General features: G+C 25.5%; 3 protein-coding genes across 23 annotated transcripts; 1 reads left to right on the top strand and 2 right to left on the bottom strand.

Annotated features, from left to right (window-relative positions):
• Nucleotides 1–3,010: 3,010 nt before the first annotated feature.
• On the top strand, nucleotides 3,011–23,878 carry LOC129605692 (guanine nucleotide-releasing factor 2). 8 transcript variants are annotated; one of them, XM_055515598.1, is made up of 22 exons: nucleotides 5,816–5,974; nucleotides 6,864–7,032; nucleotides 7,517–7,716; nucleotides 7,772–7,953; nucleotides 8,089–8,222; nucleotides 8,316–8,549; nucleotides 9,766–9,950; nucleotides 10,006–10,095; nucleotides 11,165–11,921; nucleotides 11,974–12,104; nucleotides 12,993–13,016; nucleotides 13,615–13,759; nucleotides 13,849–14,263; nucleotides 14,417–14,588; nucleotides 15,897–15,911; nucleotides 17,422–17,584; nucleotides 17,648–17,932; nucleotides 18,030–18,260; nucleotides 18,329–18,454; nucleotides 20,348–20,479; nucleotides 20,541–20,683; nucleotides 22,237–23,878. In XM_055515598.1, the coding sequence occupies exons 1-21, from the start codon at nucleotides 5,953–5,955 to the stop codon at nucleotides 20,671–20,673; spliced, it is 3,945 nt and encodes a 1,314-aa protein (XP_055371573.1). In that variant the 5' UTR covers nucleotides 5,816–5,952; the 3' UTR covers nucleotides 20,674–20,683; nucleotides 22,237–23,878. The 8 variants fall into 8 exon arrangements, with proteins under 8 accessions (XP_055371577.1, XP_055371573.1, XP_055371572.1 ...); XM_055515602.1 differs by lacking the exons at nucleotides 5,816–5,974; nucleotides 22,237–23,878 and adding an exon at nucleotides 3,011–3,095 and having other exon boundaries at nucleotides 20,541–22,230; XM_055515597.1 differs by lacking the exon at nucleotides 22,237–23,878 and having other exon boundaries at nucleotides 20,541–22,230.
• Nucleotides 23,879–30,868: 6,990 nt separating this feature from the next.
• Nucleotides 30,869–98,305, bottom strand: LOC129605417 (disks large 1 tumor suppressor protein). Of its 14 annotated transcripts, XM_055515179.1 has the most exons (18): nucleotides 98,221–98,305; nucleotides 97,846–98,114; nucleotides 94,340–94,471; nucleotides 87,012–87,136; nucleotides 69,590–69,727; nucleotides 59,811–60,320; nucleotides 59,479–59,704; nucleotides 59,317–59,404; nucleotides 59,045–59,258; nucleotides 58,542–58,946; nucleotides 56,835–56,937; nucleotides 56,375–56,440; nucleotides 51,257–51,301; nucleotides 39,416–39,496; nucleotides 33,119–33,268; nucleotides 31,827–32,109; nucleotides 31,670–31,761; nucleotides 30,869–31,326 (listed from the first exon to the last, which is right to left on the bottom strand). In XM_055515179.1, the coding sequence occupies exons 2-18, from the start codon at nucleotides 97,862–97,864 to the stop codon at nucleotides 31,220–31,222; spliced, it is 2,784 nt and encodes a 927-aa protein (XP_055371154.1). In that variant the 5' UTR covers nucleotides 97,865–98,114; nucleotides 98,221–98,305; the 3' UTR covers nucleotides 30,869–31,219. The 14 variants fall into 14 exon arrangements, with proteins under 14 accessions (XP_055371154.1, XP_055371147.1, XP_055371150.1 ...); XM_055515172.1 differs by lacking the exons at nucleotides 97,846–98,114; nucleotides 98,221–98,305 and adding an exon at nucleotides 95,422–95,733; XM_055515175.1 differs by lacking the exons at nucleotides 39,416–39,496; nucleotides 97,846–98,114; nucleotides 98,221–98,305 and adding an exon at nucleotides 95,422–95,733.
• LOC129605418 (PCI domain-containing protein 2 homolog) lies at nucleotides 91,045–92,635 on the bottom strand. The gene is made up of 3 exons (XM_055515188.1): nucleotides 92,208–92,635; nucleotides 91,907–92,147; nucleotides 91,045–91,843 (listed from the first exon to the last, which is right to left on the bottom strand). Exons 1-3 carry the CDS (start codon nucleotides 92,428–92,430, stop codon nucleotides 91,114–91,116), a joined length of 1,194 nt encoding a protein of 397 aa, XP_055371163.1. The 5' UTR covers nucleotides 92,431–92,635; the 3' UTR covers nucleotides 91,045–91,113.
• Nucleotides 98,306–101,245: the final 2,940 nt, after the last annotated feature.

Genomic DNA, 101,245 nt, shown 5'->3' on the forward strand with positions numbered 1-101,245 from the left:
ATTTAATCTAATCTAATTTCTTTCAGTTATCTAATTTAAAAATTTTAATTAATACAAATATTCAATCGTTATCCTTAGATAAGCATATAATTAGCATAACGTAATTTCCATGCCCAGTTTCATTATTACAAAATCTAATAATTGTTATTCGCTACATTTTATTATAAATCTTTTTTTCATAAAATAAAAGGGAGCAACAATCAAGAAAATATAATATTCGGTAAAATTATAAGTAAAATTAAATAAAAATCGCGTTAAAAAGTATTTTTTTAAAAACTTTTATGTAGAATTATTTTAAAAATATTTTTTTTATACAATATTTCAATTTTACATAATTTACTTAGGTAAAACAATTTATCTTTTAACATGTAAAAATTAATTTTCTTAATATTGTGTATTTTTAATGCATTAAAATTATTACAATTATTTTTATTTTTATTGTTAGTTAATAGGACTTTTTTTTAGAAAATATTTTAAGTATACATAAAACAATAGAATAAAATACATATATTATGTAAGGTATAAACAAAAAAGTGTTTTAATTTAAAAAAAATGCAATAATTGTTTTTTGTGTACGTAATATTATTTGGTTAAATGTTTAAATGTATCATTTAACACAAATAAAAAACTCCTCGTCATCGGAAATGTGTTTCCAACGTCGGGAAATAACAATTTGGCATTCGCATAATCAAAAATGTAAAAGGAAAAACTATAATATTAAACTTTATTCTAGTTTTGAATGAAACGACAAATGACGCTAAGATTTACGTTTGATATACAAGTGGCGATTAAGAACGTTTTCGTCATATTCTAGTTGTCGTTCTGTCGATATTTTTTGTCAAAACGTATATATTAGCAAGTGATAAGTAAAATGGACTTAAATATAAACTTAAATATTGAATCAATTTATGCATATTTAACGTAAAAAACTTTTTCCGATATTTTGATGGTTTCAAAAAATTTATAATAATATATGTGAAAATACTCATTTACACGAATTTTTCTTGACCAAGAAAATTAAGTTGATCGTGATTCACTCTTAATTAAATTATATAGTACAGATGTAAATTCATACATACGTAAGCATTTTCTGTAAAAAAATTATTGAGTAAATTGAGAGAGATGATCACGTAAGATACATGTTTCTCTTAATTTTACGTTTTCAAATTTCTATCTTGAATATTAATTTTAATAAGTAATTCTAAAAAAATTGAACAGAAAAGGGTCAAATAACTAATAATTTTCTTTTTGAATTTTTTCCCTTTGTTTAGAATGAGTTGAGAAAGTGTGGGGGTTTTCGTTTATTCAGTCCTAGAATAGTTCTAGCTTCAATTAATATTCGAAAATTAACGCTACATACACTAAAAATATAGATCGTTCGGAAAGTACTAGCTGGAATAAAGTGCGCGGAAATGTAGAAATGTAAGAAAGTTAGAAATGTAGTGCAGATCTCTAGCATAAATTTTGTCGCTGCCTCATGAAATTTTTTTTTCTTTTTTAATTTAAAATTAAAAAAAAAATTTAAATTTCAAATGTTCAACCTGATATTAAGCACAGCAAAATGTTAAAATTCTCATTTAGAATAAGCTTAGAAGTGGAGAACTATTGATAGTTTTCAACTGAGAAACTATTGATGGTTTAAAAGTCGATTTAATACTATCGTCAAATAAACATCAATTTATGTCGAGTAATAAATTTTCAATTTTAAGTTCCATAACATTATTTTCATATGTATACACATTACATAAGCCAATTTTTGGCATAACTGTTTTAATGTGCATAATAATTTTACTAATATTCTAAAATATGTACTTGCCTAGTTTATTGGCAACCGAAAAAAAATTTAAAAAAAAAAACAAAATTCAAAAAGTTCAAAACGACAAACGATTTTTTGGAAGAAGGAAAAGTTCACAAATTAAAAATATTTATTAAATGATAAAAATATTTAAAGCTAATATTATGCACATTACAATGCCCGTGTGAACCGCTGATAAGTCTAATTACAGTTGATATATTTCAAATTTTATTATTTATATACTGCTTTATTCATTCTATATTAGGTTATAATAATACTACCATGCATATAACACTATAACATGTTTCTTTACAAATTAAATGCAGGCCACCGGTATATTATATTATTGTTGCATTACACAACTATAGATATATCACGATAATTTTACGACGATATATCGGTTATATCGATGGTGCAATATATCGATAGTTCTCCAATTCTAAATAAGCTTATATGAAATGATTTTGTGATATACATACATATATTTATATTTTATATGAATATATGTATGTATAACAAATCATTTAATATGATAATGCCTATGTTTCTTAATGACATATTATGTTTTATAAATGTATTAAAAGGGTGTCGTGGTTTTTTTAAGAACTCGCTTTTCGAGCCTGTTCTCAAAGAATTCTATTTTTTAAATTATTTTCAGTTCAAAAAAAAGAATGCAATATTTTGTACATATTCATATACAAAGTTATAGAACCGTATAACTCTTAATAATAAATTATTTTCACAATACATCTCATTTTTTTTTGCGTCTGGCCAAACTATTAGCGGGTATTATGACTTACCTTATATGGTATGTTTTCAAATACATATTTCATTTCTGGTTAGGAATATTAATTGTGATGATGAACTTTAGTGCTAAGTTAATAAGAATAATGTTAAGAAAATAATGGATGACTGTTAGCATTAGTCATGCAAATAAACTTTTGTTAGCTTTGTCAGCAGGCATTGTGTACACAAGTCACACATCAGTACATACACACATACATATGTAAGTATATAATGTGTACACTATTGCAGAGGTTTTAGTTTTTTTTTAAACTTTAATTTTCACTATAGTTTGAATTTTTTTACTCCAAATGTTCAGTTTAGTATAGTACGGTATTACAAATAATTGCAAGAAGTTTAATAATATACATATTATGTAGTTGATTTTTGTAGCAATAAAATTAATTGTTTCACTTTATTTTGCATTAGTTTTTGAAGCAAGTAAAAAAATCTATTTAGGAGAAATTCAAATAGGTTTCTGCACAAGGAAGGAACATAAAAAAATACTGTTTATCAGGTAAATAAGAAAAAAATTTACGTTTGTAGGTACATATTATGTAAATTCTTTTCCTATATACTATATTTCAATCAAAATTTTTTAATAAAATGTAATACTTTAGTATGTGTGTGAATTTACATATGTATGCATGTATATTTGCTCTAATAAGACCATACAAGGCTTGCTATATAAAGAATCGGAAACTGATGAGATCATTTTATATAATAATATTGTATTACACTTGGTGTGAAGAATTTCTTTTCTCTTTTTCATCCCCAGGAAGGGTATGGGACTGTTCCATGATATCATAGAGTCATATCTCAATTTCGCAAGTCATTGGTAACCAATATGCCGTAGTTTTTTCTTTATATCAAATATTTAAGGTTATTGATATTTTATTGTTGGTCTGTCGGTCTGTGTGTGCACGCGTGTATCTCAAGTTCTGCTGAACCGATTTTGATGAAATTTTATATGTGATACGATTGATCAACTTTTGGGATACATATATCAGGCCTCGGGAACTGCACTTTTTAGGGGGCCTGTTTTACATTTTTGAGCATTTTGAAGAAAATATTTAACCGATTTACTTGAAATTTCATATATAAGCTTCGCTCGACCGTCCGCAAAAATTCCTAACTTTTGGAAGAAATCAGGCATCAGCAACTGGACGTTTACTACGGGCCAAATATACATTTTTGTGTATATAAAGAGAAACAATCTACCGATTTCATTGAAATTTAATATTTAAATTCCACGTATTAAAACAATGAACATATAAATTTTTTGGAAAGATCAGGGCTCGAAAACTGATCTGCGGGCCGATTTTACATTTTTCACTATATCTACGGAACGAATTGACGGAATTTCTTGAAATTTGATATTTGAGTTCTGGCTGTTACCGAAACTAACTGGCGAGCATTTCAGGGAATTCGGGTAGCACATAGCGAAATTCTACTAAGAGCCAAATTTACATTTTTCTAGGTATGTTAACTATAAGCTTACTAATGTCCTAAAAATTGGAAATAAGTAGTTAACAGACATTTTTATAATATTCCATAACTTTTTCACTTAACTGGATAATACACATTGCGGTCGGTTATGTGCTGATCACATCAGATTTTTTTTGTATGCATTCAATATTTCATTATGAAAAGTGTTTTAATTACTTTCACATTAGTAATATTAAAACTTTAAAAACTTTATTATTGGGGTTATTATAAGTATGTCTTAAATTTAAAACATTTAAAACTTATTATTTGTATGGCACCTTCCCAAATCCGTTTTTCGAATTAGACCAACTACAATAGCTGCGCCTTTGGCAGTTTGTGAAAGCTTTGTTGTGTTCGTTCTTTTCGTTTTTGAGTTCCCGTGCGGGCGAACAGACGACCTCTAATAGGGTTAAAAAGCGAATGAGTTTGAAAAGCAAGTAGTTCGGAAACAGTTAATACGGTTATTATGATTCCAGAAGCGAATATCTGATCAGAATAATCGCCAAAATGTTATTATTGTTCGCTAACAATTAAATTTAAAAAATTACATTTGAATTTAATAAATAGATAAAAAAAGTTTATAATGTGGGTTGTAATAGTAAATACCTTTTTCAAAAACTTAAAGTTTAACCTGTATTTTTACATTTTTAATTTATGAAATAAATGAAGAAACATATGTTTTCATTGAGTGGCAATTTTTTTGAATGAATTCAATAGTATTAGTAGTGAAAAGGAGGAAAATGCAAATATTGGAATTTCATAATAGCTTTCATAAAGCCTTAAATTAATATAAACTACCTAATTCTTGTTCGTCAGTCTGCACCTAGTTTCAACTACAGTTTTTCATTTGCAATATGTACATATTTCTTTGAAATAAGAACGAGCAACATTTTTTAGCCCCATGGGTATCTTCGGAATTGCTTCTACTACGCTTCAGACACATTGTGTCATTTTCTAATATGTCAACAAAATAATTTGATGATGTGTTATTTTCAAAATTTATTTGATGTTGGGTCTACGACGTTGTTAACACTGAAATGTCATATCTAAAATTTTTTCGATACATATGTTTTTTATGTACTTTTTTCAGTTTTACATAGAAATTTTAAAATTAAAATAAATTGAAACAAAAAATTTTCTTATTAAAATAAGCAATTGAAAGAAATAATACAATGCATAAAAATTTTTAAATTTTCAAATGTAAATTAATACAATGTGTTTAAAAAAACGATACATTGTATTAAAATTTAAATTAAATTTTTTTTTTTTCGATTTTGACAAAATCGTAAGAACTTTTATTTGATGATTTCGAATAAACCCATGGTTATAGTGATGAGAAAACGATTAGAAAATAAATATCAAAATATTTTTAAAATCCTTCTTTTAATACGTAAAACCTATTTTCCGAGCTGGGAATTTTACTTATTAAATTTACTCATTGAACATATTAAGTACTGATAGGTATTAACAAATAAAGTATTATTATTTACGTATAGATGCGAATTAATAACATGTATAATATATATTTTAGTTAGATTCAGTGAAGCATAATATCACTTTTAGAATCGAAACATTTGTATATTATTAACTTTATCTATTATAATATGAGTGATACAACTTGCTTTGCTGCATAAACTGAAACCGTCAATGTGAACTTATAAATTCTGGACAAATTAATTGACGTTTGGAAATTGAATGACATCTTAATTCAACAAAAAAAAAAACAAAAAAATTGACGTTTAACTTTACAATTAAATTCAACGAAAAGTATCTTAAATAAAATAAAGTAAAATGATATTTATTAGAAAGTTATATATACATATTTTTTTTTAAACTTATCCAAAAATGATTGAGACATGTTAATTTAATGAAATATCTACAGAAAGATGACTTCAACGCACAAATCAGGTATGAACTTTTTAAAGAATAAATTTTCTAATGTAAGGGTGTTGCTTCTGTCAGGTAATGTAGGCGAATATGAAAATGAGTTAAATCCGCATATATGTATATGCAATATTTTTGATTGCTGTTGTTTTATTCGCAAATTTATGGAAAACTATTTTTATACGGGGTTTTCTTTAATTAATAATCATAAAATTCCAACATTATTATTTTCTAGTTTAAGATGAATAATAACTATGCAGAGAATACCAATAAATCATACCAACTTTTGTACATATGCATTATAGTGATACTCGTTGTTAAGAAAAAGGAAGTGAAGAAAAATGAAAAAGAACTTAAACAAATTATAACGAACGGTGTAATTTATTTTACAAATTTAAAATGTTTTTTATATATTTGTTACTGATATACATATTACACTCTTTTACCCAATGCCATCTGAATCTCTAATCAAAATTCATTACGACTGTTTTGAAATACATATTTATTTATAAATACAAAAATATTTGTTTATTTTTGTACATTCTGCATAAGATGTAGTTTTATATTTAGAAAAATCAGTCATATTTGCGATTTTTATTTCAATTTAAAAATTTTTATCTTATCGACCTGTTTTACTATCAGTAGATAAGATTTGTTGAAATGAGTTTGTATTTGAAAAAAAAATTATTTAACTCCGCTAATTAATTAGCTACATATGTATTTATGAAAGTTATTCAATGCCGAACTTTATTGAAAATTTCTTGTGTGATTATAAGAAGCTTGAAGACGGTTTTCTTACAACTGATCGTCGTAATTACTTTAAAAGTCGTATTAAATCAAAATGTTAATCAAAATCAATTTCAAAATATAATAATTATAAAATATACAAATATAAATTTCCTTTTCCTTTTAGATAATGTCAGTTCTCCTTCAACACCAGGGTCCTCAGGAATTACTTCAGCTCACAAAAATAGCTTAAAAAGCTCTAAATTAGCTAGACGAGCAAGATCCTTTAAAGAGATGAAGGATGGCCTTTTTGAAAAAATTTCGCAAATTCGGACTCCTACCAATACTCTTGGAAGGTACATATATATATGTACATATATAATTATAAATTTGTTTTAGCATTTTAATATTAAAAACACATACAAACTTACATATTGAAAAACTTTTTCAGCAAATTAATAAAATTGATATATTTCATTATACATATTTTTATCAAGGAAATAATAAAATCATGCTTCGTTAAATTGCTTGATTCTCTTAAAAATTTATTGCTATTTATACAAATAAGGAAAATTAACAAATGCTTAATTAAAATAATTCTAATATGACATTAACACTAAACAAAAAGAAAAACTGCTTTTTGAAAAAATTTAGGTTTTATCAGGTTTTTTTTTATCATATACCTACTCAAATATTTAATTCATAAATTTCTAATAAATTTATTTTTAATTAATCAAAAATCAAAGCTATAGAAACTAGTTTGCTATTTATAGTTTCAATTAGCTATATTTCATTGATATTAAAAATAATTTTTTGTGATTTATGACATTTCTGTTCTAGATCACATTCACCTTCTCATAAGCGTAATAGAGAAAATAAGACTACTGAGGAATCAAAACCGACTGATGCTCTTGATAGGCATGTTCGTGATATTAAAAATGCTTTGAAGCATTTTAAAGATGTTATCTTAAAAAAGAAATACGAGGTTTTGCCAGGCAATGGTACAATAATAATAGAGCTAGCTAATAATATGTGCTTAGGTAAATTAATTATTTTTATTTTACAAATATTGTATTTCAAAAACACGTATTTTAGCTTTGCAGTCACAAATTGAAAGTCAAACATTGCAATCAGCATTAAACCAAGTATATTTATCTTTAGCCAAATTATTAAAATTATGTGATGAGATTTTAGTATGTGAAGATGAAAATGATTGTGCTTCATTAAATGATGAAAACGTAAAAGAAATTGTTACATTATTTGAGAATGCGGTGCAGGTAGTGTGTTTTTTTGCTCTTTAGATTTTATTAAATGTTTCAGCAATTAGTTTTATTATTTCAGATATATATATACATATGTAATTTTAAAAAGTTTTACTATTTAGTTTAAAAAGTCCAATTTTATTATTTTAGAATCTTTTCAATGTTGCAATAGAAAAAATTCAAGACAAAGAAAACACTAACTCTACATCAAATACATTATGTAGACCGAGCATTGATATTGCTGGTCAAAGGACATCATTGCCCGATATTCCTCTTACTCCAAAGTAATTACATTTTAAGTTTGGAAGTTTTAATTCAAAAGACGTTGTGTGTGCATTTAAATTTGTATATTAATAATATCTTATTATTTTATTCAGTGAACGAGACATTTTACAAAAGTCTTGTTCGAATCCTATGAGAACATCACATAGCACCGAAAGCATTTTAAGGGATTCTAGTCCTCCACCAAAACCTCCTTTACCTGTAAGTCGGAAAACAAACCCTCCTCCGTTACCACCAAAAAGGCGAATTAATCAACGGATGCAAAATATTCCAGTTGAGAATGATAACAATACTGATTCTGCAATCCATTTAGGAATTGGTATAGATCAGTAAGTATAATACTAAATTAGATTTTATTTCTATATTATTACATAGCAATCTCTGAAGAGTTCCTTTAAGAGTGCATTGTTAAAACAGAATTTCATATTACTTAAAATCTAAATATTAATTGAAATCGCTCATCCTTTTCCTTATTTTAAAAATTATATGTGTGAAACTTTGCAAACCGTATTATATAAAAGTATTAGGCGTATATTTTACGGAAATAATAAAAAAATTAAAAAAAAACTTCTTGATTTGATCTCAATTTTTTTTAAGATGTGTGCATACATATGTTTTTTTTTAATAATTTTTATTCCGAGCATTCTTCAAAAAATTTTGAGATCAAAATTTTCTAAAGAAAATTTGAAATTTATGAACAACATAACATATCAAAAATTCAAATATCAATTCGAATTTTCAATTATTATTTCGATTAGATATATTTTTTAGTATAGTTAGATATATTTCAGTATATGTATATAGATATACTTTACAGCTTATTCAGTACTTATAGATTTTTGAATAGATTTTGAATTTTATTAAAATTTTAAAGAATAATTTGAAAAAGATAACGCCGGATATAATGTCAAATATATCATTAGCGATAATAATGATGTGATCACTTTTTATCACAAAATTTATGATTGATCAGAATAAATAATTGTTTTTCTTGATATTTTATGATAAAAAATACAAATTGATATCTTGGAAACAAAAAAGTGGGAGGAATTGATAAACTGATAATTTCAATGACCTGATATGTGATAGTAGATTGTCAAAAATTTGCATCTTCATGTATTTGAAGAGCTATAAATTGGCGGGAAGACGAGAAACGAATTAATATTAATCTAGGGAAATTTTAATATAGAAATAAAATCTTTCGCCTTTAATGATCTAGAAGTAATAAACAAGATGTTCTAATTCTAGAAGAATAAATAGAGATCAGACGGGCGAACAGAGAAACTAATATTTTTTTTAATTTTTTGGGAATGTGTCAAAAAAAATTAATGTACTCACTATTTCATTTTAATGCCTTTTGTAACAATTTTTTTTATACATGCATAAAATATAGTTATGTTTAAATATATAAGACCAAAAGAAACTCAGAAACATTTGACTTTCTTATTTCAAATTTATTTATCTTATTTATTTTTCTAAGTTTTTTTTTGGTCTTAAATATTTCCGCAAAACTGTATTATAGCTACAAAAATTTTGAAATTGTAGATTGTCATTAAGGTCTAAATCGCCAGATGATAATTCTAGTCTACTAAGTGCTAGTGCCGGTTCACTAGATTCTGCACTTAATCATTCACGTGAAGAAGATGAATTAAAAGCAATTGTGATGGAAACATCATTTGAAGATCAACATTCATTAGACAACGACTTCAACTTAGCAGCTTTTACAAGAAGTAAGGTTTTTTTTTTAATTGAGTTTAAATTAATATTAATTTCGTAATAATCCAGATTCTAACATAGTCAATAAGAACGTGGAAAAAAATATTTCATTTTTAGAAAATAATGAAATCAAAGATAACCGAAGATCCAACGAATCGGGTATAAATATCATATTTGTATTATATTTCTCTATGTTATAATATATGTATTTTGATGAATTTCCGATAATTACAGTAATCGGCAATCAAACGCAGTATTAACATTTTGAAGCAAATCAAATATATAAGAACAGTGTTGATAGTTTCTATGAGTATTTAATAGCTTTTAAAATATTTTAAAATTTGCAAGAAAAAGGGGTTAGAAGAGTCATGTATCCTGTTATAAGGCAAAAATGAAATACTTTGAGAAAATGTTCCAATTTAAGTTATATATTATCTTGACATTTATATAACAAAAAATTGAACCCAAAAAATTTTTAAAACGAAGAAATATTTGCAAAAAAAAAGTAAGATATGTATCTCTTCATATTACGGATTTTCATACGAAAAAATACGGAATATTTTAATAAAAATTGGCAAATATCAGAAATATAAACCTTTAATTGTAGCTCATTTTAGTAAAATTAGTATTTTCCTAATACGTTCAATTTTTTTTATATGTATGTATATGTATTTTCAAAGAATATATAAGTGAATATTTCAAAGAATTTCAAAGAACTTTAAGTCACCGATATTTATTATCATTAAATTTTAAAATTAGAAGGTCTTTTAACATAACTACATTTTCTAATTACATACACGTAAAAGCTTCGCAATTTTTAAATAGTTATATAATTTTTTATTTTTCTTGTTAATTTTTTTTTTTGTGCAAATTTCTATAATAACTGAAACTTAAACAAAAAGCCTTATACTTTGAAGGATTACATTAATATAAAAATTTGTTTTTTTTTGCACGTTTCAAAATGTTGGTAGCGCAAAAATGGAAGCGATTACTTATTTTTAAGTAATAATTTGGCTGAAAACTATAAAAAGCACAAACAATACGTTAAGAAAGATCAAATTATTACTTAGGAAATTATAAAAAATCTGGTTGTGTAGTTATCCTTACATTAATTATATCATTCATTTTAACAAGCAGATTTTTATAGAATAATTTTTAAAATAAATGAAAATCATTCGATAAAAATAAAAATTAATCAATAAAAAATTAATAAAATACAAATTTATAGGTTTTATGTCAGTACAATCTTTACGAACAAGTACACAAAGTGGTGGTTCTTCAACGAAACGTTCATCTGGTCAGAGTAATCAGTCGCAAAAATCAAACTCATTAACACCGAATAGCATAGATCCTTTAAGTATATCAGCAACAGCCAATAATAATGATACCATAAAATTTGAAACATATCATCAAAAGGAAGAACATCAAAAACATGCAGCAATATTTAATAGCAACAGTTGCGATCAAAATGTTTCACACAAACATTTATTACAACGACAAGAGTTAACTACCTGTAATAATACACTGACCTCAAGTACGAAGCAATCATTGACGTCAACAATGAAATCACAGCAAACTATTTCATCCTCGTCATCATCGACAACGTTTTCAACACTGAATTTTTCACAAGAAGAAATATTAAGCAATAATTTAAATGACATTGATACTTTAATTGACTTTCAAACACAGAAATGTAACCTACCAGGTAAAACTACTAACATTTGTTTAAATACATTAACACGAAATGGCAAACCACAAGGCAATGAAAACGTTGAGAAGAAAATTAACCCAACGAAAAATACATCGACAGTAATGTCAAATACTCAAACATGTTTGGGTAATGATATTAATAAATTAGGGGAAATGGATGAAGTCGATAATTTACGTTCAATATCACCTTTGTCACCGCCAGCATTACCAGCAAAAACCAGAAATAAACGGGATAATACATTTTTTCAGTTTGAAAAGAGGGATGACGATTTAGGGTAAATAAATTTATTATTTATCTGCTAAACTTAATCATATAATTGTATTTAGGCTTGCTCAAACGGATTTCATAGGTTTGCGTAGTACATCAACTTCAAATTTTATTGAGACAAGACATCAAAGTTTAATTGATCACAGATGGGGAGATATACCTCCACCTTTACCAGCAAAGAAAAAACACAGTATGTTGAAATTTTAAAGCATATATGTATATGTATATATATATTAAGTTTATTACAACAATTTTATTTCTTTTAAATATATGTATAAGCAAGGTGACTGTTTTTTAGAAGACTATAGGAAACGTAATATTTGTCTAAAAAAATTGATCTGGGCTTTGTACCCGCCACGTTAATATAGTATATCGGAATATTTTTTTCATTGTAATAGGATTTGTAAACTTTATAGTTTCCCTTAAATTAGCTATAAACTGTGTATGCACATTTCTATGCCAATCTACAGCTTTGAAATAAGTAAATCTATTTAGTTTTATTATTTGTTATCTTAATAAAATTTTTACAAATTTGTAGCGGATAGACTAAAAATAAAAGAAAATTATAAACTAAAAAAGTTTTGATAAAATAGAAAAGAAATTTGACATGTCAATGAAATTCGTAATACATATTGTAGAAGTAGTTCACAAATGACACTTTTTTTATTTGCCTTTATTTGAATTTAATGTATATTAATTTAATGTATTTTATTTGGTTTAAACCTGTATGACTTTAATTCTTGGAATAATTAATGCGTTTGTCTAATCAATTCTAGATTATAATTAATATAATATGTAGACAACTTAAGGTTGCTAAGTAGCAAAGTTTATAACATGATTTACAATAAATATTTCTATATGATATCGAATTCAGTGATATTTAAATTGGTATGACAAAATATAGTTTTATATAAATTTAGTAGGTTTATTTTTTTTTCTACTATATTTTGATGTTTTTATTTGATAGGAAAAAACCATCCTTGTTCTTTCAAATATAATATAAAATAACATAAAATGATAAATTTTAAACTAACTCTAAATAATTTTTAATTTGGTGGGGTTAAATTATGTCAAATAGTGTTTCAAAGTGTGGCTTACTCGGGTAAGTTTTATGAGAGAATTTAAATTTTAACACTCAATATTGCAAACCTGCACACATTTTCCACATTTCGATCAGAATAAGATCTGAAAAAAAGTGAACAGAATAAATTGAACAGGAACAAAAATATGTACAATCAATATTGAGACATTAATTTTACATTATGAATGTACTTACATAAAAATAATTTCAATAATTATTTAACACTTTCACTTAAAATACTTTAAAATCATAAACACAAATTACAAGAAACTTTATTTAAGTGTGATAATATTCTATTTAAAGAAGCTGAAATTTTACCATTTTTAGTTTATTAAAGATAATAAGTTATAAAATTATACAACTTTTAGCTCTAAATAAAAAATGTATTTAATATTTTTTGTAAATACGGAAAAGTGCAGTAAATTAAATGCAAACAATAACTATTATTATAAACATAAATCCATAATTCGTTGAGATTTATGAAAAACATAAGATTAAAAATGTGAATGAAATGTCAGCTTTTTATATTTCAGATTTAAAAATTATTTATTTGAACTCGCCTGAGTTATTTAGTTTCTATGACAATGAAGAAAAATAACTTTATTTTTGATAATTTCAGTTATTGCATATATGGAAATTTGTTCAGCATCATCACGTTCATCAACGGATGCATTACGTCATTCAGTTCATACTTATAATATAAGTTCAAATTCTTCAGATTCATTTTCACCAAATCGTAGTATAATTCACAGTCAAACAATGAAGTATGACTACTATTTATATTCCGATACTTTAAACAAAATATTTAATTTAATTAAATTCTATAATGTTGTACTTTTTATTTTTTCTTCAGTTTGCAGAATGTTAGACATCAGTTATCACAAAATTCAGTATCATCATTCGACAATGATGAGAAACCACCGGCATTACCACCAAAAAGGCAACCAAAATCTAATAATTGTAGAACACCAACTATTATAACAACACCACCTGAGAGTCCGAAACCAGGCTTTTTTAATGACAATATCGCAAGCGGTAACGTTATTAATAGTTGTACCATAGGCAATGATATTGCAAGAAATAAAAAAGCGACCAATCAAATAGTCGAAATGTCGACTGTTACCGAAGAAACTAGTGAAAATTTAATAGATGATCAAAAACAGAAAAATAATCAGAATCAAACAAATTTAGGCCTTACTGAATGTAATGATGACGATGATGACGAAGTTGTTTTACGGAACAACGAAAATTTAACCCCAGAAAAATTGGTAAATCATATCAAAATATTTTTTTAAATAATATTTTAATTATTTTGCTTTATCAAAAAACTCACTTTTGCTATTTACTTATTTACATATTAATTAAAAAATTTGGTTTGGAAAGAGCAGTAATGTTTATATACGTAAATATTTATTTTTAAGGTACCATCGCCTAAAATTAAAGTAGACCCAGGCGTGAATCTAATGGAAGAAATTGATGTCTCAGATTATTTAATTTTTAAAAAGGAAGGTGAAGATGGTCCAGATGTTAAAGGAGGCTATTTAGATGCCTTAATTGTATATGCAACTAAATTACATAAAAACAACGAAAACGGTGAGCTGGTTTTGTATTAGCAAAACATAAGTAGAAATTATATCACGCAATAAAATACTATTATTTATTAAGAAATTTGAAAAATAACTATAGGTGGATCATGATGTTAAGATTTTGATTTTAATTCTTATTCTAATCATGGCAGCTTATTTTAAATATGAAACTAATAATTTGAGATTCCGAAAAATGTAGTTCGTAGAACATTCACACAATGTTTTTTGCGGACTTACTTTTCATAACAACATTTCAATTCTGCAAACATGATCATGTTATTTAAGTACTGAAAAAATTTGCATATCAAACATTAAATAAAGTTTCTGTACATAATTTTATACGTTATTTCTTCATGTTAGGAGTTTTTTGAGCAACTCTTGAATTATAAAAAGAAATTAATTAAAATTAAATTCAAGCCAAATTTTTGTTTAAATTAAATTCAAGCCAAATGTTAGAACACGTTAAAAGAAATTTTTTAAACGTTACTCTTTCAATTTTTGGAAAAATTACCGCAGTTCATATCTCTACAGATTTTATCTTAAAATCACTTAGGAACAAAAATTTAAATATCGTCAAAATATATTATGTATATTCTAATCGAGTAGACGAATAATTATGTTGTAATTAAAAATGTGCAATTTTTCGATTATTTATGTTTTTGGGTCCAAATCAAAATCCCCAAAAAAAATTGGAAGGGAAAATGTATTACATACATAATGTGTTATTTCCAACATTACTCGTATAATTTTACTTTAATAGGATTATTTTCATGCACCATCTGTTCCTACTAAAAATATTTTATTTTTAAATAAAAACATTTTCAGTTTCTTTTAATTTTTCCTTAAGTCGTCATTTCAACGTTTTTCTACGAATAGCCTATATCATAAAAATAATTAACTGATTTTGGATATGGCCAATTGAATCTGAAGTATAATTAAAGTGTAAATTTTTGAAACTTTGTGAACACAACACCAAATATTAAATTGGTTTTAAGATGAAGTTCGTAAAGATCTGGATTAAAGTAATTTTCTTATTCCTATTAAAATAACATTATTTCTAATGTAAAAATATCCTAAAGCTGCAATTTAATTTACAACTAATAAATACATACTATTAACCAAAATAATTATATTTTAATAAAAATAATTCAGTTTTAAATATTGCTGAAGTATAGTCCTTAGGACATGTAATTATTGCACAAAAATTAAATAAGGATTTTGCAAAAAGAAAAAGAAATTTTTTACACTAAAAATTAAATAACGAATGTCATAACTTAATTCAATTTTATTTTACATACCTACCTCTTATTTTAAGATGAAGAATGTGATGGTAAGAATTAAAATTTCTATTATAATTTATTTTGAAGTTGTGCATGTGAATAGTTGAATTATTTTTTGTGTGTTATTTTTATATAATATTCGTACCTATACATCAATTATGCCTGGATAGCCTAATCATATGATATGTTGAAATTTTTACATCGCAGTGTTGTTGAAGTTTCCTTTTCATTCTATCATTTTTCCATACTTTTGAATTCCTGTCAGTCTAAAAATCCTTTCAGGTTATCCTTAAATTTTTCCAAAAAATTTCCTTTACAGTTACATTAAAAATTTTTTGTTCTAAATTTTTTTTAGGATACGTGATAGATTAGATTACATATAATAAATAGATTAAATTTATTCCATAGAATAAATAGATATAATAAATAGATTATATAGATTCTATATAAATATGTGATAAACATTTAATTATAAAAATACTTTTTAGTGCAGTTTTATGTGCGCTAATTTTTTTAAGGGTTACATACATACATTAATTCATATGTATATGTATATTTTAGACTCTTTTTACAATTTTGCATTAAAATTTAATTTTTTCTTTATATTTTTAGATAAATTTTTTCTAAAAACTGTGTACTTGTATTTATATAAAAAAATATTTATAATAAGACAATTAATTGATTGAGATTTTAGAATATTTTTTGGTGAACTATTGGATAAATTCTTAGAAGAATATGTTCTTTTTGCCAGTTCGTCTTCGTATTCATTTACAAAAGAAATAGTCTTTGCGTCATTAGTAAAAGATAAAAGCTTTTTTAAAGAATCTGACAAAGTATTAAAACAAATTTTCGGAATCACATTAGATTTCAAAGATCACATTAGATAAATTTTCAAAGCTACAGTTATTTATCACAGTAAAAAAAAAACAGATATTATATACCAAAGTTAAAAAAAACCGAAAACAGTACATACAAAAATACTAGCGTTAGAATATTTACAAATTAGGCAATGTTTTCATAAAGAAAAATCATGTAAGATTGATTTTAAATGTTACCTTTTTATACTTAAAATATTCCAAATGCCCCGAAAATACCAACACTTTTTTTTTTCAAAAAATTTTTTAAGAGAACTTATCGACGAAATTATACATTTCATTTTACTTAAGTAGTTCTGCTAAGTTAGTTTATTTAATAGAATATTAAACTAAAAATAGTTGAACATTTTATCAATGCGTGCCTGCATTGATTTCTCCAGTATATGTTTTTCAGTTTTCCAATTTTCCTGAAAGAGTAAATGTTTCTATATGGTTAAATTTGAGTAAAACACTAAAGTCTCGTTGCATGTGCAATTTTAGGTTGATATTTGCATCTCTATTATGTCTATACATATAAATTTATATACATCTGAATATCTGAATTTCAGGAATAAGTTTAATGGCAGTTTCATATAACTCTTTCTATACTTATATATTACATATTTTTTTTTTCTTTTAAGAAAAGTTTTTTCAGAAAATTAAAATAAAACAAACCATGAATGAAGTGTATGTTTCATAATTACAGAATTCGGCGAAGCATTTATAACAACATTTCGAACTTTTATTCGACCAGTCGAATTAATACGAAAGCTGATAAATCGTTATAATGTTTTCATATGTGAAGCACAAAAGAAAAAGGTAGCACGGGAAACATATTCTTTATTGTACCGTGTAGTTAATGATTTAACGTAATTACCTTATTAGTTTTTTTGCTGAACATTTACTAATTAAATAACTTTTTTTGTTTAAAGGGCGTCTGATATTGATCCGCATTTATATTCTATATTAATGGAGTTTGTATATTGCTTAGTTAGCACTGGAGAATTGCCCGATGCAAAAGTAATAAGAAACAAAATTGTTGACAAAATAAAATTGTATAAGGAGCTTAAGTATGGTAGCAGTTTATATGAGCCACAAAGAAATATTGTAACGAATCAACCAACTTTGTTAGATTTGAAATCAAATGAAATTGCGGAGCAAATGACACTGCTAGATGCTGAGCTGTTCCAAAAGATTGAAATACCCGAGGTATTATTGTAAGTATTATGTTTGACGGATTTAAAAAAATTCAATAACTGTAATTTAAAATATTCGACAATATTATAAACTTTTCCAAATCCACATTTATTATAGATTTGCCAAAGATCAATGCGATGAAAAGACGCCAAATTTAAATAAATTTACAGAACACTTTAATAAAATGTCATATTGGGCTAGGTCACAAATATTAAAGCAAGATGACGCAAAAGATCGCGAAAAATATGTTATAAAATTTATTAAAATTATGAAGCATTTACGTAAAATAAATAACTATAATTCATATTTAGCGTTATTATCAGCATTAGATTCTGGGCCTATTCGAAGGTGAATAGAAGTTTTTTTTGAAGATGAAGTGTGAAAATAACAAACGAAAAATATAATTAATATTTTAGACTGGAATGGCATAAGACAATTACTGAAGGACTGAAAGAATATTGTGCACTTATAGACTCTAGTTCGAGTTTTAGAATTTATAGACAGGCATTGGGAGATACAACACCACCTTGCATTCCTTACATGTAAGTTGAACATTATACTTTATACTATTATATTTTTACAATATTATAAAATATACTGAATAACTTTGCTTGCACAACCAGAATATATTATAACAGCAACAAAATAAAAAACCAAAAGATTATTACACAGTTTGGAAACAAATCGTGCTCAACACTCATGTATTTACAAATTAAGTATTCTTCTCGAGCTAAAGTACTCTTTGCGAGTTTAGACATCGATTATCCTAATGGTAGTCTGTGCCAAGGACGGTTTCTGGTGACTATATACTATTATACTAAATATTTTTGTACTTGTTTGAAATCTAGTATTTATTATGCTACAAAATCCATTATTTATTAATATGAATTTAAACTGAAAAGTTTATTTTATAGGTTCGTTTACATGGGATATGCATGTTAAAATTCGAAATCCAAAAATCTAAAACGAAAAAAATCCCATCGACTGATTGTTCACCAGTAAATCGAGAATCTACAGATTTTTTAATTTACAATCCGTTTAGGCCTTTCAGAAACAAGGACTCCTTTATGCTATAAATTTTGGGTATTACAACCATGTCCAGCGAAATGCGTTCTTGTATTCCCTAACTCATTATTTTTTAGCTAAATCATTTGTTTCCAACAGATATTTCCAATATTTTTTTAAGGTACAATCTCTTTAATATCTGTCTACTTTAATCTTCTCACAAATGCTGTTCAATTTCCAATTACTTTGTACATCATTATTTCAGTTTCCTATTTTGGCACGATATCCGCTCCGTACAACTGCCCTAAATTTAACCTATTTAAATTTTTGTTTTTCTGACTTATTGATGCTTTCCAATGAGTTACCACAGTAAGTCTTCCATTAAAATTTTTTGAAAGCTTCTAATTTTATTTATGCTTTGAAAAGAAAAATTCCAAGTAATTTGTCAGTTTTTTTTTAATGGAATACCTGATTTAAATTGGGCTTTAAAGTTCTTTAAAAATAAGGTTATACTCATATTCCAAAAAACATCGTTCCATTTAGAAACGACGAATGTAACGTCATGGGTAATTGGAAACTGCAATTAGTAGTTGTAGTGCACTTTTATAAATTAAGTCTTTTTTTTTTGTAAGTTATGCTTAATTGGTCGATTTCCATTTTTTCTGTGTACTTTGTCAATTGTGTTTTCATTTTAAATATTTGATTTAGTTCAATAATTTCATATTAAGATAAAAACGCAAAAGACGGTGTATCATCAATTAACCAAATAAATAACTGGCAATATAGTAACTTTATAAATGAGTCAGTATCTCAAATCAGGAACTCAATTCCTATTTTGGGTTTGTTACTTAGCCGATGTTTTTGCAAGTAGTTGTGCATGGACTGATATTTTAGTTATCGGGATTAATCACATAACCGATCTTAGGGTTTCAATCACATAACCGATTATAAATAAAGTACTTCATAAGGAAAATATTTAAATTTGAATTTAAAGATTGGAAAGAAATAAAAATTTTGAGTATTTAATGAATTTTGTGACTAATTTCTATATATGGATCAAAATTTTTATAGAAAAATCTTTCTATGATTTTAAAGAAACTTCTTGTATCTTTAATTAATTTTCAACTTTATGCTTAATAAATCCCCTTTTCCAATAAATCTCATTTATTTTGACTAAATTATGCTAAGATATAAGTTTTATAAACTGACTAAAAAAAAGTAACATTCTTTATCTTAATGGAAATTTCTTCATGCAACTGCAGAACAGATGGATGACGTAATCAAAGGAACGAGTTAAAGGCAGTTGTTCTGCAGTTGCATGAAGAAATTTCCATTAAGATAAATTAGTAGTGTAATAGGCACATTCTTATTGATTCCGCAACTATAATGTTGTATTAGTAAAATTCATAAAATAACATTCATTTTTTTAGTGGATTAGTATTACAAGATTTAACATTTGTTCACGTTGGTAACCCAGACTATTTAAAAAACGGAGTTATAAATTTTTCTAAAAGATGGCAACAATATTTCATTATTGTTAATATGAAAAGATTTAAATCATGGTAAATATGACTTTAGTTATTTAATTTAATTTGCGTATTAATATTTTTATTTATATTCTAGCTCATATTTATATAAAAGGAACGAAAAAATAATACAATTTTTTGAAAATTTTGAAAATTTCCTCGGTGAAGAACAAATGTGGCAGATATCAGAGAATATTAAACCTCGGGGCAGAAGACCAAATAATAATTAAAATAATATATGTATGTATGTACATATATGTTAAAACGACAATGCTTGTAACATAGCAACTTAAATATACAAAAAAATATAGCACTACTTATATAGAAACCAATCATTAATCAATCATAAAAGAACCGCATCGCTTAGTCTACTTGTTAGTTTTGTTTATAGTTTATTGAGTACATGCATTCATACATAATACATATGTCAATGAGACATTTTGAATACAATTTTAAAATTATTTTTTTTTTAGTTTAACCAGGTTTAAAGCTTAAATTGATTACCTTGTACAAATATAGGAAAGCTTTTAAAACTTAAAAAGTATATAAATCAGATATAAAACTTGTATATTTTAAATCTCTTAACTTTTTATTTGTGGACAATTCATTATATATAGTATATTTTGCAAGTCATCAATGCAATGCTACAAACTTATTTAAAATTGTTCGTTTAATATTTTTATTTATTTTGTATAATAGTTATATTATGACTTTTGTAGCGTGTATGCTACCTTTAGAGATTTGTATTTAGTGATACGGTTATGATAGCAATATGTCACTAAGTTTTTTTCTAGCATTTATCGGAGAGTATTCTGAAAATACAAAAAGTAACTTCAAAAATAAAATCTAATATTTAATTTAAAAAGTTAATATTGCCTCAACAATCAAACTGTCGAAATCAATTGAAGATTAGATATCGTATATATAAAGCAGTGACAGAAAAATGTTTTTGCTAGTAATTTTCATGAAAAGAAACTAATTTAGATTTGATAATATAAAAGTCTAGGACCAAAAATCAAAATCTATCGCATTGAATCTTACATTAAACCCTGATAAATATATTAGTCAATACATATACATACATATAGTTTTTTTATATTAAATTATTTGCTTGAAATTTATTTTTTAACTAAGTTATATAAACCCTTGCACGACTGTGAAATCATAATACCTTTTTTTGAAATTTTTGAAGTTTAATTTGTGAGTAAACGAGTTTTTTTTTTGGATTTGCGAAATATGCGAATTTAAAATACAAAGAAAATTTTACTTATATTATATTTATAATATTTCTGATATTTAAAATATCTATTTAGAATATTTGCAATTGAAACTCAAAGAACTTTGAACAATTCAAAGACATCATATATATCTCACCGTAAGTAATGAAATATACATTATTGAAAAAACAAACTTTTCTTTACGAAGTGTATTTATTTTCAAGATTATAATTTAATCTTAGAATGTTTTAGTCCTGTTTTAATAGATAAAATACCTAATCGCTACAAATACCAGAACAAAAATTTTTGTTTCTGGATATACTATAACCCCAAAAAGTATCGAATTACAAGGAGGCCTATATGGCACCATTATTAATTTTTTATTTGCCCAATTTTCTAATTTTTTGACATATTGTGTAAAATAACATATACATTATTATTGTATGTAGTATAGTTATGTAAGAATAAATGTTTGAAACAGACATGAATATTCAATTAGAAACTGTATCAATTTAAGCTAAATATTGTAAAAGATAATTATTAAATTTTATATTTTTATATTAAAAATTATTTCAGTTCCTTTTATTGTTTGATTACTTTGAAAAGTTTAATAAAATATATAACACAATGAACGAATCCCCATTGAATGGTGCAATGATATTATACAGATAATTTTGAATTTATAAAATTACAAAGAAAATTTTAAAAGGTGCTGCTGTATTAATTTATAAGTTTTAAATTTATTTTTAAACGTAATATTTTAAAAAAAAAATTGTATTCATTGTATATATTATTTTATGTTTTGGGGATTTTTATAATTTTATTTAAATTAAACTATTTAAATAATATAAACGTATAAAAAATAATTTATTGAGTAAAATTCCATAAATATATATAAATTAAGTGTAGTAATTAATTTAAAAATAAAAAAATGTAATGGTATAAAATGCCAAATGAATAAAGATTAACATCAAAAAGATAAACATCAAATATAGCTCAAAACTTAGCACAACATTTTTAATAACATAGATATCGTGAAAAATAAGATGATTGTGTTGTGCCAATTTGAATTCGGCTTAAAGAGTAATCAAAAATTTACAAAATTCTAAAATTTACGAAACATTGTTTGGAATCTTTTTCGCCATTGAATTTTTTGTTTGTTATCACAAAACTAAGAATAGAGTGTAATTTACTTTTTTCCGAAAAGTAAATTAATAGTGCACCCGAAATACTAAACGATGTACATATTGATCAGTGATTATGATGAAATATGAGGATATATGTATCGGGAATTGTTTTAAACAATTTCAGTTTTCTCACTGCGGACTTTTTCTTAAGTGAAGTTTGTTCGTTTGTTAATTTAACTAAGAACCTTTGTGTGAGCTATTTACGAAGTGAATATTGGCTTACATAATATACTGCCCGTTATCATAGGATTAATGCTAAAGTCTTGTTTTACTTTTTCAGTTATTTTTTCCATTTATCAGATTTAAAGTGAAAAGTAAATATTTCTTTTAAAGAATCTACTAAATTTGTAATTGAATTCTGTATTTTTTTTGTAAAAAGCCGCTTTTAACTTAAAACTAAATTGTTAAAAATTTGTGATGCTCTCTTATTTTTTGTTCACACGAGAATTAAAGAAAGCAGATACAGAATGAGATCTTTAATTTTTGTATTAAATGCGCAATGCTTATTTTAGTACATATTGTGTTTTTTTATTGGTTTATGACATGAAATTTGCTTTTATTAAAGAATTTATAAGTTGCACAATTAATCGAATCAAGATACACAAAAAGTTAATTTCCCGATCCGTAAAATACATTGTATGTAATTATGTATGTATATAATTTAATGTTTTACATATTTTGTTTGAAAAACATATTTATCAGGTATATCAAATATATGCAATATATTATAACTAATAATGATATCATATTATGTTGTGTAAAAAAAAAGTTTTTACAAATAAATTTTGCAGTAGCAACTAAAATGAGATGAAAGAATTTAATATAATTTTAAAAAAAGGAGATAACGTTGTGAAAAACGCAAAAATAAAGTGAAATTCAAATAAAACTTATGTATTTTATGAATAATGTATTGAAATAATACAAAGGAAAAGTTTACAATATTAATATATTCGCAAATAATATTAGCAATATAATGTATACATATTAATATCTTTATTTTAGTATATGTCGCTTTTAGCTTTTAGAATAGGTTGCAATAACTAAAAGAAAAAAATTATTTAAATATAAATAATACACATACACAAATATTAGAAAAATGATGAAATAAATGTTTATTAATTTAAATTTACCTTGTTTAATTATGGTGTACTTCTTACTTTTGTCACTTGAAGTCAAAATTTTAATCTAATTTGTAAACACGGGTTTGTATAGTATGATGTTATAATGAGTACAGGCTGAAATTTTATAGTTTACGTTCGATACAACTTTGTTGATTTTGGTTAAGGATTTATCAAAATTTTATTTTTTTCATAATATTAATGTATCAGGCTAATTCTATATCGCTTTTCCAGTTTTGGAAAAAGGAGAGATATGTACATACAAATTTAAAAACTTTATGAATATAGTTTTTCGGTTTATGATGTTTTCACTTATTTTTCTTAGTTCTTTATTTTTCATTTTTATCTTGATACAGAGTATCAAGATGATTTCATGTAAGGTGACAAATAATTTTCGGGATTATTATTTGATCAATTTTCAGAAAAAAATTGTAAGGGGAGGATGCAGATATACTTGTTTTCGAATTACGGCCTGTTGAAAAAAGCTACCTGATTTTTCTTGCATGTAAATAAATGCTTAAAGATGCCATCGGAGGCTGGTTTCACAAGCGATTGATTGCTCCTCATTTCCAGTCTTACAGTTAATTTGATTTGAGCCATAGTTTTCGAGGTAAAGCTCGTCAAAGTTAAAATTTTTGCTTTTTTTATTTTAATTTTTTTGAAAAACTCCAAATTTTTGATACATATGTATGTATAGATACATATGTATGTGTAGCTACAAAAATATTTTTTTAAAATAAAGTACTCTATTTGACCTTTTATCGCTCTAATTTCTTGCTAAGATATAAAACACAACCATTTCAAGTTTTGAAGTATTTAAATTATATTTTTTCTATCGATTCAATATATGTATTTTTTACGTACATATTATTATGTAAATTATATGTTGTTACAATTATAATTTTATTATACATATAATACTTAACATAATTAATTATTTTAAGGCAGTAATGACAACAAGTGACACATTTTTGGGTAAATTTTTTTCTACAAAATTGTCAAATTATCATGAAGTAAATAATATAAAAGGAAAAATTTATTAAGTATAAAAATGAAGTAAAAATTCTCCGATTGAAACAAAGACTTTGTTTAAAATTTTGAAATAATATGTAAATAATTATGTATTTGCATATCTATAATAGTTCAATCACTACACCATGAGAAAATAAAAATAGAAAATAAATCTAGACGTGCTCAGACATTACGTTTTATTTTGAGAAAAATAAAAAATTTTACAATTTTATTTCTCTAGTATAGTGATTCATATAATGTCATATAAATCTATCAGGCCATTAAGCTCAGAGAGCAAATAAAAAATAAATTCCAAATTTATATGGAGTTTAAATAAAAGCGGTGTCGGAATTTATTTGTGTGAAGGAAATTGATCAATATTTTCGGCTCTACTGATTCTACCTTTAAATTTCAAAAAAATCGGTTGGTAAATTTCACCTCAAAAATGCATTACAAAAAAAATGTTATTTTTAGCGCAAACAACTTTTATTGTCTTTCAAATGGAAGGGTACTGAATTACAGAGTAAAATTTTTGAATAAAAAATAGAATTTAAAAATAAATTGAAGAAAAAAGCAAAAAAATAATAATTATAATCTAGATGACTTTTCAAACTGTACTAAATAAAATAAGATTCATAAAGAATACTCAAAAATTTCAAGTCAAAAAAGAAATAAAAAAATATTTCAATCGGCATACTTCGAAAACATAAAACATTAAAAATTGTTTTTGTATTTTTCCCGATTCAAAATTTCGGAAAATATTTTCAGCTTGGAGGACTGATAGATATATATGGCATTAGCTTTATATATAAGGACTTTGCTCAACTATTGAAATGAGAAAGAGTGAGTCTAATTTTTACGTTAGTGAAAATCAAATATAAAGTTGAAATAAAATATATTTACCTCAACCAAAGATTTCTAGTTTTTTTAAATTTATGTATTTATTTAAGTATACTATTTATTCTATTATATTATTTACTTTATGATTGTATACATGTAAATTTACTTAATTTTTCAACGATATATGTAATTTTATGTAACATTATAAATAGTAAAGTTTAGCTGTTTTACTTTTTATTTAATATTATTCTTATATTGATTCGGCAATCAAGCCTCAATTAGAAATGAAAACTTTAAATAAATTATTATTTCATAAAAGTATTTGTTAGTATACATAAATATGTGTATACTTTACTACATGTTTCTTATTATTATAAAATTTTTCTATTTGATTTACGTTGCAATTATAATATTATGAACCGTGATTATTACTTATGTAAGTATATTAATACATATTTACTTATGAAATTTACATTTTCAAGTTGCGTTAACACAATAATGCACTTTTTGATGTACATAACAGTATTTCATGGAGTTCATCAAATTACCATATTTTTTATTACAAAATCACGACCATTTATCAAAAAAATTTTGAAAGTCTAAAAATTAATATAAAAAGAGTTATCTCTCAAACCTATGACATAAGCAGTTCGTTATCAAATTATATTCTTGACCGCGTTTGCGTTAAGCTCCAATTAATTATGAAAATGTAAGTATTTCCAAAAGTTTTATATATCGAAATCGATATTATATGAGCAGTAAAGTTCTTGAACTAATTATGCTTAAGGAGTATTAAAAATATTAAAGTGAAATAATTTAACTGAAATAATTTTATCAAAATAATGTAAGACTTAAATGTAAGACTTTTATTTTGATAAAAGGTAAAGAAGAAATATAGGCCTTTATTATGATCGGCGAAGTGAATGAAATTTTTGGCGAAAATGAATTTTTGGTATTATGATTAGCGAATTTGCCTAAATTTTTGGCGAACGGGTTGTCAAATCTGTCGAATGAAAATTCTGTGTGACAAACTTGGCTTGTCCAATCGATAAAAATATAGGGAGAGGGTTCGAAAGGGGCTCTTTCGGAGAAGTATAGGTTCCATTAAAAAAAATTGACGAGCTTTCCTATGATCTGTAACTCCTGCTTCCCCGATCGTTTTAGGAAAAAGTCTTTATTTTATTTTATTATTCAAATGAAATTTTTAAGTATGTGCATATGTACATATACTGGGGGTTTCGCATAATTTGGCAAATAATTTCAGGGATGATTTTTGATCAATTTCCAGCAAAAAATTGTAATTGATTTTTGATCAATTTCCAGCAAAAAATTGTAAAGGCGGGTGCAGATATACTCGTTTTCGACTTACAGCCTGCATATAAATAAATATTTATAACTTTGGAACCATGTAACATAGAGTAACCATCGGGGTTGCAGGCGATTTATTGTTGTTTATTTTCGGTCTTACAATCAATTTGATTTGAACCATGGTTTTCGAGATAAAGTTTATCAAAGTCAGAATTTTTGACTTTTTTTTGAAATTTTTTTTGAAAATTTGGAAATTTTTCGAAAATTTTGGTTGTTCTTTTTTCTCATAGTTCACCAAATTTTCTCATTTGGTGCTATCTCTCATAGTTGTGCCAGTAAAACATGCGAAAAATGCATATTTCATACATTTCATATAAATTCCTTATTGTACATACTAAATACAAAATTATTTTTATTTCGATCCCTTAGTGAGAAACACATGATCATCTATAAATATTTTCATGAACTTTTGTAATTATTAATTGTTTTATTTTATTTTGTTAATTACAAAATTATGTAAAACAATTTCTATTTGTTTAATAAACAATAAAAACTAGAAACAGTAATTAAAGAAATTTTTGTAATTCTCTATGTATATTGAAATTGTCTTTTGTCATTTAGCACTTAATTTCATTCATAAATTAAGGACATTTTTTCTTATTAGAGATTAACGAAAATTAAGTTTTTTTGATATAAATAATTTCGTTATAACTTAGTACTTATAAATAACAATTATAACTTAGTACTAAAATTGTTACCCGTTTGAAATTATTGAACGAACTGTTAAAGAACTTAATTTTTAAAAATGTAGAATTTCTGCTCCTATCTGTTCGGAAATTTACTGTTGCATAATCAGGTTAACATTTGGGTCAATTTTCCAGTTGAATGCAAATTGCCACAATTTTCTAACAAATATCAAATTTAAAATTTTGGCAAGGGTACATTTTTGTTAGCTTAATAGAGTTCTAATTTAGAAATTACGTTACCAAAATCGTCCAATTATGAAAAAACAAAAAGATCCCTTTCAAAATTATTAATAATAAAATGATTAAACTACTCATGATTTGACGAGACAGCTTTTCAGCTTAAAATAGTTGATAATAACGAATTAATATCAAATATGTAACCCAATCTTGTGTTATCAATTAAAATTTGAAAGTTTTGAGGATACAAAAGTTTAAGTCATATTTTTCGTGTGTTTGTAAAAATTGTAAATATGATAGTCACGTAAGTATTGTAATAGCACATTAAAAGATGCATTAAAACTACAGTTTTGATTTTTAATATGTAAATATTTTTACGTTAAATAAATAATAAAACAATATCACTCGTAATAACTTGGTCTCAAAAAAACATTTTTTTAATATATTTTCAACAGCAGAACTAATATAAATGCCTGTAGTTACTGGTGAACATTTGCTCGTGCGATAATGAATACTTGCATTGTATAAAACAAATTTTTTTTAATATTCATAAACATTCTTTCAATTTGTTTTTATATTTTTATATTTTTTAAGATCTTAAAACAACTAAATTTTAAAATTCGATTTCTATAAACTAAATAAATCTTATATTATCTACGTATCAATCCAACAGATTTACATACATAATGTATTTGATTTTTTTATTATTTTCTTTTTAATTTTTTTTCTTTAACAAAAATTTACAACTATATTTATATGTGTATATATATATATATGGGTTTCAAATATAAACAATGAATTTATTACCTAAGATTTACACATAAATAACAAAAAAATTAAGTATACTATAAATTATGACAACGAAAAATACAAAATCTGCAATAGAAAACTCTTAATAATCTAAAAGTACATTTATATGAGAAATAAACTGGGATACTACGCGTTTTTATATATAAAACGCAAAAATTAAATGTGTGACTACTTTTATTGCTATATAATATTGTTAACATAAATGCTCCTTGTCAATATCAATTCAATTAAACAGCGTTCAAATTTTCCATATATTCTAAATATGTAATTACTTTGAGTAAAAAGTTTAAAACTAAAAGAAGTTTAAACTTGGTATATAGAAATGAGATAATAGAACAATATTTTAATATTTTACAATAAGAAGTTCACTTTCAGCTTCGGACATTCAAGGTGACTTTCTCAGAAGGTCTCAGATGTCTATTTAATTTTATATAGAATTGTGTTACATAAAGTCCAACCCAAAAATTGGAGGTAAATAGAACAACCTTAATTTTCTTGATTATGCTTATAATAATGCAAGGAATGCTAATAATTTTAATAAAGTTTTCAATTTATAATTTTGATCTTTGAGCGGTATAAAGGTTTGTGTTTTGAGTGTTTTTTATTTTAAACGTAAAAGTATGCTGAAAATAATGATTTTTCATTTAAATCATTTTCTGATGATACTTTACTGTATTTATCTTAAGTAGTCGTGGTGTTATATGTATTGTATTACTTTTTTTATGTTGCCGATGTAAATAACGCAATTTTATTTGAAAAAATATGATAATGAACGACAAAAATTCACAATCTATCAATCAAAGTTCTTACTATTTAATTTTTTATTGCTGAGTAATAAAGCGAATAATTTGACTAAATAATTCAACTTGTATGATTAGGTTAGTAATACAATTACTAATTTAAATTAATAATTTAAAATTACTAATAAAAAGTACAATATGGAGTTACATAATTAAATATACGAAAGTTAATCTTAGAAAATCATTTAATTTTTTATGATTTGATTTGCTATTAATAATATGTATAATTTCAAGAAATTCCTGGTATTCTTAATACCAATTCGATGTTATCTTGACAAAATGATAGGTATTTTTAAATTTTACTTAAGAAACTTTTCTGTGTAAAATAGCGATGCATATTTGCAATGTGGTTCGCTTTTATGCCATAGAAATTAATTTTGATTTCTCCTAGTTTTGAGCGATGGACTTCTTTTATTTTGAATAGTTAAAATACTATTAATTATTCATGATGTTATTAAAAATACTTATGTATATGTATTGATATATAATATTTGATAACATTTGATAGAATAAAGAATTTATAACAATTAATGCGACTGAGAAATTTTTCAATGAATTTTATATTTATTTTTCAAAATTAAAAATTTACCGTAAATTATATACATATTTACTTTTCAAAAATAAAAATATTCCGTCGGAAAAATAACGGAAAATATTATTAGTAGTAAATATAAAAATATTGGGCTAATGTTACAACATTCACAAATTACAAAAATTTTCATTAAATTTTTATTGTGTTGGTACGAATGTACTTGATCTATGTTTTGAATATTTTTCTATGAACATATTAAAATATTACATATTACAAAACTCATTACATATAAGTTTTTTTTCAATGAGGTTCCAAAACTGTATGTTCAATTACCATATTATTTGAAAAGTAAAGCAATTAGTTTAAGTTAGAAATGATGATAAGCATTTTGAAACTAGTTGTTTCATTCATATGCAGTGCTATCATATTAAAGCTAGCTTTATTCTGAAACTTTAACTTTGCTATGTTTAGTTTCGAATTGTATCTTTTTTAAATTGCGTCACAATTTTAAAGAAACATTGCAGAAATGCAATTTGAAAATTGATTGTAAGTTCGGCCCAAAATTTTCTTTCAAAATAATGCTACTATATACTTTATAAATTTTAGTACCCCGTATTTATTTCTTTACGTATTTATGAAAAAAAACGGACACATACACACTTAAATAAAAAAAATTAAATTCTTTTACATTTTTTATTTTTGTTTTAAATGTTTTATAAATATTATATATTAAGTATATATAATAAGGCTACATGAAAAAGTCATAAATTAAAATGAGGCTAAATTTATAAAGAATATAATATGATAAAATACAATTTTATATAGTTTTTTAAAACTTTTTTACGATTTTAGTGAAACATTTAAAAATTAACAAAATATACTAATAATTAATATTAAGTTTCATTACTTTTTAATAATATTCATTTAATTTTTTTTTGAATTATAGTATTCAATGATTGTAGGCAGCCGATCGCGTAACTGGTCGTGCTCGTAATCTTGGCGGTAATGTCCATGTTGTTGTAGCTGTTGGTCATAGAGATTCCTTTGAAGGTACCCATATTGTCGGTCCAGATTGCGACCATATAAGTTGTTTTACTTTTGAATAAATATCTTCAATTGTGTCTCCTTGTACGACACCTTATGTTCAAATAAAATAAAAATGTAATAGAGGTGAGTTAATAACTTTTTAATGAGTACTAGTGTTTTCAAAGTACAACATTTTCAAATTTAATATTTTTAAATTCATGTGCATTATAGTAGCAAATAGCAACAAATATAATTATTTAATTAAAAAACTGTTTCAAAAATAAAGTAAAATTTAGCCTATATATCTTTAATACATTGTTTCGCAATATGCCCCCATATTCTTTAAAAGCATCAACTTTATATTATAGAATTTTATGTCTAACAGAATATTGGTGATTATAGAAATAAGCAAAAAAATAAACAAAAATATTACATAACAAAATTTATTTAGCACCTGTAAAATATTCGCCAAATTCTTGTTCCATTTTTAGAGCACGTTCATAAGTCTTTTTAGCTTGTTCTTCTGTTGTCCTTCGATTCATTTCACTTGAAAAATTTTCAAAATTAATAAAAATATTTAAATTTAGCATATAATGATATAATAAACATACATTATTGAATCAACAGATTTCGGTTTAATGAATATAGCGATTGGATATAATTGAGCCATTTGTAAACGTTTAATCGCATTACCAGAAACGTCTAGTATACAGTGCTTCCCTTTTTCAGCAACTTCCCTTACGCTTGCAACTGATGTGCCGTATAAATTATCATTATATTGGCCAGCTTCAATAAACAAATGATTCTGTATGTCGCGTTCCATTTGCTCTCTTGATGATACGAAATGATAATCGCGGCCATCCACTTCATAATCACGTTTAGGCCGAGTTGTATCTGGATTCAAAAAAATATATATAAAAGATAAGATACATGTATGTTCATACATATATTATACATAAGTTAAATAGCATTTTGATTTTCTGATAAAAATTTTGAAAATTCAAAGTGATATAAATGGTTATGGTAAATGGTATAAGTCAAAGTTAAGACTTAGAAGATATTTTAATTAGTTTCAATAGTTGTATTTTTTATATTTCAAATGCACAACTAATTCGATCAAACACATATTCAACTGAATCTGCTCAGTCTTCAAATTATGAAGAATTCATTTTATCTTTTTTCATAATATGAGACTGAATATTATAAAGACAATAGTATATGATTATTCATATTATGTAAGTATATGATTAACAAAATATAAGATTTGGATTAAGTTAGCTTTGATAGGTTTGGGTTTGAGTTAGCAATGTCTCTCCCACGCAAGAACAAGAATTTTTCAAAAATTCACACCCAATCTTGTCCTTTCCGTCCTCACACCTAATCTTGCCCTCATACCGAAAATTTTTGGCAGTCCCCACCCCCACTTATTATAAAGTGAATTATTATAAAAATTTTTAAAATTATTCCTGCAACTTTTACATGCTATTTATGTGAAATTATGTGGTAAGGTTATTTAAAGCAATAAAATTTTAATCTTTAGATTTAAATTATTAAAGAAAAATAAAACTTTTGTCAAAAGGCTGTTTGAAATTTTCAACCAAAATTATTTTAATTACGATATTAATAACGTAAATTTGAAAACAAATTTACAAATCAAAATAGTTGTGTAGTTTTTTTACCGTGAATTAGGTTTTACCATTCTGTTATAGCCCTTTAAGATATTTGTTTCCAAAGGCGGTGGCATTCTGTCCATAATGAATGAAATTCATTTTTCGGAAACAATCAATATAACTATTTTTTTAAAAAAGACTCAGGGTTCCGAACATAGGGCTCAAGATCATAAAAAACAAAATAATTAAGGAACAAATAAAATTATAAAAAATAGTGCATATGCTTTACTTACGTGGCACACAGGAACCAAATTTGTCCGGGAATTCTGATATTAAGTCGTCGTTTATTCGATCTTTTTGGGGCCCTAAAACGATAACTGGCCTTGTGTAATTAATTTGTAAACGCTGTACAGCTTCATAAGATAATACATTTTCTTCGGAAGCTATAAAAAAGAAGAAAAAATGTTTAAACATCCATCTCCTGATTAATTTATTATGCTGTTATTTTTCTAGCTTTGAATTATTTAAGTATACAACTTATTTTATTTTAATTAAACTGTTAAAAACTATTATAAGAATCTATAATTAAAATTTAAAAAAAAACATATATAATATATATATTCATAATTTTGTAAAAGAAAAGTTTTAAGAACTTATACGATATTTATAAACTAAGAAGAAATTCTATACTAGCATTTATTAAAATTAAAAAAAGTAAAACAAAAAGAAAACGAAATAACAAAACAACATAGTTTCAACAAGTTGCCTTTTTAAAGTTGTAGTTAGTTAGGTTTTTTGTATAATTTTCTTCATTTATTTTATTTAAAAGTGTTTGTCGAAATTGTTTTATTATCTATACTTTATTAAATTTATTAAATTTTTCGTATTAAATTTGAATGCCAACATTCACTACGTATACATGAAAAACCAATTTGAATTTTGTACAATATTATTATAAACATCAAAGCGACAGATAATTTTATAAGAAATTTAAGTCTTAATATGATATTGCGTTGTTAACATTAAGAGAAAATAACTTGTGCTAATAGTTCAGTGTTTTATTCAAGCAGTTATTAAGAAAACATAAATAATGTATATGTATTTTAAATGAAAAAAAATTTCTGAATCTCAGCACACTCTTTTACCCAAATTAATATTTGCGGCGGGTTTCAAATTAAACTTAATAGACTAATATCTAATTTTAATAAATTATGAAATTGCGCAATTGTATTTGGTATTTAATCAACTTAAAATATTTTGGCATGGAATTTTATTTTTTTTTATTAAAATAATGTTTAAATACAACATGATCGTTTTCAAAGTACCAGAATTTTGCTTTTTAATATTTAAGAATTTTTAATGTACTTTCAATACCGAAATAGACAAACTCTTTACATGCTCTTGTTATTTGTAAGCTCACTTGTTCTAGATTTCTTATAAGAAATAATATGATTGTTATCTTTTTTTTTTCTTTTATTTATGATGTTAAGTGAAAATATTGAGATTGTAAGTACCAAATATTTCAAATAGCCTTTTAATTTCATCGAAACATTAAGAAGTAATCAAGTTGATAATTTAATTTTTTTTTTTAAGTTAATAAGTTTGAAAAAATATATACCTCTTAATCTGTGCGCTTGCCTTTAAAATCGTATACCGTTTGTGCTAAGATTATTAAATTCTCAAAACTTTGTCTGAATTTCATACGATAAATGCTTGAAATAACTTTGTAATAGAAAAATATCTTAAATATATTTTTATAATCAAAATATAATTGAAACCTTACAAAAACAATGAAATCACACTGATTATAATAATTTATCATCTATGGTTAATAATTTGTTACTTTACCCATGCTTTTTAATGCATGTCCAAAAGATTAAAATTGTTTTCAATGTTGTTTAATTTTCTCATGTTTCTTTAATTTTTTTTCATTTACTATAAATTTCTATGGTCATTGTTGGGCATTCTGGATTTTAGGTACTTCGAAAAAATTTTAGTCTTATAATGAATTTCGTAATATTTAATAAATTCGTTTCGAATTTGCAAGAAACAAAAGTAGCAAGTAAATATTAACGAGATTTAGCGGTAAAGTGTATAGGGTAAGATAAATAAAACAAACGTTATATACGAAAATTAAGGCACAACGGATTTTTGGAACAGCACTTTGAATACTTTTTGTTACTTATTAAATGATGGTCATGTTTTAATTATTTTATGCTTATATAAAATTTTTAATGCTTTATATTTTGAATATTAATAAAAAATTAAAATTTTTGCATTTAGCTAAAAAGCGAATCAAATAAATATTACTTTAAACTTTTGCATATTAATATTTCCAAATTAAATCAAACAGATACATTTTGTAAATAATGTAAGTCGTAAGTCAAGTTTTGATTTCCTTCAAAATCTTTTTAATTTCAAAATATTGTTGAATGTGTTTAATTAAACTTTACACTTTTTAGTTCTTATAAAATTTTCTCAAAAGTTTGAGCAAAGTCTTTTACAATTTTGACTTATAAATTTTCTATTATATGCAAAACACTTTATCAGTTAAAGAATATAAAACAAACTATGCAAGAATTTCAACCATGTATTTCATGTCAAAAAATAAAATTGCTTTATCAAACCACAAATCCATTGAAAATCCTACAGAAAATAAATATATATAAATATTTATGTATATTTATTGTTAAATCTTTACAATTATAGAATAATATTACAAAATAAAATGGAAAATTTTTCTGATTTTCATTTGCTAAAACATATTAAGAACACATAAATAAAACAGAGGAAATGGTAGTAAACAGAACCCATGTTTAAATTTTTCAGAAGTCGTCTCTTGCAATTTTTTTATTTATTTACATTTAATTTATACGTTTAACTAACATGTATATTATATATGTAACTAACCAGATAATTTGAAAATCAATTTTCGAAGAATATTGTAGTTGTTGTAGTTGTAGCCTGAAAGAGACCGGATATTTTCGCCGTTGTACAATGAGTAAGTTTGAATTGATATATTTTTAATAGCACATGAAATGTATCAAAAGTACGAGTATGTGGAATGAAATTCGAATGAAACAAATAAAAATAACTTCATATTTTTTTGATACAAAAAAACTCCGAAAATTGTTTGTAAACACGTAAGTAATATACGTAAGTATTTTTATTATTTTAGCGAAAAATATACACACGATTATGAATATATCTTTTTTAAGCTTCAATTTGAAAAAAAAATAAAGAATAAAATGATTGGGTTACTCATTTGATCTACGAACTTTATTAAAATTTTATTTTCATGCCTATCGGTCTAGCCAATTTTGTAAAAATAATGTGTAGATCAACAAGAGGTAAATATCTCAGGAAAACTAGATTTTTTTTAGTTTATACAAATCATATTTAAAAATTCTTCTATGCCCCAAATGATATTTGAGGTATGCAAACTGAACAATCAATCGAACTAAAAAATCATTATACTTGATATCTGATAGATTATCGTTTTAAATAATGCATACAAATATTAAAACATAAAGGTTTTGGTATACAATAAACTATTTTCAAAAAATTTTCAGAAAATAATATATGTAGACTATGTAATATTTCGATGGCTTCTTATAAGAAAATGCGAAATATTTTCAATGGGATAAAAATGAAATGATTTTTATACAATCTAAAGGACTCTAAAATAAATAGTAACAATGATTAACTTTTTAAATTTTCGGAAGTATTTTTGATTAAAAAACTGTTTCGTTTGTTGAAGCATTCAGTTTTTGATCTCATAATTATTTGTATGCCCAAATGTTTCAGGCAATTATTTTAAAAAGTTTTATAATATTTTTTACTTAAATTATTTTGTCTTCTTTTCTGATAAATTTAGTATTTCTTGTTAATATATTAAACAATGCTTTAAACATCAACTTATACAAACTTATAGTACAAAACAAAAAGTAGATCGTAATACTAAAAGTAAAATATTTATATATATATATATATATATATATATATATATATATATATATATATATTTAAAACATTCAAAATGGAAAAGAGAAATTCTACATTAAGATAAATACAAATTTTCAACAATTAAATTAAGAAAATCAACATCCTTTATTTATAAATAAAATTAAAGAACTTAGTTATTTAATTAAAAAGTAAAATATTACATGAAGAGTGTAAATAAATAAAATTTTAATTAAATACGTAAAATTAAAAAACAGAGTTCAAGCAAATTCCTTTTCTTCCTTCTAAATAAAAGCATTTTTCAATTAATATTTTTTTAAACAAAGTAAACTCATTTCTATCAATTTTTGAGATTATAATTTAAAACTCTATTTGTATCTATGTATAACAAAATTATCAAGTTCTAAAAAAAGTGAAATCTTTCAAGTATCAATTTAGTAAGTTTAAAATTTATAAAATTAAAAAGCATTACAATTTTCGTATTTGAAATTGTGCAAAAAATCATTTTAAAACTACATAATATTTATTTTATATTTAATGTTTTTATCACATTAAATTACAAAATATTAGTTATGCCTTGAACTTAACTAAACTAAAATAATTAAAATATGAAAATTTAAATAAAACTATAAAATAAAAATAAATGGAAATAGCGAAATGCCAAACGTAATACTAAATTATTTTAAAATTATTAAGTGATTAATTCTTATAATAGCCGAAAATGTTAAAAATTTAGTAAAAATTGAATTGGCACCTTTAAAGTGTGAATATATATATATATATATATATATATATATATATATATATATATATATATATATGTATATATTTATAAATATTCTCTAATACAAAAACTAACAATAAACAACTATAAATACTATGTGTATCCCCTCATTTAAATGAAATCATTTCCGTAATTTGTAATTATCAAAATAATTTTTAAATACTGCTACTTAACAAATATCACTTTTCTAATCTTCATCCTGATTATATTACTTGTTTTCCGTTTTCATTTCATAAATTATTTTATAGTTCTATCAAATTATTTAATACTTATTAATATGCATATACATATTACGTATATTATTTTATTTTGGCTGTATTAAAAGACATCTTTATTTCTGAAAATGTGTGTTTGTAAATAAATTTGAAAAGTAATAGAAAGGACATTAATTGGAGAACAACTCAAGTTAAATATATAACGGTACTATATATATATGTATATGTATAATTTTTAAATTGTTAAAATACTTTTACATTAAAAAAAGTACACTAAATATATTATTAAATAAGACACTAAATTTTCACTTTCGAATATGTAAAAAATACGATGTTAATTGCAATAAGATAATTTTCTTCTAAAAGAGTGACGGAGTCAAAATTTTAAGTAAAACAGTGGTAAAATTTGAAAAAAAATATTTAAAATACAAAAAAGTATATGAATAACGAATCTACAGTATTTAAAATGTATACATATAAAAATATAAAAGAAATAAATAAATTTGTAAATAAGAATTAAGAATTTTAAAAATATTGAAACACTCCCAACTAAAATCTAGCATTCTAATTTAAATCTAGATTCTAATTTAATAGTAAAACTAATTTAATAATTTACATAATTACACAAGTATTATAACGCTCTATAACTTGTTACAATACAAGTAAAAAGTTTATATAAAGAATCTTTAGTGAAAAAAAATTTTAATTAACTTTTCTTTCTTCTTGTTTAAAAATTTTATATCGCTTCGAAGTCTTTTAATATCAAACTGAATAAGGTATATAAACGCAATGCATTTCAAACGAAAATTTTATTAAATACATATTGCTACAAAAAAATAAATTGAGAAAAGCTATTTTATAAAGCTATTTTGATGCCAATCAACTAGCATTCTTTATTTTGTATTTGAGTTGCATCACACGTTAAATAAATGCGTAGCTTAACTATAACGTAATTCAGATATAATAAATATTTTAATGTACAATGTACTTAAATTTGAAATTTTAAATATCGTAGTTAAACATAACTGTGTCTACCTACACACTACATAAATATTTATTAGCAGTTTCAATAATGCAAAAATAATTTCCAAATCAAATTAAATAGCAAATGAATATTTCGTTAGAGTTTGTTTAAAATTATAGGTGTTTGTATTAAAATAAATTTTTGAAAACTTCTTATTTGAATTTTTATATTAAAATTTCTCAAATTGGAGTAAATTTTACAAAATACAATTTGCAAATAAAAACGGATATAATAGGCATGTGTAGCAAAAAATTTTGTTTATATAGAAATCATAAAATCTTATAAAATTTATCTTATAAAACTATAAGTAACAATGATTTTATTTGTTCTTTATTTCTATCGTATTTATATTTACTCCTCATTTTTCACTACAATTGGTTCCCATGATCATTTATAAAACTTTTTTATAATACAACTAATAAAATTAATGTGGTTCAAATTATATAGATAACTTAATTTTTAAAAATTTAACATCCTCTTTATTTTATGATGGACAAAAAAATAAATAAATAAATGAATAATAATAAAAAACAAAAAAAAACTATAATAGAAAAAAAGATGGTGTTCTTTATCTAGTTTGATTTTTCATATGCGCTCGACTTACGATAGTCAGCATCATTATTCTCCAGGTAGATAAGCGTTATCTGCTCCATATCAGGTAACTCCACTCTGTAGATAATCTCGCCTTTTATTTTAGATTTTAATTTTTTTTTAATATATTAATTTTTTTACATAACACAATCAATATTTCCCAAAAATAAACAAGAGAGAAATTCAACAAATTATTTTTAATTTAATTTTTTTTTTTTACAAAAAAAAGTTTTGTTTGTGAATTCGTGATATGACAGAGAATCAAAAAAAAGGGGGATAAACGGAAGTAATTTAATGTTTGCTTATAATTTCTTGATTGAACTTAATGCTAATTTATGAAATTATGTTAAATTTTTAAAACTTTTATATTTAAGTCAAATAAACAAAATGATACAATCAAAATTAATACTCTATAACAAAATACGAAAAACTACGAAAATCTCAATTTGCGCAAATAAATGATGTAATAATCTGGAATTTCAACACTTATTATTAAATTTTAGTCCTTAAAAATATATGATTTTATTTTAGGTGCCGAGGTAATCTCTCTTTCTTCAATCATAATCATTTTCAATCAAATCGCAAAAAATGTGATTAAATGATTGAAATGAAGTTGGGCTTGTGTAAACGGTCCGTTTTACTCTTAATACAATTTTGAATCAAAAACAAATAAAGCTGTTCTTTTATTTTATAAAGTAGATCGGTGGTTGGCAATGTGAAAACTACAGTACAGGATATCTTTATTTTATTTACGCATGTTTAACAAAGGAACAAGTCATAAATAATACAAATATCTACATGGAAGCACAAATATATTTTCTTAAAAAACTTGTCTAATACCTAATAAACTTGTTTTTTGTTTAATTTAAATAATTAAAATACAATATTATATTTTTAAATAAATAAATTAATTTTTTGTAACTATTTTTAAGTTTTTACTGTTGTATAAAGTATAAAAATCAAATATAAAGGTAAACACCTTTATTGTCATCAAAGGTTTGTAAATTTCACAAGTCGCACGTTATAGTATATTGAAAATATGTATATCGAAACAATACTCGTACTGGAATGGGTTCATTTTATGATACCTACAGAAATATTTAATATATCAGACGGGTACTCCTTTTTGTATGACTATTATACTTAATTTTATTTAATTCAGAATTTTCTTGAAATTTCAACTTTCACATTTTCGCTTACCAAGTTAAAATACCATATGTATGCTTGAATATTGTAATTTTCAATTGAAAAGAATATTTTTTTAGCTTTATTAAAAAAAAAATCTCAAAAATATACAAAATTTAATCAACCTCCAGTCACTCTGTTTTGAAAAGCGACAATTTTAGTTGATGTTTAAAAATTTTTTTCATGATATATTGGAAAAAACATGCAAAAATCCAATTGAAAAAATAAGTAAGTCTATTGAAGAAATGACATAATATATGTATATATCTAATTAAAGAATTTAATTTTATTTAATTTTATGAAATAAGTAGCATTTTCTAAATGCTTCCATGCACTTCGTTATATAATTTAAATATTGGATAATTAATATGTATGCTGAAAGAACACGAAGCTAGTCGTATTATTCTCATTATAAAAAAATTTAACATTTAAAAAATAAAATGTTTTTTTTATGTAAAAGTTGAGATTTTTCTATTAGTATAGTTTTTCATAACTGTACCAATATTAGAGTTTACGTACAAACAAAAATATTTTAGAAAAGAGAAAAAAAAAATTTATAAGCAACAATTAAAGTTAAGGTTTTAACTAATTACAAGAAAATGTTTTAAATGTTTTTGTCTAATAAAATTGAGATTTCCGTATATTATATTACAAAATGAAATTTTTATTATTTTATGAAATCAATTTTGATTAGCATATAAGAAACAAAAAATCAAATATAATTAAATAAAACCAAGTTAATAAAACAATTCCAAATTATTATTATTTTATAGATTGCATTATAACAGCAAAATATTTGCATTTTAAAAAGAGCACAGGAAAGAAATAATATATGTAAAGTTTGATTTTATCCTATTTAGATAAATGTACATAAAATGAAATGTAATAGAATACAATAGAACAAATTAGTTTTTGTTCTATAATATTTAATAATATACAACTCATAAAATAATAGAATTTTGATTAAAAAAATAATAATAAAAACTAAATAATTTCAAAATTGAATTACAGAAAAAAATCATTTCAGAATTTTAAATGCATATAATATGAATCAAATTTTAATTAAACAATTTTGTGTTTTTTTTTGTTTTAAAACAACAAAAGGAACTAATAATAAAGTTGGGTCAAACCAATGGTTTGTATTGTAGCACTTTTCCCTTCAACAAGTGAAAATTCTGCTTTTAAATACAGTCTATGCATACCTATCACACTATTAAAATTATTTTCATTTATATACAAAGCTATTTCTAGGATTGCATATATTTAGGATGAACGATTTATGCAGTCTTTGAAATAAATCAAAAATTAATATAAAGAGGGGTTAACATAATGCTCGATTTTAAGAGTTAATTGTGTGAGTTAAGAAAAATAATTATATTTTTTAATGTCAGGGAGTTTACAGTTAGTTTTTTGTGTTTATAGAAATTTGAAAAAGCTTGCGATTTCGGAAATATAAGGTGTCAAAAATTCAAATTTTACAAATTTCAAGAGGCGATAACTTGAGAGGGGGTGGAGATGGAAAAAAATTTCTAACGAAATGAACTATTTGTTATTGTCTAAAAGCCCTTAAAATTTCAAGCTTCTACAGGCTGGGGTTTAGAAAAAAAACGAAATCGAAGTAAATTTGAACGGCCATTTTGTTTTTATAAAGTTTAACTACAGTATATTGAGCTAGGAGAAGCAACCCACAGCCTTTCTGCGTTTGAAAAATTTCAAAAATGCTTATGGTTTCATTGCAACAAATAATTAAAAAGGGCCATTTTTAGGGTTTTGGGGGGTATAATAAGTAGTAGTAATAAACGAAAATATGTATATCTATTGATAAGTAGTTTCTCTTTCGCTACTGATACATACGAAAATATTTTAAATTATGTTGGTGCGACTTTTTGTTCCTAAATATTGTTACTTTGGTAATTTTCTAATTTAACTATTACCTTAATGGCTCGATTTTTTGGCCCTTATTAATATACAGAGTCTCTTTGACTTAACTTTGTTGGTTTAAATATTTGGTTATTTTAAAAAAAAAAAAATGGATTCTAAAATTTTTTTAGAGCGACACCCTTATTTGCAATATGCAAAAAGTAGCACCAAGTTCAATCTAGCACTCGTTCACTTTATATAGACCAAGAAATCGATTTTCATTTACAGAGCTCAAAAGCTCAAATCTTCAATTTGACTTAAAAATACTGCTTGCAGTAGTGTATAATTGCGACATCTATGCATGCGTAAAAATAGTATACATACTCGAAAACATAATATTGTTCATATAACTCTTAAGACAATCTTTTTTCTAAATATTGTATAGAAATATATAGGAAATTGAAGATTTAATTTAATGAAACTAATCGTTTCTGCAAAATAGAAATATTTATTAATAGATATATTTGATAAAATATCGATATACAGATACAACCAATGTCATTTATATATGTTCATATATCTATCTATAAAAATGTATAGATAGGTAAAGATCCAAATATATAAATTCCAGGTATAAGTATATATATATATAAATATATATATATGCATGTATATTATCTAAACTAAAGGTGAATAATCATTTTTGATTTCGTATTTCGTATGTTTTTCTATTTGAAAAGTTTAAACATTAATTTGTAGAGTGTCAGTTTAATGGAGAGAATGTGTTCTTATTATGTAATCATTTTTTCTTAAAATTACGATATGCAAATTGCAATTTGATGTCTTTTTAACTTTTTTGATGTTTCAATAAAAAAATGCAAACTTAAATGGATAACTAAAATCCCAATTTAAGAACAAATAAAAATAAATTGTTTAAAATAAAAATGAGAAGTGTATAAGGTAAAAACTTTCAAAAGTAACAGGATGTTGACTAGGTTTCAAATGTAATAAACACATATGTTATATTATTGCAAAGAAATAAAGGATAAAGCAAATTATATAAGTACAATTTTTTTTTTCATTTTTTGTTTAGTACAAATGCATATTATTTTTTTAAGAAAAAACATAAAGGTCTAAGATAAAGGCTGCCGCATTGTTAAGGAAAGACTTTTTGAACAACTGAATTTTTGAAAAAATTCAAAAAAAATTAAGAGTTTACCAATAAAAAATTTATTAGCAAACTCTTAACTTTAAATAAAGAACTATTTCAAAAAAACAATGTTATAAAAATTATTTAATACAGTTTTAATATTTAAAGGGACTGTATATACAAGTTGTAATTCACTAGTATTATATATAGTGTACTGTGTACAGCGATAAAAAGACTATATTTTTTATATAACTTAGTATAAGGGCCAAATAAAACTACATTTGGGCGACATTGAATTCATGGAATTCTGTAGCGGAATTCGATCCCAACTACGTCCATATACTGCATTATACAGTACTATATGTTATAACGTTTCAACATGTTTATGAAAAAATACAAAAATTATTTACAAGTATTTATAGAGATTAAAAATCGTTTCTAGTTGAAAATTTTATAAAAAAACATGATTTCAAAAATAACTACCTTTTGCTTGTTATTTGAAAGTAAAATGATAATTCAAATTATATATTAAATAAGTTATAGAAATTGTATAATTAATTTTTTTTGTATCAACAACAAATTTTCAACAAAAAGCATTAAGGTACTTAAACATGTGTTGTAAAAAGATCTTCCTATCTTTTGATTCTAAACTTGCCGTAAAAATTGTCATGGATGTTGCGTTGTGAAAAAACAACATAAAATATAACATGGGTTTTTAAAATTTTCAATAGTTTTTAAGAAAGTGGAATCCACTACAAAAATACATAGAATACAATTTATATTAATTATAATTTATCAATTTTGATTTTGTTATAAATTTATTCACCTGTTTCGTCAGTAAATTTTATTTACTGACGAAAATTTAATTTTATTTTCACTGAATATAAAATTTCTTAAATCACAAATTAATCTCTTTATCACAGTGATATAAATAAAGTACAAAATAAAACTAAATTATATACGAAAAAACATTCAATTAAAATGCTACTTTAATGAAAAATTAAAAGTTGGGTTAATATTTGTATTAAAAAAAAATTATTGAACCTGTTATAGCAATATAAAACAAAATTTTACAATAATCTAAAGAGTTTGGTGAGTATTTAAATTAAAAAGAAATGAATTTTCTACTCCAATATTTTTGGTATTACATTACTGTTATAATTTTTGTTATTATACAAAATATTCATCAATTTTGTTTGTTATATGAACTCGATTTTAATAAACAAAAAAAAAGTAGTTGGATAGTTTATATGAAATGAAATGAAAAATATAATTACATAATTTAAATGACAAAACTTTTGTTTTTTGTTATAATGTATTTTATTTATATTGAACTATTTAATTAGAAATATGCATTATTATATACACAAAGAAATAAAATCGATTACATTCGATTTTAGTTTGCTTTTATTAAGGTTAGATAGTATATTTTAATTCTAGACAAATTTTTGATTTTAATTTTAATCTAATATAAGATACATGCACATTTGCTGTTATTATTTTTTATTGTACATATAAAATATCAACACAATATATTACATATACATGTACTATAAATATATATGTATATATATATAAACATTTACACGTTAATGTCGGTGATCTTATATAATTAAACAAGTAGTTACACAAAAACCATATTGAAATTATTTCTCATAAAATTTTTTGAAGAGCCCGGTTTTTGGTTTTTAATGTAGTAGATAGTAACGATTTTGCTGCTTTTTTATAATTATTTGTGCAATAATAAATAAAAACGTTAAACTAGAAAGAATATTTATAAAGAAAATAAATATTTCATTGTAAAACGTTAAACTAGAAAGAAAATAAATTAAATTGTTCCATATTACTTAATCGAAATTTTAAGGGTATCTTGTATTCCAAAAAGAAAACTTATAATCTTCTAAATTTTGGTATTATATTTTATTCTAATTCAAAAATATGCACAATAAATGATTCATATATTTGCATACATATATAAAATTAAAAAAAAGAATTAAAATTCAACAAAGAAAACTTTTTCATATAACAGCGGATCAAATGGACGTTGTAGGCAAAGAAACGAATCAATACAGAAAACTTTTAAAATATTTGGCCCACGAACTGTTAGCAAACAAGTGATCTACCACTTGCTAAGCTGACGGTCACTCATTCGGGCCCAATTTGAAGCAAGGATTTTTTAATTTTTCTGTCTTCTTTGGCTGCGTTATCTTTCTGTATAAAGAAATTTTCTTTGTTTATTTATAATAGGAAATTTTATTAATAAAATTTCCTATTATACTTCGGTTTTGTTTCTATAAAATAAAAGCAAAAAAAAATTAGATTAATAAAATATTCACAACATTTTTAGTTATAAGTATCTAACATAAATATGTTATTATATAATATAATCGCCTATATATTATTATAATAATATTATAATAAAATATAGGCGACTTGAATAACCACACACGTTAAAATTAAGATTTTCGCTTATTCGTTAAAAATAATTTTGTATATCAGTATTTATTTTGTACCTAAAACTGTTTTATGATCAATTATGAAAACTAAATAAATCTAAATTTTTTTAATTAAATCTATATTATATGTAACTAAAAAACTTTTAAATAAAAAAACTAAGAATAACAGCTTTCATAGTTAAAAATTGACGTAAATTTTAAATTATATATACAAAAAGCACCACCAAACTCATACGAGCACCAAAAAAAATTTTCATTAAAAGTTTTACATGTTTCTTGACACATTATATTCGTTTATATATTTGTTAAATCCGATAGAAATTTATTTTGAAATTTCAAATTTAGGAAAAATTATAGGACAGAACAACACTAAAAGATTCAGTATTATACTCGTATATGTACTTTTATTTATTCTTCATCCAATTTATAACCAAGTAAAATACGTAGAATTTTAAAAAACCCAGTAAAGCAAAACTGTAAGACATTCACTTAGACAAGTTACATAATACACGCGAATGATCATTTCATTTAAACTCAATCCACATTCCACAGCCTATAACTTCCAGGACGTACAAAGTTCGTTACATTAAGTTCGCAAAAATTTTCTTACTTTTGTATTAAATTATACTTACAAAATGCAATTTACAGAAATGCAATTTACTAAAGTACAGAAGAAAAATTATGGTAAACTAATAATAAATCATAATTTATTGTACCTAATAGTAAAAGGTAAATTGAATAGTAAAATTAAAGTAAATTCAAAGGACTACGGGTTTTCTTCTATTTTAAATAAGTTTAAAGTTCAGCACTTATTCAACGTTATTTTCCGTGGCACTTTATATTGAAGAAATCTGAAGAAATGGTAAGCGTTTTTGAATTTCTCTTCATTATACTCGTACAAATGTATGTTCGAAGGGTATACTAAATTTGCATTACCGTTTGTAAAAAATAATGTCAGAGACATAGACTCCAGTATATGTTTTATTTTACTAAAAATTTTTACAAATGATTTATGTACTGGTTCGGGTAGCAGCAATACAAGTTCCAAATTTATTTGGCTATATCTTAGAAACTATGAAAGCAGGGGTATTGAAATTTCGTACAAGCAAATATATTAGTAGGGCTAACGTGTTTGATAAAAATCGTTAAAATTGCTCGGCTCCTTCTGGCAGTTGTCGTACAACTTCAAAAGTTATTTGGCTATATCTCAGAAACCATAAAAGCTGTGGTATTAAAATTAATTGACATACAATTTGAGAAGTTATTTGGCATTATCTCAGAAATTATTATAGTTACAACATAGAAATTTCGTGAAAACAAGTGTATTATTAGGGCTCTTATGTGTGATAAAAACCGTTGAAATTTCTTGACTCCTTGCGGTAGCTGCCATACCACTTCAATAGTAGTTTGGCCATATCTCAGAAAATATTGAAAACATGGTACTGAATTTGCATAAATTAATATGGTAATACGGCAACTTAAAGTCAAAATCTGCCCCTTTAACATTTTAGGTAAATTTTTTAACTTAATTTTTTAAATTCCAAAATTAAACAAAAATGCATATATTGGATGTGCAAAAAAAAATTACTTGAATCTTGAAATTATTAGGAACATTATTTCCCAATGTTCAATTGCTTACAAAACTAGTAAATTTACATTTTAACCAAAACTTTCAATGTCCACACACATATACATATGTACGTCACATAAACGCAAATCGTCTACATATATAAATATATCATATAAATATTTATATATAATGTTTATATGGAGAAGTGTCATATAAAAACATACATTTAAATTTAATTTAAATTTTAAACGAAACTTAAAAACAAATACATATATCACGTATATATATTCATATATGAAACAATCGCTAACTTAAAAAATTATAATATTAATGAAATAAACATTTTTATGTTAAACAAGGACATACCAAAAAATATTTTTCTATTGAAATTCATGGATGAAATTAATGCTATGGAAAACGGTCACTATTTTCTACTAATGTACATAAAAAAATCAATGTTTTGCATTAGATGCTGAAGTACTAATGAATTTTATTATTAATGAATAAATATATATATATATATATATATATATGTATATGTATATATATTATATATATATTATATATATTATATATATATATACTACATATATATTATATATATGTATAGTATATATATATATATATATATATATATATATTATATATATATTTTTATATATTATAAAATATATATTTGTTAATTTATATTACATCTGTAGAAGAATTTTTCAAATTTTAAATTACTACCAAAAATATTATATCATACATAAAAATTTCATGAGGTTATCACATTTAACTAAACACGTGTCTTTTCTAAATATTATAAATTTCTATAACATTCTTATTAATATATTAAAAGTATTTCATTAGGTTTCACATTTTAAGTAACCTTTTAGTTAATATTTTTCAAAATATGTAAAATTAGTTCGCTTTCCTTGTTCTCATTTTCCTGAAAAGCTTGCAAATAAATTTCGTAGGCAAATAAAGCTCAAATAATAAATTTCAATAAATTCCGTTATTTAGTACCTTAAATGGTCATACATATAAAATCAACCCCTTGTGAAAATTTGTGGGGCGTGCAGACATACTCGTTTTCGAGCCTGTTAACATTCATTTTTCCTGTATATAAAAAAATGCTTATAACTTCGGAACGTTGCGACATAGAGTAACCATTCAGTGCTAGTTTTACAGGTAATTAATTGCTTTTTACTTCATTAAACAATCAATTTGATTGGAGCCATAATTTTCGAGATAAAGCTCGTCAAAGTAAAAAAAAATTTTTTTTAATGCTTTTTAAAAGGGTCGAAATTTGTCGAAAATTTGTTTTATTTTTTTGTTTTTGTTACGCAACAATAAGATCTAAGTTAACCTACATATATAGTATTTTTCCCTATCTTTCATAGTTTTGCCAGTATAACGTGTTGTGTTTAAAAAAATGCGGAAAATGCATATTTTATACATTTCTTACGAACATAGCATACACTAAAAATTTTTTAAGTTAAATGTGTTAAAATCAATGTGTGATGGACAGATAAAAATAAATTGGTAAAAGTTTTATCTATAAGTTAGGAATAGTATTATAAATAAGTATGTTTATAAAATTAAGAACATTGACAGCTTTTTACTTACTATAAGTTTTTGAAAATAAAAGTCTAACTATTTTCTTAATTACGAGAAAATTTTGACATCGACAGTTTTGAAAGTTGACACAAATTGTAGTAATCATTAAAGACGAAAAACAATTTAAAGGGAATTCAGGTATGAAGAAGGAAGTACCAATAGCATATTTAAAAAATACATTTTAAATTTCAGTTTTACAACACTGAAAAACTTGTGCAAATATAATAAAGCAAAAAACTATTATTTTTAATATTATATACAGATAAGGTTGTCGATGGCTGATTTCGGAATTCCATTTAAGAAAAAAATTTATGTTCATAATTTTTATAACAATTTATTGCCTTATGAATATGCGTCTTTACAGAATTCATGAAATTTTCAAATAATTCACTTATAAAATATGTTTATTTATGGATATATAAGATATATATAGAATGGAATAAAAGAGTTGTAAAACATGAGTAAAGTAATTACAAGATCAGACCTCGAAGCATGCTAATTTAATTTATTTTTAATATTCATGTACATAAGTTCCCAGAATTTCAAAATTACAGACAAAATGTAAGATTTTCAGTTTTTGATTTACATACATAAATTACTAAACTATAGGAATTTGAAATGTAAGCAAAACCTTACAAATTTAGCATACATCACATCTCCGATGCAAACAACCAAAATTATCGATTACCGTTCCTTTAGTAGATGCCGTTAAAATGGTGAGACACTTAACAAACTCACTAAAAAAATTTCTTCAAAACTCAGAAATAGGGTTCAACGAAAACTTGTTGAATCTTAAAACCCATTTTTTGCAAAATATTTTCAGTCCAAATAAGGGATTTTGAATTTACAGAAAACATCTGAATTCAGCTATGGTGTATTAACGTTTAAGTTTTGTGTTTGAATAAAATACAACAAATTTCGAACAATTTTATTAAAATTTACTGAATCCACACTTAAGGTTTAGTTGCGTAAACCCAACTCTCTCTTAAAATGAAAGTTAGTATTTGAATCATTTTTTTTATGAATTTTGTTTGGTATTTCTAATTCGGCATGAATTTATTTTATGAAATTATGTAAATGTATACAACGTAAATGTGCTTAGAAAATTACATATCAAATTATAATTTAATTTTTAATTTATAGTTTGATATATATATATATCATTTTCTTTCCTAAATTAAAAATAAAATACTTATTAGTAATGCCACTAATTTTTGATTAATTAAAAATAAATTCCTACTAAAAAAGCAATTGAATTCTCTTTAAATCTTAATGGGTATTTAAAAAAATAAGGAATTTGCAATTTCATTTTTTAAAAAACTTATAAAAAAACGACGATGAGTTTTTTATTTATAATACAATATTTTTTAGTGTAATAATAAAATACATGTTTAAATCTAAAGTATTAAAAATATGATTATATTAGTTATTGCAACGTTATGAACATTTTAAATAACTAAGAGTGAAAATTTTTGCATTACTAAAAAATTAGTTCTTTGGGTTTTTTCCATTTTTAATAAAGTTTTATATACTTAAAGAGTTGTATATTTGAAGTAAAAATTATAAAAACAAATAAACAAAATAAACTCATAAATAAATAATTTATAAGTATGTATATGAAACTGAATCAAAAACAAAAATTGTGTTTGTTGTAAAATGACTTGCAAAAATATTTATTCTACTGTCTGATTCAAAAAATTATGTAAGTATATAAAACGAAATAAAAAACAAATTCCACTTAAAATGTAATATTTTAAATATACAAAAAAACAAACAGTTTATACTAAAAACACGAAAAAAAATGAACAAACAATAGTTGTAATTGTTAAATAAATGTAAAAATGAATATCTATCAAAATAAATTATTTAGAAGTCAAACTGAATTCAAGAGGAAGTAAGTATGTTTATCTGTTTTTTATAAAAATTTGTAGTTAATCAATTTTTTGCTTGAAATGAAAAATATTTTTTCTAACAAACTAAAATAAAAAGAAAATAATTTTCCCAAAAATATTTCATGTTAAATTTACATACCTCCTTCAGCATTCGCGTCGTCTTGTGTGTAGCAAAGCATGAAAGCTAGAAAAATAATACAGAAGATGTAAAAGTACACCATATTACACCAAATAAAATAAAAGAAAATTAAATAATTTAAAGAATTAAAAATGAGGTCAAAGAAAGAAAATAAAGAATTGTATAAGAAAAACGAAATTAACATAAAACCAAATTTTAAATGAAGATAAATCGAAGAAAGAAATCAAAATTTTAATAGTATATAAAAATTGATGTGCCATCACTTGCTATAAAAATCATGTTTTTATTAATTTATAACCCTGATTTTTGGAACAAGTGAGGTACACCTTAAGAAATAAAAATAATAATAATAATGTAATAATGTAATTAATGTATCAGAATCCGTTTTAGTGAAACTATTTTTTTTGAATAAATTTTTTTTTGTAGTTGTTAAAAAAATATAAAAAATTTACTGAGACAAAATATTGAAAAAAAACCCACTTAATATATTAAGCCTACCAAGTCTCACAAAATTATTTAAAATAACCTAAGTCAAAATGCCGAATATTTAATAATTGAATGTGCAGTTACTCTTTTCAGAATAACAAGCAAATCGTTAAAATTTTGTTATTTTTTTGTTGCGGTTATTTTTTTTTTTTTGTAATTTATGATTTTATAACGTATAACTATTTTTTTGTTATATGAAACCAATTTATACTTACTCATTTAGAGTTTAAAGTTCATAAAGTATTTTTATTTTGAATCGCAAAACTCTATATTTTCTTTAAAAAAAAGAAAATGTCTCGCAGAATCCGATTCTTAGAATGCGCAACTTCAGCAGCACGTAATTTTGCATTATACGAAATATTATAAACGTGGAAATGCAAAAACTTTTCTGAAATATACCTTTTCGGTTGTTCTTCAGACTAGTGACGACGAAACAATTGTATCATTGTTAAATATATTGTAAGTACAAACGTCATCCAGAAAAAAGTCTATAAATTGTAACTTTCTTTCTGCGTTTATGTGGAGCACACATACTAATTTGAGTTTTAAATTTGAAAATAAGTCGGCGGAATATTTTGACAATAAATTTATTTTTGCTATATTATGAGAAATTTTATATTAGTTTATTTGAATCAGTTGCCTCCATAATCTGGTTCAAATATTGATAAACTTAATATAATTAAGCTAATATAATTAATAAACTTAATATAATTAAGTTTGTTGATTTTAATTAACTTAATAAAATTGCCTTGAACATACTCTTCTTATGTACATATGAAAAACATCATACGATAACTGTAAATACGCGACTGAATCACCTTGCATAAATAAGGAAAAAAAAAGTTAAACAGAAAACGTGACATGAAATAAAAATTTGAGTTCTCGAAAAATACTTTAATTTGCTTTTTTGTTTAAATGAATTAGTTTTTTTTTAAATGTAATCGATTTATTTTTTTTTTTTGGTTTTTTAATTGAGAAAAATTTTTTTAATTGTAGCTAGTTATTTGAAATATTAAAAGCGAAAGCTTTTATATTAATATTTATAACTTTTAATTAATAATAACGAAATTTTAAAATATTAAAAGCGAAATTTCGTTATTTATTTATTTTTATACAGTTAAAATTTTTATCTTTACAATATAGAAAAGTTTATCATTACTGATCTAAGTTTTCACATATAATAATGTTTTCACCATATACGCATTATTTTAATGCTTATATAAAAATTAGTTACAATTACAATATCGAAAACACAAAGAAATTAAACTACAAAAATAAAAATTCGTAATTATCGTTTGAATTTTTTGACCAAAGTTATGCATTAAGTGTCTTTGGTCAATGTCTAAACGCAGATAACGTTCATTTCAAGAACTCCTATTAAAAATTATACACACTATTATCAACACAAAGTTATTGCGTTGCTGGGTAAAGTCACTGCATCTTTGAGAAACACATGATTTTTTCAGAACATCCTTTAAAAAATTCGGTGTGGGACAAGACACTTTTCTATAAAATTCTTTAAAGGAACCTAAAAAAAATTTCATTGGGTCGACATTACTACAAATAGATTCACTGACAACAAAAAAAATATTAAATGTAAAATTGCAAAAGCCATTTTTTTAATTTGAAATTTGTTTAAAAACTGGTGGTAATAATACAACTTTTTAATTTAGACGTATGGAATGTTGAAAACATATATATTTTTCGTACAATGGCAATATTCTGAGAATCAATTGTCATCCAGTGGAGGTTTATGAACGTTTGTTATTTTCTTGTAGAAATTTTAGAAGTTTTTTTTTCGATTCCATTCATTTTGTGGACTTTCGTGATTGAATAAAAGTACAATAACATTTATTTCTTTATTTTAATTATCGGTTGAAAAAATTAAATCAATCTGAAACTAATTATAGTGCTGACCCCCTAACGCACTTTTAATTTTATTGATTTTAATTTTCCGAGTAGATTTTCTAGAGTTCAATTCAAAAATTTTGATTTTTATAGTTTTTGTTATTGTGAGACCAGGGGTCTTACTACTAATTCGATTTTCGTGAAAGGGTTTTCATTTAGAGAATTGGTAAGGTAGCTTTAGTTAATTTGTATGGTATAAATTTTCTATTTCTACAAATACGAAAATCGTTTCGCGAAAATCGAATTACATTGTAAGACCTCAGTTCTCTTTCTAGCCGAAGATAGTAAGAACAAGAATTCTAATCGAACTAAGTAATAAAACATTTGCTCACATTATGTAAAAAAATAGATTTAATTGCTTAAGAAGCCATGATAATGCATTGACATTTTCTGCCCAGAAAAATGTTGTATGTTCGCTGAAGTAAAAACTAAGATTTAAGTTAAAACTTTCAGTACACGTTTTAATTAGCGAAAATTTCCGAAGCTTTGATAAAATATATATTTTTTTAAATATTTATTTAAAAAATTTTCTTCTAATTATGAGAAGATTATAAATGCGCTAGATTTTATTTATTTTTTTTTCAATTGGTATTTTTAGAAAACTTAGTTTAAGGTACTTATTTTAAAAAATTATTACTCTGACACATATATTTTTATTACGAAAATTTTTATGTTGAATTTATTGCGAAAGCGCAAAAAAGTACTTTGCTTGATAAAAACATACACAGGCTTATATATTATGTTCCTAAGCTGTTTATGTTCCTAGTTTGTAAATAAAATAAAAAAATAAAAAACAAATGAAAATGATTTTAATGAAATGTTATTTCTTATTCTTCTTTTATTTAAGTTTTTCTCAATTTAAATTTTTTTACTTGTGCGAAATGCAGCAAGCTAGTATTGGTTTTAAATCTCTAAATTTTTAAGAGATATTTTAGTGTGAAGTGCGATGTGCTCCGGAAACCCTTCACATAATGCATTCGGAGTTTTAGGAAAAAAAATGTAGTGCGATTAACTAGTATTTTAGTGCGAAGTGCGATAGGTTTAGAAACGGCCTAATTATCATATTTTTGGCAAAGCGTGTGGTACTGAATAAAACAAAAATTGATAGGATAAAGTATTTTTTTTACAAATTAAAGGAACTGTAATCAATTAGGTTCTCAAAACAAAAATAGGACTTTAAAAAATGTTTTTAGTTCTGTTTTAAAATCAAAGTGTCATGAAAAAATTCTTCTCGGCGTAACTCAAGATTTAACAGGTTAATTTTAATTAAAATACTCTACCATGAAAAGACCTACTTAAAAACAGCAAGCTATTACGACAACAAGTTATTTTGTATATTTTATTTGAACAAATACATATATGCTTTTGCTCACCTAACTCGATCTCAAAATTAACTTACACTTCGTTTTTTTCGTTTATGATTCATCTATTTAGGGAACAATTTTCATATATACGTAATCAAAAAACGTTGATTTAATTAATCAAAAAGTCATGAGTTCAATGAAAGACATCGGAAAACAGAAGAAAAGGAATAAAAAGAAAAATATGAGAATATTCCATTAGAAACCAATATGTAAAATCAAAATGATATACAAAATAAAATATTACGTTCAAGTTTAAATCTTACATTTCTACACTTCCAATTTCAACTAATACGTTTAATAAATACACTACACCAGTAACTAAAACCTAATATATGGTAATCAATGAAAATATTTATATGTATACTCGTATGTATAAAAAAACATTCATTTAACAAAGACTGCAAAGCAAATTACGCTTGGTTCATTCTTAAATTAATTGATATTTTTTCTCTGATGGCTCCAAGTTGAATAATTATTTCAAATTACATATATATCTTACTTACATATGGCGCACATAAATGGCAATTAAAGTCTACATACACATTAAGAAATTTAATAACTGCATATTGTTATAATGTGTTTTAAAAAATTGTAACGCGAAATAATGTTTCGTTGATAAATGATAATAAAAAACATATTGTATTTATAATTCAAATTTCATGACATAGTAGACAAAATTCTACTATACATGTTGTTTTGCATAAGGTGGCATATTATTTTAGGGTTGATCCTTTGATCAATTTCCATTGGAGAACAGATATATTCAAAAAACAATACATATAACAAGTGTTTTTGTTGAAATTATATTAGTAAAGATTTTTGTTGTTACTATGTATACTCATATATGTACATATTATTATTAATTATTGCTCAGAAAAGTTTGTGCTACAATATTTGAAATATATCGTAATTTATCAATAAAAGAATATTTTGCATTCATTTTAACTTTAAATTATGTATGTAGACTTCTGTCACTATGTGCATTTGTGCATGTGATTGTTATTTCATGTTTAACTTTTCTTTCTTTAAATTTTATATGTGCCTCTATCACAAAAGATAGAATTCAATCATTTTACTTTAATTTTATATTATACTTTTGAAAATAATATTTTCAAAAAAAAAAAATAATTCTTTAATTAGAAATTTTTTTTTGACAAGAATTGTGATTAGAAAAAAAAAAGCATCACTGACTAACTATCTGCTCAAAATTAGTAATGCAATAGAAAAGTTTAATTTCCGTATTCCCAAATTTTAAAGTTGTCACAAAAGAAACTTAGTAAGCAAGCTACAATGCCCATTTCCTATAAATCTATAATTCTTATGTTACTTATTTCTAATTTCTTAAATTTATAAAACTTACTTTGCTGGTCAACCGCTTCTAAATTATTTTGACTATCAGAATTTATTACAGCTCCATTAACATTCGCTAACATTTGTTTTTTATTTTCGTAAGTTTTTTAAACATTTTTTTGTGTTTCATCATAAAACATTTTGTTTCATAATAAGACAACCAATTATTTGTTTTAATGAATAATTTTAACATTAAATTGACATTGATTTTTGATTGATGAGTCATCCGTGAAACATAAAAATAAAATATGGAAAAGAAAACATAAAACAAAACGACACAAATTAGACAATACTAACAAAAAAAAAGGAAAGGTAATTATAAACAAAAGAATAATAAAAAAATAGAAAACAAAACAATGAAAAAATTAACCAAAATCATTAAAAAATATGTATGTATGTATATTTCATAAATAAAATACCTATGGTAATTTTTTAATTATTTTTCAATAATATATTATATGAATACTAACGTTCTTGATCACTTCCATCCTCATTTTTATCATCTCTGCTTTTCATAAAGGGAAATTTTCTAGAAAAAGTGAAATTTTTCTTTTTACGATCAAGCGTTGATTGCTAAAAAATAGAAAAGAAAAAATTTTATTAATTACATACATATATTATATAATATACAAAAGTTATGTTATATAATAAAACGATAAGGAGAAATTTAAATTCCCTCCGAAAAATTTTGTTTTCACAAGTATCTTGTGGCAGGACTTTAAATTTGCAATAAAAAACTTTTCAACGAAACAACATAAGGTAATATATGCGGTACACATGATATGTGAGCATCAGTAAAGAAACCACATGATGTATTTCCGGTGTCGTTATAAAAACGTGATCAAACAAAAATTTTTATAGCCCTTGTATTGACTCACACTGGATGTTTGGCAATTTTCAACCGATTTTTTAACTTTTTCCGATTGAGAGTTATATGCTTGTCCTGTTTAAAGCAACGAAGACTAATAAAAATTAAAACATAAATTTCAAATTAGGTCTAATAAAAACAAACTAGTTCAAAAATTTGTTTAAGCTTCTTACAAAAAAAAAGTTCTGAGAATTTAATAACATGAGCCATTTGTTTCTCAGAATGCCTTTGTAAAATAAGCTCTGTAGTTAGTATAATAAACTCTGTAGTTTGAAAAATAAACTCTATAGATATAAGTAGTAAAATAAACTCAAAATAGGTTTTCTATTCTTTTCCTCTTACATATACTAATTTAGTCTGTAACATTCGTCAAAAAAAATCAAAATGTATATTATATTATAGATGTTAGATAAAAACCGACCACTATGTAATTTCTTTATAAATGTAAAATAATTGTAAATTCTATTTTGGAACAATAAAATCTTAAGTGTTAAATTATATAATACAGTTTATGGTATACAATATGTAATGAAAATATTACTATCTTTCAAATTAAAGTTCTTTTATGGGAATGCTTAATGTTCTTGAGTTTTATGTAATGTTCTTGAATGCTTAATGCTCTTGAGTTTGCCAAATCATTGATCTTTTTCAATGGAAAAGGAAATAGTGATTCCTTTATACTAATGGACAATCTGATCTTTTAGTATTTAATTCTAAACGATAATAAATAAACGAAACATAATTCTCTTACGATAATAAATAAAATCATTTTATTTATTATCGTTAAGACATTAATTATTGTTAAACAAATATGATGTATTCAATAATGAGTTCTATAATTGTATAATACATTTGTGAAGAAAGTCTTTTAACTGGGTTATAAAAAATATTTTTTCTACAAAAGAAAATTTATAGAAAAAGTGATTTTTTTCTATAAAAGAAACCAATAAATTTTTTTAGGTGGTATATTTTAGGTGGAATAATCTGAAATTCAAATGCTAACAAAGTACTTAATTACACATTCATAGAAATTTAATTTGGTATTTTTGAACACTCTTTTATTATATATATATATGCATATTTTTTCAAATTAAAATTACTATTAAAGACAACTAATTTCTATTTACGATTTTCAAAAAGTATGAATTCGAATTTTTAAACAGTTTTTCAAATTTAATTAGCATTTGATCATTTGTTCCTACTAACATAGACTGACTATTAGATTGGTATTTTTATTTTTAATAAGAATTAAATAAATTAATACTAAAACATCATTCTTGTATGTAAAGGGTGCTTTAAATTTTTTTACCTTATCCATATTATTATTAGCAACATGCCCTTGGAATTTAACACTACGATCTCTTGCTCTCATTTTGCGCTCCCAACGCCTTTTTGATGGTACAATACCAATTATTTCATCTTCAGTGTCACCTAAAACGCGACGAGCTTGCCACCATTCATCGTCAGATGCGTTCGTTACATGTAATATATCGCCATGCTTAAACGGGAGTCCTCTTGATGGTAAACCATCGTCACGATTTGGATCATAGTCAAATAACGCTCGAACATATAATGAACGTTTTTGTGATGTACGCAATAGTGTTCCGGAATTTGTTATTGCTGAAGCTTGTTTTAATTCTTTTACGTGAGCCTCGAATTGATTATAATCTTCAGGTCGATATTGAGCGACTAGATTAACAACACCACCAGAATTCTTTATAAAAATATGAAACAAAAGGTAGAGTCATTTCAATATAGTTTATGATATTTCAAGTTTATAGTTTATTATATATTATTAATTATAGTTTTTACTTTTAGTGCTTGTGCTGCCTCTTCGTGGGTAGCAGTTTTTATATCGATATTGTTAACGCTAAGTAATTGATCTCCTCTTTTTAATTCACCTCCTTGATCAGCTGGTCCGCCAGGTAATATAAATGATACGTAAATACCATAATTATCTTCCCCTCCTACAATATTGAATCCCAAATTTTGATTTCCTTTTTGAATAGTAATTGACCTAGGCTCCCTGTAATTAAAAAAGTATGGTTTTTATAAAAGTTTGAAATAAACTTCCTGTTATTAACCTTGATATATCTTCTGTACTGACGGCGCGAGGAGTTCCCGGGGGAACAGCAGCAAGAATGTTTGATGAAGCATATCTAGATGAAGGTTCTGTAAGCACAAGCACAAAGAAAAATCGTTTTATAAATTTTACTACGATATAGTAAAATTATTTTATAAATTACGAGGAGGAATTGGTGAATGTGATCTTGATGTTGCTGTTTGTCCTAACTGCCCAGAATCAACTACACTTTGCTCAATTTTATTTACAGCACCAGTTGATTGAGAATTAACTTGATTCAAAGAAGTTAAATGCTGACTTTTCCCAATAACTAAAGTTACTTTATCAGTTATAGATTTTAGTGTTGCGACAGCTTGTTCATGTGTTACATTTTCGAGATTTTTTTCATTCTAAATAAGAGTTATATACAAAATAGTACCATTTTTAGTATAATAAACAAAATAAATGCAGTTAAAATTTTTATCAAATAATAGACAAATTACGAAATTAACATACCGAATTATTTCGTACCGCGATTAATTTATCGCCAATACTAAGTCTACCATCAACATGTGCGGCCCCACCTTCCATAATTTTTGTAACGTAAATTCCATTATCGCCAGGAATATGTTGGTTTCCTATACCGCCAGCTATTGAAAAGCCTAATCCTTTTACCCCTTTAACTAAATCGATTTCCAGAATTTTTTGACCTGGCGCTACTTTATATGGACCTCCTTTTCTCTTAACATGTAGTTTAACAATATTGCCAGCTTTTTTCAACGCTTCCACAGCACTTGCATGTGGTACGTCAATGACAGATACTTCATTAACAGAAACAATAATATCATTTACTAGCAATCGACCATCATTAGCAGCGGCACCACCCGGTATTAGCTTTGTAATATATATTGACGTATCAGTTCCCACATGTGGATTGTCCGTACCGCCAGCAATTGAAAAACCCAAGCCCGCATTGCCACGTTCGAGTGTAATATCATCGAATTCCCAATTCTCTTCACCATTCACCTAAAAAGAGTATGGAAAACAAATTATTATGATATTCAAATTTAAAATTAAAAACTATTTTAAAATTCTAATTTAAATTAAACGAAAGCGTTTTGTTTAAAGATGATGTTCCTAAATTCTGGTTCGCAAAAAATAGTTGGTTGTCTTTAGATCTCTGCGTTCCCAAATGAGCGCTTTAACAACAGACGGAGGGACGTATGGTGTTACATACGTCGTGAAAATATAAATATGTGTGTGCATACCTCATATCCACTATTCAATATTACAACACTTCCCTAATATGCATACATTGTTATCCACAGTATAAAGTTGATTAAATATAAAAGTTGACTTAAACATTTAATTTTTAAATAGAAAATGGCAAATTGAAAAAAATGGATACATACATATTATGTATGTATGTGAAAAAAAATTAATAATATACATATGCAAAAAAATCTGGTTAATTAAAACAGCAAGGTCGACTAAATTCATCTGTAATAGGGAACTGTAACAGTGGATGCGGATGGAAACATCAAATCATACTGGATTAATATGTACGTATATGGTATAAATTTATTTTAAGATTTATAAATGTTATGTATTTTTAATATGATGTTTAATTAAAGTACCATTATTCTGATAGCAACTCGCACGGGTAACTATGAAAAAAAAGAATGTTTTACATGTCATAAACTCATCTTTTAAAGTGCGCCTCTCTGTAGACTTTGTTTATTTAACTTACGTTTGGTGGTGGGATATTTTAAATTTTTAATTATCAATTAGCTTTTATTTTAATATTGTAAATGAAATTAACGAACTTCATGATAATTCATAATTAATTTTAAAATGAAGCATTTCTAAACAAGTTTATATACACAGCTGTTTAGATTTTGTGTATTAGATTACTATTTTTCTTTAAGTTTTGTTTTCTTGTATATATTCACATTTGAAAACGCGTTTAAATATTAGATATACATTGAACTTAAATCTATTACTGCAGACGTTAAATAGTCACAAATTTTTAAAAATATATTTAAAATTTGATGATTATTTTACAAACGTTAAATATTTCTGTTTTAAAAATTTAAACATATTATTTAACGTTTGCAATTTCTTCTTAAATTTTGATTGTATCCAAAAACGGGTCTGGAAGCGAGAATTTTATTACCTTAAATCAAAGAAGTGGTACATAAGTTATAAGAAAAATAAATGTAGTCATAAGTACACAAGTTTCCGTAACTATTTAGAAAAAATTTTAAGTAACGCAACCAATTCAGTTGTTCAGACGAAAAAAAAAATTTAAATAAAATTTTTAACAAAAAATTGAAAATTTTTATAAAATGATTTTTCCATATTCAAAAAATTCAAATCAGCCATTTTCAAAAAATTTCAAGGTAGGTTAATTATTTCCCCTAATATGAGCAAAAATGTAAAATCGGCCCGCATAAAATCCAATTGACGAGGCCATAGTAGAAACTAAGTTGCATATAAATTTTCATCAAAATCGTTTAATCCGAACTCGAGACACACGAGTGACACTCAGACAGACAACCCTGCAAATAGTTATAATATCTCTCTACAAATAGTTTGTTTACGCTTCCCTACGATAGAGAACTGCATTCCGACCAAAAACTCGACATTTGGTGCCATCACATAACCTCCCTGTCGATAAAATGCGGTCGATAATAAAATTAAAACGTGAAACGGCTAGATTTTTCTGTGGTACCGCTTTTGCCACCCAAGCTTTTTAGCTTTTGCATAAAATTTATAGCAGAAAATAATTTTCGGCTAGGTTTTTTTTCCTCCTGAAAAAATTATCCGATTTTCAACTTTAGTGCTTTTTAGAAAAAAAATTACTTGTGGATGTTCCACATTATACTTTTTTAGGAATCAAATAGCGAAAATACAATTATTTGTTCCAAATTCACTCCAATCACATTGAGATTTGCTGGCCAGAGGTTCCAATTTGATATATTAGTGTTGTGTGCGTAGTCTGCTTTTTACTGATCCGTTATTATAAATTATATGTATATATATATGTATAATAAAATTGTACTCTTATTCATACGTGAAAGGCCAAATTGATAACAAATGATGATACAAGTATAAAATCAATTTTTTCTTTTAAATTTTTGATTCAATCCTCATATATTTTATTAGTGCAAATATTTTTATAGATTTCTGTTAAAAAACTTGTCAAGTTAAAAAACTTGATTGCAAAAAGACCTTCTAAGCTGTTAAATTTTTTAAGTTTTTAATAAATACTGCCCTACAGAAAAAAAAAAATACCAGACAAAATTTAAGTAAATACTTACTGAGTTGGTTTTTTTTGTTTTTTTCAAATTGAAAAAATGTATATTGCTATACATTTCTTTGAGATAATACATACGTTTGTAAATATGTAAGTTTTCTATAATTATCCATGATATGTCTCACGCTTATTTGCTTTTATAAAATACTAAATATTTATGTATACATATTTCGTATGGGTATACCACTTGATATAACAAAAATATCAAAGCCTGAACTAATGCCATATATATCTATCAGGCCATCAAACTCAAAGAGCAAATCAAAAATAAATTTCAAATTTATATTGAGTTTAAATGGAAGCGGTGTCGGAATTTATTTGTGTAAAGGAAATTGATCAATATTTTTGGCTCTACTGATTCTACGCATTTTTTTAAATTTAATACTTTAATTTTAAATTTAGTATTTTAAATTTAAGTATTTTAAATACTTAAATTTTAAATATAATACTGAAATATATAGAGTAAGATTTTTGAATAAGAAATAGAATTTAAAAGCAAATTGAAGAAAAAGGCAAAAAAAATAATTATTAATAATCTAAATGGCTTTTAAAATTATAAACAATATTCAAAAATTTCACAAAAAAAAATATTTTAATCGGCATAATTCGAATACGTAAAACATTAAAAATTGTTTTTGTGTTTCTTTCCGTTTCAAAATTTCCGAAAATAATTTCAGCTTGGAGGCCTGATATGAGTAACATATCAAAAACTCAAATTTCAAATCGAAATATTAACTATAATTTTGAATAAATATATTTTCGTATTTTTCTCAATATTTTTTGAACCACTATGTCAGGCAACATATCTGAGAGTAAAACACGATAATACACTGCATAAAAAAAAAATTTGGTGCCATATTTTTTAGTCTAGAATACAACATAAAAAAAAGTTAATACAAATTTTTTCAGATTTATAAATTTTTTACGTTAGAATTTAAATTTGTAATCATCAGATTTTAAGTAATTAGGTTAATATTAATTTTTTATTTTTGTATGGATATAATATTTATTATAGCTATATAATATTTAACATAATTTTTATAGTGACCTGACGGAACCCGAGACCCTTCAGTAGAAGGACCAGTGCAATAACCACTGCGCCATTAATCAGGAAATCACATACCTAATCTGAAGTAGTTAAATAGGAATAAATTGAATTTAAAAAATAATTAGATAAAAACTTGACTTAAATTCTCTAATATTGACTAAAACCTAACAGTTTTTGTATTAAAATGAAATTTTCACTTTTCTGAGCAACATAGCTATATTTTTAGTCTAGAATACACGACATAAAATAAAGTTATAAAAATTTTATTAGTTTTATATCTATTATAAAAAATGGTGGTTCCATGTTATTCCGTGTTATAAAAACGAAGAAAATAAAAATATTATAAAGAAACTCTTAATTATTAGTTTTAAAAATCCCTGATGCGGAAGTTTAGGCAAATCAGTCAATTAAGCTTATTAACAACATGAAAATATCTCCTAATATAACTAAAATCACATACATCCCTAAAAGAAGTATATACGAGTACTTATGTACTTTTAATATAAAAAGTATACGTGCATATGCAAACATTTTTATGAATTTCGAAGAATATTAATTCTATAGTACAACTTACTATGAAAAACATATAGATATAAGTATGTTTATGTGTTTATATAAGACCTAAAGTTCGAGACGTGTCACACATAATAAGCGAACTTGTTATTCTCAAATGTACATTTTCTCAACTCTTTGAAAAAATATACAAAAATCTTCAATTATATTTCAAAACAATATTTCAAAAAACAAAAAATTTGCACAATTTTTGTTTCTTTTGGAATCTTTATAACACAAAATTATAGAAATGTTAACGCTCGTAATTAAAGCTATTTGAAAAAAGTTGATCTTATGAGAGATTTAAAATGATAAAAAGGACCCTGTTTTAATTTGTCAGCTGTGAACTGTCACTTTCCCTTAGGGTCCAAGCCTGTACTTTCGTGGTTAAAAACATAAAGAAAGTATGATGCAATAAATCTTCCTATAGTTATATTAAGAAGTATTCTGTTATTTTTCAAATGTGCATGATATGTTAAGACGAGAATTTTTTATTCTTTGTACAAAAAAAAGTAAAACTAAAAAATCATGGGTCAAAAAAATCTTTCCGACGATGTCTTATTCAAATGTATTCGGAACACTATCCAGAATGGCAATGTATAAAAACTTGTAGGATAGTATAGTTTACATCTTGTTTACTATTGTCTTTGCCTTGGGTATTCCATTTCAGTTTTTAATTTCGCTGGCTAAGATTACTCCAAATAAAAGTTTAAGAGTGAATTACAAGTAAAAATAGATACATACACAATTTTTGTAAATTTTATCCCACCTGCTAGGGTATACTTTATTAAAAAATTTTTCAGAAATACAGTCTAAGAAATAATATCAATAAATGAATGTAATTCTTAAGGGGTTTTGTTAGGTGGACACATATATACATACATAAAACACTCATCCCTCGCTAAACAGAAACTCCTTATACGGAATTCAAAAATTAAACCAAATTCTCTTTTTACGGAAAAAAATTCGGTAAAATGCAAAAAAAAAAGTACTCTAAAAAATTACAATTCTTATAAAAAACATTTCTAGGAATTTTTGGTTTAAATATACATAAATATATGTTAAATATCATTGCTATGTATATGTTAAATATTTTATATGTTAAAAACCATTGTGATTATGTATGTGTATGTACTGTAATGTTTTACGTGAAACAAAGATCAGAGCAAATTAATTAAAAGTAATTTTAATTCTTAAAATAACAAATATATTTTAATTCTAATATATATAACAAATATGTAAATATATAACAAAGCATGCGGTTGTAACGTAATGTAAGTAAAAAGATTCGATTTACGGACATTTCCGGAACATATTAAAAAGCGAGGAATGAGTGTATAGAATAATTACAAACTTCACCTTAACCGAAAATTTGCGGTTAACCAGCCCTATCATGAATTTCGTTCATAGCTCCGAAATTCATATGTATGTTTACGAAGTTCATATTCTCAATTCCGAATTACTAAAATTCTACTACAAATATTCGTAACAGAGTAATTATAAATTACGTTAGTAGTAAAATTAACCCTGAATAGTCTACCAAAAAAATACTCACACGTAACAAGCAATTTAAAGAAAGTGGTTGTTTTAAATTTTGAAGTTTTCAATTTTTTTTTGTTTGAATTTCAGCTTTTCCAAAACAGCTACCATGAAACGAAAAAAATTTATATTTGCTAAAACAAATTTTTTTACACTTTTCAAAAAAAACTCAAAATTGCAACACTCAATTGTTAAAAAATATCCTTTTTTAGAAAACATAAATATACATTTGACAATTGAATCAAAATACTGATTTTGACACTCCAAAAAATTGTGTTCCCATTGCTAATTCTTAATCTACATATACGAAAGGAATTTATGATGATATAAAAGGAAATTGGTAATTTGCCTTTATAGCGGGTGAATGAGGTTTCAGATAAAGAGTTATGCAAAACATTAATAACGTAATGTTAATCAAATACATATTTTCTTTTTACAAACTTTTAAGAACTTATTAAAAACAAAAAAAAAATTATCAAAGCCTAGACTATTTAATTTTTATTTAAAAGGGCCATTCATATTGAAAACGAAAAAAAAATTAGATAGGCAAGAACGTATATGATATGCAATTTTAAAATTACAAAATACTTAATAATATGATCTTTCATTTTAGAAATATTTGATAAGTATTCTTTGTAGGAAAAATGCACGTGCAGTCAAATTTTTTGGCAACTTATTGAAATATGTATCTACCATTGCATTAAAAAAATGAATGATTAGACTTAAAAGTTAATATGCACAGGTGAAATTTAAAAACATACATATGAATAATTTATAAACTACTTTTACATAATAAGCATTAAATGTAGGTGCAAACATACATATGTATGCGAGTACTACCCCCACTGAAATACATGTGTAAGTAAATCTACAAACAAACGTATATACATGCTTACCTAAGCTACTTGGGAACAAAATAAATATTGTACATTATGTACTGTATGTAGCTATTATAATAAATAATTAAATTTATAAAATTTAATTAGTTTCACAGGGGTAGGTATTATAAATCAGATATGGACGGAATATTATTAAGACTATGTAGACAAGTACGTATGTTACCTGCCTTAGCAATTACAAAATAAAATTTAAAATAATTACCGTGTCTAAATTAAATAGTGATGATACTTTTTTTAAGAATCCACCGCTTTCATTTCGCTTTTTCTTTCTAGTTGTCATTTTTCTATTTAAAAAACTCGCTATTGCACTTTTATTTTAGAATAAAGTTATTAGAAATTACTCTATAAGTTTTTTTTTGTGTATGTCTATTCATAAAAATATGTGAAAATCAATGTTTTTTTTATAAATTTGAAAATTTATTTATTTGTACATTATAAAAATTTTCTATTTAGCACTTATTTGTATTAGGTATACACATAAACATACGAGTGAACATACATGGGGCACAAGTAAATTATACCACCGGTTATACATATGTATATAAAAATATTTTTTTAGGTAGGTTTATGTAGTTATTTTTTATTTATAGATTTTCTTAATAAAACTTAAAAAAAATTTGTATATTATGCATAGACTTTAATGGAATTTAGATGTGTATGTAATCACTATTTTAAATGAATGAACTCATTATGTATTTAGTACGGAATATGGATTGAGTACAACTACAATAGAAATCATTTTTATTTTCAAGTAATTATAATATTTCAACACAATAAATAAAATTATAATTTGTAACAAAAACAATTTTATGAATTTAAATTTCTTTTTCTATTTTTCGAGTATTTAAATGAAGACGTCATCAAATTAATCCTAGCGGCACTAGCTGCAGGAGAGCAACTGCGATACTTTTTTTGTATCTTCAATTAAAGTACTCCGAACACAAACACATATTATCATAAATTAATTAAAAAATGAGCATCAATAGCATTTTCAAATTTTCCAAAAACTCTTTGTTAAAATTGCTCAAACATTTCTATTTTATTTAAAGAATTAAAATGAATTATAAAAATATTAAATATTTTCCATTTTTAAATTATGTATGTATGTATTTTATTCTTGAAATTCTTCAAAATTGACACATTTCTCACAAAAAATTTTACAAATCTACTCGCACATTATACTTTATACCTTACCGCTTACAAAACAACTAAACTACATTACATACATAATCTACATGTATTTCTAAATTTGATTTGAACTTCATTTTTCTTGTCATGTTGCGAGCGACGTTAACAAACGCAACACAACAACTTGTTTCAAACTAAGCGCAAACTCATCGTTCTCAATGTTTTTATTTTTTTATACATAATTTCAATGTGTGTTTTTGCAATTTTCATTATAAATTAATGGCCATGTTTTTTATACTTTATAAAATAATTGTTGCCGTGTTTTTATAAAATCTCATTAATAGTAATGTCAAAATAAATTAAAAGTTTGTTGCTTTTATAAGAAATAAAAATAAAAGGGTTTTCAAAAGACATTTTAAATTATGCAAGCAAAAATAAAATAAAATAGTTTCGGAAAAGATGAAGGATTTACCTAGAAGTATATTTCATTTAAAATTAAACGAAACGAAGCGAAAATTATAAAATTACTCACAATTTCAATTTTTATAAAAAGTAAGGCAAAAAGGCTAATTTCAAAATAACTGAATTAAAAAATGACTGGGATTTTTTTACAACATCAAAGCATATGCTAAAGTATTACGACTGTCAAAAATCAAATAATAATCTCTGGCAAAAAAACACGCTCACTAGACAAAACTTATGTTTTACTAAGATACCACCTAATTGAGTTAAAATTTAATCTCGTGAAGTACTTATAGTCTCGTGAAAGACCTATAGTTCTTTTAGGAGGATCCTGATTCTTCATATATACATATAAGAATTTTTTGTATTATTAAAATAATATAATAATAATAATAAAACAATAGAACATAAATATCAATTTAACTAAACGAAGTTATAGCTACAATGCTGGGGAACAACAGTGCGCACGTTTGCGCTAATCTCACGTTAGTAGTGTATTTATTGATAAAAAAAATTTCCTTATTAACAACTTTTAATTCTGTCAAGTGAACCGTGGTCTATGGTGTTAATTTTTGTCTAGTTTGCATTCCTACAAAATTTTTTGATAGACTCAAGTAAAAATGAACTAAAACAGAAAATTTTACATAGAATATTGGTAGTGCTCTTAAAGAACACGTTTTTGTAAAAATTAATAATTAAGTAAAAATTTTAATGTTATAAATTGTTTCATAAATCTTTTTTGATGATAAAAAATAAGAAAAATTAATATTTTCCGAAAGTTCGAATGCTTGCATTTGCGAATAAATATGAAAAAACAAATAACTTTTTTTTCCAAAAATTGTTTACTTGAACGGAAGTTATAAGAAAAAAACTTATGTAGGTTTGTTAAAATTTCGGCAATTTTTCCTAAAATTTATGAGACATCAGTAAAGAGAAATATGCAGCCATAGGAACAAATAAACTTGGTGTGTTAAATAAAAATGGTAACTTTTGTAGAGAACACAAGCTTAGTAATAAACGGTATACTATTTTCGCCCAAAATAAATTTGAACATTCTCAGATAGTATAAGGAACCAGAAAGACCATATTTGCATTAGGAAAATTTGTGATCCTCGATAATGGATGTAATAATAATGAGCGGGCGGATGTCCAGGTCTTAAAAAGGTCGAAAGAAGTTTTGTAAATTTCGAATTCACCGGCCTCTCAAATTAACCAGCGTAGGATTGTTCTGAATAATTTGCCAAAGTTTTATAGTGACCGAATGTCATATTCATAGTCATATTGTATATACATACATATGTACATATATGCGAGTACAGGTAAATAGATTGTTTTAAATTTTTCTTACCGTTTGACTTTGAATTGTAATTGATTCACTCTTTTTGATATTGATTTCATCCGAAACGTTTTTCGTAACTGGGGCACTTTGATTAACGACACCTTTTTTTGGCTTTTCCTTCTCATCTTCTAATTTGATGCGAGTGTTCTGCAAATAAAAACGAAATAAAATTTTTAAATAAATTTTAAACTTTGTTTTTTATTAAATTCTAAACTTCGTAATGTAATTTTAGAAAGATACTATAAAAATATCACTAATTTAGCTTATATACATAAGTGAATATACTTTTAACCTACTACATCTTTGAAGATAAAGATAAACTTGACAAATTGAAAAACAAAAATTCTTAAATTAAAATGTATTCGCAAATATTTTGGTTTTATTTCATTGAATGTAATTTTTGTGAACTCGGTAACCGCTGACGGCGTTGTGTGTTCCAATACGGAAAACCCTCTTGCTTTACTTTGGCACCAAAGCTAGCATATCAAATTTCCGGCAGAAATACTTTTCCCCTTCGCAGGGAAGAGTTAATGTCTGAGCAGACGATCTGAATAACTTTCGACGCCAACATTTTTTTTTACTACTGGATTGAAAAATGAAGATAAAGTATGTGATAAATTTTTTTTATTGAAATGCTACGATGAAAAAAAGGGGTCTAGGAGCTTCTTCTTAGCATTTGCTTCCATTTGCCTTCTACTAGCTAGATTTGATCTTGAAAAGAATTAAAATTGATGACATCGAAGAAAAGAATGTAAAATGTTGGGAAAGTTAAAGTTACAGTTTGTCACTATACGTTCAAAAGAAAAATTTTACATTGTAATTTTTACAAATTCACCCATTCGGACGGAACAACTGAACATATCGCTGTTGCTATATCTGGCACAAGATATTAACTTCATCACTTTATGCCATACTCGTTACTATCTTGTATATCCAAGGTATTAGGTCTACAAATTCGCTAGTCTAGACAAACCAAACTTTTTAAAAATATAATCATGCAGAATGCATTACATATATACATATCTCAGCACAACTAGCAACTGCATAAAGATCTTAAAACCGTTCACAACGCCTCCTTAAGGTACCGACTCATACATATATATTATACAATATAAGAAAATTTAGATTTTTGTACTTGCTTTTCTTAATCAAACAAATGAGAGCTTTATGTACGAGGTAGTCGCAAGGATCGGAAACTTTGGGAAACCTATGAAACTACTTCTCAAAAATTGAAGGAATGTGTAGCCACATTCTCAGTTTTTTTGAATGTACGGAAGGTGACATTAACTAAACATTTTATCAGGATAGGTATCAATTTAGAATTTTTTTTTAATTTCTCGTTTTGGCTAAAAATTAAAAAAACAGACAGAAAATGTAGATTTAAAAAATCAAATAAAATCTGCATCAACAGAAAAGAAAAACAAAAATGCGGAAGTTATCGTATATGAAACCGACGAGGAGGAACTGGCAAGAGAAACTGACTGGATCCTAAAACAGAATAATGCAAAGAAGCGAAAAATGGAAAAGTCTCCTGAAATAAATTCAGAGACGACATTTAAAAAAAATAATGAAACCAGCCCTAAAATGAAGGCTGAAAATCCAAAAAAGCACAAGCCTCCTTCGGCTATATTGAGCAACATTAAGAACTACTCCCACATAGTTAAGATATTAGAAGAAGAGAGAATAAACGTTAGGGTCAATATGATGAATAACGACCAATTCAAAATAAATGTGGAAAATGAAAATGAATACAGATTACTAACAAAAGCTATAAATAAGGCTAGACTGGAGTGGCACACGTATGAGAATAAACTAACGAGGCCAGTTAAAGTTATGGCTAGAAATCTCCATCCATCGTGTGAGCCAGAGGATATAAAAAAAGAGCTTATTAGCAAAGGCTTTAAATGTCTTGATGTTGTAAATAAAATCAAAATGAAGAAGGAAAATGGAAAATATATTTCAGTAAAACTTCCGCTCTTTATGTTATCTTTTGACCATTCAGAAGAGATAACCAGGATCTATAAAATAGAATACTAACAGCACATAAGAGTAAAAATTGAAGCTCTTAGAAGCAGCAAATCCATTCCTCAATGCAAGAGATGCCAGAGAATTGGACACACACAAAAGTTTTGCCAAAGAGAGGCTAGATGTGTAAAATGTGTTGGTAATCATATGACAGCGGAATGCAACAAGAAGGATAATTTTCAGCTCAAATGTGCGAACTGCAACGAGGCACACCCTGCTAGCTATCGAGGCTGTTTGGTTGCAAAAGAATTGCAAAAAAGGAGATTGAAAAAGAACAAGACCAAACAAAACCAAGTTAAATTTAATGAACAAGGAACTCCAAAAATAGACAGAATGACGGCACCTAGAAAGGTGTTAAAGGGAGTATTTTATTCACAAGCGCTTCAAAGCAAATCCCCACAAAAAAAGAAAATGAAGGAACCTGAGAACAAAACCCCACAAATAAAAAGAACTGACGCAGACATTATGCAAATGATGCATAGTATGTTGATTAGAATTGACGAGATCTCTAAAAGATTATTAAAAATAGAAAATGCATACACAGAGATGTATACGGGGACACCGAAGAAGTTAAGAAAAGATGTACGTAAATGAGGTACGTATAGTAACTTGGAGTGCTAATGGTGTTCTTAATAAGAAACAAGAATTGGATGTTTTTCTCAAAACGAGAAAAAAAAGATATTTGTTTGCTGTCGGAGGCTCATTTGACATATTATACGAGCCTTAAAATAGAGGGCTATAATTGCTATAAAGCGGTACATCCCAGCAATCAGCCAAGAAGAGGTAGTGCAATACTAATAAAAGAAAATATAGAACATAATGAAGAATTCAAGATAGAAACGGCTAAAATTCAGCTTATTTCGATTAAAATTAAATCAACTAAACAGGACTTTAGTGTTGGTGCTGTATACTGTCCACCAAATTGCAGCATTAAGAAAAATATTTTTAAAGATCTCCTGTACAAGCATGGACACAGATATCTAATAGGAGGTGACTACAATGCCAAACATACAGATTGGGGTTCTAGAATCACCTCATCTAGAGGAAGAGAGCTAAGAAAAGCTATTCAAGAGCTAGGTTGTTGCTATCACTCCACTGGCACTCCTGCTTATTGGCCTACTGATACTAACAAGATTGAAGGAACCTGAGAACAAAACCCCACAAATAAAAAGAACTGACGCAGACATTATGCAAATGATGCATAGTATGTTGATTAGAATTGACGAGATCTCTAAAAGATTATTAAAAATAGAAAATGCATACACAGAGATGTATACGGGGACACCGAAGAAGTTAAGAAAAGATGTACGTAAATGAGGTACGTATAGTAACTTGGAGTGCTAATGGTGTTCTTAATAAGAAACAAGAATTGGATGTTTTTCTCAAAACGAGAAAAAAAAGATATTTGTTTGCTGTCGGAGGCTCGTTTGACATATTATACGAGCCTTAAAATAGAGGGCTATAATTGCTATAAAGCGATACATCCCAGCAATCAGTCAAGAAGAGGTAGTGCAATACTAATAAAAGAAAATATAGAACATAATGAAGAATTCAAGATAGAAACGGCTGAAATTCAGCTTATTTCGATTAAAATTAAATCAACTAAACAGGACTTTAGTGTTGGTGCTGTATACTGTCCACCAAATTGCAGCATTAAGAAAAATATTTTTAAAGATCTCCTGTACAAGCATGGACACAGATATCTAATAGGAGGTGACTATAATGCCAAACATACAGATTGGGGTTCTAGAATCACCTCATCTAGAGGAAGAGAGGTAAGAAAAGCTATTCAAGAGCTAGGTTGTTGCTATCACTCCACTGGCACTCCTGCTTATTGGCCTACTGATACTAACAAGATTCCTGATGTTATTGACTTTTTCATAACCAAAAAAATATCAGAAAACTTTCTAAGCCTTGAAGATAACTATGATTTTAATTCGGATCACTCTGCTGTCATATTAAAACTAAGTGAAAAAATAACTAAAACATTATTTAGGCCCAGCTTAACAAATAGCACTACAGATTGGGTGAGCTTTAGATACGAAATAATAAACAATATTGACGTAAATATTAATATACAATCAAGAGAGCAATTAGATGTTTAGTTAGAAGTTTATATCCGCGAGAAATAACTGATTTAGTAGGTGAAAAGAGAAGGGCCAGACGCAGATGGCAACGTTCGTGTCACCCTGATGATAAAACTGTTTTAAACAGACTTTCCCAGGTGCTTAAAAGAAAAATCCAAGAATTTAAATCGGCAACATACGAAAATTATATAAAGAACTTGTCAGCTACGAGGGAAACGAATTATTCCTTATGGAAGGCGGCAAGAAGCAAAAAGAGACCGATTAGGCACGCTCCGCCACTTATGAAAGCAAATGGCATTTGGGCGAGCAGCAATATAGAGAAGGCCGAATTGTTTGCTGATCACTTGGAAAACATATTCACGCCAAACGGAATAACCTCAGTTGTGGGTTGGTAGAATCTATCGCAAATAAAGCAGACAGCATAGCTCCACTTACTCAATTAGAGGTTGCGGAAGAGATAAGATCCCTGAAGTTGAAAAAATCGCCAGGTTTTGATCTTATTACTGCGGAAGTACTGAGAGAGCTACCAGGCGAGGCATTGGAACATCAGACGAAAATCATGAATGGGCTATGGATTTAAGGTATGTAGCTAAGGGGCCTAATATTAAGGTAAGGGGCCTAATACCGAACCATCAATTTGGTTTTGGAAGAAACCATTCTACAATAGACCAGGTCCATAGAATAACTAATATTATACAGAAAAGCTTGGAAAATAAGGAAATCTGCTCTTCTATGTTTCTAGACGTAGCACAGGCATTCGACAAGGTGTGGCACAGGGGCCTTATACTTAAGTTAGAGCAAATGTTACTATCGTCGTTTGTAGAAATTTTGAAATCTTGCTTACTCCACGATAAGAGAAATAAAGGCAGGTGTGCCTCAAGGCAGTATATTGGGCCCAACGTTGTACCTGCTTTTCACGAGTGATTTGCCACAAATAGAAAATGCTACAATAGCCACTTTTGCTGACGATACTGCAATATAGACAGTAGAAGCGAACATTGATGATTTGACAAAAAAATTACAGGAGGCAATTAACAAAATAAGCCAGTGGACTAGAGATTGGAGGGTGAAGTTGAATGAAGCAAAATCAGTTCACATAAACTTCACCAATCGGAAAATAGTGAATCTACCACAAATTAACGTAAATGGAACGAACGTAGGGATCCATAACTCAGCAAAATACCTAGGAATGATTTTAGATGTCAAGCTAAGGTGGAAAGAGCATATAAAGAAGAAACACATAGAATTAGAAAATAAATATAGAGAAAATTATTGGCTCCTAGATCGTAAGTCCAATTTGGCAATTGGTAATAAGATATTAATTTATAACCAAATCATTAAACCAATATGGCGATATGGCATTTAATAATTAACAAAATTCTAACCTTCCAGAATAAAGTTCTACGGGGCATGGTAAATGCGTCATATCGCCATTATATACGTAACAGTGATATCCACAAGGACTTAGGAATTCCTTTGGTTGTGGATGAAATTAGGAGTTGTGCTACAAAGCATAGGGCTCGTCTAGAACAGCATGTAAATATGGAAGCAGCTCGGCTGCTAGACAATGGCGTTATGACAGAAAGACTTAAACGAACAAGACCATTCGATTTAACACGAAATACCAATTTCCTTATGGAAGGTATTTAATTCCTGCACGGAAAAACCAAGTTAGCGCGGAGGTAATAGTTGGTCTGTAGGACCAGTTTTATCCGTTCAGAATTTAAGTGATTTTTTAGGGTAGGAGTCACGCTCTCCCACTGTCTGAGGAAAAAGGCAGATAGAGTCGTCCTTCTTCGTCTTTCGAGATTTTTTCACCTAGTAGAAAAAAAAAAAAAAATGTTTAATAACATTTTCTCAATCTATTTTTTGTAGAAATACATATATAGAACATATAACTAAACAAACAATTCATTTATTATCCAATTTTAATAAGTGCCAAGCTAATTTTGATAACTTATTGAATAATAAAATAAATTCATAGTAAATCTTTGGAGTCCTAGCGAATGGAAGTCAACATACATATATAGCATCTTATATACATAGGTTGTATACAATATAATACTCGTATGCTTTAAAGTTAAACATGCTAATTAGTACGAGTACCAATTTGAAATGTCACACAAAAAATTTTAAATTTCAACTTCATATGCTCATAAATACAAGAACGAAAAATAAAAACATTTAATATATTTTTTTTAAATCATATTGAAAAATAGAGATAACTTACATGAGCACAACAACATGTTGAAATTTGTGAATCATTATTAGATGTAGACATTTTCGAAGGCGGAGGAGGTGGGGCACGTCTTCTTTTACGCATACGCATAGGTGTTCTTGCAACCATGTAATTCGAAAACCGTCGTCTTGAATGTCGAACAATTGAAACCCAGTCTATCATAATCATTTTAAAGAATTTTTTAAAAAGATTTTTTTTAAGTCTTTAATATTAATTATGATCCCTGTATTGTAATAAATTTGGATAATCCTTTATTACTTATCTTTATATTTACCGTTTTGATTTTGAACTTACATCCACGTATGGTTATTGTTTTTTAAGATTTTGATTTTTATCTTTTCTATTATAATTTTGTTTTTCTTTTTTCCCTTTTTTCTGTTTTGCATATAATATATTTTATAGAACAGGCACATAATTTTAATTAAGTATAGTTATTTGAAATATAAAAATTTATAATTATATTCCGCATTAAATTTCGGAGGATATTTTACAATAAACATATTAACACATTCTATATATTGTAATATATTAAATTACAAAATTTAAAAAAAAAAATGATTCACTAAAACAGCATTTGTTACAAATCACAATAACGTTTATATACAAATTAATATTGGAAATTTTAATGGCATCGGACAATTGCAAAAACTTCGTAAGGCATTATTTAAAAAAATGTTTTTGATAAATATTTTTCTCAATTTTGTATATTGAAATATTACAATAAGTTTTCATCCTTTATACAGTTAATTTTAAAATATCACATTTAAAATTATATTTACTAAAATTTTAGGTATAAATATGACTTTCAATAAATCTTCTAACTAATGTCTTTATATCTAACAAGTCCCAATACTCAATTTTTTTTACGAAATGTTACGAATTTTTGGCCTCGTTGTTGGTTTTTTCTTTAAATGCCACTGATCGTGTCATATTTTTTATTATTTTTTTCTTTTTTTTTACGTAAAAAAGAGATTAATATTTTAAAAAATCTCAGGATATTATACACATTTTTTAAAAAGCTTCCCATTTAAATTATATTGCACGAAAAAGAAAGAAAGGTAGGAGGAAAGAAAAAATGAAAAAAAATTTCAAATTCATATTTCAGTATGGTTTCAAATGTTAATGAGGAAGGATGTATGATTTTTTATGCACATTTTGTATTTCCCAATAAGGTAAGTTGAGTAGTGTCGGCTAACAAAAATATTATTAAAAGTAATATAGGTTGACACATTTCAACAATTTGAATTATCTCATTTCGATTATTCATACGTTACTTATAAAATTGTTTCAAATAATTTCAGTTAGTTTTTAAATTATTAAAAATAAATATGTATGTACCTACTTCCAATAAATTTTTTTTAAATAATTATTTTAAAACTATTTCAAACATGTTATATTGAGTGCTTCAAAAATTTTGCTGTGCTCTTTTTTCATATTTTATTAGCAGGTAAACAAGAGCAATCTATTTATAAAATGTCCCTGCATGTGTATGTATGACCTATCTTAATTCTAAACGGAAAGAATTTTAAAATACCTGAACAAAAATTTTAAAATACCTGTTATTTTACAGTCGGAATTTTCGAGTCATTTGGTAAAATACCATTTATTTCAAAAATAGAAAAATATTCAAATCCGGTCATAAAAATATATGATTGTTTTTTCCAAACATTTTAAATATTTTTTTTTCTTAGGTAATTGATATAAATGATAGCAAGTTTTTAATATTTTTTCAAATAAAAATAGAGGTAAAATTTTGAAGTTTATATAAAATTTGTATTTAACAAATAATATTTGATTGTATTTTAGATATTATTTTCTAATTCCCTCTTCAAATTTTTTCTTTACTATGTATTTATATCAATATTTAAGAATTATCTTTCATTAATTATATTTTCAACTTGACACCACAGGTACTTCCCATATCTTGCGTTAACTTACCCTATGAGAAAAAAAAGCTGTTCACTTAAAAATAATGAAATGCTTTCAGTAACAAATAAAACGTTGAAGGCGAAGGTTGTGTTTGTTGTTTTTCCGCTTTTTTTTAAATTTTAAAATAATTATCAATGAAAATATTAATATATTTTTTTGATTTTTCAAATATATGTTCTAAATTTTACCTGCTTTATAATAAGTGTGAATTTATTTTAATATTTCTTCTCAAAAAATAGCCACTTCGATTTAAAAAAGGCCATATAAAATAAGGTGTGCTTTCAAGTTTCTCTCTGAGCATTGGGACTTGTTAAATATAAAGACATTATTCTAACAATATTATAAATTTCTTAAATACTTAAATAAACTTAAAAGAATTTTTTATTCTTAACAACTTGAGTTTATTTTGTACATGTATACTCGTATACATACATATGTATGTATACATAAAATTTTACGCTAATACATAAAACATAAATTATCTTCTATGTAAGTAATATGATTGATGCCAGTATTTGAATCGTTGAAGACTGAACCCTTATAAACTATAGGTACATGTATGTATGAAATATTCATATATTATGTACGTAATATCATCGATTGTGCATACCAATCTTACTTTATGACATAAAATATTTGACTCTGCGACGAAAAAAATTTGCGATTTTTTTTTTGTTTCAAAGTAGAACTGAATTAACGTATGTTAAGCTTTTATTTTAATTTTAATGATTTCTTTATTTTGCTTAAATTTTTTATGTTTTAATTTTTTGTGTTAATAAATAAATTTATAAAAAACTTAGAAATGCTTTGATTTCAAACTTTAAAGTATCTTTAATAATTCAGTAAAATTCCATATAAAGTTCTCTCGATTTGCGACGTTTTGTTTACGACGAATTTTTTGGGAACCAATTATCGCTGCAAAGCGGGATATATACATGTATATATGTATATATATATATATATATATATAAATATAAAATATTTAGCCCTCTTCTAGTTGCCGTAGTAGAGTGAGAAATGTAGTTACTACTTGATTTTGACAATTTGATATTCCAAGTGGCAATCGCAATGACACTTGTCGGGAAGTAGCGAAAAATATGTTTCAAGCCATATTCCTGTTGCCGTTCTGATGCGGCACATGGCGTAGAGGGGGGTGGTCATACAAATTTTAGTTTCATTTTTATATATACCGCTAAATGTATTTCATTTATGTAGGTACAGGAGTGGAATATGGGACAAGATCAACATTTAATATAGGAAATGTTAATACTTTATTTTAATTACATAAAATAGCGAATACAGTACAACAAATGCAACATTTAAAAGTAGATATTCTGGAAATTAGTGAAATATGTTGGTCTGATATTGGTAAGTGTCGGGTAAAAGACGATTAATTCTATTACTCAGGAAACAACACTTTAATTCAGCGTAATGGCGTTGGATTTATTGTTGCTAATCAAATTGCAGATTTTGTAGCGGAATTTATGCCTTATTTAGATTGGATCATATCATACATATTAATATATTGGATGTATAAATAACTACTATACCAATTAAACTTAACACCATACGATATCAACTCCTGATAAGTCAGATGACGAAATTGAAGAACTCTATAAGAAAGTAAATTATTTAATGATGCAAATGAAACAAAATCAATATAATAATGGGAGATTGTAATGCGAAAGTTGGGAAAGATAGAGTGGGTTCAGTAATTGGACCCTTTGTCTTGGGTGTAAAAAACCAAAAGATCGTTTGATCTTCTTGCTCAGGAAGAAAATTTTAAAACAACCAACTCATGGTTTTATTTGGCGTATTGAAGGGTATGTACGTGGAAATCTCCTCAAAATCATCAGTGAAGATGGTCAAAATATATCCAGGGGCCGATGTTCCATCAAACCACAATCGGAAGGTAATGGAAACCGAAAATAGATGTAGAAAAACTAAGACTTAATGAATTTATATTAAGATTGACTAGCGAAATTAACAGCAATTTAAGAACTTTTGATTCGCAAAACGAGAACCTGTGGGATCAAGTTAAAACAATACTGCAAGAATCTACAAAAAATATCTTGGAAGAAAAGAAGTTTGTCACCAAACAAAAATGGATGACAGCAGATATACTACTGATTATGGAAACCAGACGATCTTTTAAAAACAAGAAACCTGTAGAATATTTGCGCATGCATTACGAAACAAAAAACGTTATAAAAAAAAAAAAAAATTGGCTAGATAAAGAACGCAGTAAAAACCAAAGACTTCAGCGGCTGCATAATAACTTCAATTCACGCAAAAAAGTAAAAGAACTATCTTGAGTATACAAATATTCACATACACAAACACTGTTGAACGAAAATGGTCCAATAATTGTGACTGATGAAAAGCTACATGAATAGGAAAAATGTATAAAAATTATGCTTTGAGCCATCAAGAGATGCCAACCATTCCGAAACTCAGCGCCTGCAGTCTGAATTCCCAATTACGTAAGATAAAGTTAAGAATGCAGTTAGATTTATGAAAAACAACAGAAGTTCAGAGCCCAAGGGAATATCGTCGGAAATAACAGATCAACAGATTTTCAACAACATCTTCGAAACGAGATTTTCTAGAAGATTGGTTTAAGTCCACTTTTATCCCAATTCTAAAGAAAGTAAACCGTAAAACATGTGATTATTATCGTATAATAAGCGTAATGAATCACGAGCTCATACTTTTTACTCTTTTTTTTTCACAGTTCTTCATACCTGTACAGAAATATGAGCCATAAATGGGCAGAACACAATTTAGTTTTATAAAAGGCACTTGTACTAGAGAGGCCTTTTCGGAATTCAGGTACTGTTAAAAAATTGTCTTGATGCCAACAAAGATTTCTTGCTATGTTTTGTGGATTATGAGAAAGCTTTTGACAAAGTTAACCAGTGGTTAATAACCACCAAAAGCTTATGGAGTTATTAAGAAGAATTGGAATTGATGAAAACATATTGCTATGGACAGAAAATTGGCTTTACCAACCGTATTTTATTTGGCTTTACCAAATCTGGCTTTACAAACAGTACACAGATCCAAAACGATTGCGATGAAATTGTAAGTTATCGACATTGCTTTTCAGCATATAGTCAGAAACCGTCTTTGAGGAATCTATTAGTGATGTAGATGTAGGTATAAAAGTCAACGGTACATACATCAATAATTTTAGATGTGTAGATGGCACAGTACTTATTGCAGACAACGTAGTAAATCTGCAACATATAATTGAAAAAATTAATCATCATAGTAAAGCTTTCGGTTTAAAAATAAATGCAACCAAGATAAAATACATGCTGATCGAGCAAACCTTACACATCATCGAAAATTTAAATCGATAATATTCCTATTGAAAGCGTAAAATCTTACAAATACCTTGGTAATTGACCTTCGCTTTATGCTTGTGATTTTCGAAATGCTAACTGGAATAATTTCAAATTTTGATATTCTGAAGAACGTTGAGAGTATCTTGGTTAGATCACATAATAAACAAAACAGTTCTCAGCAGAATGAATACGAAGAGGGAACCACTTCAGAGTATAAAAGTTGAAAATTGTTTTACTTTGGCGATGTGATACGCGGCCCTTAATATAATTTAGTATAACTAATCATTCAGGCAAAGATCGAGGGTTGGAGAAGTGCAAGCAGATGTCCTCATTGCTTAATATTGGAAGTTGGTCTGGTGAAGCAAATGTTGGAGATTTGGTTCATACGGGGACGGACTGGAGCATCCATGTAGATGTGGTTGTTACAAGCTGTACAGAAAAAGATGTAGATACATAAAATATGTTATGTATCATACATGCAATACGTATGTAAGAGTTTGTTATACTTTAACATAGCTATATGAGAAGTATATGTCAAATATGTCATGTACTTAAGCAGATATGTATGTGCATACATAGAACTTTATTTTCAATTTATTTCAATTTGAGCTTAATTTTCAATACAATATTTATACACTCATTTCTATACAGAAACAAAAGGGTACCGAAGAAAAAACTATATGTATAGTTTAGTATACATATATGTTCAATTATACATGTATTTTAGTAATGTAAAAGAAATTACATACTTTGTCAAATTTTTCACTTACATTTATATATATAAATATATGTTGGTACATAATGTACAAATGTTAAGTGACGAGTCCTTCATTGACCCACAAAATAAAGACAATAGGATTTTTTTATCGCATAAAAAATTCTGTTGTTTTTACGCCACGCATAAAATAAAGGAAGTACAACTTTTATTGCATTATTTTTTAGTATGTACATAACGTATGTAAATGCAAAAAAAATATTTAAGATCAAAAAAGAAGAAATGAAATTGCGAGTAACATAAAAAAAATCTTATTTTACTTTAAAACTGAAAATTTGTTTATGTTATATTTGAAGTATATGCGTTTAAATATTGTTAAACAGTTACCCATACATCTATACTCTCTCTTGCTTGTGTTAAACTACACATATATATATTTTATTTTACATTCTTATACAAATGAAACTTGGTATCCTTTTTCTCACGCGTACAGCAATATTGGTACGCTGTTGCGCTTTTTTCATTTCCATTTTTTTGAAATTACAGTAGTATGTATTAAAAAAATAATGTAAAAATATTTTAATAAAGTATTGTCCACGTCAACGAAAAGTGAATTACATATTACCTATGTATTTATGTACATTTATAGCAGAACGAGAAAACAAAATATAAAATATGTAAATAGGACAAAATATCTTTTAAAAAAAAATTAATATAGATTTATTTACAATTCTTTCGCACATATATATGTACACAGGGCGATTCAGTAAAAAGCACAATACTATATATGTATCATTGTTTACGGTACCAAAAATAGGTAAAATTTTTGTTTGGAACTGTAGTTGTGAAATCTGAACGATTTCTTCAACGGAAACCGTTGGGATTTAACGACTAGTTCCTTTTGAACTCTTTACAAAATCATCCCGTATATATATATATGTACATATTTTTATACATAATTAGATATGTAAAACAACGAACATATTTGTATTCTTTTTCGAAAATATATAATGTTCATTGCAGTGTTCTAATAAAATAAAGTCGGGTCTAACCAATGGTTTGTAATGCAACACGTTTCGCTTGTGAAAATACTACTTCTAATGAAAATCTCGCTATGAATAATATTATAATTATTTTCATTCACATACTAAACTATTGCATACATTTAGGATAAACAATTTATGCAGTTTTTGAGATAAAGTAAAAAGTTTAAAAAGGTATTAATATAATGCTCGATTTCAAGGGTTAATAGCATGAATAAAGAAAAATAATTATTGTTAATACTTAATAATTATTGTTAATAGTAACTTGTACATTTTTCCTAATTTTTGTTTAACTCTGATTAATTTTTGATAAATTTAATGTAAAATTGCATGTATATATACATGTATGTAAATTTTATAATTTCGAATTTCATATTTTTCTCTTACATATTTTTTTACTGTATTATAAACTCTCTTAAATTTAATTTTACTGTTTCTTAAATTAACATTAGCAATGTCTTAAATTCTAATTTTTTTTTGTAAAAACACTGTCGAATCGTTCATACATAAAATCGTTGCTGTCATCCAAAATCGAAATTAAATTGTATTATAAAATAAAATATTTGTTGAAATATAGTTACTTTTTCATTTATTTTATAAATAATTAACATTGCAAAATTCTAACAAGTGGACTAACATTGCAAAATTCTTATACCCTGGCTAAACAGTTATATTTTTTAGTGGCATAGAACTTAACGTTAGCTCTTTGCATTTATAGAAATTTGAAAAAGCTTGCAGTTTCGTAAATGTGACTTGGCAAAAATTCAAATTTTACATATTTCGAGAGTCGATAACTTGAGATGGTGAAGGTGGTGGAGATTGGAAAAAATTTTCTAACAAAATAAACTATTTATTAGTATGTAAAAGTTGAAATTTCAGACTTCTACAACTTAGGGTAAGTTTTTCGTTTTTAATATCGTTTTTCTAATATTAAAAATTAAAAAAATAAAGGATTTCAGACAAAGGTCAATTTTCGACTATTCAAAACGACTATTTAATTCATGCATTCTAAAATTTGACTATGCGGTGTATCGCGGTAAGAAGCCAGTTACTTTTTTACGTTTGCAGAATTAAAAATAATAAAAATTGCGTGAAATTTTGATACAATAATTAGTAAAAAAAATGTTGTTTTTAGGACGTTAATGTACTTGTAGAGGGGGTGGAGATAGTAAAAATTTTCTAGAGAGAAAGTTTCTAGTAAGATTTATTGGTATGCCTACAAAATTTCGGCTTTTTATTTTAAAAGGTGTAGACATTTTGAAAATGCACATATGGACAGAAGGACGGACGCACTGACAGATGGACGATCGGACACAAAGTAAACATAATGAGCACTACTATTTTTTTGCAAAATTTTTGATATTACAAATTGAAAAATATTTTGAAATTTGAAAACAAAGTTGAATAATTTTTTTTAAATCGCAAAACCTTAATTTTAAAGCTGGTTATGCCTAGGAAATTTTGGAAAATATACTTTTACTATATTATATTAAAGTTTTATACTACAATAAGTAAGAAAAAATATATTTTTTGTGACTTTGGTCTATAAGTTTTCTTATGATAATTCAAAAATGCATTTACATTAATACATACATTAATAAATTATACATAATATGTATGTATTTTAGCAAGAAAAATAATTAAAAACTTGCTTAAATTCCAATTGACCTTGTTTTTTTGTCACTTTTGAGTTTTTTAAATTTTTTTTTTGGTTTCGTTCAAATTTTTTATAAGTTGCTTTCTTAATATGTATGTAGATATGGAAAAGCATGAATTTTTGGTAAACTGTCTCATTTTTTTAAATTCTTTTATAAATCTATATATATATATATAAATATGTTCATGTAAGTTTGTATGAACATATACATACATAAATATGTTTATGAAAATTTATATGAATATATATACATGCACACGTATAGTTTATATAAATATATGGATGTCTAATATAAACATGTTATGTATACGTTACATATATGTTTGCTGGAATATACATATGTATACACAAAGTATATTATTGAATAATAAGTTGTTTTTGGATATGAATCTACAAACAGTAATAATTTGTATTCATATATACATATGTATGTATGCAATGAATTGATTTTTCAATCCAAAATTTATATATGTACACATATGCATATATATGATATTTAATACAAATAGTTAATATATTTTTTAGTTAGATCAACACTTTTTTTTAACGTAAATCAAGCGTAATCCAAGAAGGGTTGCAATTGGAAAATATTGGAGAAAAAAACCAACTATTAATCACATCAACTTTTTTTAAAAGCGTACTAAAAGTATTATTTATTTATAAATTCATAAAAAACAATTCTACGTATTATATTATGTACATATGTATGTACGTATACATATATCTGATTCTGAATTCCTTCTACTGATGTACATATATTTTATTAACACTTTGTATCAACCCGTTGAATTATTAAATCAACAGATAAGATTTTTTTTATACAATAGATTCTTGCTTTCAAAATTATTTCTTTTTTCTTTTTATAAAATGTCTGATTCTTTTCGGTAGCATGTCTTTCATGCTTAAATTTTCACTTCATAAAAAAATATATATATTTTTTTTCTCATTTCATTTTCTTTCTTATAACGTATTTTGAACTGACGCAATTTTGATGATTCTAAATTTTTTCTTAAATATATTTTTTTTGCATATAAACGTACAAAATACATGTGTACTTTTATATTGTATTTGCAAAACGATTGTTTAAAAAATAAATAGGATATGAAAATATACAGGAGAACAAAGTAACACGACCGGAAAACACAAAGTCATTTGCAGCAACTAGAAATAATATTACTATAACGGTATAATAAGCCTAAGTAAATATGGCGAGGTTCAGTTTTTATATGTGTGTACCTTAGATAAAATACATGCATGCATAATAGGAAAATGTAGGTACATTATATTAATATAACGTTCTGCAAGCACTTCTATTTATGAAAATATTTTTATCAAACCGAAGAACATGGTATCAATGTGTGTTTGTGTCATATATGTACATATGTATGTATTAAGTATGTTTCCATGCACTATGAAATAACATAATAAAGATGTATATGTTTGTATATAGTATACATAATATAGATGTATATAGCATAATTTATAGAAGTGTGTAACAAGGAATGCGCGCCAAAAGCTCGTCGAAAATTTGGAGCAACAAAATAAAAAAGGAATTTAAATACATGTTACATAAGCATTCAAACCTAAAAAAAAGGAAATGAAAATTTAATATACTGAATAAGTACAATAAGTTTATGTAAATTCATCTAAACAAAATGAGTATGTACATTAGTATAAATAATTATTTGGATTTCTTTATGTATTCAGGTAGTTTTCAAAATACATACACAGAGTGGCTTTATTAATGGGAAAAAAGAAAAGTGCCTGTGTAGTGCCTGAAATGTATCCTTACACCATATTTAATATGAGTATATATACATATATATAAGTACAAATAAGGTGTTCTCTTTCAAATTAAAAAAAATTTTAGACTAATTTTTTTTCTTCTACCACAACGCTCTATATTTTTCTTTTACCAAACAACGTTCTTTATTAAACAATATTATTGTTTATTGTACATTATAATATTAAACAATCTTATTGCTTAATATTATAATGTGTTATAGCCATAGCCAGCTTCTTTATAAGAGTTTCATTAAATTAAGTTCTGTTTAATACATCATTTATTTAGAAAATCATATTTCAAAGATCCCAACACTTTGGTAAACATATATAATATTAGAAAATTGTTAATTATGGGTAATTTATCAAATAATAACTGTTACATAAACAATTAAAAAGTTAGGTAAAATTGGACCGCACCCTAACCATAAGGTACACTTAAGAACAACTTCCATTTGTAATGGAATAATTTTTTTCCCGTTTTTCTATTAACTTCCCTTTTTCCTTAATTTTGTTTTTTAAAAAAAAGATCTGAAGTCATGTGTAGATGTTTACCAAATAAAACTGAAGAATACGATAATAGAATAAATAAACAAAATCTTACCTCGGTTGTTTTGATGCAGTGCCCTTCTTGTTCCCATTTGGAAGCAATTTGTAACGTTTCTACTGTTTTTTGTTGTATTGTTTTCGATTCGTCTAATAATGTCAATTCGTAAAATTCTTGAATATCTGAAATTTAAGAAAAAATGTATTTAAATAAAAAAAAACACGAATGCATGTATGTCATTACTATATGTTATATATGTACTTTATATTTTGATAAAATTTTCAATTGTTAATAAAGTACGTTGCATTCATCCAAGAAAGTTCAAAATTTTTTTTGAAAAAGTCTAGGAGAGGTATACAAATTTGATCCTAATATCTTTTAGAAAACTGATGCTGTTATCATTATATGAGATCTAGTCCCCAACGTTATCATTATATGGGTTGATACCTCTATAAATTTTATGTTGATTATGAAGTCAATATTGTGAAAATTTTAAATGAATAATACTCGATTACAATATATTGATCTCGTATAAAGTGAACATTCCCTTCTGTTACGTACATTGGCATGGGTCTATAAACGAAAATTTATCAGTAAAACTTTAGTGTTTGTATTACCAAAATTGTTTATTCGCAAATAGTATCGGACTCGGTAAATATTTTTTTTCCGGACAATTATTTTCAAACCTCTTTATACCCGTACGAACGTATGTTACTATGTTCGAAAGGTTAAAAGTCGTTGAAATTGCTTGACCCCTTGTGGTAGCTGCCATACAACTTCAATAGTAGTTTGATCATATCTTAGAAAATATTGAAAACACAGTACTGAAATTTCACATACATTATTATGGTAATACGGTTACTTAAAGTCGTAGTCTGTCTCCTAGTCATCTATGATATATTTACTCGCACATAGAATGGCAAATCCGTATGGGTATCACAGCGTTGACACGATTAACTCTGTTTTTCTCGTTTTTGGATATTTAAAAACAACTTTTCACACTTAACACATCAAAATCAAATTCAAAATAATTTTTTGAAAGAAAACAAAAGTCATTAGAAAAAAAAGCTTTAAAAAATATAAATTTGTGTGAAAAAACTTCTTTTGATTGATTGGTTGAAATTTTTTTATCGGCATCGGCTCATAAATCGTAATAAAGAAAAAATCAAAAACCGATTACCGTAATGGTTATAATATTTTGCAGTACGCGGAAAACAATCTTCATCATTTTGTGTAGTAGAATGAAATACACCTCGAATTTTACGCTACGACTTGAACTAATATTTTAGGTTAAGTTTATACTTTATCCACAACAAGGTTTTTACAACAGATTAAATCGACTAAATAATAAAACCTGAATTTGATGTGTAGTCAAAATCTGAGATCAAATTGAATCAGGTGGAAAATGAAGAAAACTACTCGATTGTATTAGATTTTTAAAAACAATATAATGCAAACTAATTTTTTAAAAATATTTTGTAGCGATTAAGAAAAATCTTTTTTAACAAAAAAGGAAAAAATTAAAAATATTCAATAGGAAAGGGAGTATGGAATATATGGAATAAATTTAATCTCACTCATTCGAATATCTAAAATGAATCAATTTTTCGTAACAATTCGAGTTATTCGTTAGTTCCCATCACTATTATTTATGATATACATATTACAAAAAATATTATAAAATTATATAATCAATTTTAATATACATATAAAAAAATATAAATAATAATGAATAATCATATTAATAAATGTATACGTAATATAATGTTAATACAATTGGTTATAAGTAGAAAAATCTTTACATTTAAAGTAGAAAATAATCAATTAGGAAGAGTTAAAGAAATTTAGGTTAAAAAATCTGATGTGATCAGCACATAACCGACCGCAATGTGTATTGTTTAGTTAAGTGAAAGTGTTACAGAATATTATAAAAATGTCTGTTAAATACTTCTTTCCAATTTTTAGGACATTAGTAAGCTTGTAGTTAACACACCTAGAAAAATGTAAATTTGGCTCTTAGTAAAGTTTCGCAGTTAGTTTTGGCAGCAACCAGAAATCAAATATCAAATTTCAAGAAATTCCGTCAATTCGTTTCGTGAAAAATGTAAAATCGGTCCGCAGATCAGTTTTCAAGTCCTGATCTTTCCAAAAAATTTATATGTTCATTGTTTTAATAGGAAGAATTTAAATATTAAATTTCAATGAAATCGGTCGATTATTTCTCTTTATATACGCAAAAATGTATATTTGGCCCATAGTAAACGTTCAGTTGCTGATGCCTTCAAAAAGTTAGAAGGTTTTGTGACAGACAGTCGAGCGAAGCTTATATAAAAAATTTCAAGTAAATCGGTTGAATATTTTCTTCAAAATGGACAAAAATGTAAAACACTCCCGCTAAAAAGTGCTGTTCTCGAGGCCTGATATATCCCAAAAATTTATCAATCCGTGTCGAATACATGGTCGAAATAAACTTACATATGAAATTTCATCAAAATCGGTTCTGTCGAACTTGAGATACATGCGTGCACACACAGATCGACAGACCGACAGGTTGCTAAAAGTAGTTTATTTACATTTTCCTACCATGGAGAACACCGAAAACTCGATATGCAAAATTTATTGCCATCACAACCGACCGGTAAAATACACAATACGGTCAATCAAAAATTTATGTCTGCGAAATTTCCGTGATACCTTAATAGTAATGTAGCAACTTATAATACAAAATGGTATGTCAATGGAAATTTAAAAATTTGAGTAGGTATTCTTTTTCTCTTAACTACCTCATTTTTTTTTCTACCGAACACGTTGCATAAATGCCGATATATGTATGTACATGTAAACTATTTTTTTTTTCAATTTGTGTTTTTCACAATTACATACATATTAGTAAAATCTTTAAAAAATTTGTCTGAATTTTTTTTAAATCATTTAGTAAAAAATTTTTCTGTATAATTCGGTGTACGTCCAATCAGAACTGATGGAAGAACTAACAAAACTTAATCAACTTATAATGTGATTTTGAAAATATCTTGTTGGTGTTACACAAACTAAATATACCCTGTATACAATACCTGTTATTATTATTATGGTTATTAAAAGGTTAAAGGCGCTTAATAAGGAAAATAATCAGATATATGTATTCTATTAGCAGCATAACTTAACTGATGGGCTGTTATTTAAAAATTCCATTTCTTATACTAAAAAACAAAATTCTTTTCAATAAAATTTCCTCATTGCAACTAATGCGACTAACAGAATAGTAGTAAATATTTTTAAATCATTTTCCTAGTGACTTTACTAACTTATTTTTAAGGAATTTTAACACTTACATACATAAATATGACTTTGATATGATAAAGTTTTATGACATTACTAGACTTTATTCGGTATTAGACAAAATAAAACTGGTTATCTTTACATGTTGTTTTATTTTTGATATTACCTATTTGTTATTAAATATTTAGTTCATCTTTCATTTTTTCATAATACGTGGTTGTACTTACATATATGTATTTTTTTATTTCTGGTATAAAACTGCTTTTTTGATTAATTCTTTAATAACACTTAAAGGTTGCTATGTTGAGTTTGCCAATAATAAGACTTTTTTTTACTTTTTTCAATCTGCAGTAGGTTTTATCATAACTTCGAAAAGCAATTTTTCTACATCAACAATTTCCAAAAAATCACAGACTTATAGATATAAGATGTTGCTGTGTATATATTTTATTATTTTAAGTACATGTACATGTTACATTATTGAGACTTAAGAAAGGGAAACAAATAAAATTTCAAGTTTAGAGAAAATAATTATCTATTCCTTTTAAAGATCCTTCTTCGTTTGTTTCTGCAAAATACAAAAGTGTGTTTTTTAAAGTTGACATCTTAATAAATGCTTTAATGTCTTATTTGCTGCTTTGCTTGCTTATATACCGAAATACAAAATGAATAGGAAGTATAATGTATTCTTGTTCAATTGATATTCATGATGAGATAGTTTTATATATGTATAAATTTACGTATATAAGTTTAAAATTTGTTAACTAAGATTTTACATTTTGTAACTATTCTTTAAAACCAAAGACATCCGTAATAATTTAGTAACATTAACAATTTATTAAAATTGAACATTTTTAGAACTATTTTTTTCTATTGAAATCTATGTGGATCCATTTAGAGGTGGAAAAGGATTTTGCTTTGATACAACTAATTTATTATGTTGATATGATATGTACCCTTTTATTTTTCCTTCATAAATTAAATTGGCTACGATACAATGAGTTTCCTCAATTGACATATCTGCTTCACCCACAAATTGCAAAGCTGCTTGAAAATCTTGCATATCAAGTTTTTGAGTGTTTTTAATTAAGTAGACTTTTTTAAAAAGGTTTCTGTACACTATAAATTTCAACTTTTCTATAAGAAGGTATATTCCAGATTTAATAAAAAATATTTCGTGTGTTTGAATAACCTCATCAAATTTTCTAACGTTTCCCAATTTAAGTGCTGACACCAATTCATAAAACTGAAGAACATCGTACTTTTTGAGAATTTCCTTTTTAGGCATAAAACCTAATAGCATTTTAACTGGTACTAAGTAAATTAAAATTAGTCGTTTATTGCGAGGGAATTGGTTTGGACAGTTTTCGAACGCAAAACTTAAAAATTGATCAGCACAAGCATAATCCGAATCAAACATTGCCTTACGACCAACGAAATATTTGTACGTAATTTGTTCTGGCAAAGGAAATGCGTCTTTAAAAATCGAACTGTCTATTGCACGAATTAATGGTTTACACAAATGCAATTTGTTTATTCGAAAATATACTTTGAAAAGTTGATTTACTAAATTCAGCATCCCCAAACGTTTTGTATCTTCCTCTGATGACCTAAAAATTGTAAAATTTTGAAAATATTGTTTTACAAAACTAATTTTGTAAGTGTTTTGTTACCTGCTATCTGAAGCACAAACCCTAAAGCATGCCATTAAGCAATCGGCTGCCTTTTCAAGAATTTCACCCGGTTTTGAATGAAATCCTTCTTCTTCACACTTTTGAGCTAATATTCTTAAATCCAAGCAGACTCTATACATAATTGGCAAACACCAATTCTCTTCTTTTAGGTATTGTAACATTTTTACCACACTTTGAACGCAATGGCTTTGGGTTTTATATGCCTCAGAATAATCCCTCGCTAAAAGCGAAAATTTTATTTCTTTTTCCAAATATACCTTATTTACATTATACAAATTACCGTCATTGCATAAATGAAACAACACTTTTAAATGAGAACTAACTATTTCGTTCAAGGGTTGTTTTAGATAGCGATCTACTGTATTTTCGGGATATTCCAGGTATAAATTTTTATTGCAAATATGTTTATCACTAAGTGAAATAAATGCTGCAACTAAGTAACCATCTTTTGCTATCCAACACCTTTGAATGGCACTTAAATAAGCGCTTAATGTACCAGACATTTTAAATGCTTTTTTCTTGTGTGAAGCAGTTAAAAATTAGAAACTGCTAACTAAACACAAAAATTCATAAAATTTTAATAATTATTCTAATAAAATCAATAAAATCCTAAATGATGTATATCATCAGCACCAGTCTTTACCTAAGCAGAAAAGATGCAAAAATTCGTTTGGGCACAAAATTCGTTTGCAGAAGCCTCTATTTTGACACTATAAATATTAAAGCAAGATTTTCAATTATGTAGTTTTTCCATAGTGTTACCAACAGCATACGTAATTTCTTTTTTTTTTAATAACCAGATTTTTAATTTGTTAGAGAAAGACCAACTATAGTATTTAACTACATTAAATATTACAGTAGGCAAACTTTTAATTTCTCATTGAGGGAATTAAAATTATTAAAATTAAAACAAAAAATATCATTTTTATAAAACATATACTATATCAAACGTCAAATGCTTTTCATTTTTAAAGGTTATAATATTATTTCCAATATATTGTGAATTGCAAATATAAAAAACATTCAAAAATGAAACTGTGCCCGTATTTGACATAACATTTGCGAGAATTTTCAATTCTCGAAAATTATATGTTCTAACTTCTATGTTTATACTATTATGTATGTATTTATTTTTTGATGAGAAAAAATGTCGGTAATCTTTTGCTTAAAATTTAAATAATTTAAATAATCAAAATATTTTTATTATCTTTTATACATTGCCTTATATTTAATAAGTTTTATATATTGTGAAAATATATACTCAAATTACTCTTGTTTTGTTCATATCATTTTAAATGATTGAATAGAGAGTTAATATTTTCTAAATTAAAAGCTGATATCTTCCGAGTTTAGTATATTATACTACATTACATCTCAGTACACAAAAAAAAAAAAAAAGTGCAAAAACATCGAGAGTCGAATACAAAATTTCTTCTTTTATTTTAAATATCGAAAGAGCCAATTCACAATAGTTTCATAAATTTCTTCTGACTTAAAAATTTTTGAACAATGTTTTTTACGAAAATGTAAAAGCGTAGTATACAAACGATTAGGGTATTTTTCGTTATTGTTTTTATAAGAGATGGCATATAGTACAATCTTTATAGTATACTCGTTTTTGCACTTCAATAGTATAAATATGTATAAAACTTATAAAGTAAATATATACATACTCGTAAAACACATTTTTTAATAACTTGTTTCTTAATAAATAATATATTTGGTGTATATATCTGATGAAATAGTAGTATATTTCCATCAATATTATTATAGTATAATATAGCAAATAAAAGGTGTTTACTTTTATGGTTACATTTTAAGCATACTACAAAAATTATATATATAAACATATTATATATTATTATGTTTTATAATTTTATAAATAGTTTTATAAGTGTATTGTATGCATATTTTAAGTATTGTGTATACGTGTTAATCTAGCATACTTAAATGTTTTAAGAACCTCGTTATCCGGAATGTTTAACGGAGCATTAAATTTCTAAAATGATGAAAAATATGATAAAATGAAAAAAAAACATCAGAGTTGACGTCTCTGTGGCTCTTTGCTCCGGGTTACCGATATATTTTCTTTGATCGATATTTTTATTCACGATATTTTAAGGTTTTATTCAATAGTATTTTGAGATTAGGGTTTCTTCGAAATTTGAGTAAATAAGATATTTACAAAAACTAAAAACTTTGGTAATGATCCGCCCAGTTTTACCTTTTGAACATTTAAAATATACAAAAATTGAGATACAAAATGAGACTTCTAGCTAATTTCATACAACCTTCGTTCAAAAAACTTAAAACTAAAAGACACTTGATGTTTAAAATTATTTTTTTCAAAAAGTTTCTCCTGTTCAGTGCAAATCGTAGTATAAAAATTGCATTGTAAAATAAAATACTTACCTAAAAGAGCTTGAAATAAGCGTGATTTAAAAATTCTAATGACACGTTCAATTGCGATACGCAGCGCTCTGTCTTGTGGTTCTGACAACCTTGAGTGATAATCTTCGAGTAATTCGAGAGCACGATGAGCTTCTGAAATATTTTACCCAAAAGAAAATAATAAAAAATTAATGTTTTTTATAGGATTGGCTGTTGTTCTATAGCTAAAATGTTGAGTCTTTAAAATAAAATATGAAACTCTAAGTAAGAGCATCTTGTTAAAGTAAATTACTTCCTCAATAATAATTATATATGCATACAAAGTATTTTCTGTACATAGTTAAAAATATTGTGATAAGACGTAAGTTACAATCTATTTTTAATATATTAATGTAAGTAATATAAACATGGTACCCTTGTATACGTAGAAATGCACATAATATCTTTTATTGTTAAGTATTTCTAACAAATAACTTTTCCATTTTTTTTTAATTCAAATAGAATACAATATATGTATGCAGCTATATGTATGTGTCTGATACATATAGATGTCTAAGATCAAGTTTTGAGGGTTAAAGAAAATTTTATTGAAAAAATTCTGCCTGATTTTAGAGCAAAATTGTGGCCTAAAATCAGGTAGAATTTTCTTTATGATAATTATGATAAATCATATTGTGTGAATCTATATATAAGGCAAGGCCGGATAACGTTAAAAATGTATTTTAAAATCTATTACACATACATGCATTGATCTTTGTGTAAATAACAACAAAGAAAATTCAAACCATAGAAAAGATAAATTTAAAATTTATCGATTTTATATGTGTATGCATGTGTATAAATACATGCAATACATGTTTTTTTATAAAAATTTTTTGGACGGTTTGTAATTTTTTTACGAGAAATTCTGGTCGAGTTATTAGTATTGAATATCTGATGTTTAATTGGTGAATCAAATTTTTTAATTTCAATTATGCTATTTCTTATAATGCTTTTGCCTGTTTTTGATCATTAAAACAAAATTCACAACTTCGAACAACTTATTTTAAATCGCGTACAAGAATGTTTCTTGTACTATGCGGAGTTATTTTAGTAAAACATACTTTTTAACCACGGAACGTTTAAGCACATACAATCTACACGATTTTTAATAATTCTTGGCCAAGAATTTTTACGTGTAAATTTTCTGCAATCTGATTTGAGTAATTCATTGTCTGCTACTTCAACTAATTCACTAAAAACTCTCTCCACAAATAAATTTTCAACACCATCAATTATTAGTGACATATTCAATATGTATCTTCACTATTTTGCTATAATTGCCATTTTTCAAGAGACATATTACGTAATTTTTAACAATATATTAAGATATATTTATAGAATGTTTAATATTAATATAAAAAAACCTATAACGTTGTTGAGTTGTAGGAAAAGGGAAACTAAAAGCAAAATTAAAAAAGCCTACGATTTGCAATATTAGGAATGAAAATTATTTCAAAAATCAATTTTAGTTTAAATATATACACTCATATCATATGTATGTACGTATAGGCACGTAAATAATTATTGTACATCAGGAATATTGTGATGGGCTACTGTTATTCGGTACCTTATGGCATGAACTTTAAAAAATCATAACACAGTGGAAAAATAACAAATGTTAATGAACGAATGCGACACGTGTTTAAAACGCTAAATGACTACGTTATCAATGCTGTTAAATTATTGTTAACAAGGCAACGCGACAGGCTTTCAACCAGGTTATTAGATTAAAATTATTAACATGTACAGTATAATAAGATTGCGTTGTCAAAATTTGCAAAAAGGGAGGTTATGTAACGTTTTCAAGGCCTTCAAAATATAACATTGATTATAAGATTGTTAAAAATTTGATTTCCCGTATTAACTGTAGCGAAGTAATAAGTACGGGTTAAGATATAAGTTGTTTTAAGCGTTCAGACTTTAAAAAGTTATTCAGAAGGTTTCTCACAAAAATTATCACTCCAGGATTTTCAAAACTTGTCTACTGACACTCAAGAACTATTAATTCTCACGCCAGTTGAAAAAGTTTCATTTCAGAATTTCAGGATTTTCAGAACTTGTCTACTGACACTCAAGCTTTTCAACAGTGTGGTCTCTTGGGTTGAATATAAATGCGTACTGCCAACTTACAATAAAGAACGATATGGACGTCAAAAAAAGATCATAAAAAGCATTTTACAAGGGATAAGACGAATTTTTCAGTAACGAGTGACTTCATGGCTTGTTTTAAACATAGTAATGGTTTGGGGTGATTGCTTTATGATGGAAGACAGACTTCAGAGTTACTGCAACACATTTTTCTTTATTACAACTTATAGTGTTGCGCTGAAACAGTTGTTTGGTATGTTACCACTGCAACTCTGCTAGGTGAAAGAAGCTAGCCTAATGAGTTAATTGAAGGTTTAAAGAGTGATTTAATTGAAGGTTTAAAGAGACTCCGCTTGTGAGGTATGGATTTATACATAGTGAAAGAGCTCAGATAACGAGTAACCAAATTATTTCTAGCGAGGACAAAGCGGGAAAAAATTGACGTGAATGACCTACAGAAATTTCATTGAGGATTCAAAGAGAAACAGCTTTGGAGTCATGGTTATTTCAAAACTCCAAAGAGACTTGGAATAACCTCTTTGGATTCCTTTCTGCCATGTTTCGAGTATATGGACATGTTAAGTTAGGATGGTCCTGTTCTTATCCTGGGCTTAAAATCTGTAGTACACTGAGAAATTAACAACGAAATCGGCTGTTTAGGGTGCATATGGTGTCCCTCCGAACACACGTTTGTATGCGGGGCCAGATGATTAATACTGCGTAATCTTTATAAATGAAATTGTGATACGAGTGTGAGTTGATTTGCAAAAGTAAAATCATGCTATAATTCTCTCGCAAGTTCGTCAATAGCATATTGCAAATTAGAATTATGAAATCGAAAAAAATAATTCATTTTAATTCCCTGTTGCGAAACTCCTTTCCACTCATTCTTTTATTCCTAAATTTTTTGAAGTTATTAAAAGGATTTTAAATATATATTAAGTTATCAATAATTTCTACATTTTCATTTTATACTTTTTCAGGACTTTGATATGGCTTTTCAGATATGTATATAAAGTTTTTTTTTATAATATGGATTTGCAAAAAAAAAATTTTTCAATTGTATTATTAGTTCAGAAAAACTGAAAACGATAACTTGAAAAAAAATAATTATGAAACGAATTTATCATAACTGACAAACGTAAGTATACTTCCTATTTTTCAACCATTCCCCAAAAGTTTGTATTAGAAGTAAGAGTAAAGCCAAATTCTTTGCGAGCATCAACCTTGTATTAGAAGAAAATAACTGTAAATGTCTGTTTCTAACAGTTTTCACTATTGTCAATTCAATAGTCAATAGTCAAAATAAATACACATAAATTCATGTAAATTTTTGGTTTCAATACAAAAATATAATTCTCAAAATTATATTGAACGTTATATCTATTATAACTCACCTTGTTTTTTAACTGGCATTTTCTATATATATGTGATACTTTTTAAGCAAAAATTGGTTTATATGTTCTAAAACGAAAACACTTTATTGCGCGTTCTATATATATATATTTTTATGCATTCACACATACGTATATATATATCTATATATATATATGTTTTTTTATATTAGGAAGTTATATTATTTATGTATATACACTGTCGTATAAAATCAATTGAATTATTTTGTTAATTTTTTTTAATCTTTATTTTTTATAATAATATTCGTTTACTGCAATAAGTAAATATAATAAAATTGTAAATAAATATGAACATATGAACATATGTTTTTAAATAAATATGAACATACAAGTATGCATATACATGTATGCTTGTACCTAGTAAGTCCAGTAACTTGCATTACCGCTGTATATTTTCCGTTACCGCTATTTACTGTTGGAAGGCTTATTGCAATTAGCTTTGTTTCTGAATGCTGAAATATTGGCAAAGATTTCTAATAAAACAATTTTGTCCATATAGAATAGATAAGTATATATGTACATGAATAAATAAAAATTTCAGCTTGTTATTTCCTTTTTTTTTCTTTAAAGGACGTATTGCAATTTTAAGGGAAAATAAAATAAATATTTTGAAAAAATTTTGTGGGTCATCATATTACTCCATATTTTTAGGTATGCATATACATACTTATGTATGACAATCTTTGCATGATATACTTACTACCTACAGTTACATTAAACATTTTATAATTATTTACGTACATATGTACATGTATAATTATGAATATATGTATGTACATACTAAAAGATTTACCTTCAGTTAAAAAGCTAGCAATCGCGGGTATTTATTGTATATGCATACTTTTTTCTCTTAATTAAAATTTTACATAAATACATACAAATGTTGTATCTGTAATTTATTTCAATGTTTTAAGAATTTAGTGAACTAATTACTTAATATTGTATTACTATAAATAATATTATTATATGCACAACTTTTATATTATTATACATGAGTTTTTTCAATTTTTGATTACACATATTATTTTTATACAAACATAGATACATACATACATACATATTTTTATTTTTAAAATTGAACTAAATTAAATGTTATTCTATTTTCAACATAATATTATATTATATTATCTACATGCCAAATTTTCTTTAATTACATTTTTATTCTTTTTTCAGATCTTTCTGTCAAAACAGGGAAAGAGCGCTAAGTAAATGGCATTTCAAAGTATACCAGTTGTTCAAAAGAAGTGTTCGTGTTAAAAAGTGCGCATGCTCAAAATTTCTTTATTTGTATTGTCAAAACGAAACACTGATATTATGCTCTAGGTATATTTTGGTAATCGGTACACATGAACATGGAAAATTTTTGTTTTAATTGCATGCAGTGCTGCCAAATAGATTAGCCCAAATACCTTCACATTTTTAAAACAAAATCTTCATTTTGAAGATTTGATAAAAAAAACTTCACGAACGATTTGAGATCTTTAATTGAAGTTTAATTGACAGAAGTGGGAATCTAAAATATCACGATTTCAATTCGAACCCAATCGGACACTAAAAAGAAAAACTAATGAACCGTATGCGCATTTAGTTAAGGCGTCAAAAATTATATCAAAGAGAATATCAAAAATTTTTTTTCTTAGAAGTAGCATTACTATGCGTTGCGTATTATATTTTGGTTAAAATGTTTCTTTGTGAACTTTGAAAAATATTGAAAAGGATGTAAAAAATTTCAATTCTGAAAAACTTCAATAGCATTAAAAAACCTTTATTTTGGAGATATTTTTGCATTTAAAATTAAAAATTTTTAAAAATCTTATTTTGAAGTTTTGCGCAATAAATATGACCAAAAAACTTTTTGAAGATAAATTTTCACTTTTGGCAGTGCTGATTGTATTAATATAATAAAGAATAGTTGTTTATTAATATAATGTTGTTAATACTGCTAACTCTAAGGCGAACATACATGTGAGTACTTATTTTTGTATATGAAATTTTGTATATAATTTGTATATACATTTCTACTCCAATTCCTTAGATTTCCAGTTTTCGGTATTTCAAAAGTCGATAAATTCTTTGCAACTGTAAGAAAAATTCGACATATATTTTTACTAGAATTGTTTCAGGTGAGACTAAAAGATTAAAACAAACAGACAAATAGGGGGATCGACATTTTGCTAAAATGATTTTTCTCGTTTCTCTCACATGAAAAAATGCATTTCCGTTTGAAAACTTAAAAAAAAACTCATTAATCCAAAACATTATAAGTGAGGGCATAAAATTAATATTGATTTGCGCTGTTAATATATTTTTTAAGAATCCAATAAAGTATATCGAACCACAAACAAAAGTTTTAAGAGGTGTATTTAATTTTTTTATTTGTAATAAGTGAGTATGTAGCAAGTTTTGTAATTCAAAATAGCGCCACTCAAAAAAAAATAGTTCTGACCATTATAAATTTTGAATAGTTTGAAATTTGAAATACTAATACTGGAAACCTCAACACTATGGAATTTAACTCAGGTTAATTAAAATTTTTCTGTTTTTTAGAAAGATACATTTTGAGTTCATATGTATTTTGATAATGTGCATATCAAATCCTTTGTTGTCGGTTTTGAAATATTTTTCGGTAAATTTCTTCAAAAATATTTTTTACTTTTTCATTTGTTTTTTAATTATGTTTGCAATATTTCGTTCTCAATCTATAACGTTATCCGGGAATTAACTATACAGGCATATTACGCAATTTTTTTTCTCTATTTTATAAAGATTATAAATATTTAATTTCATTCAAAAAAATTAGTGTATAATAAAATTTGAATAAATCCATTATTCTGCATACTGCATACAGGACAATCCACTTTCCCTTACCGAATAAAAATTAATTAAAATGTTATAAGAAAAAGTATAATTATATCATGTTTTAAATTTATAATACGGGCCAAACAAAAAATTCGACCATATTCTATAAATAAATGCAGATCCAGATGATTCTAAAAATTTTCAATGTTTCAATAAAATTCTCGGAAATCACTGCTAATTGTTACAAGGTCGCATGCACTTGACCCAAAATTTTGTAATATTGAATGATTTTGTTTTTAAATCGAATGGAAATCCGATTTCTAATAAATACGAAGCAATTTCTAACAAATACGAGAATATTTTGCAGACAAAAAGTTCCAGGATAATGGTGATAATCAATTCAGTTTTTGCATATAATTTTTTGTCATTCTGATCCCGATAAATTTAAAAGTATGGAAACATTTTTTTGTTCTCAAACTATTTGCTTCTTCAGTAGGACCTTAAACCCAGCGCATTGAAACCTTCTGATAAAAAGTATAAAAATTTATATACAGTAGAACATGCAGATATTTGTGAAATGTAC

This window comes from Condylostylus longicornis, unplaced genomic scaffold, assembly GCF_029603195.1.
Source record: "Condylostylus longicornis isolate FDR11 unplaced genomic scaffold, ASM2960319v2 ptg000013l, whole genome shotgun sequence".
Classification (NCBI taxonomy): domain Eukaryota; kingdom Metazoa; phylum Arthropoda; class Insecta; order Diptera; family Dolichopodidae; genus Condylostylus; species Condylostylus longicornis.

Coding starts and splice junctions, on each gene's coding strand:
- LOC129605692 (XM_055515598.1), top strand. CDS start 5,953: ATGACTTCAACGCACAAATCAG. Junction 18,455..20,347: donor CCACCTTGCATTCCTTACAT/GTAAGTTGAACA, acceptor TCATTTTTTTAG/TGGATTAGTATTACAAGATT. Junction 20,480..20,540: donor ATGAAAAGATTTAAATCATG/GTAAATATGACT, acceptor TTTATATTCTAG/CTCATATTTATATAAAAGGA.
- LOC129605418 (XM_055515188.1), bottom strand. CDS start 92,430: ATGTCTGGTACATTAAGCGCTTATTTAAGTGCCATTCAAAGGTGTTGG. Junction 92,148..92,207: donor GTTTCATTTATGCAATGACG/GTAATTTGTATA, acceptor TTTCGCTTTTAG/CGAGGGATTATTCTGAGGCA. Junction 91,844..91,906: donor GTTTGTGCTTCAGATAGCAG/GTAACAAAACAC, acceptor TACAATTTTTAG/GTCATCAGAGGAAGATACAA.
- LOC129605417 (XM_055515172.1), bottom strand. CDS start 95,605: ATGTCACTAATAATTGATGGTGTTGAAAATTTATTTGTGGAGAGAGTT. Junction 59,705..59,810: donor TCGCGGTACGAAATAATTCG/GTATGTTAATTT, acceptor ACTCTTATTTAG/AATGAAAAAAATCTCGAAAA. Junction 58,947..59,044: donor AGGCAGCACAAGCACTAAAA/GTAAAAACTATA, acceptor ATTTTTATAAAG/AATTCTGGTGGTGTTGTTAA.